The 132176-nt window shown below is 49.1% G+C and overlaps 3 protein-coding genes, 1 long non-coding RNA gene, 1 other non-coding gene and 1 pseudogene across 8 annotated transcripts in view; 2 read left to right on the forward strand and 4 right to left on the reverse strand.

Annotated features, from left to right (window-relative positions):
* The first annotated feature begins 14121 nt into the window (after positions 1 to 14121).
* Positions 14122 to 20123, forward strand: UBALD2 (UBA like domain containing 2). The gene is made up of 3 exons (XM_008997776.5): positions 14122 to 14519; positions 14797 to 14859; positions 19011 to 20123. The coding sequence occupies exons 1-3, from the start codon at positions 14400 to 14402 to the stop codon at positions 19317 to 19319; spliced, it is 492 nt and encodes a 163-aa protein (XP_008996024.3). The 5' UTR covers positions 14122 to 14399; the 3' UTR covers positions 19320 to 20123.
* Positions 20124 to 22899: 2776 nt separating this feature from the next.
* On the reverse strand, positions 22900 to 51262 carry QRICH2 (glutamine rich 2). Its single transcript, XM_017972865.4, has 19 exons — positions 50482 to 51262; positions 46922 to 46981; positions 46458 to 46568; positions 39119 to 42245; positions 38105 to 38190; positions 36587 to 36672; positions 35983 to 36097; positions 31742 to 31993; positions 30733 to 30855; positions 30557 to 30631; positions 30186 to 30350; positions 29943 to 30064; positions 29270 to 29335; positions 28945 to 29046; positions 27891 to 28091; positions 26661 to 26805; positions 26171 to 26258; positions 25006 to 25134; positions 22900 to 23111 (listed from the first exon to the last, which is right to left on the reverse strand). The coding sequence occupies exons 1-19, from the start codon at positions 50989 to 50991 to the stop codon at positions 22930 to 22932; spliced, it is 5745 nt and encodes a 1914-aa protein (XP_017828354.4). The 5' UTR covers positions 50992 to 51262; the 3' UTR covers positions 22900 to 22929.
* A 4971-nt stretch (positions 51263 to 56233) lies between these two features.
* On the reverse strand, positions 56234 to 97671 carry PRPSAP1 (phosphoribosyl pyrophosphate synthetase associated protein 1). Of its 4 annotated transcripts, XM_054256517.2 has the most exons (11): positions 96996 to 97345; positions 92888 to 92940; positions 88528 to 88594; positions 82815 to 82912; positions 76132 to 76304; positions 74450 to 74565; positions 73941 to 73996; positions 72937 to 73082; positions 59112 to 59182; positions 58176 to 58322; positions 56234 to 56997 (listed from the first exon to the last, which is right to left on the reverse strand). In XM_054256517.2, the coding sequence occupies exons 5-11, from the start codon at positions 76283 to 76285 to the stop codon at positions 56839 to 56841; spliced, it is 849 nt and encodes a 282-aa protein (XP_054112492.1). In that variant the 5' UTR covers positions 76286 to 76304; positions 82815 to 82912; positions 88528 to 88594; positions 92888 to 92940; positions 96996 to 97345; the 3' UTR covers positions 56234 to 56838. The 4 variants fall into 4 exon arrangements, with proteins under 4 accessions (XP_054112492.1, XP_078230839.1, XP_002748803.3 ...); XM_078374713.1 differs by lacking the exons at positions 82815 to 82912; positions 96996 to 97345 and adding an exon at positions 97536 to 97671; XM_002748757.4 differs by lacking the exon at positions 82815 to 82912.
* On the forward strand, positions 69193 to 69293 carry LOC118154402 (small nucleolar RNA U13). Its single transcript, XR_004744265.1, has one exon. It is a non-coding gene; the product is annotated as a small nucleolar RNA U13 (small nucleolar RNA).
* LOC108591873 (large ribosomal subunit protein eL39 pseudogene) lies at positions 89705 to 90134 on the reverse strand (annotated as a pseudogene).
* Positions 97672 to 121024: 23353 nt separating the features above from the next.
* The window catches only part of LOC144582717 (uncharacterized), an 11712-nt gene continuing 560 nt past the window's right edge, over positions 121025 to 132176 (reverse strand). Inside the window, exons 1-3 of the long non-coding RNA XR_013536009.1 lie at positions 131859 to 132176; positions 130945 to 131150; positions 121025 to 123032 (exon numbers count right to left, since the gene is read on the reverse strand). The exon at positions 131859 to 132176 is cut by the window's right edge and continues 560 nt beyond it. This is a non-coding gene — a long non-coding RNA (uncharacterized LOC144582717). The remainder of the gene's footprint in view (positions 123033 to 130944; positions 131151 to 131858) is intronic.

Consider the following 132176-nt stretch of genomic DNA (forward strand, 5'->3'; position numbering starts at 1 on the left):
GACATGGTCTCTGTCGCACAATCTGGAGTGCAGTGGCACACTCTCGGCTCACTGCAACTTCTGCCTACTGGGTTCAAGTGATTCTCCTGCCTCCATCTCCTGAGTAGCTGGGATTACAGGTACCCGCCACTACACCTGGCTAATTTTTGTATTTTTGGTAGAGACGGGTTTCAGGTTGGCCGGGCTGGTCTTGAATTCTTCACCTCAGGTGATCCGCCTGCCTTGGCCTCCCAAAGTGCTGGGATTACAGCTGTGAGCCACCGCGCCCAGGCTCTTTTCTAATATTTTTGATCCACGGTTGGTTGGATCCATGGATATGGAACTCATGGATTTGAAGGGTCAACTTCAGGAAGCTCTAGAGTCAAACACAGCAAAGTTCAAAACCCAGGTCTTCCACGATTGGCTGTGTGTCTGGGGAAGTTCTTGGACTTCTCTGAGCCTTAGTTGCTTCACCCATAAATGAACATGAGCGCATCTAAGAGCTGTTTGAACATTGTTAGCTAAAGCATGTGCAGCCCTCACACAGCTCCTGACATACAGCCGGTGCTCAATGAATGCTAACTTTTAAAATTAAAAACAAAAACCAAAAAAACCTGACCAGGCGTGATGGCTCACGCCTGTAATCCCAGCACATTGGGAGGCCGAGGCAGGCAGATCACTTGACGTCAGGAGTTCAAGACAAGTCTGGCCTACATGGTGAAACCCCTTCTCTACTAAAATTACAAAACTTAGCAGGATATGGTGGCGGGTGCCTATAATCCCAGCTACTCCGGAGGCTGAGGCAGGAGAATCACATGAACCCAGGAGGCAGAGGTTTCAGTGAGCCAAGATCACGCCACTGCACTCCAGTCTGGGAGACAGAGCAAGACTCCATCTCAAAAATAAAAACAAACAAACAAACAAACAAAAAACCCTTTTTAAACAAAGAGATTAGCTTCCAAAAAATAATTTTGAAGTCAGAGTTTCAGGATTTCCGAGTCAGGATATGCATTTGAGAGCCTGCACAGTACCAAACCAAGGTCCACACACTACCAATTGGAGGCAGAGCCCAGGGGTTCAATTTCCTGAGACATCACCTTTCTATGTTTGTTGAAACTCAAAATGCCAGGAACACATCTCCCCTGTCACATGTGTGGTGGCTGCTAAAGAGCCAGAGGAAAAGATAGTCTGGCCCTGCTCCTTCTCGACAGAGTGCTTTGGCCAAATCACTGCACTAGAAGCGCCCCTGCTGTCTGGATTAGCCATCTGTGGACTACTGGTGTGTGTATTTGTGGGTCAGAGTTTGTCTGCCATTGTTTTGAGGGGGGTGTTTTTTGTTTGTTTGCTTTTTGAGATGGAGTCTTGCACTGCCACCCAGGCTGGAGTGCAGTGGCACGATCTCGGGTCACTGCAACCTCTGCCTCCCGGGTTCACGTGATTCTCCTGTCTCAGCCTCCCGAGTAGCTGGGACTACAGGCACGAACCACCACGCCCAGCTAATTTTTGTATTTTTAGTAGAGATGGGGTTTCACCATGTTGCCCAGGCTGGTCTCGGACTCCTGACCTCAGATGATCTGCCTGCCTCAGCCTCCCAAAGTGCTGGAATTATGGGCGTGAGCCACCACGCCCGGCCCTTTTTTTTTTTTTTTTTTTTTTTTTAAAGAGATAAGGCCTTACTATGTTGCCCAGGTTGCTCCTGAATTCCTGGGCTTAAGTGATCCTCCCACCTCAGCCTCCCAAAGAGCTGGAATTACAGGCATGAGCCCCTGCGCCCAGCCTTCTGCCATTATTAACCTCGCACTTAAGTGCCGTTTGCTAACTAGAGAGAAGGTTCAAGTTCACTGAGTTGGGGCCAGCTTTCCAGGGCTCATAGTTCAGAAATTTTTCCAGCCAGTTGTTAAATTGTTGGTAGCATAATGAGGGTATTTACAACATAGAAACCATCAGATGCTGCAAATCATGACTTCCTCCCATTCTCCAGAGCCAGTTTACCAGCAGACCAGTGGTCTTAGCTTTCTTCTCATCCTCCAGAAGGGCTGCACACATTGCTTCCCATATAGAGAGTGCTCACTAAATGAATGACTATTTAGATACGTATTATTGTTATTATTATTGTTTTCTGAGATGGAGTCTTGCTCTGTGGCTCAGGCTGATGTGCAGTGGCACAATCTCGGTTCACTGCAACCTCTGCCTCCCAGGTTCAAGCAATTCTCCTGCCTTAGCCTCCCTAGTAGCTGGGATTACAGGTGCATGCCATCATACCCAGCTAATTTTTGTATTTTAAATAAAGATAGGGTTTCTCCATGTTGGCCAGGCTGGTCTTAAACTCCTGACCTCAGGTAATCCACCCGCCTCAGCCTCCCAGAGTGTTGGGATTACAGGCGTGAGCTACTGAGCCCACCTAAGAATCATCATTTTTGAGCAATGATTCCATCTAAGCATTTTGGAATGCCTTGTCATCCGGGTTGGAGTGCAGTGGTGTGATCACAGCTCACTGCAGTCTTGACCTCCTGGGCTCAAGCAATCCTCCCACCTAAGCCTCATTTAATCTTCAAAACAACCCGAAGAGGTAAGTATTATTGTTACCATTTTCCAGATGAGAAAACTGAAACTCAGGTAGGCACAGGGAGCAGGAACTTGCCAGAAGTTCTTCCAGGTTCAAAGTCCCACGTTTTACCCATGGATCACCCATCCCACCAGCTTCCGTGGGGAAAGCCTCCCTGGGTGCCAGCCCTACTGGCTACCAAGCCAGTCGAGTGATTCTCCTGGTGTGGTGCCAGTGACAAAGGGCAGTGCATGGGGACATCTCCATTGTTGTCACGCCACCACCTCTACCTTCATCGTGCGTCTCTCCAGGTTTAATCTTCCTTCCTTTCCCTCTTCACTTCCCTCTGTATTATCAATGTCTTTGCCTGTATTGGGACTATTTTCTCAACAGGTCCTTGGAAACTCTTGTCTATGGAAGTCCTTTGTGGCCTTGAACTTCCCTCTAAGAGCTCTAGCGGATGAGTAACCTGCCCTCCTGCAAACACTGCAGTAAAGCCTGTGTGTAGGCAGCTGCCTGCCTCAGGGCTGGATGGACACCCTGTTTCCTTTCTCAGTCCCTTCTGATGACTGAACTCTGTACCCAGTGTGGTCAGCTCTGATCTGGAAGCTCCCTGAAGGCAGGACACAGGATTTTCTTGGACTGTTCCCAAGCCCCAGGGCATGTTGGGTACGGGAGAGTGTGGCACGGATGTTGTTGGTGATGAGGTATATTCTGGTGGTTTCCCAATTCTGTTGTGTACAGCCCAGTGCTCTAGTGCTCAGTAAATACTTCCTTCCTCTTTATGCAGAGCACTGGCTCTGTGTTTATTAACGGCATCTCATGCCTGGCTCAAAGAATGATTTTCGTGGCTTGGGCTGTTGGGGCTAGGAAATAGCACTGGTCCGTCATTCACTCTGGAGGTGCTGTGTTTCTGAAGGAGAAGGGGACCTATCAGGGCAAAAAGATCAGGGGCTTTATTATAAACACTTCTCTTCCCAGGACTCGTTTCTTGCTCTCTCTTTTGTATTTTCTCTCTTTTTCACTTTTTTTTCCCGCTATACTCAGCCTTCCTGTGTTCCTGACAATTTCTAAAAGCCTCAACCATGATCTCATCAGAAACTCTGGCTTCTTTTAACATTTCTCTCCCTTCTGCTGAGTCTTAGTCCATTTAGATTTCCTCTGTGACTCTGGGATTTTTTTTTGAGACTGGGTTTTGATCTTGTTGCTGAGGCTGGAGTACAATGGCCCGATCTTGGCTCACTGCAACCTCTGCCTCTTAGGTTCAAGCAATTCTCCTGCCTTGGCCTCCAAATTAGCTGGGATTACAGGCATGTGCCACCATGCCTGGCTAAATTTTCTATTTTTTTGAGACAGAGTCTCACTCTGTGGCCCAGGCTGGAGTGCAGTGGCACCATCTTGGCTCACTGCAATCTCCACCTTCCGATCAAGCAATTCTCCTGCCTCAGCCTCCCGAGTAGCTGGGTTTACATGTGTGTGCCACCACGCCCGGCTAATTTTTGTATTTTTAGTAGAGACGTGGTTTCACCATGTTGGCCAAGCTGGTCTCGAACTCATGACCTCAAATGATCCACCCACCTCAGTCTCCCAAAGTGCTAAGATTACAGGCATGAGCCATCACACCGGACCAGGCTCTAGGATTTAAAGATAACCAAGTGAAAATAGATGCATCCTCTTTGTCTCACAGCCTGGCTGCCTGTGGAGGCATAGAAGTGTTAACATTCACCGACCCCTGTCCTCCTCTACTTCTGGGTACACAGAGACTCCTTTTGCTACTCGCTTCAGGTTAGAAGAAGCCACGTGATTCTTCTGGACAGTGAACCATGAACAAAGGTGTATTGCAGCTACGAGTTGCTTTAAGACCCATATATGCTCCAAAAAATGCGTCATTAGGCGATTGTGTCATTGTGTGAACATCCTAGAGTGTACTTACACACAACTAAATGGTCTAGCCTACTACACACCTAGGCCCTGTGGCATAGCCTGTTGATCCCAGGCTACAAACCTATACAGCATATTACTATACTGAATACTGTAGGGAACTGTAACATAATGATTAAGTATTTGTGCATCTAAACACAGAAAAGCACTTTGGGAGGCCAATGCAGGCAGATCACTTGAGGTCAGGAGTTCGAGACCAGCCTGGCTAACATGGTAAAACTCAGTCCCTGCTAAAAGAACAAAATTAGCTGGGCACAGTGGCTCATACCTGTAATCCCAGCACTTTGGGAGGCTGAGTTGGGCAGATCATGAGGTCAGGAGATTGAGACCATCCTGATTAACATGGTGAAACCCCGTCTCTACTAAAAATACAAAAAAAATCAGCCAGGTGTTGTGGCAAGCACCTGTAGTCCCAGTTACTTGGGAGGCTGAGGCAGGAGAATCACTTGAACCCAGGAGGTGGAGGTTGTGTGAGCCCAGATTTGCTACTGCACTCCAGCCTGGGTGACAGAGCCAGACCCTGTCTCAAAAAATAAAAATAAGAATAAAAATACAAAATTAGCTGGGTATGGTTGCACATGCCTGTAATCCCAGCTACTCGGGAGGCTGAGGCAGGGGAATTGCTTGAACCTGGGAGGTGGAGGTTGGGGTGAGCCGAGCTCATGCCATTACACTCCAGCCTGGGCAACAAGAGTGAAACTCCACCTCAAAAAAAAAAGAATAATAAACAATCACCCATGTACCTGACACAGAATTTAAGAAGTCCAAGATCTCTGAAGCCCCTTAAATGGCCCTTCCCAGATGCATATCCTTCACCAGAGACTCAGTATCCTCCAATTTGCATTAATTGGTCCCTTGCTTTTCATGGTAATTTAATCCTCTATGTGTATATTCCTGAGCAAATGCATTGTGAGTTAGCGAACTGATTCCACTGCACGTGTGACCCAGTCCCTCTCCCCATCTTCTGGTGGGTGAGCTCAGTGGAGTTCTCTTAACAAGGCAGATTCCTCCAAGCAAGGGCTGGCTCTTTTTCTCTTTTCTGTGACCTCAGACAGCGACTCTGACCCGAATGAGCCACCGTAGTTCATAAAGAGATAATCCAGGAAGGCTTTTTAGAGCAGGGAAAATGGAAGCTGGGAAGGATTTGGATAAACAGGAAGGAGAAGAAAGGAAAGTTTTGGAAGAGGGGACAGTGCAAACCAAAGCAAGTTCATAGCCATGATCATTCAGGACGACTGTTGGGAGCCAGTGGGGTCTGGGGAGGTGCTAAACTTGGACAGGCAATGGCTGGAATGGACGTGCTCTGGGCAGTGGGGGAGGGGGTGGGGGGGGCCACATCCTTCATCCACGAAAAGCGGCACATGCTGTCAAGTTGGCCCAGAGACGCCACAGATTCCTCAGGTTAGGCTCAGCTATACTGAGATAACCGACAGTTTTCCTTCTTACCTATACAAAGGCGGCTGCAGTGACTCAAGAAAAATTGCCCTCAGGGTAGTGATATCATGACCCAAATGGGGATTCATCCATCCTCCTGTAGCAAACTGTAGCCCTCAGGCTGCTGCCTGTTTTTGTAAATAAAGTTTTATTGAAAATTAGCCAGACATGCTGGTGCTCCCCTGAGGTCCCAGGTACTCAGGAAGCTGAGGCAGGAGGATGGCTTGAGCCTCGGAGGTCAAGGCTGCAGTGAGATGAGATGGGGTCACTGTACTCCAGCCTGGGTGACAGAGAGCCACCCTGTCTCAAACAAAAAATTTTTTTAGCCGGGCGCAGTGGCTCACGTCGTAATCCTAGCACTTTGGGAGGCTGAGGTGGGTGGATCACCTGAAGTCAGGAGTTCAAGACCAGCCTGGCCATCATGGTGAAACCCCATCTTAAAAAAAAAAAAAATTTTATTGGAACACAACTATCCTTTTTTCTTTTCTTTTCTTTTCTTTCTTTCTTTCTTTTTTTTTTTTTTTGAGACCAAGTCATGCTCTGTTGCCCAGGCTGAAGTGCAGTGGCGCAATATCGACTCATTGCAACCTCTATCTCTTGGATTCAAATGATTCTCCTGCTTCAGCCTCCCAAGTCGATGCTGGGATTACAGCCACCCGCCATCACGCGTGGCTAATTTTTAGTATTTTTTTTTTTTATAAAGATGGGATTTCACCATGATGGCCAGGCTAGTCTTGAACTCCTGACCTCAGGTGATCCACCCACTTCGGCCACCCAAAGTGTTAGGATTACAGGCGTGAGCCACCGCGCCCGGCCAATTTTTAGTATTTTTAATAGAGACAGGGTTTCACCATGTTGGCTAGGCTGGTCTCAAACTCCTGACTGCAGGTGATCTGCCCACCTCAGCCTCCCAAAGTGCTGGGATTACAGGCATGAGCCACCGTGCCTGGCCCCATATTAAAATTTTTTATTTTGTAGTAAAGACAGGGTCCCACTATGTTGCCCAGGCTGGTCTTGAACTACTGGGCTCAAGTGATCTGTCTGCTGCCTCAGCCTGAATAAAATGATTATACTGCTATTTCTTGATGTATCAATTTTAGAAATTATTTACTTTCAATTATAGTAGATCAATATTTACATACTTAAAACTGCGGCCTCCACCTCTGCTTCCCACCCACCATCCTGCAGGCCGCACCCACAGTGATGGGGCTGAGACCTGGCCTGGGCAGCTGAGGGCCTCCTGGGGCACTGGTACATGTCCGTAGTCCCAGCTGCCCAGGAAGCTAAGGCAGGAGGATCACTTGACCCCGGAGGTCAAGGCTGCAGTGAGCTGCACTGTGCCACTGCACTCCAGTCGGAACAACATTGAGACATTGCCAAAAAAAACCAAAAAACAAAAAACGCAGGCCAGGTGGGAAAGCTGTCTCATACCTGAAGTCAGTGGCTGCCACAGCAACAGGACTCTTGTGTTTTGGACACAAGGGTGAAGCTATAGTGGCCTAGCTCCAGGCCCATCCATTTCTGTCCGCTCACCCAGAGAAAGTGGCTGGGAGCCCTGAGTCCAGACAGATAACTAAGGATGCCTAAGAAGGAGGACCCTCCTTAGAAAGCTTTTTCTCTGTCTCTCTCTTAGCAGAGAGTCAACCTCCTGTGTCCAGCCAAGTGTCTCTTTGAAAAGATTGCCAGCGGCCGGATGTGGTGGCTCATGCCTGTAATCCTAGCATGCCTATAATGCCTACCCTGTTGGGAGGCTGAGGCAGGCAAATCACCTAATGTCAGGAGTTGGAGACCAGCCTGACCAACATGGTAAAACCGTCTCTACTAAAAATACAAAATTATCCAGGCATGGTTGTAGGCACCTGTAATCCCAGCTACTTGGAAGGCTGAGACAGGAGAATTGCTTGAACCCGGGAGGCAGAGGTTGCAATAAGCCAAGATCGCCCCACTGTTTTCCAGCCTGAGCGACAGAGCAAGACTCTGTCAAAAAAAAAAAAAAAGATTGCCAGGGTCTCATCTACCATTAGACACACCCAGCAACCAGAGGCAGGGCCACCTTATCACTGGGCTGGAGGGTACAGGACAGAAAGTACTCACCAGTCAGAGTGCTGCTTTTGGGAAATGCCATTAACTGTACTGGGAGTGGTGCGGCCTTTGTCCCTTGTGGGACATGTGACATTTGGCGAAAAATGTAATCTGGTATAAACCAGCAATGAATTCATCACTGGGGGATTAACTATCACCTTCCTGCTGCTTCCAACAGCACAGATAAGCTTTTGTATCTTTTCAGTATCATTGAGGGCTAGTTAAGGGGGATTTCAGGGTGGCCAGGAAAAGTTGAAAGTGAGCCTTAAGAGAGACAGCTCTGGAAGCAGACACCAAGTATCTGGGCTCAAATCTCAGCTCCCTGAGCTAGCGGAGTGACCTTGGACAAATCACTTACCACCCTGATCTCCTTCATTTGCCCATTTGTCAGCTGGGGATTGCACAGTCCCACCTCATTGGGTGGTTGTGTTAAATGACATAACCCAGGCCAGGCGCGGTGGCTCACGCCTGTAATCCTACCACTTTAGGAGGCCGAGGCAGGTGGATTGCTTGATCCCGATCCCAGGAGTTCAAGACCAGCTGGGCAACAGAGCAAGACCTTGTCTCAAAAAAGAAAAAAAATTATGAAATGATGTAATCCAAATGAAAAATTTAGCACAGAGTTGGGCTCTTAGTGTGTTCCCAATAGACAGAGCTGTTCTCATCACCCAGGAAGGCTGGGCTTTGCCTGGGGTAGAAGAAGCCCTTCTGCACAGTCTCCTTCCTCTTTGAGGCAAAAGACTAGAAAGGAAAAAAAAAAAAAAAACGGCCAGGCACAGTGGCTCGTGCCTGTAATCCTAGCACTTTGTGAGGTGGAGGTGGGAGGATTGCTTGAGGCCAGGAATTCAAGACCAGCCTGGGCAAAAATGAAAATAAAAATCAGCCAGGTGTAGTATTGTGTGCTTGTAGTCCTAGTTACTTATGGGGCTAGGCTGGAGGATTGCTTGAGCTAGGCATTCAGGGTTGCTGCTGTGAGCTATGATCACGCACTGCACTCTAGCCTGGATAACAGAGCAAGGCCCTGTCTCAATACAAAACAAAACAAAACTGGCCAGGCATGGTGGCTCACATCTGTAATCCCAGCACTTTGGGAAGGGATTACAAGGCGGTCAGATAGCTTGAGGCCAGTAGTTTGAGACCAATCTGGAACACATGGCAAAATCTTGTCTCTACTGAAAATACAAAAATTAGCCGGGTGTGGCAGCGCATGCCTGTAGTCCCATCTACTAGGGAGGCTGAGGCATGAGAATCGCTTGAACCCCGGGGGCGGAGGTTGCAGTGAGCCGAGATTGTACCACTTCACTCCAGCCTGGGTGATAGAGTGAGACATTGTCTCCAAAAAAAGAAAAAAAAAAGCATAGATTTGCAATGAAAAATAGTAGCAAAAAATAGGTTATGTTAAACAAATAAAGGCTAGCAATAGCATTAGAAATCCACAAAAGGAGAAGAAAACCATCATACAGCCAGCACCTCCTGGACCTGAGCCTCGGGGGAGTGTGAGTCCAGCCTCGCGCAGCTGCCTTGTGCTGTCTGTTTCCATTGTCTTCTTATTGGCCGTTTCCCATTCTCCTTCTCCTCTCAGCACCTTTCCACTTCTCCTGGCTACCTTGTCCTTTTGTCCTGGCATCTTAAATAAACAACAGTAGGGAAGCAAGAAATAAAATTAAAGGATGGAAAAAAGAAAGGAAGGAAGGGAGGAAGTAAATGAGCTTTTGGATCAACCAAACCTGAACCTAATACCAGTGCCACCATCCGTCAGCTGGGTGGGGGGCAGGTGGGGGGAGCAGGGGCCCATGACCTTAAAGGGGTCTCGTGCCCTCTCTGAGCCTCGGGCCTATTGGGAGTTCTTCGAGCCCTCAGGTTCCATCTTCCAGCTTTGTTGGAGCTGTTTGGATTAAGGGAAGTAAGAGGTAGAAATGAGGAAGAAAGGAACAAAAATTATTTTTATTTTTATTATCATTATTTTTGAGACAGAGTCTGTCTGTGTCGCCCAGGCTGGAGCACAGTGGGGCAACCTTGGCTCTCTGAAACCTCCGCCTACAGGGTTCAAGCAATTCTCGTGCCTCAGCCTTCCGAGTAGCTGGGACTACAGATTACAGGCACGCATCACCACGCCCAGCTAATTTTTGTTGTTGTTGTTGTTTAGTAGAAATGGGTTTCACCAGCCAGGCGCCATGGCTCAAGCCTGTAATCCCAGCACTTTGGGAGGCCGAGGCGGGTGGATCATGAGGTGAAGAGATCGAGGCCATCCTGGTCAACATGGTGAAACCCTGTGTCTACTAAAATTACAAAAAATTAGCTGGGCATGGTGGCGTGTGCCTGTAATCCCAGCTACACAGGAGGCTGAGGCAGGAGAATTGCCTGAACCCAGGAGGCGGAGGTTGCGGTGAGCCCAGATCATGCCATTGCATTCCAGCCTGGGTAACAAGAGCGAAACTCCGTCTCAAAAAAAAAAAAAAAAAAAAAAGATGGGTTTCACCATGTTGGCCAGTCTGGTCTTGAACTCCTGACCTCAAGTGATCCAGTCCCCTCAGCTTCCCAAGGTGCTGGGATTGCAGGTGTGAACCATGGCACCTGGCCAGAACAAGAATTTAATGCACTGCAGAGATGGAGGCTGGGAATGCCAATTTTCCACCCTTCCCCCAACCCATTACCCAAGACAGCTGGTGTCCTTTTCTCCCCATCCCTGTGGAGGCGGGAGGGCTCACTCAAGCATCTCCAGTGGAACTCTCAGTGCCCTCCATAGATGTTTTTCGGAAGGGGCCCTTTGAGAGTCCCACAGAAGTGTCAGCTGGAGCAGGAACGAAGGTAGCATGGGTGAGCTAAGACACTCTTCCCCTCCACTGTCCTTCAGTAGCCCCACCTGTGAAGTGGGATTCTGGATCTGGGGGAGGATTGAAAGGAGTTAACAGACATTCAAGTCTTAGAGAGCCGCCTGGCTCACAGGACGTGCTTGGTAACTGGCAGCTATTTGTTATGGTCCGGCTATTGTGTGCCTGTTTCAGTAATGATTCAGCGACTTGCATTCACCACAACCTTGTTATCCGGGAATGGAGGAAACGCTGCTGATTGTTTCTCTTCTTGATTACCGCCTCACCGCTTGTTCTGGAGCCCAGACCATTGATGTAACAAGGATTTTCTTTCTGAGGCTACCACATTTTGTGATTCAAGCCATTTTATTATGATGATGATTTTTTGCGATGAGGTCTTGCTCCGTTACCCAGGCTGGAGTGCAGTGGCAGGATCTCGGCTCACTGCAACCTCTGCCTCCCAGGTTCAAGCTATTCTCCTGCCTCAGCTTGAGTAGCTGGGACTACAGGTGAGCACCACCACGGCCAGCTAATTTGTGTATTTTTAGTAGAAATGGGGTTTCGCCATGTTGGCCACGCTGGTCTCGAGTGGTCCGCCTGCCTCAGCTTCCCAAAGTGCTGGGATTACAGGAGTGAGCCACTGTGCCCAGCCCATGGCATGTTTTTATTTGCTCTATTTGACCTACCATACATTGTCCTCTCAGATGAAAACAATAGTACCTTCAGTTAATAATAACCTTGCATTTAGGAAGTTGCTTTCATTGCATCAGCTCAAAGCCCTCTACTAACATGACCTCATTCATTCTCCCAGGAGTGAGGCGGTCAGAGGTTCCCAGCTATTCATCTCCAGCCAGATTCTCAAAAGCCGAAATACGGATTAAGCACTTCCACCTCTCAGGACCACCAGTCACGGGCTCTCTGGCTCTCCTTCTCCGTTCCCGAGTGACCTTAGGCCCACAGAAGATAACCAGAACCTGAGTCCCTCTGGCTTGGGGGCCTTGCCCTCCAGGCCTCGCCCAGGTACCCACAGCTGGGCCTTGGAATTGTTAAACATTACATAAACGTTCTGGATAAACTGCCTTGATATCCAGGAAATAACAGGTTCGGCAATTTTGGACTCTTGCTTTCCTTGGGAAGTTAACTTCTGAATTAAGACCTACGGGCTCATAAAAGATATTCTACAGCCAAAAGTGTCTCTGCCCAGGGTAGACCCTCCTACTCACGGCCCTGACATGCTTGACACCTGCAAGTACTTGTGAGAACCTGGAGCTCCGCAGTGACAGTACTTCCTTGTTCTGGGCTGCTTGCGGCCTCAGCTCCCTGGCAACGTGTGCTGCCGGCTGCTCACTTTTGTTTTCACCTTGCAATTACTGGACTGGAAGGCTGCAAGCTGTATTGGACTCTCCAGCCAGTCGCCAGATCCCAGCCCATGTGTACTTCAGGGCATCCAAGTGCAACCACGGCAATTCCCAGGAAAGAGCTGACTCCTACTCCTTCAAAACAAACAAACAAAAAACTAAATGGAATGAGCTCATTATAGTACCTGAATTTGTTTTTCATCAGTACAGAAACATTAACGTTAGTTGTAATCTTCTTGTTTGTAAACTTTAAAAATACATATTGTCAAGTTTTCTTACATGGAGACTTAAATCCAATTTAGGCAAAGTCAAGATAGAACCACAGTGTGCTTTCTTATTATAAGCCTCCTTCTGTTCTGCATACCTTTAACTAGTTAAAATATACTCTGTAATTAGTAGTTCGGATCAAAAACTAAGTTCTCCTGAAACAGAAACTCTAACAGTGAATCCTTAACAATGTTTATCTCCCTAATCTCTTCTGCCCCTTCCCCAATCTGCTTAAACTCCTAGTTCTTTTCCTACCCCTACAATTCCCAAACACAGCCCTGAAGATCAAACCCTAATCCAGAAGATGGAAGCTCAGCACATATAAACACATTTGGGGCCGAGCATGGTGGCTCACATGTGTAATCCCTGTGCTTTGGGAAGCTGAGGCAGGAGAATCACTTTAGTTCAGGAGTTCAAGACCAGCCTAGAAAACATAGTGAGACCTCATCTCTACTAAAAATTCAAAAATTAGTCAGGCATGGTGGTGTGTGCCTGTAGTCCCAGCTACTCAGGAGGCTGAGGCAAAGAGGATCACTTGAGGCTTCGGTGAGCCATGAGCATGGCACTCCGACCCTGTCTCAAAAACAACAGCAGCAACCACATTTTGGGCTTTAAAGGGCTACGACTGAGAAAAAGTATCTGTGTAGAAACCCTCACTGTTTTTTATTGTTTATTTTTATTTTGTAACAGTGGAGTCTGTGCTATGTTGCCCAAACTGGTGTTGAACTCCTGGCCTCAAGTTATCCTCCTGTCTCAGCCTCCCAAAGTGCTGGGATTATAGGTGTAAGCCACCCCAAACCTAGACTCCACCCATTGTTTTTTAAAAATATGGTAAAAATTAAAGCTTCATCTTAGCTTTCGTGACAAGCAAGAGATAAAAAAAAGAAATGAAAGCTTCAGTTAGGTCAACTGATTCAACCAGAAAAAAATCCTTGGCTTGGGATATTGGTCACTGAGAAAGTCTCACTTTTTCCCTTGCATATCAAATTTATTGTGCATAAATCTTGGCTTCCATCTTCAGAGAGCAAAGTCTTTGGTCTAAAAACGTAGGGAAAGACTGCTCGATCCTTGTGGTGGGTAGTGATTAAAAGAGGGGAGGATGAGGATTCTTAGGGTGCAGGTAATGTTCTGTTAATTAATCTGGGTGTTCACTTGATGAAAAGTCTGGAAGCTGTACCTGCGACATCGCACTTTCCTAATATACATTATATTTCAATCAAATATTTTTTTAGAACAAATTGGACTGCTTTAAAGTTATTTTAAAAATTACATGCTTTTGATGCTCTTGAGACTTGAGCAGCTGCAAAGGTTCTGTTTTCTATTTTGATCATTCTGTTTCTCGAGATGACCACATCTTTCAGAGGAAATGAGTCAAAGCCACTCGGTCTTGCTTTTCCAGCTGAGCATGTTCTGTTTCAATGAAGTAATGAATGAACTTGGCAGCACCACCCCCTAGCCTACAACAGCAAACAGAGGGCCCTTGGCCAATCAGCAGGCACTCTGGGTTTTCAAGTTGAGTTCAAACAGGACCGTGGGAGGCCAATCAATACCTTCGGCCCCGCCCCGAACGCCCGGCTGTGGCCAATCACGAGGCCAGATGAGCCAAAACACAGCGGCCAGCCAATGCCGGGAGCCCCACGGTGCCGAGCTCCGCCAATGGGCGCGGCCGGGCGAAAAGAGAAACAGTGCGGGCCCCGCAGGCCGCAGGATTCGAATCGAACGTCCTTACGGGAGCCTGGCGCTGGCGGAGCGGCGCGCCGGCCAATCAGCGGCGGCTCCCGAACGTTGGGTCGCCCCGGCCCCGCCCCGCACTGTTGTTTGTGGTTCGGCCGGGCCGCGGGAGCCGAACCACAACATTCGCCTGGCGGGCGGCGGCGGCGGCGGCGGTGAGCGCGAGCCACGGAGCCTAGGGCGGCTGGCCTCCCGCGCCCGCTCAGCCCCGCGTCTGCGTCCGGCCAGAGCCGCCGGGCCCCGCGCCGCGCCATGTCGGTGAACATGGACGAGCTGCGGCACCAGGTCATGATCAACCAGTTCGTGCTGGCCGCGGGCTGCGCGGCCGACCAGGCGAAGCAGCTGCTGCAGGCGGCCCACTGGCAGTTCGAGGTGCGAGCCCGGCCGCGGGGGTCGGGGACGCCGGGCGGCGGCGGTGGGGGCGGGGAGCGCTCCTGTCGGCGGCCGGGAAGCCGAGCGGCGACAGCGAGCCGGTCTCACGCGGGTCCGGGGCTGGGGCCGGGGATGGCTCCCTCTGCACGTGGGGCAGCCGAGGATCTGGAGCTGCGGGCCCGGCACGGAGGCAGGGGGAGCCGGTGGGGGGCCGGGCCGGGCCGCTGCGCTTCCTGCTAACGCCGGGTCCGGTTGCCACTACCCTGTTTGTCCGCAGACCGCGCTGAGCACGTTCTTCCAAGAAACCAACATTCCCAACAGCCACCACCACCACCAGATGGTAAGCGGCGGCGGGCAGGGGCGCGGGCCGGGGCCGCTGTCAGCGCGGCAGTGACAGCCATGTTGCCGGGGAGCGCCGCGCCGCGAATGTAAACAAAGAGCCAAAATGTCTTCCAGGAAAGAGCGGCTCCTGGGCCGGCGGTGGCGCTTCCAACTTTGGGGCCCGCCTCTCGGGCTGCTGCTGCTTAGCCTCGGGACTGGTGCCCAGCACTGGGCCCTGGGGGGAAGGGGCGCCAGAGTTGGTGGTAGAAGGGAGGGGGAGAGGGCCGGGGGCCTGGCGAGGGGCTCGGGAGCTGGGGGACCCTAGGGCCAGGGGATGGGGAGGGGGCTCGGATGATGCCCAGACTTCTGGGGAACTGGGAAACCCGGACGAAGGGCCCAGGGAGGGCGCTGGGGTTGTTTGTGTTTATGGGGAGCCCCTCGTGCTGTTGAGTGGCAGTCCCCCTCCCCCTCCACACACACACCCAATGCTACTGGGAACAGGAAAGGCACGAATCCACCCTGGCTCAGGAAGCCGGGCTCTACCCACAAAGATCTGTTCACCCTTCTGAAGCCCAAGGGGACTGGGAAGTTGGAAGGACATACATCCCCCAAGCCAGGAGGACACACAAATTTTGACCTAAGATAAGGCCAGGAATGTGCCTTTAATCTCAGTGTGTCGAGCTCCACCAGCCCAGCACACAGAGAAATGGCCCCGGTCTGGATTTGCTTTAACTCTGGCCCAGGCCCCAGCCTTTGCCCTCCTGGCCATGGGGTACCCTGCTTTCTTGAGGCCAAGGACATCCCTCCTCTATCCTACCCCCCTAGTTACCTATTAGCCCTGCTGGGGGAGGAGGGGCTGGGCTCAGCGATAGGGATCTGAAAACATTGTTCCCCAGGAAGGCTGTTGTGGCTTCTAGGGTGAATTTTTGGCGTTTTTAACACTTGGTGTCCTTGCGCTTGGCTCTCTGTTTTCATCTAGTCACCGAGGACAAGTAGAGGGATCCATCTTGACCATTTAAACTAGTTTTTCTCTTAGAATGGCTGATGCTGTATATGAATCAAGTAAAAATAGCATTTGAGTATGATTTGGGCATGGCACTGGCCACAGGGCTCTTAAAAACACGAGAGGATTTGGTCTCCAGGAGACACCCTCCCCTGCACTTGACCATGAGAAATCTCCAGCTCCCACATGTGCTTGAGCCTTGAAGCTCCCTGCCATCTCCTGTCAGAGGGCCCCTGAGGTTTCCCCCCACCAGCTGTGGCCATTTCAAAAAGCTCAGAACTTCCAGATACTGCAGCCATTCGGAGGGGCCAGGGACAGAGAGGCTCCCCAGGGAGAGCTGGTGTGGCCTCCTGTTTAGTTCCTCCTGTCCCCTGCAAATCCCAAGGAGATGGTAAGTCCCTTTGGAAGCATCCCTCAAGGAAGGCGGCAGGTTTTGTAACACATAAGCAGTGTGTCCATCAGTGCCCAAGTGTGAGTGCCTCAGCCTCAGGGTTGAGGATACTGTCCCTGCTCTCAAAAAGTTCGTGTTTTTTTTCATCTAATTTTATTTTTGACAAAGGGGCGGGGTGGGGGGAGTCTCTCTGTGTCACCCAGGCTGGTCTCAAACTCCTGGCCTCAAGTGATCCTCCAGTTCAGCCTTCCAAAGTGCTGGGATTATTATAGGTGTGAGCCACCACACCCAGTTAGCAATGTCTTTCTTTCTTTCTTTTTTATTTTTGAGATGGAGTTTTGCTCTTGTTGCCCAGGCTGGAGTGCAGTGGTGTGATCTTGGCTCACTGCTACCCCCGCCTCCTGGGTTTAAGCGGTTCTCCTGCCTCAGCCTCCCCAGTAGCTGGGATTACAGACATGCACCACCATGCCTGGCTAATTTTGTATTTTTAGTAGAGACGAGGTTTCTCCATGTTGGTCAGACTGGTCTCAAACTCCTGACCTCAGGTGATCAGGCCTGCCTCAGGCTCCCAAAGTGCTGGGATTACAGGTGTGAGCCACCCGGCCTGGCAATTTGTTTTAGACAAAAGAAATCAAAAGAAAAATTTTAAACAAAAAATAAAACACTAGAGACCAGTAACAGCAAAATGGGAAAACCAGAAATCATGAGTAATTGACAAATGATTGTCCCATAGATTAATGCAGATTCCCACAGGTGGAGGAAGCTTCCGAGTTGATCAGGAGTGTTTCCCAGTTGGAAGTGGAGAAAAGCACAACAGACTTGAAGTGGGTGCAGGGGACACTGGGTTCTCTTGAGAACTGGCCAAGGGGGCTTTGAGCATCTGGTTCAAAATCCTGATTTGGCAGAAGCAGAGAAAAGCTTCAGAGAGGATCAAGAACTTGCCAGAGCTCACACAGGCAGGCCAACACAGGCCTGCAGCCATCATCGAGGTGTTCTCTGGTGGCTGTTTGAGGAGACAGGCCTTGCTGCCTTGGGGAACTGGGGAAGTCGGTCACGATGCCATGATGCAATTGGCCTCCACCCCCACCCTTCATTCATTGTTTCCTGCTGCCGAGAAGTCAGCCCCAGAGGGTGGGAGCGGGGGCAGGGAGTAGTGGAGGGAGGAGGGGAAAGGTCGGGGTGGGGCCAGGCCTCTGCTTTGAGTCCTTCGGCCTCCCGTGGGGGCCCCTAGGGAAGGCAAGGGTCACAGCTCCCTTGGTGCCCTAGGTGCTGACGTGGCGTGGGGCTCAGTGAACAGGGTGGACTGGTGTCCTCCTCCCTTGTATCTTATACCCCCACCATAAGATGGTGTGAAAGCTGGGTGTGAAAGCTCCCTCTTTTTTTTTCTTGAGAGGGAGTCTTGCTCTGCCACCCAGGCTGGAGTGTGTGGTGATCTCGGCTCACTGCAACCTACATCTCCCAGGTTCAGGCAATTCTGCCTCAGCCTCCCAAGTAGCTGGGATTACAGGTGCCCGTCACCACACCCAGCTAATGTGTGTATTTTTAGTAGAGACAGGGTTTCACCATGTTGGCCAGGCTGGTCTCGAACTCCTGACCTCAGGTGATCCACCTGCCTCGGCCTCCCAAAGTGCTGGGATTACAGGTGTGAGTCACTGCGCCCGGCTGAAGATCCCTTTTTCAAGGTAAAGAGCACCCCCAACTCCTGTGCCTGGAGGAGGGGCCAGTGTTGCTAAAATTAGGAGACATTCAAAGGACTCCCATGGCTTCCTGGGAAAGGGAGAAAGTGGCTTTGAGGTCCCCGCCAGCTTTGTGTGGTCTTGTTCTCTCTGCTATCTCTCGCCCATGCTGCTGGCGAGGTACTCCTGGATGGCACTCCAATCCCTGCCCCCAGGCTGCTGGCAGAAGACAGTAGATGGGGGACTGTAGCTACCCAGGAAGAGGGCTGAGGGGCTGTACACACTGAGAAACTGCCAGTCTCCAGCCAACGGCGGGCCAGCTGTGTGTGGCCTGAGGCTACAGACACAGGCAATTGAAATCCCTGGTTTCTGTCCTCAGGGAGACCAGATATAATGGGGCTCTTGACCCTGTCTGGGCAGTGTGGCTGGTGGATGTGGAGAGCTTGGGCCAGCAGACCCGGGAGCTGGGGAGTTCCTCTTCTCAACTTGCACTCTGCTGTGGGTGCATTTTCGGGCCTTCACCACTAGGCCCCAAAACTTGACTTCTGGGCCTCAGTTTCCTCATTTGTCACAAAGGGGATAATTGAAGCCACTAAGTGTCATTGTTAAAAGATAAGGGGAAAGGCTCCAAGACCTGGTGGCTGTCACCCTTAGTGTGGTATGAACCCATCCACACACCGGGTTGGCAGAGGAGGGAGAACCTCCCCGCTGGCCGCTCTCCCTTGCCCAGCAGCCTGAGAACATCTGAGGGTGGCTGGTGGAGCAGCCACCTGGTCTCCTTGCCCAGGGAAGGCAGGCACAGTGGTGTCCTGGGCTGCCCCCTTGCCCTCTCACTTGAATCTGACACCTTAGCTCCTGGGCGAAATTAACCATTTCCTCCTTGGGGTGTCCTTTCCAGGCCTTATGAAGCCTCGTTGGTTTTGGTAAGGTTCTTGGGTTTTGTTTGTACTGGCTCAGGGGGAGAGGGCGCTTTTGTCCTATGGAAGCTGCTTAAATGAAGCTGAAAAGTGGGAGTAAAGGAGGGGCTGACCTGGGTGAGCCCCATTCAGTGGCTTGGGGGCCCTGAGGCAGTCTCCCCACACTTGTGTTCTCTCCCGCAGATGTGCACTCCCAGCAACACCCCTGCCACACCGCCCAACTTCCCCGACGCACTGGCCATGTTCTCCAAGCTCCGTGCCTCCGAGGGCCTGCAGAGCAACAGCCCCATGTCAGCGGTGGCCTGCTCTCCGCCTGCAAGCTTCAGTCCCTTCTGGGCCTCATCCCCGCCCAGCCACCAGGCGCCCTGGATCCCGCCCTCCTCCCCCACCACCTTCCACCACCTCCACTGCCCACAGCCCACGTGGCCCCCAGGAGCACAGCAGGGGGGCGCCCAGCAAAAAGCCATGGCTGCCATGGATGGTCAGAGATGAGACTGGACGCTGCTGGGCGCTGGGCTGGAGCTGGGGGCAGCCCAGGGTTGTGGGGGACACAGGAGGGCTGGGGAGGGGGAGCCGGGGAGGGCGGGGGTTTCCCGAAGATCGCACTGGAAGATTTTATAAAAGAATTTTTGTGGGTGGGGGGGATAGTAAACTTCCTGGGCCATTTGGGTCCTTCAGGAGTTTTTCAGGCAAGTTTTTCTCTCTTTTTAATATATAACTATAATATATATGAATATATAAATATAACTAATGTCTGTGAGAATGGGCCTGGCACAGCTGGGGTGCTCAGGGCTGTGGCTGCCTCCTCCACCCGAGTCTTGAGGGTAGGAGCGTGCTGCAGAGCCAGTGGAACGATGTTGGGGCACAAGGCAACTGTCAGCTGCCTCCTCCCACAGTCGTGCCTTCTGGAACCTGGAAGAGGACCCCGCTGCCGCTACAGGCAGAGTCCCAGGAGGGCCTGAGGCCAAAGGTGTGGAAGGCCCTCTTGGCATCGGGTCTCCTCCCCAGCCCCCCCCACCTCTTCCCCACCTCCAATTGCTTGTCGTGGCCCCATAGCTCCTGTCACCCCGTCCCCTGATGAATGTGCAGGGCTGATGTGGCACTGAGGAGCTGACTGAGGGCAAAGGTCAGGCTCTGCCCGGTAGGGGCCTCAGCTGCCCCAGGCATTGCGCCGCCCACTGTGAGTCTCAGGTCCCAGTGGAGGGCCTGCCTTTGGGTTTAGTTCCCAAATTGGAATCCCATCTCACCAGGGTGAAATTTTAATTTAAAAACTTAAAAAGAGACTTTTCTAACTTCCTTGGTTTGTGGTGCTTTTACTTCCATTGGTGGGTGGATCGGTCTCCTTGGAAGAGGGGTGGTGGGGGTCACTTGCCATTGGGCTGGTCTGGGTGTTTCTTGCTGTGTGGTCACAGCAGGGGCTCTGGCAGTGCAGGCAGGGTCCAGCTTGGTGTGGAGGGGAGGAGGGGCCGGAGTCCATCCTGAGTTTCTGTGACCTTCCCTTCTGGCCCCATCGGTGTTAGCTCCTACCTGCAGAGCCCTAGTGAGGAGCACTGGAAGACATTTCCATCTGCTCTGGGGAGAGCTGCCCCTTCTAGCTGGGGGTGTCCTGATGCCCCCCCTCCCAGGCCCTCCTAGCAGGCATCTGCTAGCTGGGCTCATCTCTGATAGTCCTACCCTCGATTCCCAGGGTTGTGTGTCCCTGTGGGCTGTGGAATAGCCATGACCCAAAGGTCAATTAAGGCTGTCAGGGAGCCATAGACAGGGTAGGTCCCCAGAGGGGCCTGCTTCCACCTGCCTCCCCATAGCCCTGCAGGGTCAGCATGTGTGAGGCTGCCGGTTCTGACCCAGCAGCCCAGCCTGGGTGGTCCTGTGGTGCTGGAGGTCAGCTGCGTGGGGAGCCTGTCCACCTGGTTGATGGGGGTGACAGCCACATGGCTGGGATGCCCCCTCCTGCCCTGACCTTCACCGCCACACTCAGTCCTGGCAGCCCCTTCTCGTCCTGTCCTCCGGCCTCGCCCTCTGCTGCGGTCTAAGGGGCCCAGGCCCTGCTGGAACACAGGCAGGACAGGGGTTCTCGAGGTTCAGGCCAGAAGTGAAGTGAAAATCGAGAGGGACTGGGCCCAGCACACCCTCTCCCCACCCCCGCATCCTGCCTCCAGGACTCCTGGGGCCCCTCCCACGGTGGGGCAGCCCCTCCTCCAGTGGAGTGGAACGGTGGGCCCTGAGGCCCCTCCACCTCAGCGTGGGACACAGACATGCCGTGCTTGGAAGCTGGGTTTGTCCTTTCAGTTTTGTTTCCTGGTTGGAAACCCCTGAGACTCCTCCCCTTCCCCTGCCCACCTGTGCTTTCCCAGGCTGGAAGGGGCAGCCCCTCTCGGCAGGTGGGTGGTTACGCTGTGACATCCCCAGGCTGCCTGGGTCTGGGATGGGGTCCACCCAGGTGTGGGCCTTGCTCAGGTGCGGGTCTTGCCCAGGTGCGGGAATGGTGGGGGTTGGCCTGGCTGGCTTAGGGAATGTCGCTCTGGGCCCTTCTGTGGGTGTGGGGAAGGCCTGGGTGGTGAGGAGGACTAGGCTGTGCCTCCCTGCCAAGCTGGTGAATTTGGCTTTAGACCCAGGAAACTGAGCCGACCTTCTGACATTTCACAGCCAAGGTGGGGCTGAGAGCAGCAGGTGCCCAGCCGGAGTGGGGGAGGGTGGCCCTGCTCTGCCTCCTGCCTGGGGGGACAGGGGCTGGGGCAGGGGGTGCTCGCTCGGGATTCCGCTGTCTGAGCAGCTCCTTTCTTCTGTGCAGCCCTAAGCACGACCTCATGACATGAAGATTGGCTGGGTCTCCACAGAGCAAGCCGAGGGAGCACCCACCCACCCAGCCAAGCTTGCCCCGCTTTACCTACACCAGGGTCAGGGGCCAGAAACCTGTTTCTGGGCTCTTTCTCGCCACACTTTCCTTTTCTGTGTGATTCTGTCTTCTCACACCCCAAATCGAGCCGCTTGCTCCAGAAATCCCTTCTCCATGCTGGGGCGTTGGGAACTGGGGGTGGGGGAAGCCCCATTCTCAACTCCAAGCACTTCCTTTTCTCTGTGGGGGGCAGCCTCTGGGGCAGGCAGGCCTTGGTGATTTCAGGGCTTTATAAACATCAGGGTGGGGGACCACTTTCATCTAATGGGGGACCCCTAGAATCTGGCTGAAGCCCAAGCTCAGGAGGTCAAGAGACCCCTGGGTCCCTGGAGCTTCAGGTGGGTTGTGGCCATGGAGGAGGCTCATCGCTAGCAGTTGCTGCACTGGCCTGAGCTTAATACCACTTGCATGCCTCTGTCCCCTCACCTGCCAAGTGATGGGGGTCCCTTGCCTGCAGGTGTCGGGGGCTAGAGCGGAGGGAAGCAAATCGTGCCAAGCAGGGGGCTCACGCCACTCTCCACCCCCCTGATATTTTTTGCTCTGTATCTTCCTGGGGAGGAGGGGGATGGGGAAACGGCCACAGCCATGGCAGCTCCTGGTCTGAGCCTTCAGGCCCTGGCTGTCTTTGCTGCAGCCCACTCAAGGGACAGCAGTGGAGGGCAGCAAACAGAAACTGGCCCAGCGTGCTGCAGGGGTTCGCCTCCGGCCATTGGCACTACTTCCCTGGAATCCCATGCCAGGGGTCAGGAACCACCTTGAGCCAGCAGCAAGAGCAAGCAGGCAGCTACCACCCTCACCCGCAGTGTGCTGGACACTGACTGCACAGCCCCCGCCCCCAGTGGAGAAGTCAGGTCTGGAGCCAGAAGGCACAGCACCCTGGGTCTAGCCGAGGTCAGGAGAGAGCTGGTGGGGTGAGAGCAGGCCCAGCTGGTCCCAGGGCCCGGAGTTTCCCTGTCCCCAGCGCAATGTCCAGCCCTCCTGAAGCCCCAGCACCCTCGGAGAACAGAGGCTGAGGACTCACTCTCAGGCTACAAACCAGACCTGCTGTCCAAGAGAAGGTCTGCCGAGCAGGCAGGCCTGGGGTTGTCTGGAGGCACGTGAGGGGCTGCCTGGCCAGCAGTGGGCACTTCCCTCTCCCTCTGTCTTCCTGTCAGAGAAGATTCACCACACCAAAGCTTCCTCCTGAACGTTTATTTACACCTCTGCTCACTGAGCATTGGAGGACCGAGGCCCCTGGGTGGGCTCCTCAAGCCCCTCCCCAGGAAGCATGTCCACGAACCTCTCTGACTCCCCGTTTGCCACCTTGGCAGGGCTGAGTGGGTGCGCTGTGTTCAGCAGGGGGAGATGCCCGTCAGAGGAAGGTCTGCCTTTCTGTTGACGCAAAAAACCTGCAAGACAGGGGGGCTGAGGTTGCTCGCCACATTCCCCACACCCACTGGGCCACCCCAGCCTGCCTAAAGCCCAGGGAAGTTAGGAGCAGTTCTGTCTGCCGGCTGGGCTGAAACAGGCTGGAGAGGAGCTGCCAGGGCTGGGGTGCACGGCACAGGCTCTTCTGAGCTCCTAAGCAGTCATGAAGTACCCTTCATGATCTTTGTGAATGAAAAGTAAGTGGCTGGGCGCGGTGGTCCAGGCATGTAATCCCAGCACTTTGGGAGGCTGAGGCAGGCAGATCATGAGGTTAGGAGTTCAAGACCAGCCTGGCCAATATGGTGAAAACCCCATCTCTACTAAAAATACAAAAATTAGCCTGGTGTGATGGTGGCATGTGCCTGTAGTCCCAGCTACTCTGGAGGCTGAGGCAGAAGAATTGCTTGAACCCAGGAGGTGGAGGTTGCAGTGAGTCGAGATCGCACCACTGCACTCCAGCCTGGGTGATAGAGCAAGACGACGTCTCAAAAAAAAAAAAAAGAAAGAAAAAAAAAAAAGAAAAAGCAAACATATCTCAAAAAAAGAGAAAAAGCAGCAAACAGGTTTCCTGTTAATACAGACACTAGGTGATATCAGGCCAATAGGTACAGGAATTTTTCATGACTACCAGTCCCTCTCCTGCTTCCAGAGCATTTCAGCGCCCTCAGAGTAGACAGTGCAGCGTCTGGGAGAAGGGAACTAAGTACCCCCAAGAAAACAGTTCTGGGAGCCGGGGTGACAGTCCTGTGCTCTCCTCCACTGAGACCTGTGGCTCCCAGCGCGGCCTCTGGGCCAGAGGGCTTGGCTTTGAACTCCAGCTCTGCTGCATGCTGGCTGTGTGACCCAGAGCAAGGAGCTTCAGGGTCTTCACACAGAGGCTTCACCTCTCTGTGCCTCAGTTTTCTCAGCCGTAAATGGTGCTAACAATGGTCCCTACCTCAGTGCTGCTGCATGGCTTAAAACTGGCTCATCCGTGTAATGCTCCTACACTAACTCCCTGGCCCGCGGGGGCCCTGGATGACGGCGAGGAGCCATCACCACCACAGCCACTGCTCTGTTGTGATTTCCTCCTTCCTCAGCCACAGGCTCTCAGTGAGGGCTGGAGTGATGTTGGAGCATCTAGCCTAGGAGCAGGGGATGGTGGAGGCTCTGGGGGTCTCTGGACCTCCCACGGGCACCCAACAAGGTATGTGGGTACATTTCTGTTTTACAGCAGGGAGGTCTGCAGCTTTTATTAGATTATCTCGGGGCGGGGGGGGCGCCTAACGCCAAGAAGCACTAACCCAGCACTCCCTGGATGACAGATGAGGACACTGAGGTCTGGAGAGGGAAGAGACTTGCTCAGGGTCACCTGGCAGTGATCCAGCCTCCTGGCTGCAGGGCCTTTGTGGCTGAACCCTAGGGGTCCTTAGCTCCCTGACCTTCAGGCCCAACTTAGCTCAAGGGGAGGTGAGGGACCCAAGGGACCTTCCAGGCCAGGCCAGGCAGAGGTTCCTCCATATCAGGGTCTGGGGGCTCTCAGGCACCCAGGCATGGCCCGTGCCCAGCAGCCGCCATGCAGAGCCCAGGCTCATGAGCTCCATGACAGCACACGTGAGCAGGGCAAGGGCGTGGGCCTGGTGCCAGAGATTGGGTGGCAACCCTGTCCCTATTTCATCTTCTGTGGAATGGGGCAGTACCAGCACCTACCCACCTCCCAGAAGGGGCACGAATCACTGTCTCTACGGGTCTCTCTTTTCCCCACCCATCCCCTCCTTTGGCTCCCAGGCCCTCCCCTCTCCAGGGAGATAAAAGTGTGACCCTGCCTGAGCAGGAAGGGGGGCCGGCAGGGCTAGCAGGGAGGCCTGGCAGGACGCCCACCCAGAGGGAAGCTACCTGGGGTGTTGTCAGCCGACATCTGGGCGCTCTGAGGCCGAGAGGAGAGCTGGCCACTGGAGTTGAGGGATGGCTGCCTGTGCACATTTGGCCGGGGCTGCCTGGACTTGTGCTTTGAGATCCCTGAGCCTGATGAGGACAGGACGGAAGGGTCAGTGCTGAGGCAGCCGTGAGAACCCCTGGGGATGGAGAGGAGGCCGTGGGGCTGCTGGTCACGGCTGGCCTTGGCTGAGTGGGGTCCTCGTCTGTCTGAATTTTGGATCTGCCCCAGAGAAGCAGTCTTCATTCATTCTCATGTCCACCCACCCAACCACGTGCACAAGAGTCCCTGAGGACCTGCACACGTCAGCCCTGTGGCAGGTATGGGGTGAGTTCTGACCTGGGGTTTCCAGGGCAGGAGGGCAGGCATCTAGAAAGGTGTATACACAGCTAAATGAATGATGGGAAGTGACACACAGCAGACGTTGGACTGCGTCACGTTACGGAAGGTGGGCATTCGGGGGCTGAGGCAGTGGGGGCTCAACAGAGGGCACTGTGCTGAGTTTTTGGGGATTTTTTGTTTTGTTTTGTTTTGAGATGAAGTCTCACTCTGTCGCCCAGACTGGAGTGCAGTGGTGCTATCTCTGCTCACTGCAACCTCCACCTCGTGGGTTCAAGCGATTCTCCTGTCTTAGCCTCCCGAGTAGCTCAGACTACAGGCATGTGCCACCACATCCAGTTAATTTTTTGTATTTTTAGTAGAGATGAGGTTTCATCATGTTAACTAAGATAGTCTCGATCTCCTGACCTTGTGATCCGCCCGCCTCGGTCCCCCAAAGTGCTGGGATTACAGGCATGAGCCACCGAGCCTGGCTCTTTGTTGAGTTTTGAAGGAGAAGGAGGCCCTGATGATGCCAAGGAGAGAGGCCCAGCAGTACAGCTAGGGTGGAGGCTGGCAGGAAAACACTGGCCACTCCATCCCAGCTGATGGCCGAGGCTGGACAGCTGTCCTCCACCTGTGAACATTCACCTGGTGGCTTCTCGAGAGACCTGAACATTTGGAGTCAGGGGAGTGGAGAAGGAAGACACCCAGGGTCCAGTGACCCATAAAAGTGCCAGCCCCTTAACAGACGCACGCCCTGTGGGACCCACGCGAGGCACCTGGTAGCCTCTGGGCTCCACTCACTGTCTTTGCTGCAGATGCCTGGCAGCCTTGTGTCCATCCGTCCCTTGTAAATGTGGCCATCTAGGCCCAAGATGTCCACCTCATCATGCTGTAGAGGCAGACAGATGTCATCACCATCGTAGCACGCACCGTCCCCCCACCCCGCCGTCCCCACCTCCACACAGGCCTGAGGCACAGAGCACTGTGGTCTGGGAACCCTCCTGGGGGGCTCTGGGAGGCACCAGGGTGGAGAGAGAAGGTGGAGGGAGGTAAATGGTATCCGGCTGAGGTGGGAGGCCTGGGAAGCAGAATGCTGCTGAGCGGGCAGGTGGCTGGGATGAATCCTTCTTCCGGGAAAATAAGAACCTGAGGCTTTAACTAGGTCTGATTAAGGAATTGCCTCAAGGCAGAGGGCTGGCTGAGATGGCTTCTTGTGGCTTTGGAGAATGACTCAGGAATCTGGAGCTGTGTCAGGGCCTCCCTCCCTGGTGGCTTCAGGCAGGGTCCTGACCTTCATGGCAATCTGGATCTCTTCGGTGGGATACAGACCCCGGGGCAGGTGCTGTAGGCGGCGGTGGTAGGGGTAGGTGAGGGTGTGGCTGCCCCCGCAGGGCCGGGGCACAGTCGAGTAGGTGTAATTGGCCATATCTGTCACCCTGTGATGAAGACAGGACGGAGTCATTGGGAGCAGACCGCCAGAGACATGGCCTGGGACTTGCCCATGATAGGGCTGGCCAGAGGGAAGCTCTGCTTCAGGGGTAGCCAGGACGCAGAGCAGTGGGAGCCCAGGACAGGCGGGCAGGGCCCAGGACAGGGGAATTGGGGTAGAGCAGCCGTGAGGCTGGGTCACCCCAGTGACCATGCACACGGGTGGGCACGCACACACCCTTACACTCACACATATACACACATACCTATACACACATGTACACACACTTTTTTGGGGGGGGCAGGGAGACGGAGTCTTGTTCTGTCACCAGGCTGGAGTGCAGTGTCTTGATCTCGGCTCACTACAACCTCTCCCTCCCGGGTTCAAGAAATTCTCCTGTCTTAGCCTCCCGAGTAGCTGCAACTACAGGCGCATGCTGCCAGAAGTGGCTCATTTTTTGTATTTTAGTAGAGACCAGGTTTCACTGTGTTGCCCAAGCTGGTCTCGAACTCCTGAGCTCACGCAATCTGCCCTCCTCAGCTTCCCAAAGTGCTAGGATTACAGGCATGAGCCACCACGACAGGGGTACACGCACTCTTATACATACACACGTTCTCATACATACACGCACTCACACATGCACACTCACACTCATATACACATGCACATACATACTTATACACATACATATATGCACACCACAGTACATGCACACACACACAGGCATGCACATACATACACTCACATGTACTCATGCACACACAGGTACACACACATACTTATACACTCACATGTACTCATACATGCACACACACACTCCACCCACTCACACACCCGTACTTGTACCCACACTCACGTACTCAGACACATGCACTTATACACACCCCTACACAGGCTCATACACTGATGCATACGCACCCACCCATAGACACATGGCTTACACACACAGACACCTCTTGCCCACACCTTCACACACTCACACACAGACATACACCCACGCTCCTTTTTCTCCCTCAGGGCCTCCCCCAGCAATGGGTCCAGGCATTTGTCTGCAGGGCCAGCTCCCGGTAGCCTCGCCCGCCCCTCCTGTACCGTTTGTAGCACGGGGAGCTGAGGCACTGGGCCTTCAGCAGCTCTCGGATGACCTGGCTGCTGGCCTTCGTGGAGCCTCCGAAGTGGATCTGCACCTTCTCGATGTTCATCAGCATCTTGGAGTGCATGGAGCGCAGGCGCCTCACACTCTGCTCCATCTGCTCCAGGTCACCCCGATGGAAGGCAGTGCCCAGCCTGAGGCTGCAGGGTGTTAGCAGAACAGAGGGAGTGCTGGCCCACGGGGGAGCCTTGACCTTGTGTCAGCTGCATCCTTTTGTTCTGGGTCCCTTTTGTGCAAGACCCAGCTAGCTCCATGGGTGCTTGGTCGACGGCTGGGGTCGCTGAGCAGCTTGACCCCTCAGTCAGATCAGCCCTTTCCACAGCACCTGAGGGCCAGACTTGCTGGGAAGGCTTTCCCCAGATGGGAAAGTGCAGGCTAGCCAAATGGAAGACAGCCCGGCTCCCTCTGAAGCTGCGGGCAGCCCGGGGCTTTCCCATCACAGCGCACCTGGCCCTGCACACCAGAACCCTTAGGGCTTCCAAGAGTAGTCTGAAGTCCTCTGTACTGTGGACTCCCATCCTTAGGAGAAGGGGAGCAGCAAAGCAGCAAGAGGCAGGCAGGAGCCGGAGGGAGCGTGAGATGCCGCCCACCAGCCTCCCTCCTTGGCTGAGCCCACCCTCCGGCTGAGCGATGCCAGACCCTCCCCCTGCAATCCCGGTAATCGCAGGGTTGCTGAGTTAGCCGAAGGCTGGGGAAGAGGTCGAGAAAGAGAAGTAGAGGAGCTCTCAGAAGCAGATAGTGCCCTTGACAAAGTCCCACTGTAGCTCCCAAAGGCAGGTGTCACTAGGTCTGCCTCCACTCACCCTGGGAACTGCCAGGGAGCTAGTTCAGACATCATCAGCCTGTGGCCACCACCGTCCCACCCCAAGGAGGAGGCTCTCCACACTGTCCCACAGCACTGCCTTCTGTCACGTTCTGCCAGGTCCTCGGGAGCCATCTCTGCCCCTGCCTTCCCCGTCCAGAGCCCTGGCCCTGTACCCTGCTGTCCCGTACTTGCGGCTATGCTGCCGGATCTGCTCCAGTTCAAATACTGTGTAGGGGCGGATGGAACAGTGCCCGGGTAGGCCCGGACCTGCAGGGGTCACGGAGATGGCTCTGGGTAGGGACAGAGAAAAAAGGGGTGGGTCAGAGTGGGACAAGTCCCATCCCCCAAATCCACCTGCCTAAAGAACCTTCCCACCTGCCCCCTGCCTGGGAGGGAGCGAGGGCTGGAAGCCACCCATGAGAGAAAGGGAGAGGACAGGGTGGACACAGGTGGAGAAGGGAGGAGACTCAGCCCCACTGTGTGAGGCCACATGCCGGTGATGTGGGCACTCACTGTCCGGTCACAGTTGTCTCCAAGGGCCGGTCACATGAGAGGCAGTGGAAATGTGCCAGAAGCTGCCTGTTAGGAAAGAGACCCGTACTCAGGATGAGTGCTCTGCCCGGAAGTCCCAGAGGGGCCTGGGCCTCTGCAGGCCACGCAGGCTGGAAGCTCAGCCCACCAGGGTGCAGACCATGTCCCTGCTCCCCAGGAATCCATCTGCTCACAACTCGGGGCTCACATCCCACACCTCCCTGTCCTAACCCAAAGCCAGCAGGGTTCCCACGGGCCCTGGAGGGTGCCCTGTGCACGTCTCGGGGGCCCCCTGGCGGCCACAAATGGGAATCCTGGAATTCAAGCCCAGCACGGGCCAGGTCCTATGGGCTTGTCCTCAGGAGCTGTCTCAGCTCTGGGTCCTGAGGACCTCTCCCTGTTCCAAAGGCCCAGCTTAGCTCAGCCAAACCCAGAGAGCCTTAAGCCTCCCCCACTCCCTTTCTCTGCTGTAGTGCGAAGGGGCCTGAGCTGGAAGAACATGTCAAGCTCTAAAATTCTGTCCCTCCAGCCATGGGACAGTCTGGGGCAGGATCCACTGTGTGCTGGCAGGTGTTTTTCTGGGGACCCCCAGCCCCCTCTGCCCTCACCCCCCCACAGAGCGTGCCAGCCTCCTCCCCTGCCTCCCAGGCCTCACCTCCGCATGGCGGCCGCCTCGTCTGCCTGGTAGAGCGGGGGGCGCTCTCTGAGCTGCTGTCTCAGCGATTTCCACCGATCCTCCAGCAGCTGCTTCAGTGGGTCTAGCTCCAGGCGGTCCAGCTGCAGTGGGGGAAGGGGGGCTGTGGGACCTCTAAGGAATCAGGTGGGGGGCTGGCCCAGGAGAAGGTGGTGCTGTCCCGATCCTGGGGGCAGGGCTGTGGGATGGAAGGCCCCGCCTCACCTTGGTGTCCATCTCTGTGAGCAGCTTGTCCAGAATCTTCTGCCAGTCCTGCTCCTGCCCACTCATCTTGGCCACCAGCTCCTGCATCATGTGGTTCAGCTGCTCTGTGGTGGCATCAAACTGGGTACGGCTCACTTTGGTGGCCAGAGCACTCTTGTTGGCTTTCTGCCCGGAGAGAGACAGAGGTCCCCGCATCTGGGAGAAGGCCACGGAGGGGCCCCATTCCCTGGGGGTGTCGACCCCTGTCACCAGGCAGGTTTCTGGGAGGCCACCCTCCTCTTGCCAGCTCCCCTCCACTTGCCCTTTCAAAGAACGGCCAGCGAGACTGCCCCGTGACAGACACAGCATGGCTCCTGGGGCCTGGTACCCACCACATCGATCTCCATCTCCAGGTGCTCCCTGTTGGCCTTTTCCTTTTCCAGCTTCTCCAGACCCTGGTACAGCATCTGGGAAGGCCAAGTGAACAGAGAAAAAGGAGCCAGAGCTACAGGGCTGGGGGCACCACACTGATCCCTGGGCCCATCCCAGCCACCCTGTGGCTACTCACAGCAATGTCCTTCTGCTTCTGCCGATGGTCCTCGATGAGGTTGCTGGTAGTGATGTTGAGCTTCTCACAGTCGCCCTGCACCTGCAGGATGGCACTCTGCACGCGGCCCAGCAGCTCCTCGTCCTGTGGAAGGAGGGTCGGGAAGGCTCTCTGAGGCTGCTGGTGTGATCCCACTCCCTGCTACCATAGTATTGCTGCCCCCAGATAAAGTGGCCCTTATAACATTTCCAGGGCTGGGAGCAGTGGCTCATGCCTGTAATCCTAGCACTTTGGGAGGCTTAGTCAAGAGGATCACTTGGGCCCAGGAGTTCTAGAACAGCCTGGGCAACATAGGGAGACTCTGTCTCAAAACAACAACAATGGAAAACAATTTCCCATTAACGGTGGGGAAGGCTCTCTTTCTGCCCTCTGTGGGTGTCCACTCCCATAGGACACAGTGTCAGTCACCCACACTCCCATGGACTAGCCTCGGGACGCTGGTCTTCGGTGAGGGGTCAGTGGAGGTGGTGGAGGCTATGGAGTATGTCCCATGGCCCTTGAGGGCTGGGCTGCGGGCTTTAGTCTCCTCTCCTCTCCTCTCCTGGCCCAAATCTGATTTCCTCAGCCCAAGAGATAGGACCCAGTACTTGTGGCTGTGCCCGCCCCCACCAGCGAGCCTGCCCTTTCGAGGAAAATCGAGAGGGGCTCGGAAGACTAGTGTGCCAGGGAGACAGCGTCTCCTACAGTTGGGCCTGTGTCTCCAGGTCATGTAACTCAGCAGGCCTGTGCTGTCCCACCCCATCAAGCCAGCTCTTCCACATGGTCTCCCATCCTCAAAGCTAGTTCTGCTGCTACCCTCACTGTGGACCTGCAGAAAGACCAAGGACTTCTGTGGGATCTGGCTAAAGGGCTCCACCATGGATAGCTGACCTTGAGGATTCTGCCCCACCTCTGTGGGTTTGCAGCAGGGCAGACCTCCCCTGTGGGGCCATGTCCAGTTGTGGGAGGAGGAAGGTGAGCAGAGCCCCACCTGTCTCTGGAGCTTGGCCTTCTTGGAGGGCCGGGAGACCACTAGTCTGTTGACCATGTCCTGGAGCTGCTCGTAGCGCTGTACCAGTGTGCTGACCTGATGGCTCACGTCCAGGCTGCAGGCTGGACAGGTGGCCTCAGGGTCAATCTGGCCAGGATCCAAGGTGTAGGCCTTGTGCGGGGCCATGCTCATGGACAGGAGTGTGGAGGAGGAGGCCAGCATGCTCTCGATGATCGTCCTGAGCTTGTTCAACTGCGTGCAGGAGAGACGGCGGCAGCAGGGCAGTGAGGCTGGTCACTGCCTCCTCTGCCCACGCCGGCACCGCTTCTAGGCTGTGTGCCTCTCCCCTGTCACGCTCTGGGCAGTTGCCGCATCCTCAGTGCCTCCCAGAGCATGTGCCATTGTGGGCGCTCTATCCGGTAAATGGTGAGTAGAGAGAGTTCTCTGGGAGCACAGCATCAGTGCTGAACTAAGCCTTTGCAGAAGGAAGGTCCCTAGAGCTTCCTCCAGCCCCCACCTCCCCAGCTCAGTGTGAGACATCTCTTCTTCAGCTAAATCCTAAAGTGCTGCTGCCACTTAGCCGGGCCATAAACACACAGAGGACCCTGAGGACACACAGGCCCCGCCCTGGGCTCTGGGGCTGTGAGGGGTGGGCTTGCACACGCTCCTGCTCAGACGCCAGGTGGAACGGACAGGCTCCATGCACCTAGCATGGCAATGACTAATGATACAGGAAGAGGGCACGTGCTGACACTACTCCAGGGGTGTCTCCTATGCCGGGCAGTGGAAACCACTTACAGGGCAAGATCCTTGAAGGTTGCCCCCATGTTCTCTGCATCCCTCGGGCCCTGTTGGTCACCACAAATGAGGGCTCCTAGGTCGACAGCTGATCCAAGGGCAGCCGGTACCTCAACCGACCAAAGACCTGTGACATGTCACCTGGCTCAAAAAGAGAGGCTGGGCCAACCTGGGCTCCTCTCTTGGGAGTGGGTGATGGAGCAGAAAGGACTCTGCAGGGCTGGAGCGGCTGCCCTGGACCATGAAGAACAAGGTGATAGAGAGTGGGATGGGAGAGAGACACAGGGGTTGAGGGGATGTGTAAGGAGAGGGACACAGCCACCCACAAAATCAGATGCAGAAGGACCTGTGGGGTGGCCTGCCCCAGCCTCTGCCGTGGCCTGGAGTTTCCCTTTTTCTCTGCTCCCTACAGCTGCACATCCCCAGCACACGCCCTGCTGCCTGGGCTTGAAGACACACCGCTGCTTATAACCAGAAAAGCCTGTGTGGAACCAGGTACCTCCGAGAGCCCCGGAGGCGCAGGGACCGGCCAGTTATCCCTCAGAAAGAGGAAGAGGCCTCCCAGAAAGATGGGCATTTCAGTGGAGTCTTAAGACTAAGCCACAGCTGTCCGTGCAAAAAACAGCAGGAGAGAATAGGAGTGTGTTCAGAGAAAGGCCGCAGGCCACGGTGGCTACTGATGGGGCGTGTGGCAGCGGGGCCTCTGAAAAAAGTCTGCAAAAGGAGGCTAGGTCAGCCCAACAGGAACCCTTTATTTTTCTTCTTGAGATGGAGTCTCTCTTTGTTGCCAGGCTGGAGTACAGTGGTGTGATCTCGGCTCACTGCAACCTCCGCCTCCCAGGTTCAGGCGATTCGCCTATCTCAGCCTCCTGAGTAGCTGGGACTACAGGTGCAAGTCACCACACCCAGCTAATTTTTGTATTTTTAGTAGAGACGGGGTTTCACTATGTTGGCCAGTTTGGTCTCAATCTCTCGACCTTGTGATCCACCTGCCTCAGTATCCCAGAGTGCTGGGATTACTGGCATGAACCACTGCGCCCGGCCCCCAGGAAGTGGACTGTCTCCTGAGTGTGGTCCTGGGACAGCCAGTCATGAGCTTGGACTGACAGGTGACTCTTAAACACTCTCAGCTGCTCCTCAGGCAGGACCCTTGGACTGGAGTCATGAAATGGTGCACACCACAGTTTCAGCAACTTGGGAGGGAGCCCAGAATTTGGCTGAAAGCACAAGGGGGCCGGGCACGGTGGCTCACGCCTGTAATCCCAGCACTTTAGGAGGAGGCTGAGGGGGGCAGGTCACCTGAGGTCAGGAGTTCGAGACCAGCCTGGCCAACATGGAGAAACCCCGTCTCTACTAAAAATATGAAAATAAGCCAGGTTTGGTGGCAGGCACCTGCAACCCCAGCTACTCAGAAGGCTGAGGCTGGAGAATCACTTGAACCTGAGAGGCACAGGTTGCAGTGAGCTGAGATCATGGCATTGCACTCCAGCCTGGCTAACAAGAGTGAAACTCCGTCTCAGAAAAGAAAAACAAAAAAACTTTTACATGAATGTTCATTAATCATTATAGCCAAAGGATAGAAACAAACCGAATGTCTTTCAACTGGTGCCTAGAAAAACAAATTGTGGGAATGTTATTAAGCATAAGAAGGAACGAGTATTGACATGCTGCAGCATGGATGAGCCTGGAAATCGTCGTGCTAAGTGAAAGAAGCCAGCTACAACAGTCATACGTTGTATGACTCCATTTATATGAGATGTCCAGAATAGACTAATCCACAGTGGCAGAAAGCAGATTCGTGGTTGCCAGGGGCTGAGGGATAGAAGGGAATGGGGAGAGATTGCTAAGAGTTACAGGGTTTCTTTTGGGGGTGATTACATGCTTTGGAATTAGATTGTGGTGATAGTTGTAAAACTTTGTGAATGTACTAAAAACTGCCTTATTCACTTTAAAAGGGTGAATTTTATGATATATGAATTATATCATAAAAAAGGTAGGGAAAGATTGAGACCAGCCTGGCCAACATGGTGAAACCCTGTCTCTACTAAAAATACAAAAATTAGCCAGGTGTGGTGGAGCGTGCCTGTCATCCCAGCTACTCAGGAGGCTGAGGCAGGAGAATCACTTGAACCTGGGAGGCAGATGTTGCAGTGAGCTGAGATGGAGACACTGCACTTCAGCCTGGATAACTGGAAAACTCCATCTCATAAAAAAAAAAAAGAGGGAAAGAAAGATTGGGAGGTAAACAGGCCTCATGGGGGTGCCTTTTCCTTGCCACCTGCCCCTGTGGACTCAGAGCTGTCTTTGATAAGGAGGGAGCTACATCCTGGACACATTTGCTGCCACTCCTTCCTCCCCTCCTTGCCAACATACCACACACACACACACACACACACACACACACACACACCCCCCACACACACACACACCATACACACAGCACACACACACGCACAGCACACACACGCACACCACACGCACACCACACAACACACAAGCACACCACCTACACACCCCACACACATCTACCACACACACATACCAAACACACCACACACACCAAATACACCACACACACACCACACACACCACACCACACCCACACCACACCCACACCACACACCCACACCACACACACCACACACCACACACACACACCACACCACACCCACACCACACACACCCACACCACACACACACCACACACACACCACACACACATCACACACACACCACACACCACGCACACACACCAAACACACCACACACACACCACACACACACCAAATACACTACACATAACCAAACACCACACACACCACACACAACCAAACACCACACACACACCACACACCCACACCACATACACCACACACCCACATCACACACACCACACACATCCACACCACACACCCCCACCACACACACATACACCACACACCAAACACACCACCTACACACCCCACACACCCATATACCACACACACATACACCACACACCACACCACACACACACCAAATACACCACACACCACACACACACCACACATATACCACACACATCCCACACACACACACCACGCACACACACCAAACACCCCCCACACACCCCACACACACACCACACACACCCACACCACACACCCACACCCCACACACCACACCCCACACCCACACACCACACACACCACACACACCCACACCACACACCCCACACACCCCACGCCACACAAACACCATACACACCCCTCCATCACCCCCCCACACACCCACACCCACACCCCCCACGCCACACACACGTCACACCACACACATCACACACACACACACACACACACACACACACACACACAGAGACACGGGACAGGAGGGACCTGGTTTCTGACAAGCCAACTCTGAGAAGGGCCCTTGGTCCCTGGAGCTGAAAAGCACGGAATCCTCACCTGGTCCTGCAGGTAAAGGGAGGCTTCAGAGACAGAATTTTCCATGGCGGCCTTGCCCATCTCTTGGCTCTCCCTCAGCTCGGCCAGCTCCTTCTCAATGTCAGTCACGGTGACTCTGGTGCACGACAAGAGACTCAGAATCCACACTCAGGCCACAGACCCGAGCCCACCCATGCAGAGCCTAAGCCGTCAGGGGTGCAGGGACACCAGACACAGCTAGGGCGTCTCCCCCAACCCTATCAGAGTTTGTCGGCAGTCCCAGGCCCAGCCTCTGTCCTGGGAGGCTTCTGGGTGGCAGGACTGGGCACTGCAAAGAGGGGGCTCAGAGGGGCCGTCAGAAGTGGTCTCCTCTGGCCTCTGACCGGGGCCAGAGTCTGAGAAGCTTCTTTTTGCTTTTCTAAGACCTGGTCCTGAGTTGTTTTGGGAACCTAGGGAGCTTCTACCAGTTCCTTGGACTAGACATGGACAACCTGAAGGGCAGACACAATCCAGGCCGAAGACTGTGGTCCCTTCAGGGGCGTGAGGGAGCCACTGCCGTCATCATCCCCTTGGCTGAGAATTTGTGATTCCAGGGGACCAGCTGCTCTCAGCAGGGACATATTACCTGAGGACACCCAGCTGCAAGCTCAGGTCACCAGCTCTCAGTTCCTTCCCTGGTTCCCCCTCCAGGATCCTTTGCAGCCTTTCCACCTACAAACCCAGCGAATAAGGAGGGTCAGGCAGGCCCAAGCTCCCACTTTTCGAGTGTGCCCCTGCAGCTCATGCCAGCCCACCTTCCCTCTACTACGCAACCCTCTCCCACAAAAGCCAGGAGCCTTTGTGGATGTCCATCCGCCCATTCATCCATCCCATGGATGTAGGGAGCTGGCATGAAGAGAATGTCTGGGCTGGGCATGTGGACTCACACCTGTAATCCCAGCACTTTGGGAGGCTGAGGTGGGTGGATCACCTGAGGTCAGGAGTTTAAGACCAGCCTGGCCAACATGGTGAAATCCCATCTCTACTAAAAAATACAAAAATTAGTGTGGCCTGATGTCATGTGCCTATAATCCCAGCTACTTGGGAGGCTGAGGCACAAGAATGGCTTGACCCAGGGGGCAGGGGTTGCAATGAGCCAAGATTGTGTCACTGGACACAATCTCCTTCTCAATGTCACAGAGCCTGGGCCACAGAGCGAGACTCTGACTCAATTTACAAAAAAGGGAGAATGACTGAAGATCTAGCAGTCCCTTGCAATGACCTGTGACCCCAGAAAGTCTCACAAACTGGACTCCAAGGCTGCCACAGATAATGAAAAGAGCAAAGCCCTTCTGATTTGGCTCAGCTGAATCATAATAGCTTTGAGCATCAGTTTTAAAAAAAATTTAGAGACAGGGTCTTGCTGTGTCACTCAGGCTGGAGTGCAGTGGTGTGATCATAGCTTGCTGCAGCCTCAAACTCAGGCTCAAGCAATCCTCCTGCCTCAGCCTCCCAAGTAGCTGGGACTACAGGCATAACTACCATGTCCAGCTAATTTTTAAATTTTTTGCAGAGATAAGGCCTTGCTATGTTGCCCAGGCTGGTCTTGAGCTCCTGAGCTCAAGTGATTCCCCCGCCTTGGCCCCTCAAAGTGCTGGGATTTTAGGCATGAGGCACTGTGCCCGGCCTGAGCATCAGTGTTTAGATCCAGGAAATGAACACTATGATACCCAAGGTGCATTTCCTATCTGATGGGATGGCAAAGATCCAATCAGATAATAATCAACGAGAAAGGACCGTTTCATCCATAAAATACACATGGAAAGTGCTATTATTAGCATTAAAAGACAAAGTGATACTGGGCGCAGTGGTTCACGCCTGTAATCCCAGCACGTTGGGAGGCTGAGGCGGGCAGATCACGAGGTCAGGAGATCGAGACCATCCTGGCTAACACGGTGAAACCTCGTCTCTACTAAAAATACAAAAATTAGCCAGGTGTGGTGGCGGGCACCTGTAATCCCAGCTATTTGGGAGTCTGAGGCAGGAGAATCACTTGAACCTGGAGGCAGAGATCACGTCACTGCACTCCAGCCTAAGCAACAGAGTGAGGCTCCATCTCCAAAAAAAAAAAAAAAAAAGGTAAAGTGGGTCGACTCTTCCTTACTTTTGCTTTTTCCTGCCGAACTTCTTTGGCTAAAGTCTTTACAATCTTCAGCTGTTCCTGCAGGTCAGGAGGGATGATCTTTTTGACTACGGAAAACAGAGATCTTATGATCAGAGGGGTCAGAGCTCTAGTGAGCTCCCAATCTCCATTTCCAGCCCTTGCAACGCTGAAGCTGCCCCAGAGAACAGCAGAACCTATCACTTTATCCTGCATCTCCTGGGGACTGGGAAAGCAGGATGGGAAGAAGGGAGAGAGGACTGTCCATAGCCCATAAAACATCCACCTGGGGCCTGACATCCTAAAGGGCTTTGGGACAACAAACTCACCAGTTCCATCCATCGCAAAAATCTTAATTATTTTCTGGGCTTGTAATTGGGAATAGGCAAATGTTAAGTTTTGTTTTGTTTGAGACAGAGTCTCGCTCTGTTATCCAGGCTGGAGTGCAGTGATACGATCACAGCTCACTGCAACCTCTGCCTCCCGGGCTCAGACAATCCTCCCACCTCAGCCTCCCAAGTAGCTGTATCACAGGTGTGTGACGCCACGCTGCCTATTTTTTTTATGTGTGGAGATGGGGTTTTGCCATGTTGCGGAGGCTGGTCTCAAACTCCTGGTCTCAAGTGATCTACCCGGCTCTGCTTCCCCAGGTGCTGGGATTACAGGTGTGAGCCATTGCTCCCAGTCAAAATGTTAAGTTTAATTCTTCAGCATTCTATCCCACCCACCTCCCAATGCTACTGCTTTCTATAACCAGATGCTCTCCCCAGCTGTTGTGCAGAGAGTGTGGCAAAGCCACAAGCACCTGCTCCACTCCTCTCCTGGGGCTTAGATCTTTCCTTTGCCCCCCCATTTTTCTGGACTGCAAAGGCTGTGAGACATGCTCTGAATGACATGCTGTTTTCAGGGGCTCAGGGAAAAGTCTAGCAGCCAGGAGTTTAGGCCAGGGGAAGAAAAGAAGGAAACCCACTGAATACAGAGACGGTGGTTTCTCCACTGTCGGCAAGCGGCACCCACCCATCTTCGCCAGCAGGAGCTGTATCCCTATCTCGGTTTGGCCGGTCTCCTCCTCATCCAGATCCTTCATACTCTCCTTTAGCTCCAGATAGAGGCCGCTGAGCTCTCCCATCAGACGAAGCGTTTCCACTGCCGCGGGGAAACTAGAGCTCAGTGAATCACGGTGCTCACTCGGGACCTCACTCAAGACTTGGCTCCTTTCTGATGACACTCGGCCGAGGGAGTCTGGACTCCTGAAAAGGGTGATATCTTGGCCTGGGGCCATCTGTGCAGGAATTCCAGGCTGGTCTGAGGCTTGTGTTCTAATTGGGTCCAAACCTTCCTGGCTATGCTGATCAGCACTTAGGTCCCTTGGGCCACCACAGCCAGGATGCATTGAATCAGGGCTGTCTGCGAGAGAGAAAGCACGGCTGCGCTGAGCTGCATCTGGGTGTACCTGGTCATGCTCACCTGGGCCAGGTGATGTCAAATGCTGTTGATCTGGGCGTGTAGATTCCAAGCCTGTGCTCACTGGTGTTGGGCCACGCTGGTTTATCAGAGTGCCAGGATGCATCAAACCTTGCTGATAAGTTTCTTGTGGTACAAAACTCCTTCGGTCTATACCAGGTGATGCCAAACCTTGACTGGCTAGGAGTGGTGACATCTGGCCGTGTTGTTCTCTGCTAGGAGGTACCACACCATGTGGATATGGATGTGCTGATATAAAACCTGTAGAATCCACCTGGAATGCTGAAGAGCGGCGAAGCTCTGTGCCTGGTGCTATCGAGCCTGGATGATATGCACCAGGTTGTCTCAAACCATACTGATCCATTGCAGGCTGCACCAGACCACGTGGGTATGTCCCAGGTTGAAACAAATCATGCAAATATGCACCAGGTTGTACTGAACCACGACGATCTGGACCAGGTTGTACCAAACCAGGAGGATAGGCACCAGGTTGTACCAAGTCACGTGGATCTGCCTGAGGTTGCACCAAACCTTGCTGATCTATTCCAGGCTGCACCATACCAAGTTGACTTGCACCAGGCTGGACCAAACGAGGCTGGACTGCACCAGGTTGTGCCAAACCATGGTGATCCACTCCAGGTTGTGCCAAACCAGGTTGAACTGCACCAGGTTGTGCCAAACCAGGCTGATCCACTCCAGGTTGGACCAAACGAGGCTGAACTGCACCAGGTTGGTCCAAACCAGGCTGAACTGTACCACGTTCTACCAAACCACGTTGATCTACTCCACGTTGGACCAAACCAGGACGAACTGCACCAGGTTGGGCCAAACCAGGCTGAACTGTACCACGTTGCACCAAACCATGCTGATCCACTCCACGTTGGGCCAAACCAGGCCGAACTGCACCAGGTTGTGCCAAACCAGGCCGAACTGCAACAGCTTGTGCCAAACCAGGCCGAACTGCACCAGCTTGTGCCAAGCCGGGCTGAACTGCACCAGCTTGTGCCAAACCGGGCCGAACTACACCAGCTTGTGCCAAACCAGGCCGAACTGCAACAGCTTGTGCCAAACCAGGCCGAACTGCACCAGCTTGTGCTGCTAAGTCACGCTGACCTCCAGGTTGGGTCACATCATACTGATCTGTACCAGGCTGGAACAAACCAAACTGATCTGTGCCAGGCTGCACAAAACCATTTTGATCGACTCCTAGCTGAGCCAAACCACGCTGATCTATTCCAGGTTGGACCAAACCACGTGGATCTGCACCAGGCTGTACCAAATCATGTGGATATGTACCAGGCTGTACCAGTCCAGGTAGATACACATCAGGCTGTATCCAGCCACTAGGAAATGTACCAGGTTGTACCAGACCATGCTGATCCATGCCAGGGTGGACTAAATCAGGTGGATATGCACCAGTCTGTACTACATCAATCTGATCTGTACCAGGTTGGACCATGTCAGGCTGATCTACACCAGGCTGTACCAAACCACCCTGACCTGCACCAGACTGGACCAAACCACGCTGACCTGTGCCAGGCTGGACCAAACCAGATTGATCCATTCCAGGCCAGACCAAACCACGCTGATCTGCACCAAGTTGGACCAAGCCGGGCAGATATGCACCAGGCTGCCCCAAACCATGCTGAAATCTGCCAGACTGGATCAAATCATGCTGCTCTGTGCCAGGTTGTATGAAGCCAGTTGCTTCCAAACTGGGCTGCACAAAACCTTGCTGATCTGCACTAATTGGTATCAAACCAGGTGGTACCAAATCATGCTGGTCTGTAAAAGGTGGAACCAGTCCATGTTGATCTATGCCAGGCCATACCAATCCTTGCTGGTTCATACCAGGGGGTACCAGTCCTTGCCGACCTGTGACTGATATTACAAATCCATGCCGATCTGTGACAAGTGGTTCCATACCACGTTGGTCTGTGCCAGGAAGTGTCACACCAGGCTGGTATGGGCTGAGTGGAACCATAGCATGTCGGTCTGTGCTAGGTAGTTCCAATCCTTGCTGGTCTCTGCCAGGTACTGATGGTGGCACCATACCTTTCTGATCCATGACAAGTGGTACCAGTTCCTGATCATCCATTTCAGGTGGCAGTACACCAAGCTGCCCCATGTTGAGGGGTACCACAGCATGTGGGTAAGTGCCAGCATGCATGAGTCCAGGCTGATCCATGCCAGTTGGTTCTAACCCCTGGCGATCTGGCCTTGCACGGACCTGACTCTTGCTAGTGGGCACCCTGCTGGGCTGGCCACTGGCCAAGGTTAAGTCCTGTTGAGCTGGGCCAGGACGTGCATCTTGTTCATCTTTTCTTGGATGTGTCGAGGTAAGCTTCTCTCTACTCCTTTGATGGTCCGAGTCTAATTTGAATCGGAATATGGAAGATGGACGGAGTTGTGGCATGTCAGCCTCATCATGGGCCCTCGGCTGCTGCTGTCTACCAGCACCAGGGGGGACCCTGCTTTGTTCCCTACCGGTCACCCCATCAGAGGGGTGTGCTGTGCCACTAGAACCTGATGCAGTCTGATCTGGGCCAAGACCCCTGGCAGAATCCAGAGCCTGGTCAATACTTGGTTGCTTAGTAGTGGCTCCGCTTAGAGTCGCATCAGGTGACGTTAAGGAGGTGAAGCCTCTGCGCTTAGAAAATCCCATGAGTGTTTCTGAGCCCTGGATGGAGAGAAGAAGGAAATAGATAACACTCAAAATAGTCACTATCAGAGATGGAATAAAGGAAATCTGGGATATCTGACTAAGATGATTTAGGTTCCCTGGAGAAAAAAACCTTGTGGTCCTAAAAGCTAAGCTTGACATAAAGAAACACCCTGACGTTCTGGAAGGCTAGGCATCCAGAGTTTTGAGAATCTGCATATTTGTAAATGACACATACAAAAATACGTAATTTTTGCAGCTGGGCGTGGTAGCCCATGCCGATAATCACAGCACTTTGGGAAGCCGAGGTGGATGGATCACTTGAGGTCAGGACTTTGAGACCAGCCTGGCCAACATGGCGAAACTCTGTCTCCACTGAAAATACAAAAATTAGCCAGGTGTGGTAGTACATGCCTATAATCCCAGCTAAGGAGGCTGAGGCAGGAGAATTGCTTGAACCCGGGATGCAGAGGTTACAGCGAGCTGAGATTGCACCATTGCACTCCACCCTAGGCAACAGAGTGAGATTCCATCTCAAAAACAAAAAGTAATTTTTATTCATAAAAGATGGGAAAACTACAAAATACAAGTGATCCTCTGGACTTCTGCTGAACCTTTAAATAAAGGACACAATGTATAAGTTTAAAATATAAAGTCTAGGTTGGGCACAGTGGCTCACACCTATAATCCCAGCACTTTGGGAGGCGGAGGCAGGCAGATCACTTGAGGTCAGGAGTTCGGGACCAGCCTGGCCAACATGGTGAAACCCCGTCTCTCTCTCTCTTTTTTTAAAAGATGGGGTTTCACCATGTTGGTCAGGCTGGTCTTGAACTCCCGACCTCAGGTGATCTGCCCACCTTGGCCTCCAAAGTGCTTGGATTACAGGTGTGAGACACCATGCCTGGCCTGAAACCCTGTCTCTACTAAAAATACAAAAAATTAGCCGGGTGTGGTGGTAGGTGCCTGTTGTCCCAGCCACTCAGGAGGCTAAGGCAGGAGAATCGCCTGAACCCGGGTTGCAGTGAGCCAAGATTGCTCCTCTGCACTCCAGCCTGGTGACAGAGCAAGACTCTGTCTCAGTCAATCAATCAATCAATAAACAAAATATAAAGTCTGCCCCATTGTTGATGATAAAAATGTCTACTGGAAGGTATGTGAACCATATATTTAAAACATATAGGCTGGGTGTGGTGGCTCATGCCTGTAATCCCAACACTTTGGGAGACCAAGGCAGGTGGAGCATTTGAGGTCAGGAGTTTGAAACCAGTCTGGCCAATACAGTGAAATGCTGTCTCTATAAAAATACAAAAAATCAGCTGGGTGTGATGGTGTACGCCTGTAATCTCGGCTACTCGGGAGGCTGAGGCAGAAGAATCGCTTGAACCTGGGAGGCAGATGCTGCAGTGAGCAGAGATCATGCCACTGTACTCCAGCCTGGGTGACAGTGCAAGACTCCATCTAAAAAAAAAAAAAAATACCCAGCATCCAATGCAGGAAAAGTCACAATGGCTGGCACCTGATCAAAGATTGCCAGGCATACAAAGAGGCAGGAAGACATGACCCATAATGAGGAGATAACCAACTGAGACCAACTGAACACTGGCATATGTGTTAGAACTAGCAGAGATGGACATGAAAACAGTTATAGCAATACACACACAAGCACACACTTTAGAGCCAGGTCTCGCTCTCTCACGCAGTCTGGACTGCACAATCACAGCTCACTGCAACTCCTGGGCTCAAGCAATCCTCCCTCTGCAGCCTCCCACGTAGCTAGGACTACAGATGCATGCCACCATGCCTGGCTAATTATTTTGTTTTTGAGACAGAGTTTCGCTCTTGTTGCTCAGGCTGGAGTGCAGTGGCACAGTCTCGGCTCACTGAAATCTCTGCCTCCCAGGTTCAAACAATCCTCCTGCCTCAGCCTCCCAAGGAGCTGGGATTACAGGCATGCGCCACCATGCCTAGCTAATTTTGTACTTTTAGTAGAGACCACATTGGTCAGGCTGGTCTCGAACTCCTGACCTCAGGTGATCTACCTGCCTTGGCCTCCCAAAGTGCTGAGATTACAGGCGAGAGCCAACACGCCCAGCCTTTTCTTTTTTTCCTTTTTTTTTTTTTTTGAGACAGAGTCATGCTCTGTCACCCAGGCTAGAGTGCAGTGGCACGATCTTGGCTCACTGAAACCTCTGCCTCCTTGGTTCAAGTGCCTCAGCCTCCCAAGTAGCTGAGATCACAGGTATGCACCACCACACCTGGCTCATTTTTTGTATTTTTAGTAGAGACAAGATTTCACCATGTAAACCAGGCTGGTCTCAAACTCCTGACCTCAGGTGATCCTCCCGCCTCAGCCTCCCAAAGTGCTGGGATTACAGGTGTGAGCCACCACACCCAGCTAGCACTCATTATTTTTAATTCCTATCATCCTTAGAAATGATAGGGTCTCATCTGATGCCCTTAAAAAAAACTGTACCAACTTTTCTAGGACCGCATTCCTCCCCCTGCCTCTGGCTGTTATGTCCATTTTTCTAGGACTTTGAGGTATTCTAAAAAACCATTATTTTGATTTTAGTCACTATGGTGCCCTAAATATAAGCTCCCAAAGATATCCATGTCCCCATCTCCCAAACGTTACCTTACGTGGCAAAAGTGATTTTGCAGTTGTGATTAAGGATCTTGAGGTGGAGAAAGCATCCGGGTTATCTAGGTGGATGCAGTAATGAAGTCACAAAGGTCCTTACAAGAAGGAGGCTGAAAGTGATGTGGCCAGAGCCAAGGGCTGCTGGCCACACTTAGAAGCTGAAAATGACCAGGAAATGGATTCTCCCCCCAGAGCCACCAACGGGAGCCAGCCGGCCAACAACTTGACTTCTGCCCCGTGAAACGTGGTGCTGGCCTTGCATCCTTCTGAACTGTAAGGTAACAGATCTGTGTGGTTTGAAGCCACTAAAGCCGTGGTCATTTGTTGGAACAGCCACAGGAAGCACACATTGTCCCCTTTTTCCACCCATGACTGACTGGCTAGTCTTTCCAGTTTACCTTTTTTTTGAGACAGTTTTCACTCTTGTCGCCCAGACTGGCTGGAGTGCAATGGCACAGTCTCGGCTCACTGCAACCTCTGCCTCCTGGGTTCAAGCGATTCTCCTGCCTCAGCCTCGTGAGTAGTGGGGGTCACAGATGTGTGCCACCACACCCTGCTAATTTTTGTATTTTTAGTAGAGACGGGGTTTCACCATGTTGCCCAGGCTGGGCTCAAACTCCTGACCTCAGGTGATCCACCCGCCTCAGACTCCCAAAGTGCTGGGGTTCGAGGCATGAGCCACCATGCCCCGCCCCTCTTGCAACATCTTCTGATGCTGCTTTCCTCTGAGGATGAGCCCTGAAATCAGGAAACAGTCCTGGAGAACCCAGGGTGTCTTCTGTACATAGATATTTGGCACTCTCCAAGATGGCCACTTGGTGGTGCCAAAAGCTTTACTCTTTACCCTCCTCTGTCCACATTTTCAAACGGCCCTCAAAGTTCGCTTGATTGTTTTGATAACCCACTTGCCCAAAGCCAGTGGGAGGAATGTGAAGACCAGAAGGGAAGCCAAGTCTCATCTCAGAGGGCCATTTGAAAGTATCCAGCTTGATTTTATTCAGATGAAGGTAGATTGGGAATCTGAAAACTATTTGGTCATCTGTACGCTGAACCAAGACAGACAGAAGCATGCCTGCGTGCAAAAGTCATCAGCAGCAAAGGATCCCCTACGGAGGTTTTCATTCCACGGTCGGTCACCATGTCCACTAATAAGGAAAGGTCCCACATTTCAGGACACACTGTAAAGAAAGTTTGAAGAGCTACAAAAGCAAATAAAAACTACACTCAGGTACGATTTTCTGTTGACCCAGTCGGTTAGCAAAACTCAAAAAATTGGGTGCCAGCATACAGCACTGGGGAATGTCAGGGACAAGTGCTCTCTTCCACTGCCAGCGGCGGGAATCTCCACTGGAATTGCAGCCATGGAAAGCAATTTGCCAACGGCTAGCCAAATCACTAATGCACATTGTTTCTATTCACACATGTGAATGTTGCCTTGCTCTTAAGATTGGAAAAACCATGTAAAATATCCACATTATGAAACTTCTGAACGATGAACATCCATAGAACAGGATCCTGTGTAGCTGTACAAAGCAAGAGGTTCTGGGGAGCCCCGCCCAAGACCACTGCCCAGGCCCCCACTGGTTCACCGCTTGTGAGGCTCTCCAGCCATCCGTAATCGCCTGCTCCAGCTCTTCCCAGGTGACCATGGTGACTTCTTCTGCACCAGGAGCCAAACTGAGCTTCCGGCTGACCAGTTCCTGACAGTGACAGGCAAGACACACGTACCCCTTGATTAATCCCAAGAAGCTTTAGGAAAAGACTTGGTCTAACAGGATCTGGGTGGGTCCTTCACAGCCCTAGCCCCAGGGAGAATTCATCACCCTTCAAGTGACCAGTGAAGGCTGGGCAGCCAGTTCTCTGTCCCATGTGGGCGCCCAGTAGAGAGCTGGGTAGGCATGGAGCAGATTTCCCTCTAATCCTAGGGGCAGAGACTTGGGAGGCAGAAGGCACACATTGCCTGCCCCGGAGGGACAAGCCCTGGAGAAAGGGCCATGCTGAGAGAGGGCCAGCCCCCTGGAAATCCCCTTCCCATGGAACTGGCTGGTATTACCAGGAATTGTTCTCGATCTTTGAATTGCTTCTCTAGTTCATCAACCCGCTGTAAAAGCACCTGGAAGAAGAGTTCAGGGAAGGAGAATGACAGCAGCCCCTACACACGCACACACATGCACACTCGTACACGAACACACCCACACACACTGATGCACTAACACACCCTGAGACACTAACACACACACTCATACACTTGGCCTCTGGAGTAGCTGAGATTACAGGTGTGCACTAGCACACCTGGCTAATTTTTGCATTTTTAGTGGAGATGGGGTTTCACTATGTTGCCCAGGCTGGGCTCAAACTCCTGGCCTCAGGTGATCCACCTGCCTTGGCCTCCCAAACTGCTGGGATTCCAGGTGTGAGCCACCGCACCTTGCCCCTCTTGCAACATCTTCTGATGCTGCTTTCCTCTGAGGATGAGCCCTAAAATCAGGAAACCGTCCTGGAGATCCCAGGGTGTCTTTTGTACACTCACACACATTCACACACACACACACACACACACTGACTCAGTGTCAGGAGATGAGGAAAGGGGGAATTTGTGTGGCTTTTATGGAAAGGGAGGGTTTCTTCTATTTGGGTTTTTTTTGTTTTGTTTTGTTCTTTAGACAGTCTCACTCTGTCGCTGAGGCTGGAGTATAGTGGCGCAATCTCCACTCACTGCAACCTCCGCCTCCCAGGTTCAAGCGATTCTCCTGCCTCAGCCTCCCAAATAGCTGGGACTACAGGTGTGTGCCACCATGCCCGGCTAATTTTTGTATTTTTTGGTAGAAATGGGGTTTCACCATATTGGACAGGCTGGTCTCAAACTCCTGACCTCGTGATCGCCCGCCTCCGCCTCACTAAGTACTAGGATTACAAGTGTAAGGCACTGCACCGGGCTGTTTGGTTTTTTGAGACAGGCTGCAGCGTAGGGGCGCCACCACAGGTCACTGCAGCTTCAACTTCTCAGTCTTAAGTGATCCTCCCACCTCAGCCTCCTGAGTAGCTGGGACTTCAGCCCTGCACCACCACATCCAGCTAATTTTAAACTTTTTTTTTTTTTTTGTAGAGATAAGGTCTTGCCACATTGCCCAGGCTGGTCTCAAACTCCTGGGTCCAAGCAATCCTCCAGACTCAGCCTCCCACAGTGCTGGGATTCCAGGCAGGAGCCCCTGCATGCTGCCTTCTGCCTGGTTTTTACCTCCCAGCCAAGCGCAGGAAGGGAAGTGAGATGCAGGGGCCCCTGAGGGCGGCATGGCAGGAGCAAGCGCTGCTGCAGAGATGGGACCTCTTGTCCTGGATTCAGTTTGCTCCAACCCACTCATGAAAGTCTGGAGGATGAGGCCCACCTTGCCTTGCAAGGAAGGAAGGGTTCCTTCAACAGGAGCTGAACATCTGTGCTGTCTAAAGAGAAAAGCACCTCAAAAGAACCAAAGCAAACGGCTACAACTTAAAGTGCTCACTAGCATATGTGGGATTAGAAATATATTAATAATCACAGATAAAACAAGTTGCTTTTTATAAATTATGCAAACCTCTAGAATCTAAGATTAGCTAAAAATTAAAACAAAAGGCCAGGCACGGTGGCTCTTGCCTGTAATCCCAACATTTTGGGAGGCCAAGGCAGGAGGATCTCTTTAGGTCAGGAGTTTGAGTCTGGCCAACACTCAAAAACCCCATCTCTACTAAAAGTACAAAAATTAGCTGGGCGCGGTGGTGCGCACCTATAATCCCAGCTACTAGGGAGGCTGAGGCAGAACTGCTTGAACCAGGAGACAGAGTTGCAGTGAGCCAAGACTGCACCACTGCACTCCAGCCTGGGCGACAGAGTGAGACTCTGTTCAAAAAAAAAAAAAAAAAAAGTTAAAACAAAAAACCCACCACACTTTAAAGTTTGGAAAGGAAAGCAGACATACTTCCCAGACCAAAAGTGAGGGGTACTGGGGTCTCGAGACCCAGGGTGATGTGGCAGGAAGGCATGAGCAGCCACAGCTCCCCTGCAGGGGCTTGGCCTCCTCTTCCTGGCCTCTCTTTCCCCTCCTGTCTCTCCTCTTGGCCTCCCCGCCCAGCTGTCTTCCTAATTGCTCCTGCTGTTTCTTCTGGGCCCATCCTAATGTGGCTCTCAGACATGCTTGTCTATTACCTCCAGGCGCTGCCTGCGTTGCTTCCTGGAGCTCACTGGAGAATACTTAATGATGCTCAGTGATCTGATGCACTTCTCCCTCCAAGAAAGCAAAAGTCCAGCTGAAGGCCAGGTGCAGTGGCTTACAGTTTTGGCTAAGGATACGTGAGCAGTTCCAGACCAGCCTGGCCAATATGGTGAAATCCATACAAAAATTAGCCAGGTGTGGTGGCACACGCCTATAATCCCAGATACTTGGAAGGCTGAGGCGGGTGGATCACCTGAGGTCAGGAGTTCCAGACCAGTCTGGCCAATGTGGCGAAACCCCATCTCTACTAAAAATACAAAAGTTAGCTGGGCGTGGTGGTGCATTCCTGTAATCCCAGTTACTGGGGGGCTGAGGCAGGAGGATTGCTTGAACCTGGGAGGCAGAGATTGCAGTGAGCCGAGACTGCACCACTGCACTCCAGCCTGGGCAACTAGAGAGACTCTGTCCCAAAAAAACAAAGTCCACATGAAACTGTCCCCTACCTGCTGTGGCTTGTGTCATGGCCACAGGGAGCTGAGGTCCAACTCTCCATCCTGACTCCCTTTCTCTGGGAGCCTTTGTCCTCAACACTTATCTCGTTATTCTTTTTAAAAGGGAATTTCCTTTAAGAATATTCTGAGAAGGCCGGGCGCGGTGGCTCAAGCCTGTAATCCCAGCACTTTGGGAGGCCGAGGCAGGTAGATCACGAGGTCAAGAGATCGAGACCATCCTGGTCAACATGGTGAAACCCCGTCTCTACTAAAAATACAAAAAATTAGCTGGGCATGGTGGCGCGTGCCTGTAATCCCAGCTACTAAGGAGGCTGCGGCGGGCGAATTGCCTGAACCCAGGAGGCAGAGGTTGCGGTGAGCCGAGATCGCACCATTGCACTCCAGCCTGGGTAACAAGAGCGAAACTCCGTCTCAAAAAAAAAAAAAAAAAAAAAATATATATATATATATTCTGAGATATATATATATATATTCTGTATTGATTGTTTAGAGAATCATGTTTAGAGAAATATATATATATATATATATATATATATATATATATATATATATTCTGAGAAGTTGCTGGCCCCACTCTGAGCCAGCTCAGGGTCCTTGGATGTGTGATAAGTGCTGGGTGAGCCTCTCCTGTAAACAGGGCTAGGAAGGAGGAGGTGGGATGGGACCACTACCCTGTGCGATTCCTTGGTGTTCTTTCTAGGGTTTTTAGGTCTTGCAGGACATCCTGAAGCAGCCCCATGGCCTGCAAGACTGCTGTATCTAACCAGTCACATTGAGGCCTGGCACCTCCTCTGTCCCCAGACTCTCCGTCCCCACCCCCGCGTGCCCCTCTACTGTGGGTGGGGACTCGGCCAGGCCAGAGGACGGCCTGGAGGAGGCAGACCACCTGAGGGTTACCTCCACGCAGCGCTCACCCTGGCGACGCTGAGCTCCTCGGCGGTCCGCACACTATCCAGCCCCCGCACGCCCACCTCCTGCTCCTCCAGCCACTCTGGCACGTCCAAGTGGAGCCCGGTGGCCTGGGAGAAGTGCTGCACGTGCGTAGCGATGCCCTGCACCTGGCCATCCATGCGCTTGAGCTGCTTGCTCAGATCCTCCACCTGGCCGCCCAGGTCCTTCACCTGGGTCTCCAGCGCCGACGGGGGCGCCCGGCTCACGCTCTTGCGCTTCTCCCGGGGCGCCTCCTTGGGCGCGGGCAGGTTTGGGGTGCTGAGCAAGCCCTGGGAGGACTGCAGCGAGCGGCTGGGCTCGGGCGACGGGGCCTGGAAGTCGATCTGGGTATTTTGGAGGTCGAGGTTTTTGAGCATGGCCACGATGAGCGTGTGCAGCGCGGTGAAGTTGACGGCGCCCACCTCCGGGGTGCCGATGGAGAGGTCGGCCAGCTCCCGGAGGGAGACCGTGGTCACCGCAGTCGCGGGCGGCATCGTGGCTGTCGGGAGCTGTGCGCGGCCGCGGGTTGCCGGCCAACCACTCCCCACTCACTGCGCGCCGCGTCTTGGGGATTTTACGGGGGCCTTGCGAGGCCCTCGGGACGCCCCTGCCCCGGGTCTGACCGCCTCGGGTGAGTCACTGGACGGAGTTCCTGCCTCTGGTGAATCCGCCCTTCCGCTGTCTGTCGCCTGCCTCGGGTCCCCGAGTTGGAGCCCTGGACTCCCAGTCTCCGCGCTGGCGGAGTCCCCGCGCCGGCGGAGGTTTGAAACCTAGGGGCCCCCGCGCACCCTGAAGATTCTGCGTAAGAACGCGCCCTCGCTGCCACCACAAGGCTCACAAGGGGTGCCTTGGCAACAGGGGCTGAGATGGCCTCCAAAGTCCAGCTAGACTCCATCCATCCCCTTAACCTAGAAAGGCCTGGATTCACTCACTCTTAAGGGGCCAGGTAAGGACAGAAAGACTTGAGAGTTTCCTGGCAACCGTGCTTTGTGTCATCGGCCGCATCCATTCCACAGAGTGGTGGCCGCATGTCTAAGGGATGCAGGTCTGGGGCCTTGGTGCCCTGCAGAGAGTTCGCATATTTTGTTCAAACGTGAAGCAACTTGGAAAAGACAACCCACTACTCAGGTGGTTCCAATCAGCCACCAGAGGACTACTTGGTGGCTAGTTGTCCCTTTTCTGTGCTGCTACAATTTTTTTTCTCTGAGACGGAGTTTTGCTCTCATTGCCCAAAGTGGGGTACAATGGTGTGATCTTGCTCTGCCTCCCAGGTTCAAGCTATTCTGCCTCAGCCTCCCAAGTAGCTGGGATTACACCGGGCTAATTTTGTATTTTCAGTAGAGAGGGGGTTTCTCCGTTGGTCAGGTGGTCTCAAATTCCTGATCTCAGGTCATCTGTCCACCTCAGCCTCCCAAAATGCTGGGATTGCTGGTGTGAGCCACTGCACCCAGCTGCCATAAATTAATTTAGCTCAAAAAACACTCACCTGGTCAAGGGCCCATGCCTCAGCTCATTACAAAGTAGGATTAAACAGCTCGAGACAAATCTGGTGTTAACAATTGAGGCATACACTGAGCGCAGTGGCTCACATTTGTAATCCCAGTACTTTGAGAGGCTGAGGCGGGCGGATCACAAGTTCGGGAGATCAAGACTATCCTGGCTAACACAGTAAAAACCCATCTCTACTAAAAACACAAAATATTAGCTGGGTGTGGTGGCACGTGCCTGTAATCCCAGCTACTTGGGAGGCTGAGGCAGGAGAATCACCTGAACCTGGGAGGTAGAGGTTGCAGTGAGCCAAGACGGTGCCACTGCACTCCAGCCTGGGTGACAGAGCAAGACTCCATCTCAAAAAAAAAAAAAAAAGGAAAATTGAGGCATGACTTCCCCAGACCAGATTCTTCCCAAAAATGTATAAATAAAACTTCAATATAAATTCCTAACAGAAGTACAGCAAAGCTACTTAAAGGGAACCTCTGAGTTGTGTGCCATGCCCAGCCAGCCTCCTTCCCTGTGAGCTTTGCATCTGCAGAGTTAACCAACCAGGACCTACCATGTATACATTCCTGTCATGATTCTCTAAACAATACAGTATGACAACCATTTACATAGGATTTAGATTGCATTCGATATTATAAGTCATCTAGGATGTGCATAGCTTATATGCAAATACCACACCATTTTCTATCAGAGACTTACATATCCATGGGCAGGAGGTTGGGTCCTGAAAACCAATCCCCCAAGAATTCTAAGGAATAATGGTACTTTTTTTTTTCTTTGAGATGGCATCTCACTGTCATTCAGGCTGGAGTGCAGTGGCACGATCTCGGCTCACTGCAACCTCTGCCTCCTGAGTAGCTGGGAATACAGGCATCCGCCATTATGTTCAGCTAATTTTTTGTATTTAGTAGAGACAGGGTTTCACCATGTTGGCCAGGCTGGTCTCAAACTCCTGACCTCGTGATTCACCCACCTTGGCCTCCCAAAGTGCTTGGATTAGAGGCATGAGCCACCACGCCCAGCCATAACTATACAATTTTAACTACTGCTCAAGTTCAAATTTTTATGTCAGCCTTTTTTTTTTTAAGATGGAGTCCCCCAGTCGCTCAGGCTGGAGTACAGTGGCTTGATCTCGGCTCGCTGCAACCTTCGCCTCCCGGGTTCAAGTAATTCTCCTGCCTCAGCTCCTGAGTAGCTGGGAATACAGGCTCATGCCACCACGCCTGGCTAATTTTTGTATTTTCAGTAGAGACCGAATTTCACCATGTTGGCCAGGATGGTCTCCATCTCTCAATCTCATGATCCACCCCCTTCAGCTTCCCAAAATGCTCGGATTACAGGTGTGAGTCACCACGCCCAGCCTGAGTGTCTAAATGAAGGATTTTCAATCATTATTATATCCCAAGAACTTGGTAAACAGTAGACCTTTAAAGGGTTATCAAAAGAGCTAGTTCTATTTTTTTTTTTTTTCTGAGATGGAGTCTTGCTTTGTCACTTGGGCTGGAGTGCAGTGGCACCATCTCAGCTCACTGCAAGCTCCACCTCTTGGGCTCAACCAATTCTCCTGCCTCAGCCTCCTGAGTAGCTGGGATTACAGGCGCACACTGGGCTAATTTTTGCATTTTTAGTTGAGATGTGATTTCACTGTATTGGCTAGGTTGGTCTCAAACTCCTGACCTCAAGTGATCCACCTGCCTAGGCCTCCCAAAGTGCTGGGATTATAGGCATGAGCCTGTAGTCTTTTACTATAATCCCAGCACTCTGGGAAGCCGAGGCGGGTGGAATAAGAGGTTAAGAGTTCGAGACCAGCCTGACCAACATGGTGAAGCCACTCTTCTCTACTAAAAAATACAAAAATTAGCCAGGCAGTGGTGGCATGCGTGTGTAATCCCAGCTACTTGGCAGAGGCAGAAGAATCGCTTGAACCCAGAAGGTGGAGGTTGCAGTGAGCTGAGATTGCACCACTGCACTCCAGCCTGGGTGACAGAGTGAGACTTATCTCAAAAAAAAAAAGAAAAGAAAAAAAAAAACAGAAAAGAAAACAAGGCCAGGCCTGGTGCCTGGCGCAGTCTCATGTGTCCCAGCACTTTGGGAGGCTGAGGCGGGAAGACTGTTTGAGCCCAGGAGTTTGAGACCAGCCTGGGCAACACAGTGAGACCACCCCCGCCCCACTATCTCTACTGAAAAATAATTTAAAAAGAAAAAAAAAGGCTGATCAGTTATAGCTACCGAGTACTGGTTCTAATAGAAGCTGTGGTGCAGGGGCTGGACTGAATGCTCATGAGAAATACACTTTCACATTTCTGAAAGCAGTGATTTTGCAGAAGATGTCAGCAGCCACAGTGACTACACTATGGCCAGGTTAGCTCCCACAGTCCTCACATGTTCACTTTCATAGCCCCGAGGCTTACTATCTTATCAGGCACATATTAGAACTCTCCAAATACCACCCCCCAACCAAAAAAAAAGAAAAAAGCAGGATATTCTAATTCAGAGAACTGCATATTTTACTAGATATTTTTGTTAAATATTCATGATCTCCACCCCTGGAGACACAGGAAAGAACTGCTAATTGGAGGTATAAATGGAATTCTAGACTTGAAAAGGAACTTAGTTTTCAATCTTGAACCTCCTTTTTCACAACTGATGACAGAGCCCCAGAAAGGACTTAGCCCTGCCTGATGTTACAAACAAGATGGCCGGGCGCGGTGGCTCACTTGGGTAATCCCAGCACTTTGGGAGGCCGAGGCGGGCACATCAGGAGGTCAAGAGATCGAGACCAGCCTGGCTAACATGGTGAAACCCCATCTCTACTAAAAATACAAAAATTAGCTGGGTGTGGTGTCACGTGCCTGTAGTCCCAGCAACTTGGGAGGCTGCGGCAGGAGAATTGCTTGAACACGGGAGGCAGAGGCTGCAGTGAGCCGAGATGACGCCACTGCACTCCAGCCTGGCGCCTGGTGAGAGTGAGACTCTGTCTCAAAAAAAAAATAGGTCTCCTGACCACAACCTCTGTCTCTGCCTCTAGTGCCATGCTAATTATTTGAATGACAGATCTTGGCTCAAATCGCCCTACTAGGACTATTAACAGAAGGTAACTTGTGTGCTTGAAAAAGCTGATGTGCTGAAAGTCTTGACTGTGGGTTGGGAGCTTATCAACAGAAAAATAAAAATATTAAGGAAACTTCCCCAGAGAGAAATAACAACTGTGTACCTAAAGCTTCTTTCCATCTCTCAGGAGCTAAGAGAAGCAATAAGCAATTCCATGCATCTCCCAGCAGCTGCTCCTTCCTATGACTTAGATCAGACTCAAAGGGTGAAAAACGATTCCACATCTGAAGTCAGGTCTCTCTGACAAGGGCACTACTAACCACAACTGTGATGATGGAATTTAAAATGCTGGGTAGAAGGGCCAAGTACAGTCCTCAGTAATGCACTACACATAAGAATCATCTATCACAGACAAAAGGACAATCTTTTTTTTGAGACGGAGTCTCTGTCACTGCCTAGCCTGGAGTGCAGTGGCACGATCTTGGCTCACTGCAACCTCGATCTCCAGGGTTCAAGCGATTCTCTGGCCTCAGCCACCTGAGTAGCTGGGATCACAGCACCCGCCACCATGCCTGGCTAATGTTTGTATTTTTAGTAGAGACAGGGTTTTGCCATGTTGGCCGGGCTGGTCTCAAAACTCCTGACAGGTGATCTACCTGCCTCAGCCTCCCAAAGTGCAGTGCAGGGATTACAGGCGTAAGACACCATGCCTGCCCCCCCCCCTCCACTTTTTTTTTGAGACAGGGTATTGCTCTGTCAACCAGGCTAGACTGCAGTGGCACAACATAGTTCATGGCAGCTTCAATCTCCTTGGCTCAGGCAATCCTCCCACCTCAGCCTCCCAAGGCAGCTGGGACAACAAGTATGTGCTACCAACGCCTGGCTAATTTTTGTATTTTTTGTAGAGATGGGTTTCAACATGTTGCCCAGGCTGGTCTCAAACTCCTGGCCTCAAGCAGTCCTCCTTGCCTCAGCCTCCCAAAGTACCGGAATTACAGGCGTGAGCCACCACACCTAGTCTCTGGGTTTTTTTTTAATTTAGATTTAAAATTTAGTATTCAACAAGGATTTAGCTTCAACACTTAGGAAGGGGATGGAACCTGCTCAAAGAGTTTGCGTCCAGCCACAGACCTGATTGCTATTTTGTATCCCTGGTCTTCTGCAATCTAATGAAGAGACTAGCAAGACAATGAATTCTTTTATTTGCAACCTCAGAACCACTCAGACACCAAGAGGTGGGATGCTATTTTCTAATCTGACATCCTTGGCAGATGTAACAACATGAATGCTTCATTTTTCAATGGCTGTATGTGTACCAGTTTCTGAAAGAAAAATATGCTTCTCTATAAAAGTCTTGAAGTTGATATGGGAGAGGCCAACTGGATAGTAATAGGGCCAGGCAATCAGCTTCCCTAACCAGCTTCAACATCAATACCCACATTTCCCTGGAGCTGAAACAACTAAATGAACATTATAGAGTTAAGACTTTATGTGCCTTTCCTCTTTAATAAGATTTTCAGATTCTTTTCAGGAAAGCGGCTAAAACTTTTGTTTAAGGAACAGGGCTGATGACAGCAGACATTTAAGGCCATATGATAATATTTATCCATGAGCTCTGTCTTCTTCCTGACTCTCTTACTGCCTCCTATCCATCAATCCGACGAAGAGAGAATATCTAACTCCAGGCTGTTTCCAGTCCTCCCTTGCAAGGATACACTGTGTATGTCACTCATGGCACTGCTTTTTCCATGTCTTCCTCAGGAGTTCCAGGGTCAAGGTCCTCATGAAAGCTAGTCATCCACAGTGATGTTTCGGAAAAGGTAGGCCATGGACTCTCCGTTGTGGATCCTCCGAATTGCTTCAGAAAGAATCAAACTGATATCCACAGTCTTTATCTTGGGACACTGCAGCTTCTGTACCTCATGAGGGACAGTATTTGTCACCACCACCTAGTCACACAGTGATCGAAAACAAACACTGTTACCGAAGCGTGCTCCAAACTGCTCACAGGACAGCTTATCTAACATTCGGTCCCCACAGCCTAAGTTCCAAACTATAAAGCCGTGTTCCACTGAGTATAGTTTTTATAAACCAAACTTAACAAATTTTCTGCAAAGGAAAAGTTATATGGCTGCAGAGCACAGATGAAAATCTGTGGTGTGGTCTCCACGCAAAAATACAGTGAGCCCCAGCGCTGCGCAAAACTCTCGGATCATAAGGGAAGAATTCCAGTCTCAAGAGAAATGTTCCTAGAGTGTCAAATTAAAGTACCCAAGCAAATCTTTATGCAAATAGACATATACAGACCTTCAACCCCCAACTTATGATGGGGTTAGGTCTGGATAAACACATCATTATAAGTTGAAAATATTTTAAGTAGAAAATGCATTTAGGCTGGACAAGGTGGCTCATGCTTGTAATCCCAGCATTTTGGGAGGCTGAGGTGGGTGGATCACTTGAGGTCAGGAGTTAGAGACCAGCCTGGCCGACATGGTGAAACCCCATCTCCACTAAAAATACAAAAATTAGCCAGGTGTGATGACAAGTGCATATAATCCCAGTTACTCAGGAGGCTGAGGCAGGAGAATCGCTTGAATCCAGGAGGCAGAGGTTGCAGTGAGCCAAGATTGCACCACTGCACTTCAGCCTGGGCGACAGAGCAAGATTCCATCTAAAAAAAAAATTAATTGAATACACCTAACCTACTGAACATCATAACTTGGCCTAGCCTACCTTAAATATGCTCAGTACGGTTATATTAGACTGTAGCTGGGAAAATTATCCAGGGAAAAAGGCTTTTGTTTTATAATAAAAGCTATTTTTTTAATAAAAGCTATTATTTTAAAATAAAGTGTTGAATGTCTCAAGTAATTTATCAAATACTATACAGTGCATTGTAATTGCAACAGTTTTGCCTCATCATAAAGTCAAAAAGTTTTCTAAGTTGAACCATGGTAAGCTGCGACTATCTGTGTTCCTAAACATATATCTGTCCCAACAAACCGCTAGCCAGCGAAAGCTAGAAAAACTATAGAGAAATTAAGCAATTTAATATTGACTGAATCATTTCATTATTCCCAGAAAACACAGCAGCAAATCTTGGCTCAAGATTTAGAAGCAGCCCAACCTCATCTACGGAGGACTCCTCAATCAGGCGGGGGGCCTCTGCAGAAAGGATGCCGTGGGTGGCCATGACATAGATCTTATAGGCGCCTCTTTCTTTGAGGATCTCTGCAGCAGCAACAAAACTCTCCACATCATCAATAATGTCATCCTGGGAGGAGAACAGAGTGACTTGGTAGGAAAGAAACACCCTCTAGCCCAGACTGTAAAAGCATACACCTCTCTACTCTTTTCTGCACTGTTTCAGAGGATTTCTGAAGGCAAATCAGAGCTGTGGGCCTGGGTCAAAGACTGAGCATCAGAAATGGCAATAGAAGTACCTGACGGCACCTTGTGTGTCTCAGAGAGGGAGCAGTTGAGCACTTGTGATGCTACCGCTGGAGCCGAGGACTGCCAACACTCATTTTCCTGTTTCACATTTCTGGTTAATCCCACATAGCCAGCGTTCCAACTATTTTTTTCAAATAAATGTGACAGGAGAAGAAAACTGAAATAAAGCATGCTACTGCAAACGATTCGTGGCCCACTAGCCAGCAGACGTTCAGAGCTGGGATGAAATGTGTGTCAACGTGCAGAACAAGTCTGCACAAGGTCACCCATTCTTAGTCGTGAAAACGAAGCAGCTCATCTTCAGTTCATCCTTTAGCCCGAAGCATGACGTGAGCTGCTGTGAAAAACCTAGAACCCACACGATGTAGGTTAAGGTGCTGAATTTTTTCTTGGGAGGTGCTGTGCTCAATTCCTGTCTGCAAGTTACATTTTAATGTGTGTTCATCTGAATAAAGGTTTCTGCCACTTGGCACAAGAGAGTTTGGGTGAGAAAGGACACATGGATCCATTTACATCATTGCTCCTAGAAATACAGTCCCCAAGCAGACAACCTACTGACCAAGAGCCAGCAGTGTCACCTCTACACATGAGGGATGACACATAACCATACCACGATGATTGCGATGCGGCCTCCAACATCTCCAACCACAGTTATTGGCGGCTTCTCTTTGGCCATCATCACTAGCAAAACAAAACAAATGACAAGATCTCAGTCATTCATGTATTACTAGAGAAATGTAATCACAACCTAATTTTCTGGAAATGGTGGCAAAACCACTATACAGACAAAAAACAAACCATGCAGATTCCCCCTCAATGAACCTGAATCTCTCAGAAACAGCAGCAGTGGCCAAAAGAAATGGAAGGCATGCCATACATGTCACTTTAAATTTTCCAGTAGCCATATTAAAAAGTAAAAACAGACGAAATTAATAGATTTTATTTTAGGCAATATGCCCAAAACATTATAATTTCAACATGTAATTGATATAAAAATTTATTAATGAGATGTTTTACACTTCTGTTTTTTTTTTTTTTTTTTGAGATGGGATCTTACTATGTTGCCCAGGCTGGTCTTGAACTGGACTCAAGCAAGCCTCCTACCTCAGCCTCCCAAAGCGCTAGGATTACAGGCATGAGCCAGCGCACCCGGCCTTACACTTTTTTCATATCAAGTCTTCTCTACTTGGTGTGTGTGTGTGTTTTTTTTTTTTTTTGAGACGGAGTTTCGCTCTTGTTACCCAGGCTGGAGTGCAATGGTGCTCACCGCAACCTCTGCCTCCTGGGTAGCTGGGATTATAGGCACGTGCCACCATGCCCAGCTAATTTTTTGTATTTTTAGTAGAGACGGGGTTTCACCATGTTGACCAGGATGGTCTTGATCTCTTGACCTCGTGATCCACCCACCTCAGCCTCCCAAAGTGCTGGGATTACCGGCTTGAGCCACCGCGCCCGGCTGGTGTGTGTTTTATACACACAGCACTTCTCAGTTGAGACGAGCCGTGTCTCATCAGCTCAGCAGCCAGCACATGCTGGTTCTTTTCCAGCACAGCTGGAAAGACAATGAACCAGCAAAGCATGGAAGATTCTGCCAACACGGAGAAGCCGCCCTGCAATGCCATGCTGGTAGAAAGCCCACTCTCACGGAGACTGACAGAGACATGCAGAAGGAACGCCGCTCTGCAGAAAGCACAATAGCAAAAGGTTGCCAGATCAAGAGATGGCTTTATGTTATTTTCTTCCAAAGTCACCTTATTTGGACAGTGTCTTACTATCTGATAACTGCACTATTGACATAATCAGTTTCCTCAAAATCAGGAACTTGAACACAATAACTACAGACCCATCATCTTTTCCTGATTTAACTGGTGCTTAAAGTAGAGACTTATCTGACTATAAAATCTGCATCTGAAGAAAGCCTATGAGTGTACAAAGGAAGCTACAGGATAAAGAAAGGAAGTAAGATTTTATCCTCAAAAGGAGGTTAGTAATCAGAGAAGAAAAACAAAGACTGTTTCAGAAGAATAGGTTAAGTATTCTTTCTTTAAAGTTTTGTATTATTCTGAAATGTTTATTAGACTAGCAGTGGGGGAAGTGAAAGAGAATAAAATTCAGGGTAATAAGAGTTTAGTGACTAACCAACACACAACTTTGGCCGATTCCCACCTATAAACACTGTGTATCTCGAAGAATAGGTGTTTTTCTCTATATACTGGCAAATTAGCTGAGCTGAAACTTAGCACTACTTTATAGATTTTCAACAGATATGTATTTCCTTATTTGCCATCCTAGAAACACAATTTCTTGAATTTGGGCAAGTCAAGAAGGCTTTGCATATAAAAATCTTAAAAAGGGGGGAGGGGTTACCAACGTTAGGAGCAGCTTCCTCAGATTGCTTTTATATTAAACCATGTAGATAGGTAGTTAATGTTGACCTACATGCTTTTTTTTTTTTTAACCCCCTGAGACAGAGTCTCACTCTGTCTCCCAGGCTGGAGTGCAGTGGCATGATCTTGGGTCACTGCAACCTCCCCTCCCAGGTTCAAGCAATTCTCCTGCCTCAGCCTCCCAAGTAGCTGGGATTACAGGCACATGCCACCATGTCTGGTAAATTTTTTGTAGTTTTGAGACAGGGTTTCACCATGTTGACCAGGCTAGTCTCAAACTTCTGACTTCAAGTGATTCACCTGTCTTGACCTCCCAAAGTGCTGGGATTATAGGCATGAACCACTGTGCCCTGCTAACCTACCCATTTCTTAAAGAGATGTGGTCCCTTTTCGGCCAGGCGTGGTGGCTCACACTTGTAATCTCAGTACTTTGAGAGGTTGAGGTGGGTGGATCACCTGAGGTCAGAAGTTGGAAACTAGCCTGGCCAATAGGGTAAAACTCTGTCTTTACTAAAAATATAAAAATTAGCCGGGCATGGTGGTACACACCTGTAATCCTAGCTACTTAGGAGACTGAGACAAGACTTGCTTGAACCCAGGAGGCAGAGGTTGCAGTGAGCTGAGACCACACCTCTGCACTCCAGCCTGGTCAACAGAGCGAGACTCTGTCTCAGAAAAAAAAAAAAAAAGAGAGAGAAAGAGATGTGGTCCCTTTTCTTGACCATTTACCTCTGTAAAAAAAGAGAAAGATTGTAAACCAATATCCTTCATCAAATATCAACGGCCATTCAGCTCTAGTTTGATGCAGAAAACGTCATAGTATTTGTGTTTACTTTTTTGAAACCCTACCTTCCACAAAGAACTATTGTTAGTTTCACATGAAAAACATAGGCGCTGCCAGGAGGGAGGCTGAAAAGAAAGGCTTTCTCCCAACATACTCATTCCCTGTTGATATTGGCTTTAGGTTCTGGATAAAAGTGAACACATAATTTGGTGGCTGCCACAAAACAGAGACAGACTTTATTATTACAGAGTAGAGAAAAATGACTAGCACCTCATAGGCCAACAGATTTTGAATAGCTTACCCAAAAAATAAAACACCAAAAATTCCACTTTTCACATAAGATCAAGAATAAAGAGTGCTAAAACTACCCTAAGTTTAGATTCTGCTCTCTTTCCATCTTGTCAAACAAAATCCAATCCATGAATAAAATGAATTGTGCAACATTATTTATGGCCAGAAATCACTGTGAAAACTATACCAACTGCAGTAAAAAGTCTTCAATTCATCAAATGATTTCCAATGTTCTTATGAAGGAAGTAGGAAGTTGTCTTTTGCTTTTCTTTTCTTTTTTTTCTTTTTTAAAGATGGGGTTTCACCATGATGGCCAGGCTGGTCTTGAACTCCCGACCTCAGGTGATCCTCCCACCTTGGCCTCCCGAAGCGCAAGGATTACAGGCGTGAGCCAAAGTGCCCGGCCTTGTCTTTTGCTTTTACAGGTAGCATTTTCCAAGTAAAATAAGGCTGCATTTACAACCCTCCTTACCTTAAGCATGCTTTCATCACAAGCACAAGCACCTGCATACATGTGCACACCTTGACTCTTTCCTGGGAGTCAATTAACCAAACTTTCCTCTGCTAAGGTAAACAGCAAAAAAGAACTATGAGCAATCTTAACTCCTTACCCATTTTCACCTTTTTATATCTATTTCTAGTTCAGCGAAATGTCAAACTGTATCAACAAACTGACATTAAAAAGAGATGAGTGGCTAGGTGCAGTGACTCATGCCTATGATCCCACCACTTTGGGAGGCTGAGGTGAGCAGATCACCTGAGGTCAGGAGTTGAAGACCAGCCTGACCAACATGATGAAACCCCATCTCTACTGAAAATACAAAAATTAGCCAGGCATGGTGGTGCACGCCTGTAATCCCAGCTATTCGGGAGGCTGAGACAGAAGAATCACTTGAACCTGGCAGGCAGAGGTTGCAGTGAGCCAAGATCATGCCACTGTCCTCTAACCTGGGCCACAGAGTGAGATTCCATCTCAAAAAAACAAACAAACAAACAAAAACAAAACTGGCCAGGCACAGTGGCTCACACCTATAATCCCAGCACTTTGGGAGGCCGAGGCAGGAGGATCACTTGAGGTCAGGAGTTCAAGACCAGCCTGACCAACATGGAGAAACTCCATCTCTACTAAAAATACGAAATTAGTCAGGCATGGTGGTGCATGCCTATAATCAATCCCAGCTACTTGGGAGGCTGAAGCAGGAGAATCACTTGAACCGGAAGGTAGAAGTTGTGGTGAGCTGAAATCATGCCATTGCAGTCCAGCCTGGTCAATAAGAGCAAAACTCTGTCACAAACAAACAAAAAAAAGCCAAATCCAAACAAATACAAAAATTAGCCGAGTGTGGTGGCTCATGCCTGTAATCCCAGCTACTTGGAAGGCTGAGGCAGGAGAACTGCTTGAACCTAGGAAGCAGAGGTTACAGTGAGCTGAAATCGCCTGCTGTACTCCAGCCTGGGCAACAGAATGAGACCCTGTCTCAGAAAAATAAATAAATAAATTAGATGAGTAAATAAAACGAGGTCTTCAGTAGAAAAGAAATGAACTGACTGCAAACTCATAACCCCTATCTACATGCAAACAAATCAAAATTTACATTTAACAGTTGCTCCAGAGGTGCCAATGTCTGTTTTCACTTCAGTGGTGAAAACCACATCCTCACTTGGCAAGTTAACAAGCCAGGAAAAGTGAGCCAGAAAGTGACCTCCTCTCACTTTTGCAATCCAAACTCTTACTTTTCACCCCTGTGGCAAATGTAGTCTTTAGCAGAACCCCAGGCACACAATCTTTTCAAGTCCATTAGATGTCCGTGCCCATCATCTGCATCAAGTCTACCTATAAAATGGAAAAGCTTTATGGTTTCACTCCTTCATTCATACAACTTCTCTTTTAACAAATTACTCTAAAATGAGTGTAATTATTTTACAGTAATTATAGCACTGCAGGATGCTGAGCAGGATCCTGGCCTTTACCTGCAAGATGCCAGTAGCACCCCAGTTCCCCTGGCTGTGACAACCAAAAACATCTCCAGACATTATCAAATATCCACTGTGAGGCAAAACTCATCCGACGGCGAGAAACAGTGCTCTGGCGTGGTGGCTCATGCCTGTAATCCCAGCACTTTGGGAAGCTGAGGCGGGTGGATCGCGAGGTCAAGAGACCAAGACCATCCTGGTCAACATGGTGAAATCCCGTCTCTATTAAAAAAAATACAAAAAATTAGCTGGGCATGGTGGCACGTGCCTGTAATCCCAGCTACTCAGGAGGCTGAGGCAGGAGAATTGCCTGAACCCAGCAGGTGGAGGTGAGCTGAAATCGCGCCATTGCACTCCAGCCTGGGTAACAAGAGCAAAACTCCGTCTCAAAAAAAAAAAAAAAAAAAAAAAAAAAAAAAGAATGGGTTTCAGGAAAATAAAATAGCTCATCTTCCTAAAAAAATGCAAAGATTCCAAGGTTGAATATCTCTTTTGTCATAACCATTCTAAGATCTTAACCTTCATTACCAACAAATGAACTGCTGGAACACACCGTGTAACTGGCATATAAATGTAAAGCACATTTAATTTGGGAGGCACAATTCATTACACATACAAGAAATAATTTTAGAATCTTCTTGGCTAAGCCTACCAAAGAGAGTCACAGAAAACAATCTGATGACAACTACAGAAGCTGCAATGTAAACACACAGCATGTTTAAGAAGGAATGCATTCTCTTCCTATGACGCGAAAAGATAGCTGCCCCGGAAACCACAGTTATGATCGTTAAGCAACAAAGCAACATCCTCAGAATAAATAATCTCACAATATAAAATACTCTGATAATACATTTATCAAAATAACCTCTGACCCAGTAATTTTATTTCTTGGTCTTTATCCCACAGTATATTCAGCCGCTTATGAAAGGATATTAAGTCAAGGTTACTCACAGGTAGTAAAGTGGGGTAACTGAGCATGTCCACTCTGGAGCCCGAATCTTGGTTTCTAAATACCATTTCTCAGCTGGTCTGATGCTAGTTGGTTATCAATACTTACTAATATTAATGTCACTAAAAAGTTGCCATACAATCCAGCACTGCTAAATCTGACTGATTTTTTTTCCCCCCAAGATGGAGTCTTGTTCTGTCACCCATACCACTGGAGTGCAGTGGTATGATCTTGGCTTGCTGCAAGCCCCACCTCCTGGCTTCAAGCAATTCTCCGGCCTCAGCTTCTCAAGTAGCTGGGATTACAGTAATGCACCAATGTGCCCAACTAATTTTTGTATTTTTAGTAGAGATGGGGTTTCAACATGTTGGCCCAGCTGGTCTCAAACTCCTGACCTCATGATCCGACCACCTCAGATTCCTAGTGCTGGGATTACAGGCATGAGCAACCGCGCCCGGCCTGATTTTTTTGAATAAATAAATACCATTTTCTGCTAAAGGCATAAAGCCTCCTTGGATAAACAGCCAACTGCAGTGCTAAGAAAGTACAAGATGAACATGGGATATGGTTACAGCAGAAAGTAAGGGAGCCTCAAAAAGTGATGGGGACATGCCAAAAGAACACAGGAGGCAGCTGGAAGGAGCTCTCTCTGGCCAAATCTGTAACAAACTGAACAGTAAAATAAATGTCGGCTGGGTGTGGTGGCTCACATTTATAATCCCAGCACTTTGGGAGGCCGAGGCAGGCAGATCCCCTGAGGTCAGGAGTTGGAGACCAGCCTGGCCAACAAGGTAAAACCCCATCTCTACTAAAAAAACAAAAATTAGCCAGACAGGGTGGTGCATGTCTATAATCCCAGAAACTCAAGAGACTGAGGCATGAGAATCACTTGAACCTGGAAGGTGGAGGCTGCAGTAAGCCACGATAGCACCATTGCACTCCAGCCTTTGTGACAGAGTAAGACTCTGTCAAAAAAAGAAAAGAGAGAGAGAGAGAAAGAAAGAAAAAAAAAAAAAAGAGAGAGAAAAGCAGAAGGGCATACTTCATTTTATTGCACTTTTATTTATGGTGCTCTGCAGATAATGCCTTTTTTTTTTTGAGATGGAATCTCCGGCTGTCACCCAGGCTGGAGTGCAGTAGTGTGATCTCAGCTCACTCCAACCTCCGCCTCCTGGGTTCAAGTGATTCTCCTGACTCAGACTCCTAAGCAGCTGGGACTACCGGCACACACCACCACACCCAGCTATTTTTGTTTTGTTTTTTTCCTAGGAAAGATGAGGTTTCACCATGTTGGCCAGGCTGGTCTCGAATTTTTGACCTCAGAAGATGCGCCCACCTTGGCCTCCCAAAATGCTGGGATTACCAGATAATACAATTTCTACAAACAGAAGCTTTGTGGCAACCCTGTGTCAATGGGAGCCATTTTTCTTTTCTTTTTTTTTTTTTCCTTTGAGACAGGGTCTCAATCTGTCACCCAGGCTGGAGTGCAGTGGTGCAGTCTCGGTTCACTGCAATGTCTGCCTCCTCGGCTCAAGGCAACCTCTCACCTCAGCCTCCCAAATAGCTGGGACCACAGGTGCATGCCACACCTGGCTAATTTTTTGTAGAGAGGGGGTTTCACCATGTTGCCCAGGCTGGTCTCAAACTCCTGAGCTCAAATGATCCTGCCACTTTGGCCTACCAAAGGGTTGGGACTATAGGCATGAGCCACCGTGCCCAGACTGAGTGCCATTTTTCTAACAGCGTGTGCTCATTTTGTGTTTCTGGGTCACATTTTGGTAATTCTTGCAACATTTCAGCTTTTTTCATTATCATTATGTCTTTTCTGGTGATCTGTAATCAGTGATCTTTGATGTTACTATGCAATTGTTTTGGGGCGGCACAAACCATGCTCATATCAGACAGCAAACTTAGTAAATGTGTATTCTGGCTGCTCCACTGACCGGCTGCTCCCGTCTCTCTTCCTCTTGTTGCACTGCCCTATTCCCAGAGACACAGTATATTGAAATTAAGCCAATAACCCTACAGTGGCCTCTAAGTGTTCAAGTAAAAGGAGGAGCTTCATGTCTCTCCCTTTAAATCAAAAGCTAGAAATAATTAAGCTTAGTGTGTCAAAAGCCAAACGCTATACCTCTTTAGTCAGCCAGGTTGTTAACACAAAGGAAAAGTTCATAAAGAACGTTAAAAATGTGACTCCAGGGAACATACAAATGATGAGAAAACAAAACAGCCTTATTACTGACATGGAGAAGGTTGAGTGGTCGGGTAGAAGATCAAACCAGCCACAACATTCCCTTAAGCCACAGCCGAATCCAGAGCACGGCTGGTTCACGAGGTGTAAGGAAAGAAGGCATTTCTGTAACCTCAGAGTGCAAGGTGAAGCAGTAAGTGCTCACAGAGAAGCTGGAGCGACTTACTCAGAAGATCTAACCAAGACAACTGATAAAAGTTCAAACAGTATCAAACCACAGGCCTGGCGCAGTGGCTCACACCTGTAATCCCAGCACTTTGGGAGGCTGAGGCAGGTGGATCACTTGAGGTCAGGAGTTTAGTAGAGACCAGCCTGTCTCTACTAAAAATACAAAAAACTCTGTCTCTACTAAAAATACAAAATTAGCCAGGTGTGGTGGTGCACACCTGTAATCCCCGCTATTTGGGAGGCTGAGGCAAGAGAATCAATTGAACCCGGGAGGCAAAGGTTGCGGTGAGCCAAGATCACACCATTGCACTCCAGCTTGGGCAACAGAGGAAGACTGTCTTTAAAAAAATGTGTGTGTGTGTGTGTGTGTGTGTACATATAAAATCTCAAACAACAGTCTTTCAACAGCTCTGATGAAGATACACAAGGAGATGAGTGTTGTTTTCAGGCCTGCTAATACAACATCCATTCTGCAGCCCACTGATCAAGGAGTAATTTCAACTTTCAAGTCCTATTATTAATAATAATCAGGTGATCCTCCCACTTTATCCTCCCAAACTGTCAAGAATAAAGGCTGAGGTGGGAGGACTGCTTGTACCAATGAGTTCGATACCAGCCTGGACAACATGACAAGACCCTGTCTCTATTAAAAATTTCTAAAAAGTAGCTGGGTGCTGGGCACAGTGGCTCATACCTGTGATCCCAGCACTTTGGGAAGCTAAGGTGGGTTGACTGTTTAAGCCCAGGAGTTCAAGACCAGTCTGGGGAACATGGCAAACACCATCTCTACAAAAAATACAAAAATTAGTCAGGCATGGTGGCATACACCTGTGGTCCCAGCTCCCCAGCTACCTGGGAGGCTAAGGTGGGAGGATCACCTGAGCCAAGGAGGTAGAGGCTGCAGTGATCAGTGATCATAGCACTGCACTCCAGGTCTAGGCAAGAGAGGAAGACCCTGTCACTGTACTCCAGCCTGGAGAGCAGACAGAGACCCTGCCTCTAAAATAAAATAAAAAGAAATACATTTGGCCAGGTGCGGTGGTTCATGCCTGTAATCCCAAAACTTTGGGAGGCTGAGGCCAGTAGAGCACCTGAGGTCAGGCGTTTGAGACCAGCCTGGCCAATATGGTGAAACCCTGTCTCTACTAAATATACAAAAATTAGCACCTGTAATTCTAGCTGCTTGGGAGGCTCAGACAGGAGAACTGCTTGAACCAAAGAGGCAGAAGTTGCAGTGAGCTGAGATCATGCCATTGCACTCCAGCCTGGGTGACAGAGCAAGACTCCGTCAAGAAAGAAAGAAAGAAAAGGAAGGAAGGAGAAAGAAAGAAAATAAGAGAAAAGAAAAGAAATACATTTTATAAGACTATAGATGCCATATATAGTGAGTTCTCCAAAGGACCCAAAGTAAATTTAAAATCTCTGGAAAGAATGCACTATTCTGGATACCATGAAGAACATTCGTGATTCATGGGAGGAGGCCAAAATATCAACATGAACAGAAGTTTGGAAGAAGTTGATTCTAACCCTCGTGGATGACTTTTGAGAAGTTCAGGAATTCCACGGTAGAAGTAACTGCAGATGTGGTGGAAAGAGCAAAAGAACTAGAATTAGAAGTGGAGCCTGAAGCTGTGACTGGACTGGTTCAATCTTATGATAAAATGTAATGGATAAGAAATTGCTTCTTATGGATAAGCAAAGAGAATAGTTTTTCTTTTTTTTTAAGATGAATTTACTGCTGGTGAAGATGCTGTGAATACTGTTGAAATGACAAGAAGGATTTAGAAATGATACAAAAATTATTTGATAACACAGTGCCAGGGTGTGAGAGAAGTGACTACAATTTTGAAAGCAGTTCTTTCTTCTGGGTGAAATGCTATCAAACAGATCCTTTTGTAATTCATAAGTGTGATCATTGGGTTTTCACGCTCATATGTGAGACGTGCCATCCTTGAACCTTAGAACATCAGCACATTACCTGTCTGACATTTTTTAAAATGTTGTCCGCTGGGCATGGTGGCTCATGCCTGTAATCCCAGCACTTTGGTAGACTGAGGCAGGTGGATCATCTGAAGTCAGGAGTTCAAGACCAGCCTGATCAACATGGTGAAACCCTGTCTCTACTAAACACAAAAAAATTAGCCAGGTATGGTGGCACATGCCTGTAATCTCAGCTACTTGGGAGGCTGAGGCAGGAGAACTGCTTGAACCTGGGAGGCGGAGGTTGCAGTGAGCTGAGATTGCACCACTGCTCTCCAGCCTGGGCAACAGGAGTGAAAACTCCATCCCAAAAAAGAAAAAAAATGTTGTCAAACAATATTACATGCTACAGAAAAGTCTTTTGTGAAACAAAGAATCAATCGGTGAGGCAAACTTCATTGTTTTAAGAAATTGCCACAGCTGGGTGCAATAAAAAATTCATGAGACTCACTTTATTACGATATTCACCTTATTGCAATGGTATATAACTGAACCTGCAGTATTTAAAGTATGCCAGTGACAGCAATGAATTATAACCCACCGAATAAAACAGTTCTATGAAACCATATTGATATAAATGAAGGAATGAATAGCAAAGAAGAGAAAGCTTTCTTAAATTAGAATGTCAACCAATAAATGTAGAAGGAATGATGGAATTAGAAAAATGAATACTTACCACAAGTACAGTAAATAACTGATTCATGCAAGAATCATCAGATGTTAATTTTATGAGAAACAGGATATTTACAGTTAAAACATAGTCTTAACATGAAGTAGTGTTCATTACAAAGAGGAAAAAAAAGAGTAACTTCCTGCCAGACAAACCTTAACCAACTTATCAGAATGGATATCAGCAATAATGGGACACATCACATGTTTACTGTGATATTTCTGCCAAAAATGCCTAACATGAATCTAATCCTGAGGACACAAACAAGCCCCAATTAAGGAATAATCTACAAAATCACTTGATTGTACTGTTCAAAAGTATCAAGGTCATAAGAAACAAAGAATAGAGGAGCCATTCCAGATTAAATGAAACTAAAAAGAAATGACAACTAAATGCCATATGTGACCCTGGGTTAGGTCTTGGACAAGAAAACAAGTTTCTTCTTTTGCTCTAAAGGACACTGCTGGGATCACTGGTGAAACCTGAGTAAGGTCTATAGATTACAGTGTTATAGCAATGTTAGCTTCCTGAGTCTGATAATGAAACTCTGGTTGTATAAGAGACTCTTTTGTCTTTACAAATACATTTTAAAATGTGGTCCGCTGGGCACGGTGGCTCATGCCTGTGCCCAGGAATAAAGGGTATTTAGGAATGAAGGGACATATGTCTGCAATTCACCCTCAAATGGTGCAAAAAACCCATGTATATAAATGTTAAATTTGGAGACTCTGAGTGAAGAGCATATGCTGGAAATCTGTACTATTCTTTCAACTTTAAGTCTGAAGTCAGTTCAAAATAAAAAGCTAAAAAAGCAGATTATGGCCAGGCACGGAGGCTCACACCTGTAATCCCAGCACATTGGGAGGCCAAGGCAGGTGGATGGTTGAAGTCTGGAGTTCAAGACCAGCCTGACCAAAATGGTGAAACCCTATCTGTACTAAAAATACAAAAATTAGCCCGGCATGGTGGCATGTGCCTGTAGTCACAGCTACTTGGGAGGCTGAGACAGAAGAATTCCATGAACCCAGGAGGCAGAAGTTGCAGTGAGCCGAGATCATGCCACTACACTCCAGACTGGGCGACAGAGCGAGACTGAGTTTCAAACAAAAAACAAAAAAAAATTGGCAGGGCACGGTACCAGCACTTTGAGAGGCCGAGGTGGGTGGATCACACGGTCAAGAGATCGAGACCACCCTGGCCAACATGGTAAAACTGTGTCTCTACTAAAAATACAAAAATTAGCCAGGTATGGTGGTGCGTGCCTATAGTCCCAGCTACTGGGGAGACTTAAGCAGGAGAATTGCTTGAACCTGGGAGGCGGAGGTTGCTGTGAGCCAAGATCACGCCACTGTACTCCAGCCTGGTGACAGAGCGAGACTCCAGCCTGGAGACAGAACGAGATTCCATCTTGAATAAATAAAAATAAAAATAGCTGGGTGTGGTAGCTCATTTCTGTAGTCCCAGCACTTTGGGAGGCCGAGGCAGGCGGATCACAAAGTCAGAAGTTCGACACCAGCCTGGCCAAAATGGTGAAACCCTGTCTCTACTAAAAACACAAAAATTAGCTGGGCACAGTGGCAGGCGCCTGTAGTCCCAGCTGCTCGGGAGGCTGAGGCAGGAGAATTGCTTTAACCCGGGAGGCAGAGGTTCGCCACTGCACTCCAGCCTGGGTGATAAAGTAAGACTCCATCTCAGAAAGTAATAATAAATAAATAAATAAATATAAAAATAAAAGTTGCCTGATTGCCAAAGCCTGGTATTTGATCAACAGCTGTCACCCAGCTTACCTCAATGTAACAGCTTAAGATTTGATACCATCACACACACAACTTTAAAGCTAAAATTACTGAACACTCTCTGAATGCTGAGTGCTACGCAGATCTGTCCATACACAGTCTGCCAATGTGTATATAACACAACTTCGTTTTACAAAAGAGGAAATCAGGCCTGACATGGTGGCTCATGCCTGTAATCTTATATAATCTTGACATTTTGGGAGGCCAAGGCAGGAGGATTGTTTGAGCACAGAAGTTCAAAACCAGCCTAGGCAATCTAGGGAGACCCCATCTCTACCAAAAAAAAAAAAAAGGAAAGCTATCCAGGCATGGTAGTATACCCCCATAGTCCCAGCTACTCAGGAGGTGGAGGTGGGAGAATCACTTGAGCCCAGGAGGTCAAGGCTGCAGTGAGCCACGACTGTGCCACTGCATTCCAAGCTGAGCAAAAGAGTGAGATCCAGTCTTAAAAAAAAAGGCGGGGGATAGCAAATGTAATACCATTCTGTTATTTAAAAGCATCAAGATAGGCTGGGGGCGGTGGCTCACGCCTGTAATCCCAGAACTTTGGGAGGCCGAGGCAGGAAGATCACGACGAGATCAGGAGTTTGAGACCAGCCTGATCAACATGGTGAAACCTGTCTCTACTAAAAATGCAAGAATTAGCTGGGCATGGCAGCACGTGCCTGTAATCCCAGCTACTCAGGAGGCTGAGGCAGGAGAATCGCTTGAATCCAGGAGGTGGAGGTTGCAGTAAGCTGAGATCATGCCATTGTACTCCAGCCTGGGCAACAAGAGGGAAACCCCTTCTCAAAAAAAAAAAAAAAATCAAGACAGCATAATCTACGTAGTCAATAACTCCTAGCCATTCACACTATTTAAAACTTTCTTTGGGGCTGGGCACCGTGGCTCATGCCTGTAATCCCAGCACTTTGGGAGGTCAAGAGTTTGAGACCAGCATGGCCAACATAGTGAAACCCCATCTCTACTAAAAATATAAACATTAGCCGGGCATGGTGGTGCACACCTGTAATCCTAGCTACTCCAGAGGCTGAGGCAGGAGAACTGCTTGAACTCAGGAGGTGGAGGTTGCAGTGACCCAAGATTGCACCACTGCACAATGGGTGACAAAGCAAGACTCTGTATCAAAAAAATAAAAACTTTCTCCAATTTAAAAATAAAATAAAAACGCAGAGCTCATCTTACATGGCAACTCCAAGCCTGGGTGCACAGTAGCGTTTTTGACCATAGGCGGGGAGTGACGACCATCGTCCATATCCAGTTCCGTGCACTGAGCTTCCCCGTGGATGACGGCCAAACCCAGACGCAGTCTCTCAGCATAGGACTGGGCCCTAGAAGGACAAAGGAAAATGGTGAAACTAATGGGAAGAAAACCCATGCAACACTACTGCATCACTTTTTAACCATAAAATGAAAATAATTAATGTTTTAGGGACATACAAAGGCATTATTTTTATAAATGAGAATGTGAGGCCCAGGCCAGAATGTAAATGCCTCAAGGGGCAAGTGAGTTAGGGTCTGGGATTGTATCTAATTCTATTTTTTTTTTTTTTGAGACAAGGTCTCATTGTTATCCAGGCTGGAGTGCAGTGGCATTAACATGGCTCACTGCAGCCTCAACCTCCTGAGGCTCAGGTGATCCTTCCACCTCAGCCTCCTGGGTAGCTGGGACCACAGGCATATGTCACCACAACTGGTTAATTTTTGTGTTTTTGTAGAGATGGGTTCTATGTTGCCCAGGCCAGTCTTGAACTCTTGGGCTCAAGAGATCTCCCGCTTTGGCCTCCCAAAGTGCTGGAATTACAGGCATAAGCCACCATGCCCGGCTCTGATTCTAGATAATTTTGATTCTGTCCTTTGTCTAATATCCTAATAGTCATCTTCAGAAGGAAGAACAACATTAAAAACCACTGGCTGAAAATGCTCATAGCCTCACTGCTTTCCCTTCTCTGAGAACTTGAAGGAGCTTCGTTTTCCCAGAGGAAAGCTGGGTAACTCAGTGATCATGCGTGCTGTCTGTAGGCTGGAGACAAAACTGTGTGTGGCGTGGGACATGACAATAATGGAGGGGTAATAGGAGAGCCAGTAGGCTGTTAAAGGCCACAAGTGACAGCCTCGGGATACCAAAGCAGCTCATTCTGACTTTGGGAGCACTCAGGAGGGATCAGGACCCACGTCTGATTACTTACCTCTTTGCAGCATCAGGAGACTTAGCTACAATGACTGCATTTCTGTAATTTGGAATCTAGATTTGAAGGAAAAATAGAAAATACTGAAAAATTATCAGAAAAGAACACCTGGATGCTGATATTCAAGTCTTCTCTCTTGTAACAATGATCCAAACTAGTCATCAAATATGCTAGAATTTCAGTCACAAGTTTTAGAGTTTTCAGTATTTATCAACTGACATCATTGCAAAAGGACTCGCACATCAAGAATATTTTTTTAAAAATTCTTAAAAGCTTCATTTTAGAAAACATAAGCAACATTGCTAAAGATATGTAGAAAAAAGTCTATTTTTACTGTTTTTTAAAGCTATGATCCTCCATGACTAAAGCTGACCCTCTCTGCTGCCTCAGGCATTGCGACTTAAGGGAGAGCTCATTCGATGTGCCTTTCAATATCGAAATCTGATACCAGAGAAAACTAAATAAGATCTCTTTTGAGGACAATGGGGTGTTTGCTGGTGGTTCCTCACTTCTTCCTGGATATACTGAAGCAGGAAAGGTGAGGCTCTAAGGTTGTCCACGGGAAAGCTGAAAAAGCCTTGTATTTCCTTTTGATGAAGATCCATAGTGATAATGTGAGTTAAACCTGAAATTTTAAAACAAAAAATTACAAAGTTCACCCCTACAGGTTAATAGGTACAGTGGACATAAACTAGATGCTCAACTCCTGCTTCCTACCAGCAGACTGAAGACGGGGGATACTGTGATTAAGCGCTGCAGTCACATGCTTGATCACTAACCTTAACGTGGAGAAGACTACGACCTTCCACACGGACAAAGAACTAGAGCTGAGAAAGTGTGAATTACTGATTATTGGCTTGGTCCTAACAATTTAGAAAATAATGTGGCAGAAACAAATATGTGAATATGGAATTAATACCAAAGAGATGTAAAAACCAGTAAGGCCTTTATTAAAGAATCTCAGAAGAAAGGATAAAGAACTTCAGCGAAGGCAAAAAGTATCAGGAACACAAAAGCCAAGAAATATACGTATTAGAAGAAAAGAAACGCATATAACACAAAGATAATGAAGCTCAGAATAATTTCTGTATGTAATAAAGAATGTTTCACGTATTCTTACAGAAAAACAATGAAGAGATACTCTCATAATCAAGAGTACTGAAGAGGAAAAGCACATTGCAAATGGCCAAAGGTCACAGCAAAACTTCCAGGGCAAAGAATCAGTATTACTTGTTCTTTCCAGCAACATTATACTTTTTTGGAGAGAGTGAAATTCACATACAGTTGACCATCTGGATCTACGGGTTCCACATCTCTGGGTTCAACCAAACATAGACTGAAGATGTCATTAGGCCTACAATGGTTGTGTCTGTACTGAGCAGGTATGAAATTTTCTTCTTGTCATTACTCCCTGAACAAGACAGCATGCCAATGATTTACATAGTATTTATATGGTATTGGCTATTTATAAGTAATCTAGAGATGACTGTGTTGGTTATATGCAAACACTGTGGCATTTTATATGAAAGACTTGAGCATCCTTGGGTTTTGGTATCTGCTGGGGAGCCGGGGAAGGGGGAGATAGATTCCTGGAACCAATCCTGTAAGGATGTCAAGGGAGGACCGTACATTTCTTTCTGAGGACCCAAATATATGTTAAAGTCTTAGAGTAGACATCGGATGAATGGAAACCCAACTGTAAAATATTACATTGATTTACAGACCAGAAAGTATGCACCCAATACATAAGGAGAGTAAAGCAATGAAAATGATCCACTGTATAGAAAGGCAAGGGTGGGGGAGAAGCAGTAAAAGAAAATCCAGCTTGAATACTATTAACAAAAACAGAATTTAGCTAACAAAGCAGATGCATAAATCTAGACCTGAAGATCAAAAGATCACATAAGAATGCCAAGACTGCCAGCTAAAAATTTAACAATGACAAGATGAAATAGAAAATATGTGACAGATGATAGAAAAGAGTAGAAGACACTGAAGCAATGGTATTCTAAAGTAAGACAGAGAACAGGGGTAAAAAGAATTTCTAACCAAGCTCATGTATCCTTAGCCAAAACTGTTCAAAAGGAAACAAACACCTAGATCCCGAATTGGACATCTGAGATATGAACTAATCCCGACTAGGAAAGAGCCGTAAATGAGCATGCTGGATCCTCAGGGCCCCTGCCCTCACCTGCTTTTGCCAGCATGGACGCTAGGAGCTTGCACACGATGGAACCCCTCTTCCTCATCTTGCTCTGCTTGCTGTAGGGGAAGTAGGGTATGACCCCAATAATATTCCTGGCACAGGAAGTCTTCAGTGCATAAGCCATGATCAGCAACTCCATCACAGCTGTATTCACATCTCTGAAACAGTTAAAATTTGTATTTGGGGATTAATTCCATTTATCAACCCCTAGAAAAGATCTTGACTTTATCAGCTTAACATGGCTGCCCAATCAAGTGTTACGGAAATTTTTACCATCACACCAGCTTACAATGGCACCTCATGAAGGCAGGGGAAGCCTTCCAACTTTTTGCAGCTGAGCAAGCCCCAGCTTTCATCTGAAGTTACTCCCATTCACAACACAGTTAACCCACTCTCACCTTTGCCTGTGTCTCCTGGGTCATACCCAGTTACTGCAGTGGCATCTGAAGCAACTGCTGATAACCAGAGTTACCTAACACCTGCTGGCAGCCTCCCAGGGATTTGGGCTTAGGCCAGCCTGAATGCTAAGGGAAACCCATCTGCCCTTCCATTTAGTTGCCATTAACAGAAAGATTTGGTCTCATTCTTCTCACTGGGTATGGGGAGATCTTGGAACATAATTTTCTTTTTTTTATTTTTTGAGACAGAGTCTCACTCTGTCACCCAGGCTGGAGTGCAGTGACATGATCTCAGCTTACTGCAACCCCCACCTCCCAAGTTCAAGCGATTCTCCTGTCTCACCCTCCGAGTAACTGGGATTATAGGCATGTGTCACCACACCTGGCTAATTTTGTACTTTTAGTAGAGACAACGTTTAACCATGTTGGCCAGGCTGGTCTCAAACTCCTGACCTCAAATGATCCACCCACTTCAGTCTCCCAAAGTGCTGGGATTACAGGTGTGAGCCACTGTGTCCTGTTGAAACTTAATTTTCAAAAACCTCTGTGGAGGCCGGGTGCAGTGGCTCATGCCTGCAATCCCAGCACTTTGGGAGGCCGAGGTGGGTAGATCACCTGAGGTAAGAAGTTTGAGATCAGCCTGGCCAACATGGTGAAACCTCATCTCTACTAAAATTACAAAAATTAGCCAGGCATAGTGGCACGCATCTGTAGTCACAGCTACTGGGGAGGAGGCTGAGGCAGGAGAACAGCTTGCACCTGGGAGGCAGAAGTTGCAGTGAGCTGAGATCATGCCACTGCACTCCAGCCTGGGCTTTGAGATTCTGTCTCAAAAAAACAAACAAAAAACCTCTCTGGACCTTCTCCCTTAGATATAAATTCCTGATAAATATTACCCAGAGAGACAAATAATGAAATATGAGAAAGATATTAGAAGGAAAGACTATTTCCAATGATTATAAATTTGGATTGAGGCCAGTTGCGGTGGCTTATACCTGTAATCCCAGCACTTTGGGAGGCCAAGGCGGGTGGATCATGAGGTCAAGAGATCGAGACCATCCTGGCCAACATGGTGAAACCCAGTCTCTACTAAAAATACGAAAATTAGCTGGGCGTGGTGGTGTGGGCTTGTAGTCCCAGCTACTCAGGAGGCTGAGGCAGGAGAATTGCCTGAACCCAGGAGGCAGAAGTTGCAGTGGGCCAAGATCAAGCCACTGCACTCCAGCCTGGCGCCTGGCGACAGAGCGAGACTCTGTCTCAAAAAAAAAAAAAAAAAAAAGTTTTTTTTGGATTGCCAGCTTCTGCCAGGGATTATCAAATCTAACGCAGACTCTTCATTCATTCATTCACTTATTCACTCACTTACTAAGAGACAGGGTCTCACTCTGTCTCCTAGGCTGGAGTGCAGTGGTATAATCATAGCTCACCACAGCCTCGAACTCCAGAGCTCAAGTGATGCTCCCACTTCAGCCTATCAAAGCACTGGGATTACAGGCAGAAGCCACCATTCCCAGTCAGGCTCTGCCTTTAAAAAGGGGTGAGGGCCTTGAAATCCTTCCAGGACGCTCTCTTAGCATTCACTTCTCACATTAGCTTCCTCCTGCTCTTCCCTGGACTATCCATGCATCCTCAAACATACCCCTCTTGGGGTAGGGATGGGGTCAGGACTGTATCTCCCTTCCCCATGTCATCAATTCCTACCCATGGGAGCAGGTTCTTCAGGCACCAGTTCTTCAACTATTAGCGGCTCTACACTGACATGGAAGTGATGCTGCCCTCATTACAGCAAAGTGGAAAGCCTGCCATCTACACAGCAGAGGTAGTGTTGGCTGAATGAAATACTCAGCAACAGATGCTTTCTAGCTTGAAGGGTCATCGGGCCATTTCCTCCCAGTCTCTTCCAATTTGTGTTTACACCTCTCTCTAAGGCATGGTGCATTTGAGAGTGAGCAAGTTCAAGGACATCCTTTTATTCACACTATGTTTTCCACTTCCAGGTTCAACTCCTGGAACTTCCAATATCACCTTGTAATTTGGATTTTTCATGACTATTCCAAGTGTCCTGTGATTAAAAAACATTTCTCCCTGAGACTGATGCAGGGCTCAACTTCAAGACAACTGAGATATTCTTTTTAGACTGCTAATACAGTCCATTATTTTCCAGTTACCTTTTTTTCCCCTCTCAATAAATTGGAGTATTTTTCTCCTTCAGACTTTCAAATAAATAATGCCAAGCCTGGCATCAAAAGGTCACATAATCTTTGGCAGAATCAAGACAAAACAATTATCAAACACTTTGAAGGAACTTGGGAATTCACAATCGTCAATTTTAGTTCATCATCCTTTCAACGAATATTTAGTGAGCAACTTGAAAGTCAAGGCCTGTGGCAGGTAAACAAGGCAAAGCACCTCTAGGGGAAGCCAGAGACCGCCTGGGACCACTCTCAAGGTAATCATTCTGCCAGGCTTGCTGTGGCTTCTTAAACCAGATCCCAATACCCACAATATGTTTGGAGTCAGTTAATTTAGTATCATCTGTTTGGAGTCAATAATAAGTGTTATCTGTTCAAGCAGTGGGGTTTTTTTGGTTTCTTTTTTTTTTTTGAGATGGATATTTACTCTGGTCACCCAGGCTGGAGTGCAGTGGTGCGATCTTGGCTCACTGCAACCTCTGCCTCCCAGGTTTAAGCAATTCTTCTGCCTCAGCCTCTCGAGTAGTAGGGATTACAGGTGCCCATCACCACACCCAGCTAATTTTTGTATTTTTAGTAGAGATGGGGTTTCACCATGTTGGCCAGGCTGTTTTGAACTCCTGACCTCAGGTGATTCACCCACCTCAGCCTCCTAAAGTTCTAGGATTACAAATGTAAGCCACCATGCCTGGTCTCAAGTAGTGGATTTTCAGCTGGCTGTCACAGGTGATACACAAGTGAACCCAGTGCAGTAGCTTATGCTTGTAATTCCAGCACTTTGGGAGACCAAGGCAGGAGTATTGCTTGAAGTCAGGAGGTTTGATACCAGCCTGGGCAGCATAGCAAGATCTTATCTCTACAAATAAAATAAAATTTAAAAATCAGCCAGGCACAGTGATGCTCACCTGTAGTCCTAGCTATTCAGGAGGCTGAGGTTTAAGGATCCCTTGAGCCCTGGAGTTCAAGGCTATAATGAGCTGTGACTGCACCACTGCACTCCAGCCTGGGCAAGAGAGTGAAACCCCGTATCTCAAAAAATACAAAAACAAAGACTGGGCACAGTGGCTCACACCTGTAATCCCAGCACTTTGGGAGGCTGAGGTGGGTGGATCACCTGAGGTCAGGAGTTCAAGACCAGCCTGGTCATCATGGTGAAACCCCATCTTTAAAATATATAAATAAAAACAAAATCAAGCAAAATATACAAGTGTATGATACCATGGGTTTTGGAGAATAAAGCATAAGGAAGGCCAGGTAGTAAAACATTAATGAACAAGAAAAGCGATTTTTGAGAAGTCCCAATTTCAGGGTAATATTCCTTTCATTAATAAGCAATTTCTGGGCCGGGCGCAGTGGCTAACACCTATAAACCCAACACTTTGAGAGGCCGAGGCAGGTGGATCACCTGAGGTCAGGAGTTCGAGACCAGCCTGACCAATATGGTGAAACCCCATCTCTATTAAAAATACAAACATTAGCCAGGCATGGTGGTGAGTGCCTGTAATCCCAGCTACTCAGGAGGCTGAGGCAGGAGAATCACTTGAACCCAAGAGGCAGAGGTTGCAGTGAGCCAACATCACACCACTGCACTCCAGCCTGGGCAAAAGAGTAAGACTCCACCTCAAAATAAATAAATAAATAAGAAAAAAAGGCAATTTCCCATGAGATTTTTATTTTCCATTTTTTCCAAGGGATTCAACATCCTTCAGTGCAAGGCTAAAGAAAGCCCCACTCCTTACCCCTTACTGGTCAGGAAGGTGACAAAAGAGGCTTTGTCACACTGGCTTTACCCATTCACTGACAGATACTGGACAAATTGGACACCAGGCAGTTACTCTGTGAACTAGCAGGGTGAAGAGAAATTGCCGGCAGTCTCTGCTTTGTTTATCTGTTCCCTATGAACGTTCCAAGTACACCCTGGCTAGTTCTTGTAGTCTTTATCTCTAAGTAGGACATTCTTAATTGTTTGACCAACTATTTTTCTTTCTTTTTTTTTTAAATAGAGAAAGTTCTCACCATATTGCCCAGGCTGGTCTTATACTCCTGGGCACAGGCAATCCTCCCACCTTGATCTCCTAAAGTGCTGGGATTACAGGCTTGAGCCACCATGCCCAGCCAACCAACTATTTTTCTTTCCCCTAAGATAACCATATCCTATATTAAGCCCAGCCCTTACTGCTCTAGCATTTTGGATAAGAAAAAAACTAACCAGAGGTGAGGAAGTAGACATGGTATATGCATTCATTAAACTAGCCAGGCTTGCAAAAGAGGGACCAACACCATAGCTGGAGTAATGGAAGAGAATTTACCCTGCTCCCAACTATAACAATCATCTGCAACAGTTGTAAATTTTTTTTTTTTTTTTTGAGACTGTCACTCTGTCACCCAGGCTGGAAGGCTGGAATGCAGTAGCACCATCTTGGCTCACTGTAACCTCTACCTTCTGGGTTCAATTGATTCTCCTACCTCAGCCTTCCAAATATATGGGATTAGAGGCGCTCGCCACCACGCCCGGCTAATTTTTTTTGCATTTTCAATAGAGACAAGCTTTCACCATGTTGGCCAGGCTGGTCTCGAACTCCTGACCTCAAGTGATCCACCTGCCTCAATCTCCCAAAGTGCTGAGATTACAGGCGTGAGCCACTGCTACAGTTGTAAATGTTATTTTAATGAGTCTTCTTACTTTACATCAACACGCTAGAACTTAGACATAAACATAAAAATTATCCTTTAAAATGTGTCTTTTAAGATTCCTATTTTACTTAGTTCCACTGCTTGGTAAAATTCTCTGAGTATCACACAGTTCAATTACCCAAAATAATCACTTTGTTCTGAATGGCTTGTTGCCATTTCCAAAAATTAAACCTATCCTCCACAACCAAAAATTTGCTATTATTAGAACAGTCAAAAGAAATATGCTGTAAGTTTGGAAAGTGGTTTCAGTAGTTACAAAGCAATTTCAAGCAAAAACAGCACCAAAAAAAGGGATATATGTGATTTCAAAACAATAGCTCTGAAGGCAACTAAGCTTATTTTAATGTCTAAGCTTTGGTGTGTTGCCTAAAATCAGCCTTATTACTTTAGGCAATGCCCCCTTTCTCCTAACAACAGAAAAACGTGTAAGATATATTCCTTCATCCATTTAACTGCAGATAATATTAAAAAATCCGGGCGGGTGCAGTGGCTCACACCTTTGGGAGTAATCCTAGCACTCTGAGAAGTCAAACCAGGTGGATCACCTGAGGTCAGGGGTTCAAAACCAGCCTGGCCAACACAATGAAACCCTGTCTCTACTAAAAATATAAAATTAGCCGAACATGGTGGCACATGCCTGCAATCTCAGCTACTTAGGAGGTCAAGGCAGGAGAACTGCTTGAATCTGGGAGGTGGAGGTTGCAGTGAGCCGAGATTACACCACTGCACTCCAGCCTGGACAACAAGAGTGAAACTCGGTCACAAAAAAAAGAAAAGAAAATTAAATTATCTGTGTTCTTTAGTTGGTACTAAAGTATCCAGTACTCAAGCACTAAAAGAACTAGTTTATTGGCTGGGTGCAGTGGCTCATGTCTGTAATCTCAGCACTTTGGGAGGGTGAAGTGGGTGGATCACCTGAGGTCAGGAGTTCAAGATCAACCTGGGCAACACGGCAAAATCCCGGCTCTACTAAAAATACAAAAATCAGCTCACTGTGGTGGCACATGCCTGTAATCCCAGCTACTCAGGAGGCTGAGGCAGGAGAATTGCTTAAACCTGGGAGGTGGAGATTGCAGTGTGCTGAGATTGTGCCACTGTACTCCAGCCTGGGCAACAGAGCAAGACTCTGTCTCAAAAAATCAACAACAATAAAGAACTAGTTTCTTGTGACAAACCTAATAACCTTCTTTATGGGCTGGCTGCACATCCACACAAAACAACACATCCAGGCCGGGTACGGTGGCTCACGCCTGTAATCCCAGCACTTTGGGAGGCCAAGGCAGGTGGATCACGAGGTCAAGAGATCAAGACCATCCTGGTCAACATGGTGAAACCCCGTCTCTACTCAAAATACAAAAAATTAGCTGGGCATGGTGGTGCGTACCTGTAATCCCAGCTACTCAGGAGGCTGAGGGAGGAGAATTGCCTGAACCCAGGAGGCGGAGGTTGCGGTGAGCCAAGATCACGCCATTGCACTCCAGCCTGGGTAACAAGAGAGAAACTCCGTCTCAAAAAAAAAAGAAAAAATCCATCCTCTGTCCTTTTCCCAAAGTTTTCCTTTCTTCTTCCATCCCTATCAGCTTAAGAGACAGAGGAAATGCCAGGTGATCCTATTTTTGCTACCAAAACTGAACCACTGGGAAGAGACTTGTGACTTTTAAATAATCCAACACCAAATACACATAAAGGAACTTCACCATCTTCAGGAAAGGGTTCTGGTTTTCAGAAGTACCCATTTATACCTATGTGCCTTTTTGAACAGGGAAGGTGCCTTTCCATGTTAAGACATGTATGTAAAATTGTCATTGTTATTGTACAGACTTACTCTCTGTGCTGCAATTTCATGAAGTGCTTCCTACAGCCAAATTTTCTTTTTCCTTTTTTTTTTTTTCAGTAAAGTCTGGGCACAGTGCCTCATGCATGTAATCCAAGCACCTTGGGAGGCTGAGACAAGGGGATTACCTGAGCTCAGTTCAAGACCAGCCTGGGCAACATGGTGAAACCCTGTCTCTACGAAAAATACAAAATTAGCCAGGCAAAGTGGCATGTGCCTGTGCCCAGCTACCCAAGAGGGTAAGACAGGGGAGGCTGAGACAGGAGAATCGCTTGAGCCTGGGAGGTGAAGGCTGCAGTGAGCTGAGATTGTGCCAATGCACTCCAGCCTGTGTGACAGAGCAAGACCTTAACTCAAAACAAGAAAATAAAAATGAAAATAGAGACAGGGTCTTACTATATTGCTTAGGCTGGTCTCAAGCTCCTGGCCTCAAGGGGTCCTCTCACCTTGAACTCTCAAAGTGCTAGGATTACAGGCATGAGCTACCACACCTGACCACAGTCAAATTTTCTAATACTCAAGATACAAGTTAGAAAAACTGTGTTTCCCAATTTACTATTAACTCATTTTTTCACGTTTCTTTTGTCCCTTCCCTGGAAAACACTTGCACACTGATGATCCTTCATTTGTAAAGTTCAGCCTTTACTGCCCCCCACATCTAGATTGCATGTAATAAATACTTAACATTGAGCACTCTCGGTTACCATGTGATATCAAAGCCAAGAATTTTATGAAATGCAACTTCTTACCACAAAGGACACTAACGATTTGCTGTTTCTATACTTGACTAGTTTGAGATAACCATGAACAATGAGGAGAAATCACAAGAGAACAATATTGTTAATAGTGAATGTCATTTTGCCATGACAGTAGACTGTGAATTTATACTAAGATACATACATTAAGGGGCGGGTGTGGTGGCTCACACCAGTAATCCCAGCACTTTGAGAGGCTGAGGCAGGTGGATCACTGGAAGTCAGGAGTTCGAGACCAGCCTGGCCAACATGGTGAAACCCCATCTCTACTAAAAATACAAAAAATTAGCTCGGTGTGATGGCACACGCCTATAATCCCAGCTACTCAGGAGGTTTGAGAAAGAAGAATCTGCTGTGAGCAGAGATTGTGCCACTGCACTCCAGCCTGGACAACAGAGTAAGACTTGGCCTCCAAAAAAAAAAACGTACGTTAAGGGAAGTCTGAATAAAACCAGGAATTCTGAAGTACAGACAGAAACCACAAAGGTCGTTTCAATGTCAGGTGAGATCTAGCAGGGAAAGAAGTAACTTCAAATAGGGACCGACCGGCTGAGATCTAAAAACAGCAGAGGGGAATCACAATTATTTTGTGAAAGGCTGAAGTGCTTAAAGTATATGTATATGTATATGCATTCACTAATTCGCTCCACAAATATTTGAAATACTAGTACATACTAACAACATAGAAGGTCAAAGTCTATTTGTTCATTAAGCAAAAATTCTAGTGCCTACAACAGGGCGGCACTGTTTTGGCTGCTGGAGACACAGCAGTGAGCAAAGAAAACTCTCTACCCTCAGGGAGCTTACGTTCTAATGGGAATATGCAGGGAGATATGTTATAACCAATGGAAAGTATGGTGATAGCTGCCCTTCTATCTTACATACACAAACACACATGCAAAAAAGTAGAAGTTGGTGGGGCACAGTGGCTCATGCCTGTAATCCCAGCACTTTGGGAGGCCAAGGTGGGCAGATCACCAGAGGTTAGGAGTTCCAGATCAGCCTAGGCAATATAATAAGACCCTGTCTCTTTTTAAAAATTTTTATTATTGTATTTTATTATTTATTTATTTATTTTGAGACAGTTTTGCTCTTGTCACCCAGGCTAGAGTGCAATGGCGCGGTCTCAGCTTCCTACAACTTCTGTCTCTCAGGTTTAAGCGATTCTCCTGCCTCAGCCTCCCGAGTAGCTGGGACTACATGCATGCGCCACCACATCCGGCTAATTTTTGTATTTTTAGTAGAGATGGGGTTTCACCATGTTGGCTAGGTAGGTCTTGAACACCTGACCTCAGGTGATCCACCCGCCTTGGCCTCCCAAAGTGCTGGGATTACAGGTGTGAGACACTGTGCCCCGCCCAAGATTTCTTAAAGGTAACTCTTTAGGGCTGGGCAAAGTGGCTCATGCCTGTAATCCCAGCATTTTGGGAGGCTGAGGTAGGCCGGTCACCTGAGGTCGGGAGTTCAACATCAGCCTGACCAACATGGAGAAACCACATTTCTACTAAAAATACAAAATTATCGGGGCTTGGTGGTACATGTCTCTAATCCCAGCTACTTGAGAGGCTAAGGCAGAAGAATTGCTTGAACCCGCGAGGCGGAGATTGCAGTGAGCCCAAATCACGCCATTGCACTCCAGCCTGGGCAACAAGAAGAAAATTCCGACTCAAAATAAATACATAAACAAATAAATTAAATTAATTTAAAAAAATAACTCTGTATGTGACAAATCCTTTCATGATCACAAATTCAATTAAGGTAGTAAAGAGACTTCACCAATCAATACTGCTTTCAGAATTAGATCCCAATATTTCTTGGAGGATTAGTGACAAAGCTGGCCAACCTGTAGCTACAAAGGCCATGACTGCATTACTGTGCACCCTTCCATCAACTAGTTGAGAGCTCTCAGTAGTCTAAGCCACCCAAACCAAGGACCAAGGGTCACATATGGCTCTTTCCTATGCCCTAAGGAACTCAAGAATGCAGAAAAAATAGCAATAACAAGGTAACCTTACTATTCACAACCAACAAAAACCAGGACAAGCACAAATGGCCAGGGAACAGCTATGTGGTGTGTCAAGGTGTGCCAAAGCTCCCTTCCGACAGTCACTGTACCTTTCGGCAAGCCCTTCAGGTCTTCCCCTTATTTATAAGACACGGAGTCAGACAAAACCACTGGGCAAAAAAGACTCCAGTCACCAGGAGGCAAACAACACGAAACCAAAACCGCTGGAGAAAATGTGAATTAGTGTATCCTCAATGAGGGCAATGCAGCCACTTCCCTCAATACCACGGGGTGTGGACCCTCACAACCAGAAATTTCCTAGGATCTTCCTACAGATACATCTGAAACGCAGATAATATGACGTACATACAAGGAGGCTCACAGCAGCTCTATCATGTCAGCACAAGACTAGAAACAAACTGGCCCAGGAGAGACTGAGTAAACCGGTGCATCCACATGACACCATGAAGCAGCAGGAAGACAAGACAGTGTGAACACAGCTTCCTTCCGGGGGCACCTGAATCTCATCACAGTGAAAGAGCTCATCATGGTGAAACCCAAATTGAGAGACATTCAACAAAGTAACTGGTAAAATGTCACAGTCTTCAAATGTGTCAAAGTTTTGAAAGTCAAGGCCAGGTACGGTGGCTCATATCTGTAATCCCAGCATTTTGGGAGGCTGAAGCGGGTAGATCACTTGAGTCCAGGAGTTTGAAACCAGCTGGGCAACATGGTAAAACCTTGTTCTCTACTAAAATTACAAAAAAAATTAGCCTGAGGTCATGGCACACGCCTGTGGTCCCAGCTAGTAAGGAGGCTGAGGTGGGAGGATCGATTGAGTTCTGGAGGTTAAGGCTGCAGTGAGCCATGACTGTGCCATGGGGCATGCTTGCATAAGTGACAGAGCAAGACCCTGTCTAAAAAAAAAAAAAAAAAAAAGTCATGGAAAGACTGAGGAACTGCTCCAAACTAAAGAAGACTGAATAGGGCTGGGTGCAGTGGCTCATGCCTATAATCCTAGCACTTTGGGAGGCCCAGGTGGGCAGATCACTTGAGGCCAAGAGTTCGAGACCAGCCTGGCCAATATAGTGAAACCCCATCTTTACTAAAAATACAAAAAAAATTACCCAGCCATGGTGGCAGGTGCCTGTAATCCCAGATACTTGGGAGGCTGAGGTAGAATCACTCGAACCTAGGAAGTGAAAGTTACAGTAAGCTGAGATCACACCACTGCACTTCAGCTTGGACAACAGAGTGAGACTCTGCCTCAAAAAAGCAATACAAACAAAAATGAAACATATAAAGCATCTGGCACACTGGTGGCACTGAGTGCCGTTCTTATTACTAATATGGTCTGGGGAATGTAAACTGATCAGGACATGAAAGTCTGGATTTTTCAGAGACACAGATGGTATAATTGCCCACTCCCTGTGAGCCGATGAGAAAGCATATAGTCCCACATGGAAGCATGGACGCTCCCACTCAAGCAGGCATTCCCCCTGCCCTCAGGGAAGGCAAGGGTAATGCTCTTTGAAATAGAGATAGGCTAGAAACAGGCCACAGTGCAAGATAAAATACAGCGCAAAAACCTGTCTTGGTGGTTATGAACCAGGAGCAGTTATGTACCACACTTAACAATTAGAAGCTTTTCTCCAGAGCTGAGCTGATAGACACTGGCCTAGGGTCAGTGCAAACCATGGGAAGACCCTTTGTCCTTGAGGAGTTTAAAGCTTGGGGAGTGGTGGCTCACGCCTGTAATCCCAGCACTTTGTGAGGCTGAGATGGGCGGATTACTTGAGGTCAGGAGTTTAAGACCAGCCTGACCAACATGGTGAAACCCTGTCTCCACTAAAAATACAAAAATTAGCCAGGTGTGGTGGTGGGCACCAGTAATCCCACCTACTCAGGAGGCTGAGGCGAGAGAATCCCTTGAACCCAGGAGGTGGAGGCTGCAGTGAGCCAAGACTGTGCCACTGCACTGCAGCCGGAGCAACAACAAAAATAAAAGCCAGGTGCGGTGGCTCACACCTGTAATCCCAGCACTTTGGGAGGCGGAGGCGGGCGGATCACCTGAGGTCGGCAGTTCAAACCAGCCTGACCAACATGGAGAAACCCTGTCTCTACTAAAAATATAGCCGGGCATGGTAGCACACATCTGTGGTCCCAGCTACTCGGGTGGCTGAGGCAAGAGAATCGCTTGAACCTGGGAGGTGGAGGTTGCAGTGAGCCAAGATAATCATGCCATTGCACTTCAGCCTAGGCAACAAGAGCGAAACTCCGTCTCAAAAAAAAAAAGAAGCTTGGGGAGAAGTAAGCAGATAACAGTACAGTGTGACAAATGGGAGGAATTCCAGAAGACTGTAATTGTATTTGGGGAAGCATTTAGTTTAACATACAAACAAATGTATAACTTTTAAAAACAGTAAATTGTTGTTCAGATGAAAACTCAATTAATTATATCGTTAAGGTTTTTACAAGAAAAGAGATAAACTAGTCCTCTTACCTGGGTATTGTCTGTATAATGAAAATATCTTGGCCACGAACAGATTCTTTTATTTCAACTCTTGTTTCTGAAAAATAAAAATGTTGTAATGTTTTAAGAACAGTTCCTATGTGTAAAAAGGAGAGAAAAAAAGAAAAAGAAAAGCTCTTGATGCCAGGCACAGTGGCGCAGGCCTGTAATCCCACCACTTCTGGCGGGGATGCAGTAAGCAGGGTCATCTGAGCACAGAGTTTAAGAACAGCCTAGGCAACATGACAAAATCCTGTCTCTACAAAAATACAAGAATTAGCCAGGTGCTATGGCATGTGCCTGTAGTTCCAGCTACTCAGGAGGCTGAGGTGGGAGGATCAACTGAGCCAGAGAAGGTCCAGGCTACAGTGTGAGCTCAAACTGCACCACTGCACTCCAGCCTGGGTGACAGAGACCTTGTCAGGAAGAAAAAAAAAAAAAAAAAACAGAAAAGAAAAGCCCTCATGATGCAAGAGTTAGATAACTTTGGAGGAGGTAAAGATTAATCTAAAGCAACATTTCAACTCGTGCAAAGGAATAAATCTTGGAGAAGTATAAAAAAGAGGGGGCAAGAACGACCCCTGGACCGACAGCAGCCTGTGCACTGCCACAGCATCCCGCTCCCAATGCCTACATCCGGCCACCATTGCTGCCACCATCCCCAAGAGAAAGGCTGAAGGGGATGCTAAGGGAGATGAGGACAAGGTGAAGGAGAAGATCCGAGAGGCCGCCTGCTAAATCTGCTTCTCCAATTCAGAGCCCAAGCCTAAAAAGACCACTGCAAAGAAGGGAGAGAAGGTACCCAAAGGAAAAAAGGAAAAAGCTGATGCTGACAAGGAGGGGACTGACCCTTCAGACAGTGAAGATGCTGGAAAAGACCAGGCACCTGCTGGAGATGCCAAGGGAAATGTGTGCATTTTGGTTAACTGTGCACTTCCAGTGACTGTAGTCTGAAATACTATTTTATCAAATTTTATAAAATGCAGAATTTTGTTTTACTTTTGTTTTTAAGCTGTCTTGTTAGCACACAGAACACTTTTGGGGGAAGGGGCACATGTCACAAATAGAATGTCTCCAAAGAGGGACCAATGAGGGGAATATACCTTTCCCTTCTAGTTTTTGCTTTTTTAAAATGAAGGGTCTCACATATTTATTACTGAACCTAGCCAACCAAGACGTTCATAACAGATCCAGAGAGGTAACATTGTCAAATTATCCAGATAGTGGTGAGGTTTTCAGCTTGATACGGTCATGTAACTGGGACCTTCAGATAGCATAAATATGTGTGCCATCTCAACGTGCAATTCCTTACAGACCCAGCTTGGTTCTTCTCCAATGTCTCCTTTTGGAGTTGTACCTGATTTTATTACCAGTTTTCATCCGAATCCACTGAGGAATAAGACAATTTTGCTTTTGTTTCTTGGCCAGGAATTGCTTAATCCTGAAAGTTTTGTCAGAAGACATGGTGAGAAGCGGAGTCAAGCACACACCATGATGGCGGAGAAAGGAAGAGGGGGCTATTTTTTTTTTGAGACAGAGTCTCACTCTGTTGCCCAGACAAGAGTGCAGTGGCAGGATCTCAGCTCACTACAACCTTCCACCTCCTGGGTTCAAGCGATTCTCCTGCCCCAGCCTCCCGAGTAGCTGGGATTACAGAGGCACGCCACCAGGCCGGGCTAATTTTTCTGTTTTTAGTAGAGACGAGGTTTCACCATGTTTGTCAGGCTTGTCTCGAACTCCTGACCTCAACTGATCCACCCGCCTTGGCCTCCCAAAGTGCTGGAATTACAGGTGTGAGCCACTAGGTCCAGCCTTCCTTCTATTTTGAGAGACTTTCTCTTGGCTCCCAGGAAGGGGTTCCCTGACTTGGACACAAAAGCCTTGCTCTATGTAAAGACAAATTCCTTTCTATGTCCTCTTCTTCTATTCCACCTTTCAGCATAGACTTAAATCTCTTAAACCCAGACATCTGTTGGGACCTGACCCCCATAAGTGATTACCAGTGTGTCAGGCAATCTGGACATTTCAATGCCACTGAATGGTGCTCCTCAAAAGAGCAGTGGTTCCGTTTCCAGACTGTGGACCTTCAGATAAATTCTGCCATTTTCATTTCACTTCCTGAAAGTCAGGGTCAGCTCATGAAAAGTAGTTGTTAAACAAAATGCTACATGTTCACTGGGTTTTACAGTGGCTGATTTTTGGTAGTCCATTGAAAAAAGGGAGTTTGAGGCCAGGCAGGGTGGCTCACGCCTGTAATCCCAGCACTTTGGGAGGCCGAGGCAGGTGGATCACCTGAGGTGGGGAGTTCAAGACCAGCCTGACCAATGTGGAGAAACCCCATTTCTACTAAAAATACTAAATTAGCCAGGCATGGTGGTGCATACCTGTAATCCCAGCTACTTGGAAGGCTGAAGCAAGAGAATCGCTTGAACCCGGGAGGGAGAGGTTGTGGTAAGCCGAGATAGCACCATTGCACTCCAGCCTGGGCAACAAGAGCGAAACTCTGTCTCAAAAAAAAAGAAAGGAAAAGAAAACGGGAGTTTGAAAATTATTGGGCTGGGTGTGGTGGCTCATGCCTATAATCCCAGCACTTTGGGAGGGTGAGGTGGGTAGGCCACCCGAGGTCAGAAGTTCAAAACCAGCCTGGCCAACATGGTGAAATCCCATCTCTACTAAAATATAAAAAACCAGCCAGGCATGGTGGTACAGGCCTGTAGTCCCAGCTACTCGGGAGGCTGAGGCAGGAGAATCGCTTGAACCCAGGAGGCAGAACTTGCAGTGAGCCGAGATCGCGCCACTGCACTCCAGGCTGGGTGACAGCGAGAATGTCTCAACAACAACAACAAAAAGTCAAACTGAGGGGAAATCAGCCTCCCAGAATAGAAGACAAAACTAATCAACCAGTCAGCAAAGTCTGAGGGTCAAAAACAACAATGAAACAACAATCTGCTACCAAAATAAAGACATAAACAAGATGCCTGGAGGAGAGAGTATGGTAAACAAAGAGGCCAAAGCTTCACATCCTTGTTATTTTTTCAACAGATGCTGAGACCTCCTCCGTGCCAGGCCTTGTACTGGGAACACCAAAATGCAGGATTTGGACGAAGGGGACAAAGACTGACCCAGGAGAGATGATATGACATCAAGGCCAGCAAACCCTCCAGGCTGTGAGGCGCGAGTAAGAACAATGGGGCTGGGAACAAGGGGCCTCACTGCAATCCAGAACAGGCAGTGCAGAGGGGAGTTTGGGAACACGGGAGATGTGGGATCTGAGCGTGCCAAGCAGAGGGGCAGGCAGTTAGTCCACTTAGAAAGCAGAGTGACTGAGGGGACAGAGAGAGGCAGGAGATCAGGGAGCCAACCAGCCAGAACATGCAGGACTCTGGATTTCACTTCTTATTCGCTAAGGGGTCTGGAATTTATTCTAGCAGTGACAGGAAAGCCACTGGAAGATCTGAGGTTGGGAAGGATTTCATCTGCTTGTTTTAAAAAGACTGCAAGCTACAGCATAAAGAAAACTGTGGCAGGGCAGGAGTAGCCACAGGGAGGCCATGGCAGCTACTTTTGAAGGTGTCCAGCAAGCAGTAAATGGGCTGGACTGGAGTGTGAGCAGCAGAGGCTGTGAGAAGGCATCGGATTACAGACGTAGTCCAAACTCAGAGCACAGAGGGGTGGTGAGGGATGAATCAAAGGCAAGGCAGGTGAAGGGCCAGGGTCGGGGTCCCAAAGGGCCCCATGGGATTGCTAAAAAGACCGAACTCCAGCCTAGAGGGTAAGAGTAAGGAAGCAGTAGTAAGAAAAAATATTTGCATTCTAGAAATACCCTGGTGGAAGCCAGGTGCGGTGGCTCACGCCGGCAATCCCAGCACTTTGGGAAGCTGAGCTGGGAAGATTGCTTGAGCTCAGGAATTCAAGACCAGCCTGGCCAACAGAGCGAGACCCCATCTTAACTTAAAAAAAAAAAAAAAATTAAGGCCAGGCACAGTGGCTCAAACCTATAATCCCAGCACTTTGAGAGGCCAAATGATCACCTGATGTCAGGAGTTCAAGACCAGCCTGGCCAACATGGTGAAACTCTGTCTCTACTAAAAATATAAAAATGAGCCAGGTGTGGTGGCAAGCGCCTGTAATCCCAGCTACTCAGGAGGCTGAGGCAGGAGAATTGCTTGAACCTGGGAGGCAGAAGATGCAGTGAGCCAAGATCATGCCACTGTACTTCAGCCTGGGTGACAAGTGAGGCTCTGACTCAAAAAAAAAATAAAGATTGGTGGAAATCGGGTGACTATGGACCAAAAAAAAAAAGAAAGAAAGAAAGAATAATTTTTAACAAAAAGAAATAATTTTTACTCACCTCCATTGGTCTCTTGGTATACAACAGACTTCCCCAATTCAGCACCAAGGCGCCTACAGACCAAAAAAACAAAAAAGGGAACTAGGATTTCTTTTTTTTAAAATTCCAATTCATATGCATACGTCTAATAAAAAGACTCAAATAACTAAGCTGGTACTCTTTCCAAAAAATAATTTAGAAAATCTAACTCATTAAACTAAAATTCTGTAGTCACTCCAGAAGCAGCTCATCACGTTGTAACACACTGCTTTACCAGACAGAGCTAATGTCTGCCGCACTGTTCTTTGAAGAGTAATTATCTTGGAAAAATCACTTCCAAATACTTGGTTACTAGCAATGATTTCAATAACACATGCCAGGAATAAATATCTCAATTATCAAAAGCACAGAGAAGGAAAGAGACTTCAGCACCATTAACCAAATGTGGTATGGATCCTGATTAGAATAATCCGAGTGTAAAAAGCCATTAAAAAAATTTTTTTAATGGCAAAAAATAAATAAAAATAAAATAATCAGAGAAATATGGACAAAGACTAGCTACTACATAATATTAAGGCATTAATAGTAGTATGAGGTTTTGAGTCCTGATTAGTAAGCATTACTGTTTTTACAAGTGAAATGATATGATGTAAGGGAATCTAAAAATACTCCCAGCTGAGTGCAGTGGCTCACACCTGTAATCCCAGCACTCTGGGAGGCTGAGGCAAATGGATCACCTGAGGTGGGGAGTTCAAGACCAGCCTTTCCAACATGGAGAAACCCTATCTCTACTAAAAATACAAAATTAGCTGGTGGTGCATGCCTGTAGTCCCAGCTACTTGGGAGGCTGAGGCAGGAGAACTGCTTGAAACTGGGAGGCAGAGGTTGTGGTGAGCCAAGTTTGCACCATTGCACTCCAGCCTGGGTAATGAGCGAAACTCCATCTCAAAAAAAAAAAAGAATGAAATTCTAGTTTGTGCTATGACATGAATGAACCTTGAAAAAGCTATGCTGAATAAAATAAGTCAGACACAAACAGACTGTATTATTCCATTTGTATCAAGTCCCAAGAAAAGGCGAATTCACAGAGACAAAGTAGAATGGAAGCTACCAGGGAATGAGGGGAGGGAGAATGCGGAGTAAATATTTAATGAGTAGAGTTTCTGTTTGGGATGATGGAAAGTTCTGGAAATGGATAGTGGTGATGGCTGCGCAACACTGTGACTGCAGTTAGTGCCACTGAAGTGTACACCTAAAAATGGCTAAAAAGGTAAACTTTTTTTTTTTTTTTGAGATGGAGTTTCCCTCTTGTTGCCCAGGCTGGATTATAATGGCACCATCTCAGCCCTCACCTCCCAGGTTCAAGTGATTCTCCTGCCTCGGCCTCCTGAGTAGCTGGGATTAGAGGTGCTTGTCACCACACCTGGCTAATTTTTTGTATTTTCAGTAGAGATGGGGTTTCTCCATGTTGATCAGGCTGGACTCAAACTCCCAACCTGCTGGCCTCCGCCTCCCAAAGTGCTGGGATTACAGGCATGAGCCAGGGCATCCAGCCAATGTATGTAACAATTTTAAAAAATACTCCAGCACTGCCCCCCAAAATGCACAATAGATGAAACAAGATTAGCAAAAAGTTGCTAAGTGTGGAGCTGGATGAAAGATACTGGGTGGTGGGGTGGGTAACAAAACATGCAACTTTCACATATCCTGGGAAGGTAATGTATCTATTTTATTGATTAATGTGCATAATCTAGAAAGTTTGAAGATCCTTGCTTGAAGTTTAGAAAGTCTGAATCATGGAGATAAAATATCACAACCTCAGGGGTTAAATAATCTACTGATCAAACTTTGTTCAGTGGCAAATAATCCTCTTTTAAAATAAAATCTAGGCTGGACGAGGTGGCTTACACCTATAATCAATCCTAGCACTCTGGGAGGCTGAGGCGGGCAGATCACCTGAGGTAAGGAGCGAGATCAGCCTGGCCAAAATGGTAAAACCCGTCTTTACTAAAAATACAAAAGTGGCTGGGGGTGGTGGCTCATGCCTGTAATCCCGGCACTTTGGGAGGCTGCTGTGGACAAATCACAAGGTCAAGAGTTCAAAACCAGCCTGGTCAACATGATGAAACCCCATCTCTACTAAAGATACAAAAAATTAGCCGGGCATGTAGCTCGTGCCTGTAATTCCAGCTATTCGGGAGGCTGAGGCAAAAGAATCACTTGAACCCGGGAGGCAGAGGCTGCAGTGAGCTGAAATCACACCATTGCACTCCAGCCTGGGTGACAGGGCCAGACTCTGTCTCAAAAAAAAAAAAAAAAAAAAAAAAAAAAAAAAAAAGCCAGGTGTGGTGGTGGGCACCTGTAATCTCAGCTACTTGGGAGGCTGAGGCAGGAGAATCTCTTCAACTTGAGAGGTGGAGGTTGCAGTGAGCCGAAATGGTACCATTGCATTCCAGGCTGGGCGACACAGCAACTCTCTGTCTCAAAATAAATAAAATAGATATGATAAAATCTTACTGAGGGACAAATAAAATAGATAAGGGAAGTATTTATGAATATGTATCATTTATAGTAATTCAAAAGCTTTCTGGAATTTGGCAGGGAAGAATCTAAAACAAAACAAAAAAAAAAACCTCACTAGCTTAAATGTGCCCTGTTCCCCTCTGCTCTTCCTCAACAAGGTCAGGTGGGGTAAATCTGAACCACGAGACACACACACAAGCTTCATTTAAAGTCAGTGTTTTCGTTGGCCTCAAAAAGAAAGACAAATAATCAGAGGTTAGAAATAGAAACTAGGTAGTAGATTGCAAAAGGATTGTTTTATTTTAACATTCTTCCAACCTCCAAAACTTCAACTATTAAAAAAAAAACAGGCAGAGCTGAAAAAATATAACTAAAGTTTTCCCTTTCTCCTACGTTTCCACCCAGAAGTTTAAAATATACCCCTGCAATTATCAACCCTAAAAAATTAGCCAAGTAACTCTAATGAAAACTACTTAAAATGCAAAAATGACTTAAAATATTAAAGATGACCTATTCGTTTTACGTCTTGTATTTCTTTCTTTTTTATTTTTTTTATAATAGAGGAAGGGTTTCACCGTGTTAGCTAGGATGGTCTTAATCTCCTGACCTCGTGATCCGCCCGCTTCAGCCTCCCGAAGTGTTGGGATTACTGGCGTGAGCCACCGAGCCTGGCCTTAAGTCTTAGATTTCTAACAAGTTTATGTGGAAAGAGCCCATAAGGCTCCTTTTTTTTTTTTTTTTTTTTATTTTTAGTAGAGACGGGGAGCCACCGCGCCCGGCCAAGGCTCCTCCTTTATATCAGAGCTCTGGAATTCTCCAAAAGAGCCAACTTAGAAAAGAGGCCATTGAGTAAACTGGTCTTCAGAGGGCCACTATGAGCCCCTGCTCTGCTAGACTCAGATACTACTACTACATTATCCCGGTCATGCTCACAGTATCCTTGGCCAAGAGACAGAATCATGCCCATTTCACAAATGAGGCTCAGGGAAATCCAAGTTTCTTGCCCGAGACACAGAGCTAGTAAGTGGCCTTGGGGTTAAAGACACACAGGACTGATTCCAACCCAAGCTCATTTACAAAGCAGGGCCAGGCCTGTCATTTCTACCACCAGCTCCGGCCCATCTGCCTCCCTGGAGTTGGCTTCTTCTCACTGCCAGTCCCCACACCTTTGCCCTGCGGCCGCACCCCCCGCGTCGGGTCCCCCAAGTCACAACCACGCCCGCGGATCTCACTGCAGGGAGACTTGGGAGTGGCGAGGGTCAGATTCCGAGGCCAACTCCATCTGTGGGGAAGGCAGCCAAACCCAGAGCCCCTCTCCCCGAGCTCCAGAAAACTCGGTCCGCCCCGGGGTGTGGGAGTTGGGAGACGAAAGGCAGGCAGGCCGCGGACCCAGTCACGGGGCGGGGGGCTGAGGTCACCCAGAGTCCGCCCCAAGCCTCCCAGCTGCAAAACTGGGGAACAGGGGGTGATTTCTGTCACGTCCAAGGTTTGTCCGGCTGGGAAAGGTCAGGCCCGCGCCTCCCGCCCCAGGTGCAGGAGGTGGGGCGGGTGGAGGGGAGCGGTCCCTCAGGCCCTGCCCGGCCCGGCCCTCCCGCCGCCCCCTTACTCGGTGATGCGCTTGGCCAGCTCCGTGCAGGCAGCCGTGGAGTTGGCAGAGAAGACTCGGTAGCCGGTGCGAGCGGCGTTCATGGCCGGCGGGGGAGCGGAGCGGGCGCGCGGGACGCGGAAAGCCGAGGACGCGGAGAGCGGGGGCAGCAGCAGCAGCTTCTTGGGCATCGTCCGGCCCCGCGCGGGGCTGCACCCGGAGCGCTTCCGACCGCGAGACCCGGGATCGGGTGGGGAAGGCGCTGAGAAACTCGGCGCAGGCGGGGAGAGCTCGGCGGTCCGCGCCCCCGCGTACCCCACGCCGCGGAGAGCAGCGACCAAACCCCTCGCTACGCCCCGCGCCGCAGCCTCAGAGCCAGAGGCGAGGCCACCGCCCCCTCCGGGCATCCGAGGAGCACCGGCGAGAGCGCCCTCAGGCCGCCATCTCGGATGAGGGCAAGGAGGCTGACGACTCTCTAAAAGCCAGTTCTTCCGAGGGGCGCGTCACGGGTTCGCTCCGCCCCTGTTTTGACTGCTTTTAGGGGAGATCTTTCTGTCTCACCTTCTTGGGAGGACCAGCCTAGCTCGTTATTGGCCCCAGCCGTTTCCAACTTTTCAGCCAGGACCTAACATGTCAGCCTCCGAGGAGGTAGACGATCTAGCTCTGCATGTCTATGGCAGCATAGTGCCCGCCTCTCGAGGCCCTTGCGCCCGCCTGGGATTAATTTGAAAAGTGGAGGGCGGGGTTCTTCCCAGCTGGGTGCCCTCAGTACTGAAGCGTCCAAAAGGTGGCCTTCTCCAGAGCCTGATGTTTCAGGCGTTCTCGAACATTCCCCCAACTCTGTGTCTGCCTGTAAGGCGAGGTTGCCGGTATTCGCTCTCAATCATAAAAGCCCTCCTTCCGCTCTTTCTGTATGCACCACCCCTCCGAGACCCACTCGCGATCTTTCTGGGTGACCTCAACCACAGTAAGCCGCCTGGCCCGCGGCACTGTACCACATGTAGATGCTTGCGTTATTTTTATTTTTATTGTTGTTGTTGTTGTTTTGATGCTTGCATATTTATTTACCTTTGCAAACATCTGTTTTCCCAACTAGGATGTAAGCCCTTTTACGGCCAGAAAGTGTGTTACCTTAAAAAAAAAAAAGTATATTATTTATTTTTTGAAATGGGGTCTTGCTCTGTTGCCCAGGCTGGAATGCAGTGGCGCGATCACGGCTCACTGCAGTCTCTACCTCCCGGGCTTAAGCCATCCTCCCACCTCAGTCATTAAAAATGTTGACATTACAGCCTTAGCCATCCTGCCTCACCAAGATAGTGTACTCAGTACTCCATGTTTCCCAGTGTCTAGTGCAGTGTCGTGGGCTCCAGAGGCCGGCAATCAGTACTTGTTGAATTAGGAAGTAAAGCACAGGGAAGCATTTCAGATCTCTAGTTAGCTGCACCAGAAACTGGGGGGACGAGGGGTGCCTCTCACATTGACAGTACCATCTTCTGGGAATGTCCTTTAGAGACTGCTTGTGGTGACACTGGGCTTGAGGGAGCAGTAGATTGTGACTCAGCATGTCATGAAGGACCACAAACCTGAAGCTACAGGGTTTGGAAGTTGAGCTGCCCTGGGCCTGCTGCAGCCTGGCCCCTATACCACCAGCTCTCTAGAAAAAGAAAAAGCACAGCAGGTACATGGCCTAGGCTGAATTACTTAACCACTGCACACATGTCCAGCTCATGGACCCCGACAAAAACCTTGTTACCTTATTTTTAAAAAAAAAGGGGTGTGGGGAGGGAACTGGCCATTTGTGGTGGCTCACGCTTGTAATCCCAGCACTTTGGGAGGCTGAGGCAGATGGATAATTTGAGGTCAGGAGTTCAAAACCAGCTTGGGCAACATGGTGAAACCACATCTCTACTAAAAATGCAAAAATTGCCGGGCACGGTGGCTCAAGCCTGTAATCCCAGCACTTTGGGAGGCCGAGGCGGGTGGATCACGAGGTCAAGAGATCAAGACCATTCCGGGCAACATGGTGAAACCCCGTCTCTACTAAAAATACAAAAAATTAGCTGGGCATGGTGGCGCGTACCTGTAATCCCAGCTACTCGGGAGGCTGAGGCAGGAGAATTGCCTGAACCCAGGAGGCGGAGGTTGCAGTGAGCTGAGATTGTGCCGTTGCACTCCAGCCTAGGGAACAAGAGTGAAACTCCGTCTCAAAAAACAAATAAATAAATAAAAATAAAAATGCAAAAATTAGCCAGGTTTTGGCTGGGCACGGTGGCTCATGCCCGTAATCCCAGCACTTTGGGAGGCTGAGGCAGGTGGATCACCTGAGGTCAGGAGTTTGAGATCAGGCTGGCCAACATGGTGAAACCCTGTCCCTGCTAAAAATACAAAAATTAGCCAGGAGTGGTAGTGGGCGCCCGTAATCCCAGCTACTCAGGAGGCTGAGGCTGGAGAATCGCTTGAACCTGGGAGGCAGAGGTTGCAGTGAGCCAAGACATGCCATTGCACTCCAGCCTGGGCAACAAGAGCAAAACTCCATCTCACTGCAGCCTCAACCTCCCCAGGCTGAAGTGATCCTTCCACCTCAGCCAGCACAGTAGCTGGAACTAAAGGCATGCAACATCATCCTGGTTAATTTTTGTAATTTTGTAAAAAAAGAAAAAAGGAAGAAAAGAAGAATACTATCAAAATATACTTCAATTTCTAATTATGATCAAAAGTATGGACTAAATTATGTCCATTGTGCCCCATTTATTTATTTGTATAGAGACAGAGGTCTTGCTCTGTTACCCCGGCTGATCTCTTACCCTTAGGCTCAAACAATCCTCCTGCCTGTCCTCCCAAAGAGCTGGGATTACAGGTGTGAACCACTGTGCCCAGTGGAGGCTTCTTGCTCTTAATTCCAAAATTAGGTTAGCAGAGGCCAGGTGTGGTGGTGCACAGCTATAGTCCCAGCTACTCGGGAGGTGAAGTGGGAAAATCGCTTGAACCAAGGAGTCAGAGATTTCAGTGAGCTGAGATCATGCCACTGCACTTCAGCCTGGACAACAGAGTGAGACTCCGTCTCAAAAATAAAAAAATAAAAACAAAACAAAATGTTAGCTGAAGCACTTATATATTGTCTTCTTGAAAACAAAACTCACACTGACTAAATTATTTTTACTTTATGTGTTGTCAACTTGAATAATAGAGAGAGACTCTTGGCCAGGCCCAGTGGCCCACTCCTGTAATCCCAGAACTTTAGGAGGCCGAGGTGGGTTGATCACCTGAGGTCAGGAATTCAAGACCAGCCTGGCCAACATAGTGAAATGCCATCTCTACTAAAAATGCAAAAAATTAGCTGGGCGTGGTGGCAGATGCCTTTAATCCCAACACTTTGGGAAGCCAAGGTAGGTGGATCACCTGAGGTCGGGAGTTTATGACCAGCCTGATCAACATGGAGAAACCCTGCCTCTACTAAAAATACAAAATTAGCTGGGCGTGGTGGCAGATGCCTGTAATCCCGGCTAGTCAGAAGGCTGAGGCAGGAGAATCACTTAAACCTGGGAGGCAGAGGTTGCGATGTGCCAAGATCTCAATACTATACTCCAGCCTGGATAACAAGAGTGAAACTTCGTCTCAAACAAAAACAAAAACAGAGTGGGCGTGGTGGCTCACACCTGTGATCCCAGCAGTTTGGGAAGACAAGGCAGGTGGATCACCTGAGGTCGGGAGTTTGTGACCAGCCTGATCAACATGGAGAAACCCTGCCTCTACTAAAAATACAAAATTAGCTGGGTGTGGTGGCGCATTCCAGTAATCCCAGCTACTCGAGAGGCTGAGGCAGGAGAATAGTTTGAACCCGAGAAGCAGAGGTTACAGTGAGCCGACATCGCGCCGTTGCACTGCAGCCTGGAAACAAGAGGGAAACTTCATCTCAAAAAAAAAGAGAGAGAGGAAGGGCCGGCCATCTTTTTAGTAGGAGTAAGAATGCCTGCAGAGACCTGGACCTGCACAGGCAGAATGCAGTGTTCAAAACATGAACAAAGAATATGACCAACAGAAAGAGGAAGAAACAACCAATACCTCAGTTTCTACATCTACAAGATGAGAAAGCTATGCTGAGGACCATGCTGGGAACTTTGGGTTTCACCATTGTCAAAAGAGAGACCAACACGACTACATATTATTTCAAGCTGTGTATGGACACAGGAAAAATCCCCCCCAAAATTATAACATTTGTGGAGGCCAGAAGTCTGAAGTCAAGGTGTTGGCAAGGCTGGTTTCTCCTGGAGGCTCCGAGGGAGGATCTGTTCCATGCCTCTCTCCTGGCTTCTGGTGGTTGCCAGTAATACTGAGCATTCCTTGGCTTGCAACTGTATTGCTCCAGTCTCTGCCTCTGTCATTACATGGTGTTCTCCTTATGTATGTTCCTGGATCTTTACATGGCCTTCTTGTAATGTCACCAGTCATTGGATTTAGGGCCCCTCCTAGTGCAGTATGACGCCATCTCAAGTTGATTACATCTGCAAAGACTATTTCCAAATAAGATTATAGTTACAAGTACTTGGGGATAGAACTTGAAATAACTTTTGGGGAAACAAAATTCAAACCATAACAAAGTACATAACTCATTCCATGCAGTTTCATGAAAACATATCCCTGTGCACCTGACATTTTTATTAAGATATAGAACATTAATTTCATCCCGGAAAGTTCCCTTCATTACTTTCTAGTCCATTTCCTCATTCACCTACTGTCAGAGAAAACTATTGTTTTTCTCTGACAGTAGAGACAAAACTAGAGAACAGCTTTGTCTCTTCTAGAATGTTATATGAAAGGAATCATACAGTATGTGCCAAGCTTTTTCACTCAGCATGTTTTTGAGATCCATCCGTATTGTTGGATGTGTCAGTAGTTTATTCCTTCTTATTGGTGAGTGAAATTTTATTATATGAACATACCACCGTTTGTGTACCTATCATCCTGTTAATCGAGATCCAGACTATTTCCAGGTTTGGGCTTTTATGAATGTTTTTTAAGAACAGTTTGAAAAAGTATTTGTGAACCTATGCTTTTATTTCTCTTTGTTACTATATTAGTTTTCTATTGCTACTGCAACAAATTATCACAAATCTAGCAGTTTAAAGCATACAAATGTAAGACCTTAGAGCGCCATAGGTCAGAAATTCAACAAGAATCTCACTGGGTTAAGAACAAGATGTTGGAAGGGTTGTGTTGCTTTCTGGAGGCTCAGGAGGAAAATCCATTCACTTGTCTTTCCCAGCGTCTAGAGGCTGCCCACATGCTTGGCTCGTGGCTCCTTTTCCCCACCTTCGAAGCCAGCAACATTGCATCTCTCTGACCTTTCTTCTGTAATTACATTTACCTCATATTCTCTACTTTTGTCCCTTTCCTCCACTTTTAAGGACCCGCCTAGGTAATCCAGGATAAGTTCCTTATTTAATTTTTTTGAACTTCTATTTTAGATTCAGGAGGTACATGTGCAAATTTGTTACCTTGGTATATTGTACGATTCTGTGGTTTGAGGTACAAATGATCCCATCACCTGGGTACTGAGCATAGTACCCAGATATAGTTGTACAACCCTTGTGCCCTTCCACCATCTCCCCTCTAGTAGTCCCTATTTTCTATTGTTACATCTCTATGTCTGTGAGTACTGAAGGTTTAGCTTTCACTTAAAAGTGAGAACATGCAACATTTGGTTTTCTGTTCCTGCATTAGTTCACCTAACATAATGGCCTCCAGCTGCATCCATGTTGCTGCAATGACAAGACTTCATTATTTTTGAGACGGAATTTCGCTGCTGTTACCCAGGCTGGAGTGCAATGGCATGATCTTGGCTCACCGAAACCTCCACCTCCTAGGTTCGGGCAATTCTCCTGCCTCAGCCTCCCGAGTAGCTGGGACTACAGGCGCGCACCACCATGCCCAGCTAATTTTTGTATTTTTAGTAGAGACGGGGTTTCACCTTGTTGACCAGGAGGGTCTCGACCTCTTGACCTCGTGATCCACCTGCCTCGGCCTTCCAAAGTGCAGGGATTATAGGCATGAGCCACCACACCCAGCCATATTTGGCTTTTTAATAATAGCCATTCTGCCTGATGTGAGATGGTATCTCATTGTGGTTTTGATTTGCACTTTTTCTGATGATAAGTGATGTGGAGGATTTTTCCTATGTTTATTACCTTCTTTTGGGAAGTGTCTGTTCATGTTCTTTGCTCATTGTTTAATGGAGTTATTTGTTTTTTGCTCATTCAATTAAGTTCCTTATATATTCTGGATATTAGACTTTTGTTAGATATGTAGTTTATGAATATTTTCTCCCATTCCGTAGGCTGATTATTTTCTTTTTTTTTTTTGAGACGGAGTTTCGCTCTTGTTACCTAGACTGGAGTGCAATGGCGCGATCTCAGCTCACCACAACCTCCACCTCCTGGGTTCAGGCAATTCTCCTGCCTCGGCCTCCTGAGTAGCTGGGATTACAGGCACACGCTACTATGCCCAGCTAATTTTTTGTATTTTTAGTAGCGACGGGGTTTCACCTTTGTGGGGATCGCCGCTGAGAGAGGCTAACAACTTGGCCTCCGCCATTGGGTGAGCTTAATTCCTTACACACTTTCCCTGGCTGGAGGATGTCAAGCTATGGGGAAGAAAAATTGGGAGAAGAATGACTAAACAGAACACTATTGTCAGCCTTCTTGGTTGATGAGATAACGACTGGGTGAACGCTGAAGTGATTCAACTGGGTATTGTGTTCCCCTTTCTGGCTTCTAATCTAAACCAGTTCTATGACTTTGTTTACCAGGCATTGTTTCAGCCTGGTGACCTCCCCTGCAGCCCTTGTATTTTGCAGATGCATGATTTACTGCTGAGCTTGTGACTTCTAGATAATTGAAGATTGTTATCTGAGTTACTGGTTGTTCTGATAATATTGATAATCAGCATCACCTACTTCCCCCTTGACCTTTTAAATCAGTATCTGTTCCTTTTACTAGTTCCCCAGAATTGTTTTCTGTTTCTTTTGTTATTTAAGAAATGCTTTGATCTGACTTAAACAACATTAAGTAGAAAAGTATATAATGGAACCTACTGCACAAATAAAATTGCTGTTTGTGCATAGCCTAATCAGTCCTCTAGACCCCTCTCTCTGTCTCCTTTTTTCCACGCATGCCCTCTTCCAGGTTTGGGACCCTCTCGCTGGACGAGATTCCCAGGCTTGTGTTCAGTTCCCAACACACCTTGTTGACCAGGATGGTCTTGATCTCTTGACCTCGTGATCCACCTGCCTCGGCCTCCCAAAGTGCTGGGGTTACAGGTTTGAGCCATCGCGCCCAGCCCTAGGCTGATTGTTTTCTGTGGTGATTGCTTCTTGGCTGTGTGGAGGTTCTTCAGTTTAATTATGTCTCACTTGTCAATTTTTATTTTTGTTGCAATTACTTTTCAGGACTTAGTCATAAATTCTTTTTCAAGGCTCATTTCCAGAATGGTGTTTCCAAGGTTCTCTTCTAGGGTTCTTACAGTTTGAAGTCTTATATTTAAATCTTTAATTCTTGAGTTTATTTTTGTATATGATGAAAGGTAAGGGTCCAGTTTCATTCTTCTGCATATGGATAGCCAGCTATCCTGGCACAATTTTTTGAATAGGGAGTCTTTCCCCCATTGTTTATTTTTATTGACTTGGGCAAAGATAAGATGGCTTTAGGTATGCAGCTTTGTTTAGGCTCTATTCTGCTCCATTGATCTATATGTCTGCTTTTGTACCGGTACCATACTATGTTGTTTACTGTAGCTTATACTTCTTTTTTTTATTATTGTAATCATACAGTATGTGCCAAGCTTTTTCACTTAGCATGTTGTTGTTTTTTTTTTGAGATGGAGTTTCGCTCTTGTTACCCACGCTGGAGTGCAATGGCGCAATCTCGGCTCACCACAACCTCTGCCTCCTGGGTTCAGGCAACTCTCCTGCCTCAGCTTCCTGAGTAGCTGGGATTACAGGCATGTGTCACCATGCCCAGCTAATTTTTTGTATTTTTAGTAGAGACGGGTTTCACCATGTTGACCAGGATGGTCTCGATCTCTTGACCTCGTGATCCACCCGCCTCGGCCTCCCAAAGTGCTGGGATTACAGGCTTGAGCCACCGCGCCCGGCTATTATATCATTTTTATTATTTTGAGATGGAGTCTTGCTCTGTCACCCAGGCTGGAGTGTAGTGGCGTGATCTTGGCTCACTGCAACCTCCACCTCCCGGGTTCAAGTGATTCTCCTGCCTCAGCCTCCCAAATCGCTGGGACTACAGGTGCACATCACCATGCCCAGCTAATTTTTGTATTTTTAGTAGAGATGGAGTTTCACCACATTGGCCACGATGGTCTCAATCTCTTGATCTTGTGATCTGCCAGCCTTAGCCTCCCAAAGTGCTGGGGTAACAGGTGTGAGCCACTGCACCTGGCCTATTTTGATATATATATATATAACATGGTATTTTAATTTTTTTTTGAGACAGGGTCTTGCTCTGTTGTGATCTCGACTCACTTTAACCTCTGCATCCCAAGCTCAGGTAATCCTTCTGCCTCAGCCTCCCAGCTAGCTGAGACTACAGGCATGCGCCACCATACTTGGCTAATTTGGGGGTTTTGTTTTGTTTTTGAAATGGAATCTTGCTCTGTCATCCAGGTTGGAGTGCAGTAGTGTGATCTTGGCTTACCACAACCTCTGCCTCCCAGATTCAAGTGATTCTTCTGCCTCAGCCTTCTGAGTAGCTGGGATTACAGCCATGCGTCACCATGCCCGGCTAATTTTTATATTTTTAGTAGAGATGGGGTTTCACATATTGGCCAGGCTGGTCTCGAACTCCTGATCTTGTGATCTGCCCACCTCGGCCTCCCAAAGAGGTGGAATTATAGGCATGAGCAGGCATGAGCCACTGCTCCTAGCCTCAACATGTCTTTTTCGACATTTAAAGTGAGATTTCACTTGGCCAGTTTTTAGTTTTGTTTTTGTTTTTGTTTTTTTAATGTTTCTCTATATAAGACGAGGCTGACAATTGAGGTCCCAGACCCGCCAGACACCTCCTGCAAGTTCAAAGTCAGCTCTGCCTCCACAAGGTGACATTTTGTATCTACAACCCTATTTCAGTTTTCAAGGTTGAAAAAATGAGCTGCTTGTGAACCAGGCCAGTTTCAGTTCATGAATTATGGAAAGATCTCTGTACTAGAAACTAGAAGACAAAGGGTGGCACAGGTGCAGATTTGGCATGAAGTATTGTCCAGGAACAAACAGGACAAGACAAACAGTGGTGTGTTTAGGGTTGCTCAACCCTGTCCCCGAAGGAGGAACTAATTGGAAGACAAGGTCAATCAGTGCAAGGAAAGAGAACACTTCAGGCAACAGTTCAGAAGTTTTGCATCCACGTTACACCACTCCAACTTGAACTTTGGAAAAATATGAGGCCTTTCTCCGTTTCCATTCTCCAAACAAGCCTCAGCAAGCTGGGACTGAGTGCTCTTTATTTCTAAAAATAATACCAACTTGGATCTCTAAGCTGATTCTCTCTATAGGATACCAGAAACCATGCTGGGGACAGGAGCAAAACACAGGCAGAGAGAGCCAAGCCTGCTGGGAGTGACCCTTCCCAGCTTCAGCAAGGACGGTGGTAGGCAGCAGCTGCTGGGCTGGCCGCTGGAAAATCTGAAATGGAATTTCAAGGTACTGAGTCCTCAGAAGTGCAGGGACCTCGGCTATCCCTCGGTTTTAGTAGCTCTTTGTGGGACCCTTTGGAGGCATTTGAGGGTGTCCCAAATGTCCAAACATCGTTGAAGACTTTGGTTCAAGTGGAAACCCTCAAGTGGCTTCTAGTGCCTTCTCTCTGTGCACCGCAGAGGCTCCTGCCAAATGAGACACTTCCTTGCCCATATGGCCAGATTCATAACCGCACTGGCAAGATGGGGTGGAAGAGACAGAAATGGAGCAAGGAAAAAGGCCAGAGCCGTCAGGGCTGAGGAGGTAGGAGGCAAATGCTAAGGAGGCGTTATAACAACTCACAAGGCAAACGATTCAGGAAGTCACAAGGTTCTTGGCTCAAGTGTGCCAAACTTGTCAGTTCACGCGGGTCCAGGTCTACGATAGCTAAAAACCTCCCCAAAATGCAGATGTCTAAAGGTAGCTATGGGCCGGGCACGGTGGCTCACGCCTGTAATCCCAGCACTTTGGGAAGCCCAGGTGGGTGAATCACCTGAGACCGGTCTGGCCATCATGGTGAAACCCCATCTCTACTAAAAATACAAAAACAGCTTGGCGTGGTGGTGCTCACCTGTAATCCCAGCTACTGGGGAGGCTGAGGCTGGAAAATTGCTTGAACCTGGGAGGCAGAGGTTGCAGTGAGGCGAGATCACGCCATTGCACTCCAGCCTCGGGGACAAGAGTAATACTCCATCTCCAAAATAAATAAATAAATAAAATAAACAAAGGTAGCTGTGGTTCAGCTATAACCTGGAACATTATGTGGTCACTTGCTGCCACCCATGGATACACGGAGAGGCTGCAGACTGGGTAGACGTGCATGTTGTCTCAGGAGCCAGACTTCAGGAGACAAGTCCACCAGCTGTGACCCTGAGCAGACAGTCACGCCTTACCCTGCCTCCAAGAGCCTCCCAGTGGGGCGAATCATTCCTGCCTCATAAGGGTCTGTGAGGGTTGTGTGAGTGAAGCAGCTAAAACAGGGCCTGCTGCATGTGAACTGTTAGGTGAAGACTCTGTCTCCAAAAGAAAAAAAAAACTGCATATATATACATATATATATACACACACACACACACACACACACATATTTTCAGGGTGGCACTAGAAGCCACTTGAGGGTTTCCCATTTCTACTAAAAATGCAAAAATTAGCTGGGTGTGATGGCGTGTGCCTGTAATCTCAGCTACTCGGGAGGTTGAGGCATATATATATATGTAGTTTATATATATAACATATATAAACATATAAATATACATATATATATATGGCTCATGCCTCTTATCCCAGCACTTTGGGAGGCTGAGGCAGGTGGATCACTTGAGGTCAGGAGTTTGAGACCAGCCTGGCCAATATGGCGAAACTCCATCTCTACATATGTGTGTGTATAAATGTGTATATATATATATTATATATATATGTAGTTTTTTTTTTCTTTTGGAGACAGAGTCTTACTCTGTCACCCAGGCTGGAGTGCTGTGGCATGATCTTGGCTCACTGCAACCTCTGCCTACTGGGTTCCCAAGTAGCTGGGATTACAGGCATCTGCCACCATGCCGAGCTACTTTTTTTGTTTGTTTGTTTGTATTTTACTAGAGACGAGGTTTTACTACATTGGCCAGGCTGGTCCCGAACTCCTGACCTCAAGTGATCTGCCCGACTCAGCCTCCCAAAGTGCTGGGATTACAGGCATGAGCCACCAAGTCTGGCGTATTTTTTATTTTATTTTATTTAAGACAAGACCTCGGCCAGGTTTGGTGGCTCACACCTGTAATCCCAGCACTTTTGGAGGCCAAGGCTGGTGTATCACCTGAGGTCAGGAGTTTGAGACCAGGCTAACCAACATGGTGAAACCCCGTTTCTACTAAAAATGCAAAAATTAGCTTGGTGTGATGGCGTGCGCCTGTAATCTCAGCTACTCGGGAGGTTGAGGCATGAGAATTGCTTGAACCCAGGAGGCGGAGGTTGCAGTGAGCCAAGATCGTGCTACTGCACTCCAGCCTCGGTGACAGAGCGAGATACCATCTCAAAAAAAAAAAAAAAAAAAAAAAGAAAAAGAAAAATGTGGAAAGAAGCTACCCTGCCCCTGTGGCTGGGGGACAAGGAAGGGAGGTTGGGATTATTCCATCTGAGATTCCTGGGGAAGGGGCCACGGAGCTGAGACTCAAACTCAGAGGACAGGCTGTGCTCAGTGCTGGCATCTCTGTGGAGCACAGAAGGCTGGTTCTGGGAGTGCACTGAAACCGGAACCAAATGTCACCATTACCAGCAGATGCTAGAAGACCCCGGAGCAGACAGGAAATAGCCCTCCTCCAGCACTGTCAGCCCTTCTGACGTCCCTTGTTGGCTACTCCTGGCAGGGAGCAGTGGGTATCGGAGGAGGCCAAGTCCCCAAAGCATCACAGGGCCAGTGTAGGGGACGGCAAAGCATTTCTTCTTAGGTTTTTAGCTGGAATGGCCCCTGTGACAAAAAGACAGATTACCAAGAGGAAGACAGAGGTTCGTCACCATGCACATTTCCTATGTGCACAGGGGACATCCAGGGAGTGCCTAGTTCTCAAAGAGGTGGCTTTGGTCAGGCGCGGTGGCTCATACCTGTTATCCCAGCACTTCGGGAGGCTGAGGCAGGTAGATCACCTGAGGTCAGGAGTTTGAGACCAGCCTGGCCAACATGACGAAACTCCATCTCTACTAAAAATACAAAAAAATTAGCCAGGCTTGGTGGTGTATGCCCGCAGTCCCAGCTTTTTGGGAAGTTGAGGCACAAGAAGCACTTGAACCTGGGAGGCAGAGGTTGCAGTGAGCTGTTGCACTCCAGCCTGGGCGACAAGAGTGAAACTCCAGCTCAAAAAAACAAAGAGGTAGCTTTGAATCCCAGCTCATCTCGCATCTTCCACAGACAACAGTGCATCTTTAGAGAAGCCACCAGACAAAGGGAGAGGGCTCTGGGTGTCGAGGGGCAGCCCCTTCGGGAGGCACAGAGCTGGCGGGTGCGGGCTGGCTGGGGAAGCCTGTTCCTGTGGATGCCTCTGGAGCCGGCCCCAGGCCCTCAAGGGCGCAAAGATGTCTTCAGTGGCTCAGCTTTGCTCCATGGTAGAAAAGGAAGCCGGCGGCTTCTGTTTCTGTAAATTTATGTCCTGCTTTTAGGCAAACAGGGTGGACTGAGATTCCTGTACCTGCTGCTTCAGAACTGCCCTCAGCTCAAGGAGCCTGCGTATTTTGGAGTGTCATCTTCTGGTCTCCTCAAGTATGGTCTGGACTCTAGGCAGTATCCCCGCCACTCCCTCCCTGCAGCCATGGGAGAATGTACTGGAGGAGGAAGACAGAGGGGTATGCAGGGCCAGAGGTCACAGTGAGCTGACATCATGCCACTGCACTCCAACCTGGCAACAGAGTGAGACTCCATCTCAAAAAAAAAAGAAAAAAAAAGGCCAGGCCTGAATTACAGCAGGGATGGCCACAGGAAAGAGGAATGGGACAGGCAAGTGTAATGTACCTCAGTGCTGTGGGCCTGCTGTGGCCACAGAAGGAGGGCTGAGGGCAGACATGGATACAGATTATTCTGGACAAGGGATGGATTGCAGAGGGGTCCCACTCACTCCCAGACCCCAAGGTCCTGCACACTCTCAGAAGGAGTTGTAGCTGATGTAAACGAAAAATACAATTCTTTTTTCTTGAGACAGGGTTTCACTTTGTCACCCAGGCTGGAGTGCAGTGACTCACTCAGTTTACTGCAGCCTTGACCTTCCAGGCCCAAGCGATACTCCCATCTTGATCCCACAAGTAGCTGGGTCTACAGGTGCATGCCACCACATCCAGCTAATTTTTTGTAGAAACTGGGTTTTGCCATGATGCCCAGCTGGTTTCGAACTCTTGACCTCAAGTGACCCACCCATCTTGGTCTCCCAAAGTGCTGAGATTACAGGCATAAACCACCGCGCCCACCCTCAAAAATAAAATTCTAAGCCCCCCAACTGACTGAATGGCTCCTCCTATTGGCCAAAGGGACCCAAAGAAACTTGAAAAACTAGTTCAGGCCATGATGGGAAGTGTGGGTGATGGTGGTGGGGGTCAGACATGCCTCATATACCATCCTCCCTTTGGAATTCAGGCACAGCTGACCATCATTAACACAGAAATAGCCTAAAACGACAAGTGCGGTAGCTCACGCCTGTAATCCCAACACTTTGGGAGGCTGAGGCGGACAGATCTCGAGGTCAAGAGATGGAGAACATCCTGGCCAACATGGCGAAACCCTGTTTCTACTAAAAATACAAAAATTAGCTGGGCATGGTGGCATGTGCCTGTAGTCCCAGCTACTCGGGAGGCTGAGGCAGGAGAATTGCTCGAATCCAGGAGGCAGAGGTTGCAGTGAGCCGAGATCTCGCTGTTGCACTCCAGCCTGGCACTTGGCGACAGAGCAAGACTCTCTCAAAAAAAAAAAAGAAGCCTAAAACGGACAGAACACACTCTTTGTAGCAGTAAGATGCCAATTCCAACCTGACTGCTATAACCTAAAATGATATAGCAAGTCCTAGAAGGAAATCGGGCCTAGGGCGATGGCTCATGTCTGCAATCCCAGTACTTTGGGAGGCCAAGGCAGGCAGATGGCCTGAGCCCAGGAATTCAAGACCAGCCTGGGCAACATGGTGAAACTCCGTCTCTACAAAAATACAAAAATTAACCGGGCATGATGGTTCATGCCTGTATTTCCAGCTAATTGGGAAACAGAGGTGGGAAAATCCCTTGAGCCCAGGAGGTTGAGGATGCAGTGAGCCATCAGACCCTGTCTCTTAAAAAAAAAAGGCACTCAAAGTGAGGCAGGAGAATAGGATCTGGAAGCAGAGAGTCTAAGGACTTCCCAGAACTAAATCAAATGGAAACACTTCAGCTATGACAGGAAATGTCCTCTCCATTTGCAGAGGACGCATACCAAGTAAATGACTCTGTGACTTTACTTCATCCCTTCATTTACATATGGCATCACATAGTAACCAATGGAAACTTCTAGAGGGTATTTAAACCCCCAAGAATTAGCCCCCATGCTCGGGTCGCTCCCACCCTGTGGAGTGTACTTTCATTTTCTTTTCTTTTTTGAGATGGAGTTTCTCCCTTGTTGCCCAGGCTGGAGTACAATGGCATGATCTCTGCTCACCACAACCTCTGCCTCCCGGGTTCAAGTAATTCTCTTGCCTCAGCCTCTTGAGTAGCTGGGATTACAGGCATGGGCCACCATGCCCAGCTAATTTTGTATTTTTAGTAGAGATGGGGTTTCTCCATGTTGGTCAGGCTGGTCTTGAACTCCTGACCTCAGGTGATCTGCCGCCTCGGCCTCCCAGAGTGCTGGGATCACAGTTGTGAGTGGCAGCCTTTGACATTCACGTCTCTTCTCTCTGAAGCCTGCTACCTGTGGCTTCCACAACCACCCCCCACTTACCATAAATCAAGCTGATTTCAGCTCTTCTGGAGCAGCTTAACTTTTTTAACCATTGCCCAGGCTGGAGTCAGCAAATGTTTAAATCTACCTATGACCTGGAAACCACCCCTGCTTCAAGATGTTCCACCTTTCTGGGCTAAACCAGTGTATACCTTACCTCTGTCCGTTTATGTCTTTTCCTGTAACTTCTGTCTTCCTAAAATGTATAAAAACAAGCTATAGGCTGGGTGCAGTGGCTCATGACCGTAATCCCAGCACTTTGGGAGGCTGAAGCGGGCGGATCACTTGAGGTCAGGAGTTGGAGACCAGACTGGGCAACATGGTGAAACCCTGTCTCTACTAAAAATAAAAAAATCAGCCGGGGGTGGCCAAGCCTGCAATCCCAGCTACTCCAGAGGCTGAGGCAGGAGAATCGCTTGCACCTGGGAGGTGGAGGTTGCAGTGAGCCTAAATCACGCAACTGCCCTCCAGCCTAGGCAACAGAGTGAGACTGTCTGAAAAAAAAAAAAAAAAAAAATGCTGGGTGTGGTGGCTCACATGTGTAATCCAGCTCTTTGGGAGGCCGAGATAGGCAGATCACCTGAGGTCAGGAGTTTAAGACCAGCCTGGTCAACATGGTGAAACCCCATCTCTACTAAAAATACAAAAATTAGCCAGGCACCGTGGTGGACGCCTGAAATCCCAGCTACTCCAGAGGCAGAGGCAGGAGAATTACTTGACCACAGAAAGCAGAGGTTGCAGTGAGCTGAGATCGCCCCACTGCACTCTAGCCTGGGCAGCAAAGCAAGACTCTGTCTAAAAAAAAAAAAAAAAACAACAAAACCCACAAAAATTTTAAAAATTAAGCAAAAAATCAGATTTTTAAAAAACCATTTGGGCACAGTGGCTCACGTCTGTAATCCCAGCACTTTGGGAGGCCGAGGCAGGCAGATCACCTAAGGTCAGGAGTTCAAGACCAGCCTGATCTATATGGCAAAACCTCATCTCTATTAAAAATACAAAAATTAGCCAGTGTGGTGGTGTATGCCTGTAGTGCCAGCTGCTTAGGAGGCTGAGACAACAGAATTGCTTGAACCCGGGAGGCAGAGGTTGCAGTGACTGTCGATTGCACCACTGCACTCCAGCCTGGGCAACACAGCAAGACTCCATCTCAAAACAAAAAAAAAGAAATCAAGATGTACCCAACCAGGACGGGCACGGTGGCTCACGCCTGTAATACCAGCACTTTGGGATGCTGAGGCGGGTGGATCACAAGGTCGAGAGATTGAGACCATCCTGGCCAACATAGTGAAAACCCATCTCTACTAAAAATACAAAAATTAGCTGGGCGTGGTGGTGTGCACTTGTAGTCCCAGCTACTCAGGAGGCTGAGGCAGGAGAATTGCTTGAACCCAGGAGGCGGAGGTTGCAGTGAGCTGAGATCGCACCATTGCACTCCAGGCTGGCGACAGAGCAAGACTCTGTCTCAAGAAAAAAAAAGATATAGCCAACCACCTTGGAGCCACATCCTCAGGACCTCCTGAGGCATGTCATGGGTGATGCCAACCTTGCAGAATAAGGTTCTAAATTGACTGAGACCTGTCTCAGATACTGTTTGGTTTACACTGAGAAGATTGTGAGACCAGAGACCTCGGCTGGCAGCCGACCAGAGGGTCTAGGTGTGGGAATGGGGGTGGGACAGCTGCAGGGAGCATCTAGCTGGGAGGGCTTCCAGGAGGAAGAGTGGTAGCTTGAGGCCACGTGAAGAGCTAGTGGGACTTGCAGGTGAAGCTGGTGGTGGGCAGGAGGCAGACAGACCTGGGCTCAGTCCCGGCTCGGAGGCATACCTGGGGCAGTCCCTGAGCCAAAGCCTGCCTTGAGGGTTGCTGTGAGAACTAAATGAAACAAGGAGGAGTGAGGTGACCTGTGGACTCCTTCATGTTTTCCAAGAATTATGAGAGCCCACTGCTGAGAATAAAATGCACCCCCAATTCTTGGTTCAGGGAACCACCACTGAGGGGTCTGGCTGGGAGATGCCTCTCAGCCCTGACACTGTCCACCCTTGTGGAATTGAAAATTCCACTGGCTTTTGTCTCTGGTTCCTGGGAGAAACCTGTAAATCCTCAGAATTTCCTGAGTGATAGTATCGTCTGTGTTATTCATGCTTTGGCCTCTTGATCGTTTATGCAAATGACTCAAGGTGGGGGCTAGTCACACCAGGAAGACCAACCATGAAATTAGAAGCCTGCAGCTCTGGAGCCTGGATGATGGAGGGTAACTGAGGCTACAGGGAGCTATGATCCTACCACGGCACTCCAGCCTGGGCGGCAGAGGGAGCCCTTGTCTCAAAACAAACAAGTGAATTTAAAAAAGGAAAAATTAGCTGGGTGTGGCTGTGCACGATTATGGTCCCAGCTACTGGGGAGGCTGATGTGGGAGGATCACTTGAGCCTAGGAGTTTGAGGCTGCAGTGAGCTGTGATTGCACCACTGCACTCCAGCCTGAGCAACAGAACAAGACCTTGACTCAAAAAAAAAAAAAAAAAAAGGAAGAAAAAATAATTAGAAGTCTTTGAGATCAGCTGGAGCTTGAGTTCAGTGGGTAGTGAATGATTCCTCCATCATGCCTATGTATACAACCCCAAGGAAACTCTAGACACAGAGGCCCGGGTGAGCTTCCCTGGTTAGCAATGCTCTGTATATTGTCACACATGGAGGTGCTAGGAGGGTCAGAGTGTCCCTGAGGATAACAGCGCTTTGCACCGGGGACCCCCACAGCCCTGGCCCAGTGCTTTCTGGCTGTGGCTGGTTCTGATTCATGTTCTTTTACTGTAATAAAACTGTAAATGAAACGTCAGCATTTCCTGAGTGCTGTGAGTCATTTTAGTGAGTTATGAACCTGAAGGGGTGGTGGGAACCATTGAATTTGAAGCCATCTGGTCAAAAGCGAGGACCCTAAACTTGCAACTGTCTGAAGTAAGGGCTGTCCTGTGGAGGAAGGTGGCCCTCACCTGTCACCTGTGGCCTAACCCCAGGTAGTTGGTATCAAATGTCATTGTACCTTCCCAGAAAGAAGAAGAGAAGGAAGTGAGGGGAGGGGCCCCCTTTTGTGGAGAGCCTGTGTCTATAACAAAAGGCCTCAATCTTTTTTTTTTTTTTTTGAGACGGAGTCTTGTTCTGTTGCCCAGGCTGGAGTGTAGTGGCCTGATCTTGGCTCACTGCAGCCTCTGCCTCCCAAGTTCAAGTGATTCTCCTGCTTCAGCCTCCTGAGTAGCTGGGACTACAGGCACACGCTACCGTGCCTGGCTAATTTTTTGTATTTTTAGTAGAGACAGGGTTTCACTGGATTAGCCAGGATGGTCTTGATCTTCTGACCTTGTGATCCGCCCGCCTTGGCTTCTCAAAGTGCTGGGATTAAAGGCATGAGCCACCATGCCCAGTCTGTTTTTGTTTGTTTTTTGAGACCCAATCTGGCTCTGTTGTTCAGGCTGGAGTGCAGTGGCGTGATCTGGGCTCACTGAAACCTCCACCTCCCAGGTTCAAGCAATTCTCTTGCCTCAGCCTCCTGAGTAGCTGGGATTATAGGTATGTGCCAACACACCTGACTGATTTTTGTGTTTTCTTTTCTTTTTTATTTTTTTGAGACAGAGTTTCGCGCTTGTTGCCCAGGCTGGAGTGCAATGGTGTAATCTCGGCTGACTGCAACCTCCATCTCCCAAGTTCAAGCGATTCTCCTGCCTCAGCCTCCCGAGTAGCTGGGATTACAGGCATGTGACACCATGCCCGGCTAGTTTTGTATTTTCAGTAGAGATGGGGGTTTCTCCATGTTGGTTGGTCAGGCTGGTCTCGAACTCCTGACCTCAGGTGATCCACTTGCCTTGGCTTACCAAAGTGCTGGGATTACAGGTGTGAGCCACCGTGCCTGATGAGAGGCTGTCTTAATAGCAAAACATGACTAGAAAAATGTGGAATCGGGCTGGGTGCAGTGGCGCCCAAAACTTGGCTTTGGGAGGCCAAGGCCAGCAGATCATGAGGTCAGGAGATCGAGACCATCCTGGTCAACATGGTGAAGCTCCATTTCTACTAAAAATACAAAAATTAGCTGGGTGTGGTGGCACGTGCCTGTAGTCCTAGCTATTCGGAGGCTGAGGCAGGAGAACTGCTTGAGCCTGTCCGTGAGGCAGAGGTTGCAATGAGCCGAGATCATGCCACTGCACTCTAGCCTGGCAACAAGGTAAGACTCTGTCTTAAAAAAAAAAAAAGAAAAGAAAAATGTGGAATCATACTGAGTGCCCTCGTGGGGAACCTTATGCTCTGTGAAAACAGGGGTTTCAAACAAACAGAGCTGGTGGTGCTTATGGGACAAAATTAAACCTTTTCGCAATGTTCACTTTAAAAGGATGTGTGTGTCCTTCATGAAACTGGCTACATACGTGCATCGCTTAGCCTAGTGCCGGCACAAAACAAGAGCTGGATAAAATCTGCTTACATTGAGAGGGAAGTGAGCCGGTGGTGGTGGTGCAGGCCTGTAGCCCCAGCTGCTCTGGAGGCGAGGCGGGAGGATCATTTGAGCCCAGGAGTTCGAGGTTACAGTGAGCTAAGACTGCACCACTGCACTCTAGCCTGGGCGACAGAGCGAGACCTTGTTTCAAAATAAAGAAAGAAAGAAAAATAAAGAAAAAGAGATAAGAGATAATCAGCTGCCTCCAGTGGAGAAGTGGAAAAATTGTCATGCAGAGACAGGCAGCCTCAGTTACAGTGCCAAGACCAAGGAAGCTGGAGGTTCATCACTAAAGCCCTGGGGTTTCTGAAAACACATTTGAAGGAGGCTATTCTTTTTTCTTTTCATTTTAGTGAAAGAGTCTCTGTCACCCAGGCTGAAGTGCAGTGGCACAGTCATAGCTCACTGTAACCTCTAGCTCCTGGGCTCAACGGATCCTCTTGCCTCAGCTGCTTAAGTATCTGGAACCACAGGTGTGAGCCACCATGCTCAGCTAATTTTTTCTTTTTTGTAGAGATGGAATCTCCCTATGTTGCCCAGGCTGGTCTTGAACTCCTGGCCTCCAGCAATCCTGAAGGAGTCTATTCTTTTTTTTTAAGCCAGTCAACTTTAGCAGTGGGGAATTGTCTACCAACTTTAGTGACACTAATTTTTTTTTTTTTGAGACCAAGTCTTGTTCTGTCTTCAGGCAGGAGTGCAGTGATGTGATCTTGGCCCACTGCAATATCCGACTCCCTGGTTCAAGCTATTCTCTTGTCTCAGCCTCACGTAGCCAGGATTACACCTGCTTGACACCACACCCAGCTAATTTTTTGTATTTTTAGTAGAGACAGAGTTTCATGTTGGCCAGAATGGTCTCGATCTCCTGACCTCGTGTTCCGCCCGCCTCAGCCTCCTAAAGTGCTGGGATTACCGGTGTGAGCCACCACGGCTTCGCCCATGCCTGGCCCACTAATGTTTTGATTTATTTTATTTATTTCTTTATTTTGAGATGGAGTCTCACTCTGTCGCCCAGGCTGGAGTACAGTGGCTCGATCTTGGCTCACTGCAACCCCTGCTGTCCGGGTTCCAGTGATTCTCCTGCTTCAGCCTCCCAAGTAACTGGGATTAGAGGCGCTTGCCACCGTGCCCTGCTAATTTTTGTATTTTTAGCAGAGACGGGGTTTTCTTTTCTTTTTTTGAGATCGAGTTTCACTCTTGTTGTCCAGGCTAGAGTGCAATGGCACCATCTCAGCTCACTGCCACATCTCCCTCCTGGGTTCAAGCGATTCTCCTGCCTCAGCTTCCTGAGTAGCTGGGATTATAGGCATGCGCCACTATGCCCAGGTAATTTTGTATTTTTAGTAGAGACGGGATTTCTCCATGTTAGTCAGGCTGGTCTCAAACTCCCAACCACAGGTAATCCGCCTGCCTCAGCCTCCCAAAGTGCCAAGATTACAGGCATGCACCACTATGCCCAGCCACAGTCTATCCTTAAGTTACATACCCGTTCCCAAAAGTTGTCCCAATTCTTACTTCCTGAGATAGAGTCTCCAAAGATGGCCGCCATCAGTCTCTTCTCTCTCTGCAGGCATGAACTGCATGTCACAAGGCAGTGGGGGTTCTAATTCCTGTCCCTGGAATCCGGGTTGGTCTCAGTGACTTGCTTGACTGAAAGAGTGGCAGAAGGGACGCTCTGGGATGTCTGAGGCTGAGGCATGAGAAGCCTCGCAGCTTTGGCCTGGGTCTCCTGGACTGATTGCTCATAGGACATTCCCTCCTGGAGCCTTGCGGCCATGTCACATGGTAGGGGAATGGGGGCACACTGTGGTCAGCACACCCAGCTGAACTCCAGGCTGACAGACGGTGCCCGTTGTCATTGCCGTGGTAGGGAGCCGTCTCAGATGTTTACCCCACTGACACAGCAACCACCAGAGACCCCCAGTGAGAACCACCCAGCTGAGACCCATCAGCCGCAGCCCGCTGTGGGGGGTAGTAAGTTACTGCTTCAGGCCACTGCACTTTAGGGTGGCTCATTACTCAGAAGCAGATAATGTGAACACTCCCCCAGGGAGTCAAGTGCGTTCAGAAACATATACTCTTTTCTTGGATGAAAAATGGTCTTTCCAGTGATTATCCAGGAAGGGTTCACACAAATGGGAGAGACATAAGGGCTGGTGGAAAGACACGAGTCGGGCACCATTATGAACCCACGTTCCAGGCTGTGCAGAGAGCCAACTCCTAAGCCCCATGGCCTTGACCTAAGACCTTGCCAGCACCTCCTTCCCCTTCCCCACTGATCCGTGGCTTCCTTACTCCTTCATTCTCCTCTTCTCATCATTCCTTCACACATTTCAAGCTGCTATTCCAAAACCACCACCATGGAAACATGGTCAGGTTCTTAGAAATCTAACCCACATTGGAAAATACCAGTGTGGCAAGAGGCGGAGGCAGCAGGAAGATTCAAGGCTAACATCCTAGCTGGCCACCGGGGTGCGGTCTCAAAGTCCTCACAGTAGGAAGGTAAGTTTATCTTCATTTTAACACACCAGGGAAAATAGAATCCTCCAGTAACTAAATACCAATTAGCTCCTAAGAAAAATGCATTTTCAAAATTGTATTACTGTTCAACACAGAAATAGGATTTAGCTTTTTTTTAATTCATGAGAGCTCCAGTTTTGACACCACCTAGCGGGAGCCACTGTAGGAACAGGCAGAGCCAGCCTGGCCCCGCTTCTCATAGAGCCTGGGTGGCAGCCAGCGTTGTCACCATTCCCACATTCCCACGCCAGTGTCTGGGAGGATGTGGGAGAGATGATAATGGTGTGTCATTTCTGCTCATTTCTGCACTATGCCTGTTTCATTTCCAGATGTGAAATAATCACTAGGATCACTATAGCTCCTAGTACTTTTCTTTCTTTCTTTTTTTTTTTGAGACACAGTTTTGCTCTTGTCACCCAAGCTGGAGTGCAGTGGCATGATCTCAGCTCACTGCAACCTCCTCCTCCTGGATTCAGGCGATTCTCCTGCCTCAGCCTCTCAAATAGCTGGGATTACAGGCGCCTGCCACCATGCTTGGCTGATTTTTGTATTTTGACTAGGAGGGGGTTTCGCCATGTTGGCCAGACTAGTCTCAAACTCCTGACCTCAGGTGATACACCCACCTCAGTGTCCCAAAGTGCTGGGATTGTATACAGGCGTGAGCCATGGGGCATGGCCTGATGTCTTTCAAGAAGTTTTCTGTGGCAATTGCAGAAATCTCTGAGTCCTTATTTAGTTTGTCCGCCTACGTAGAAAATAGTCTTCCTTTCATACTAAGTGCCCAAACTTGTCTGCACATTAAAATCACTGTAGAACTCTGGAAAATTCCAGACCAGCCTGAACACAATGGCTTATGTCTGTAATCCCAGCACTTTGGGAATCTGTGGTAGATCACCTGAGCTCAAGAGTTCAAGGCCAGCCTAGGCCACATAGTAAGACTCTGTCTCAAAAAAAAAAAAAAAAGTATGGCACAGTGGCACGCCCCTGTGGACCCAGCTACTCAGGAAGCTGAGGTAGGAGGATCGCTTGAGCCTGGGCAACAAGAGCAAATTTTCCATCTAAAAAATAAATAAATATATTTCTTAAATGTACTTGAAGAAAAAAAAAATAAATAAATTTGTGGTGAAATTCATGTAACATCTTACTATTATTATTTCTGAGACAAAGTTTCGCTCTTGTTGCCCAGGCTGGATTGTAATGGCGCCATCTCAGCTCACTGCAAACTCTGCCTCCTGGGTTCAAGCGATTCTCCTACCTCGGCCTCCCGAGTAGCTGGGATTACAGGCATGCACCACCATGCCTGGCTAATTTTGTAATTTTCTTAGAGACGGGGTTTCTCCATGTTGGTCAGGCTGATCTTGAATTCCCAACCTCAGGTGATACGCCCGCCTTGGCCTCCCGAGTGTTGGATTACAGGCGTGAGCCACCATGCCCGGCCTCACATAACATCTTAAAGTGCCCAATCAGCAGCATTAAGTAAACTCACAATGCTGTGAAACCATTGCCTCTATGTAGTTTTGAAACATCTTTGTTATGCAAAAGGAAATCCCATGCCCATTAAGCAGTTCGACCTCATTCTCCCTCTCCCCCATCTCTGGCAACCACCAACCTGCCTTCTTTGTATAAATTTGCTTATTCTGGACATTCCATAATAATTGACTCATACAATAGGTGACCTTTTGCATCTGGACTCTTTCACTCTGCAAAATGTTTTCGAGGTTCATTCACCTTGTAGCGTGTGTCAGGGTCTCTTCCTTTCTGTGGACAAATACTCCATTGTGTCAACAGGCCACATTTTGTTTATCCAGACATCCATCAACAGCTGGTTGTTTCTGCCTCTTGGCTATCATGAATAATGCTTCTATGAACATTCCTGGATGAGTTTTGCATGGACACATTTTTATTTCTCTTAGGTACAGACCAGAACTAGAAGCCCAATTACTAGATCATATAGTAATCCTAGGTTTAATTTTTTAAAGGAATCTTAAGTGTCTCATTCTAAAACACACTTTTCTCAAGGGCTGGTTGGTAAACCTGGCTTAGTTTTCCACATCTGTGAAGACCGTTTTCACGGGTGACATGCCAGCCTTCCTTGAGCACGCATGACACGGAGGCTCTTGGTTTAGAACTAGAATTAGGCTCCTGCTGTTCCGCTCAGGGTCCTTGCAGGTGAGAAACCGGCTGCCACACCGCCTTCCCATAGCAGCCAGCACCCACACAGCCACCAAATCATGCCCCCGCCTTTTTTTTTGAGATGAAATCTCCCTCTGTGGCCCAGGCTGGAGTGCAGAGATGTGATCTCGGCTCACTGCAACCTTCTCCTCCCTGGTTCAAGCGATTCTCCTGCCTCAGCCTCCTGAGTAGCTGTGACTACAGGCGCATGCCACCATGCCAGGCTAATTTTTTATATTTTTAGTAGAGATGGCGTTTCACTGTGTTCACCAAGATGGTCTCCATCTCCTGACCTTGTGATCCACCCGCTTTGGCCTCCCAAAGTGCTGGGATTACAGGTGTGAGCCACCGTGTCCTGGCCGAAGCACACTTTTAAAAACTAAATTGGGCTGGGCCTGGTGACTCATGCCTGTAATCCTAGCACTTTGCAGGGCCAAGGTGGGCAGATCATCTGAGGTCAGGAGTTCCAGGGTAGCCTGACCAACATGGAGAAACCCCATCTCTATGAAAATTACAAAATTAGCCAGGCATGGTGGTGCATGCCTATAATCCCGGCTACTCGGGAGGCTGACAGAGGAGAATCGCTTGAAACCAGGAGGCAGAGGTTGTGGTGAGCCAAGATTGTACTCCAGCCTGGGCAACAAGAGCAAAACTCTGTCTCAAAAAGAAAAACACACACACACACAAAACTAAATTGGTCAGGCATGGCTCGTGCCTGTAGCACTTTGGGAAGCCCAAGTGGGCAGACTGGAGTTCAAGACCTGTCTGGGTAACAGAGTGAGACCCAGTCTCTAGAAAAAATACACACAAAAAAAAATTAGCTGGGGGTTGTGGTGTGTGACTGTAGTCCCAGCTACTCACGAAGCTGAGGTGGGAGGATTGCTTGGGCCAGGGAGGTGGAGGTTGCAGTGAGCTGAGATCATGCTACTTCACTCCAGCCTGAGCAACAGAGTGAGACCTCATCTGAAAAAAAAAAAAAAAAAAGATTTGAGGCAGAGTTTGCAGTGAACTGAGATGGTGCCACTCCAGCCTGGGGTGATAGAACACAACCCTGTCTCAAAGAAAAAAAAAAAAAAAAGCTTGAGGCCTCCGAGACAAGCCTGCCCTTCAATGTCCTGGCTTTTTCTGTGGCTCCTGGCTCCTGCTCAGCCTTTCCCAGGCAGTGTGCCTCCTGCACCACTAAAGGCTGCAAATTGAGGTGAAGAGATCCACTAGCGCAACTGCACATGTCTATCTCCTTAGGAATGACACTTGTGCCTGCCAAGAGCTGAACGGAGGCAGAGTCGACCCTGCGTTTATCATCTTTTGTAGTTATTTTTTCCCTCTTTAGAAGCTCAAAGTTCTTAATCTGAGGGTCAAGTAGTGGCAGATGCTTGTCACACTGCAAACGTCTCAAATGGTTTGTGCTTGTTTGCAAATGCAGCAAGTTCTGATGCTATAGATTTTCTAGGCCATGCAGAGTCAGGAAGATTGATGTGTCTTTTTAACTCTGCGTAGGGACCAGCTGTCCCTCACGGGACCCATCAGCCTGCTGTGCCCAGCCATGAGGAGGTAGAGTGTTGGATGATGCCCTTCCTGGCTTTCCATCGCTGCAGTGCACCTGGCTCCCTCCCCAGAGTGCTCTGCTGCATCTGCCGAGGGATTCAGATGGGAGAGGTCAGTCTGTGAGCATTTCTTGAGGATATCTGTGTGCAGAACCTTGCTGATTATAGTTCTAGGGAGGATGCAAAAAGAGAAAAGGTATGTCTTTCAGCTGCCTGTACGCTCCTCATTGCTCAGGAAGGAGCACTCTCTGGGCTCTCTTTTAATTTTGTTTTTTAAAAATAATTTCAGTTTTAGTCTGCACACCTGGAGGTATCAGAGACATTATAAAAATCAAATTCAGCCGGGTGCAGTGGCTCACGCCTGTAATCCCAGCACTTTGGGAGGCCGAGGCAGGTGGATCAACGAGGTCATGAGATCGAGACCATCCTGGTCAAAATGGTGAAACCCCGTCTCTACTAAAGATACAAAAAATTAGCTGGGCATGGTGGCGCATGCCTGTAATCCCAGCTACTTGGGAGGCTGAGGCAGGAGAATTGCCTGAACCCAGGAGGCAGAGGTTGCAGTGAGCCGAGATCGCGCCATTGCACTCCAGCCTGGGTAACAAGAGTGAAACTCCATCTCAAAAAAAAAAAAAAAAAAATTAGCCAGGCATGGTGGTGCATGTCTGTAATCCTAGCTACTTGGGAGGCTGAGGCAGGAGAATTGCTTGAACCCGAGAGGCAGAGGTTGCAGTGAGCTGAGATCCCGTCACTGCACTCCAGCCTGGGCAACAGAGCAAGACTCTGTACTCCACCCCATAAAAAAATCAAACTCTTGGATCACATGAGGTCGAGTTTGAGATCTACCTGGTCAACATGGTGAAACCCTGTCTCTACTAAAAATACAAAAATTAGCCAGGCACCTGTAATCAGCTACCTGAGAGGCTGACGCAGGAGAATTGCTTGAATCCAGGAGGTGGAGGTTGCAGGGAGCCAACATCACACCACTGCACTCCAGCCTGGGTGACAGAGCAAGACTCTGTCTCAAAAAAATATCTAATAAAATGAAAATTAAAAAAATCTAACTCTCTAGCACTTAAAAGCAACCACTTGGTTACTCATTCAGTTTCAAAATGGTCAGTTTCAGGGGCTGCTAGGATCATCGCATGGAGCCTTGAAGGAAAAATGACATCTTAACTCACTCTCAAGATGCCAGTCACGTTGCTGTGATAGGACTTTAGGGCAATGAGCAAAGAGAACAAGGAACTCTCGTCGGAAACGGCTCTCCTGTCGGGTCAGCCTAGCATCACCCCTGCAGCTGCACAAAGGCTTACGGGCACCAGCCTGGAATTAGGCGTCCCTTGTCCTGAGCACCCCTCCCCAGCCCAGCCGTCCAGCCCATCCTGTCTAATCATTACTTACATTACCAGGGTTGTTTCTGGAAAGAATGGAAGGGTTTGACCTTCAGGATTCAAGCCTCCAGGGAAGGGGAATTTCTATTTTTGACATGTGGATAATGAGCACAGGGGCAGGCAATCCCCGCTCTGTGCTCCAGGTCTTTTTCCAGCTTGTTGAAGTAGGATGTCCACACCCTCCTTTGCCCCCAAGTCCCCCACTAATTGGCTGCCATGGAGGAAGTCTGAGTGGCTGCATGCTTAGGTGACAGGGAAGGGGTAGGCCGGATGCGGTGGCCCTCATCTGTAATCCCAGCACTTTGGGAGGCCGAGGCGGGTGGATCACGAGGTCAGGAGTTCAAGACCAGCCTGACCAAGATGGTGAAATCCTGTCTCTACTGAAAATACAAAAATTACCCAGGCAAGGTGGCAGGCACCTGCAATCCCAGCTACTCCAGAGGCTGAGACAGGAGGATCGTTTAAACCTGGGAGGCAGAGGCCACAGTGAGCCGAGATCGTGCCATTGTACTCCAGCCTGGGTGACAGAATGAGACTTCGTCTTAAAAAAAAGAGGAAAGGGGTGAAGCCCTGTGTGGCCAGCTGAGCACCTCAACTGGGAGTCAGTTTCCAAAGGCAGTTTGTGCTTGTGACCAGGGTGACAAAGGACTTCACTATGCCTCAGTGCAGATGAGGTGGGTGAAAACAGCCCAGATCATTAGTGCAAGTGCCCTGCCTGGCCCCAGGCCACGTCCAGCCCACTGTCTGTTTGCTTTGGGACCCATCCAAGGTCACATTTTAGCTTTTGAGAAATGTGAAAGTGGAAAACATTGCAAAACAAAAAGCCCCTGGAAAACCACGCACACCCCACCCCTCAGCCTCATGCTCCAGCCCGGCTGCGAAGAGCTAAATGGCAGCTCTGCCTTCCCGCTCCCCATGCAGACGTTCGGGGTCCTGCTTCTTTGTCCCCAGCTTTCCTCTTGGGAACTGCCTGAGGCGGTGTGACACAGAGCTATAGGGCTTCTCTTCCCTTGAGGTCTCTGAACCAGGACACACAAGCAGGTAAACATAAGCGGAGAGGGGTGGAATGGGGTGCTGGCTGTAGCCTCAGCAGAAAGGAACCCACCTCTCCCCTCACCAGTATCCAGGATGTGGGACTGGATATTGACCAGACTGGAGCCCACTTTGGGCTCACATGGGAGCTAGTGTCAGTGGCGGCCTGTGGATCGTTCCCAGTGAATGGCTCTTCCTGCTGGCTGTGGTTCTCAGTGTGGCTGGCCTGGTCCAGGCTGCAGATGTATGGGCTGGTCTACGTCCACCCCCTTCCTCAGGTGCAAAGTTGGGGTTTTGCGATCCTGTAATTACTATGTTTAGCAAAGTTGCCAATTTCTCACGTTAGGGTAATTTTCAAAAATGGAAACCAACTTTCTTTGTAGGGGCCTCTGCTGGATAAACCGAAGACCACAGAGTCTATAGAAATATGTCTCCACCCCAGGCCCACTCCACAAATGCTTCTTTAATATTTTTTGAGACGGAGTCTTGTTCTGTCACCCAGGCTGGAGTACAGTGGCACTATCTCGGCTCACTGCAACCCCTGCCTCCTGGGTTCAAGTGATTCTCTTGCCTCAGCCTCCCAAGTAGCTGGGACTACCACCGTGCAGCTAATTTTTGTATTTTTAGTAGAGATGGGGTTTCACCATATTGGCCAGGATGATATTGATCTCTTGACCTTGTTATCTACCCACCTCAGCCTCCCAAAGTGCTGGGATTACAGGTGTGAGCCACCATGCCTGGCCTCACAAATGTTTCTTTGATGGAAGGCAGGTTCCTGGTTTGTGTTCATTTGGGTAAAGCTGGGGAGAGGGTACGAGTCAGAAATGAAGGTTTTGGAGCCCAAAAGCCACTGCTGCCAGACTACATTTCCCTACTCATCTGTGGTTGGCAAAACCACTCAGACATGTCCATGTCATAATCACTGAAACTTGTGAATGTATGTTACCTTAGATGGCAAGAGGGATTTTGCAGATGGGATTGAGTTAAGGGTTTTGAAAAGGGGAGATTATGTTGGGTTCTTTGGGTGGGGTGAATGTCATCACAGGTCCTTACATGACGGAGGCAGGAAGGTGAGAGTCGGAGGAGTTGGGTCAATGAAAGCAGAGGTCACAGAGATAGACTGCACGATGCTATCAGCTCTGGAGGTAAAGGAAGGGCCCCTGAGCCAAGGGATGCAGATGGCTTCCAGAAGCTAGAAAAGGCAAGGGAACACAGCCCCGCACTTCATCTTTTCCTTTTGAGACGGAATCTTGCTGCCACCCAGGCTGGAGGGCACGATCTCAGCTCACTGCAACCTCCACTTCCCAGGTTCAAGTGATTCTCCTGTCTCAGCCTCCTGAGTAGCTAGGATTACAGGCACAGGCCACCATGCCTGGCTAATTTTTGGATTTTTAGTAGAGATAGGGTTTCACCATGCTGGTCAGGCTGGTCTTGAACTCATAACCTCGTGATCTGCTCACCTGACTCCTTAAATGCTGGGATTGCAGGCAGGAGCCACCGTGCCCGGCCTCCTCCTGCAGTTCATCTTATATTAGAACTAAGAATTGTTGTTTATTTATTTATTTATTGAGATGCAGTCACACTCTGCCACCCAGGCTGGAGTGCAGTGGCATAATTTTGGTTCACTGCAACCTCCACCTCTCAGGTTCAAGCGATTCTTCTGCCTTAGCTTCCCAAGTAGCTGGGACGACAGGTGTGCACCACCATGCCCTTCTAATTTTTGTAGTTTTAGTAGAGAGGGGGGTTTCACTATGTTGGCCACACTTGTCTTAAACTCCTGACCTCAGGTGGGCCACCCATCTCAGCCTCCCAAAGTGCTGGGATTACAGGTATGAGCCACTGTACCTGGCCTGGGGAAATTCTGATTTTTGCCATTAAAAGTAATGATATTAGTAACCATCTTAGTGCTTTTGACCTCTAGAAATGTAAGGTGATAAATCTGAGTTGTTTTAAATGTATGTAGCAATAGGAACCTGATATGCCATCCAACACAACATGCAGCTTTGCTCTTCCAAAGACTGGGGAAGAAACCCATCTGCTCAGGAAGCTGAAGGTGCCATAAGCCAAGGTGTAAGATAACATCTGAAAGTCAAGGGAGCGGGAGCATGGGAAGTCTGGCTGCCAGCACAGGCATAAACAACTCCTCCCTGCAGACCACACCTTGGCAAGGCCGGGAGGACTGGAGGCCTGGCAGCCAGAAACCCCTTTCCTCCTATACTCTTAGGAGACTACACTATCTTTTATCTGGACACCTGGTATTGTTAACAGCTTTTCATTCAAAACATGAAATGCTGGCCAGGTGCAGTAGCTCATGCCTGTAATCCCAGCACCCTGGGCAGCTGAGTTGGACGATTACTTGAGCCCAGGTGTTTGAGACCAGCCTGGGCAACATAGGGAAACCCTGTCACTACAAAAAATAAAAAGAAAAGAAAATTGGCTTTGTGGCATGCACTTGTAGTCTCAGCTGCTAAAGGGGATGGAGGTGGGAGGAACACTTGGGCCCAGGAGGCTGAGGCTGCAGTGAGCTGAGACTGTGCCATTGCACTCAAGCTTGGGTGAGGAAGTTTCAAAAAACAACAACAACAAAACAAAACAAAAAGCAAAAATTAAAAAAAAAACATGAAACATGGTTTCACACTATGGCCCTAATCACTCACTGGTTTTCCCTCTGAGTCACTTGTAGTAGAAAAAGAACAGGCCCACGGGCCCTAAGGAACAAGTTTCAGCTCTTCCACGAGAGAAGGCCCTCTAAAGGTGATGGCAGATACTGGGACAATGCGTGGCGTCAAGTCACAAATGACCAAAGGCCGCCGGCAAACCACCAGGACACAGGCCTGGGACAGAGTCACAGCTTCAGAAGGAACCAGCCCCGCCGACACCTTGCTCTGATTTCCAGGCCTCAAAAACTGTGAGAGGGAATTTCTGTGGTCTACACCACCAGGACACTAACACAAATGCCTGCAGATGCTGGGCAGGCAGCTGAGGCAATTGGAGTGGGTATGACTGCAGGTCGCCGCCACCTTGAGAGGGCTCCAAAGCGAATTGCTCTGAATTGCAGTAACAGTCAGCAGCCTGGAGGTGAGGGTATGTGGCAGGCAGAGCTCAGAGGAGACCTGGGTCCCCAGCCTCAGCAAGGAGGACAAGGACAAGGAGACCACCCAAGGGACACAGCTGGGTCACCCTACCACACATCCAGATTAGTCTAGCCACTGGGAAGAAATAGAAACTTGGGCAAAGCACACACTCCCTGCAAGCAGCCAAGAATCCTGCACGACCAGTCTGGTCCCCTGGTTCTTCACGTGTGGCAGGTGGCACCCCCTCCACCCCAATGCCTGGCATGGTCAACCTGGAAGCAACACCTAGGAAACTCAGAATGGAAAGCCATGTGGGGGTGGTCCTAAGCTTTTTTTGTCACCCAGGCTAGGGTGCAGTGGCACGATTTTGGCAACCTCCACCTCCCAGGTTCAAGCAGTTTTCCTGCCTCAGCCTCCCGAGTAGCTGGGATTACAGGCATGTGCCACTGCGCCTGGCTAAGTTTTGTATTTTTAGTAGAGACGGGGTTTCACCATCTTGGCAAGGCTGTTCTCAAACTCCTGACTTTGTGATCTACCCACCTTGGCCTCCTAGAGTGTTGGGATTGCAGCGGTGAGAAACCGCACCCGGTCAGCCCTAAGCTCTTTTTTTTTTGAGACCAAAGGCTGGCAGGGAGAAGGTCTTGCTCTGTGTCCAGGCTGGAGTGCAGTGGTGAGATCTCAGCTCACTGCGATCTCTGCCTTCCAGGTTCAAGCAATTCTCCTGCCTCAGCCTCCTGAGTAGCTGGGACTGCAGGTACATGCCACCACACCCAGCTAATTTTTGTATTTTCAGTAGAGATGGGGATTCACCATGTTGGCCAGGACAGTTTATCTCCTGACCTCATGATCTGCTTGTCTCCGCCTCTCCAAGGGCTGGAATTACAGGTGTGAGTCACCACACTGGGTCCCTAAGCTTTTGTGAGCTGGAACTCCCTTCCCTGGTCCTTATAACAACAGCCAACCCCCCAAGACAGTAAAGTACCATAAAAAGGAAAAGCTGGGCAGGGGCTCAGGCCTGTAATCCAGCACTTTCAGAGGTGGAGTCAGGTGGATCACTTGACGTCAGGAGTTTGAGACCAGCTTGGCCAAATGGTGAAACCCTGTCTCTATTAAAAATACAAAAATTATCGAGGTGTGGTGGCTCAAGCCTTCACTCCAGCCCGGGCAACAGAGACTACATGACAAAAAAAAAAAAAAAAAAAGCAAAGAAGTTGAGGTCAAGGAAGGCCTTGAGGCCATCCAATTAGGGAGCTGAAATCTGCTAGGGAAGGGTGAGATGACAGGAATCTTCTCCTCGTAAAAGCAAGTAATTTGCCATCTGGCAGCTTTGATTCCTGTTTCTGGAGAGCTGGGGCCGGGCAGGGTGAATGCCTGCTTTTCTTTCTCTGGAAAAGAAAAAAGGGGTTTCTCAGGTGTGTCTCCCTGGGGAGGTTGCTCCACAGGAGGTGGAGGCTGGGAAGATAGAAAAACAGTGTCCCACCTGTGAGACAGATTACCTGTGAGCCAAGCTCTGGGTTGGTGATCACCTCTCTGCTGGCCCAGCCCTGTTGCCAGGCCCACGTTGGGCTTTGCTGGGCACAGTGACTGCCCACCTGTTTCCAAGCTCATCCTCCAGGTTTAGGATGAAGCCTGGGGAGGGCTTGGAGCTGCTTCCTCTTTCTTAGGGAGACCCCACAGCTCTGCAGCAAGCAATCCACCGGGCCACCAGATCCCCACCCTTCAGGGAGAAGCAGCCTGGGGTAACCAAGAGGCCCAGAGGGGAGCTCTGGCTGGACTTGGCTTCCCAGCCTGGGGTCAGGGTTCGAGGGTTTGCTTCTCTGCTTTGCGGGAAACTGGTTGGAGGCTTGTGCAAGACTCTTCACCTCTCAGGGTTTCCGTTCCCCCCCATCCCCTCCACGCTTTGTCCTTTTTTCTTTTTTAAAAAAGGAAATAAAGTACAGTGGGCAGCGGGCCAGGCTGGCGACCTGAGAGATCCAAGGGCCTCCTCCCCACCCGCAACTGTGGGGGGAACAGCGTCTGGCTCTGGCCCAATCCTGCCTCTCCGAGCAGGGATGCAGTTGGGGCGTTTCTGGAGATAGGATCAGTTCTTTAGAAAAGAAGAGGAAAGAGCTAGATTTAGACATTCCAGAGGGGAATGCAAGAAAAAAAAAAAAAAAAAAAGGGAGAAGAGGAAAAGGGTCTGGAGAAAGGTGGCCTGGGTTAGGGGAGGCGAATGACAAGAATGAGGGGGGCAGAGGCCTTGGAGGTGAGGGGGCAAGGGGTTAGGCGCCAGGGAGGACAGTGGAGCCATTGTGCGGCCTGGAACCCGGGCCAGAGGGCTTTGCCCTTCGCCTCCCTCCTGCGGGGGGTGTGGGGGGGCCCTCCAGAGCTAGGAGAGGAGCTGGGGCCCAGAGGCTGCAAGATAAAGAGCCCAGCATACTGCCCCGCCCCCTTCGCCAACTCAGTTTCCAGTCAGCCCCGCCCCACCCGCTCCGCGGATTCAGGGCTGGTGGCACTGGGCCTGGAGCCACAGGATCCGACCTTTCTGGGGCTCCGGAAGGAAAAATAAAAGGGGGACCAGGTGGGCTTTATCACTACGAACTCACAGGTCTTCCCTGTGCCTCAGTTTCCCCTCTTCAGATTGGTTAACGACGGAGCTTTTCAGACCTGGTGGAAATGCTCTCCGGAGTGGGAAGTAAACGGGGACGGCTACCCCAGCTGGTCTCCGCAGCCAGTCCCCTCCGAGGCTGAGATTTCGGGGAGCACAGCCTCCAACTCGCGTGTTCCACGCACCAAAGTCCAGACCTGGACCCTACCCTCGTTGGAGGGAGAGGAGGGGGAAAAGAAGAGGAGATGAAAGGGGCGGACGGATCTGGTACTGAGCTCCCGCGCAGCACCTCCTCCTCCCGCAGCCGCTCCCGTCGCCGCAGCGCAGGACCGCGGCACTGCGGCCGCAGCGCTTCCTCCCCCGCCCGCGCCGGATTCCTGAGGGGAGGGGGCGGGGGGCCAGGAGGTGCTGGACCCGACCTTAGCGTACGCGCGCCGCAACGCCAGGAGTCGGGGATGACGCCCGTGCTCCCTCCCCTCGTTTCTGTTTCTCGGAGTTCTTCGACCCATGAGCGCGTCGCTGAGTCACCTTCCCGGAACGCGCTCGGGACGCTCCGACCCCAGCGGGGACCGCTGGGAGTCCCGGCAGGGCGAAGACGGACTCGCCGAGACGCGCTCGCATCCCGGCCTGTGCCCCCCGCCCCGCCCGGGGACTCCCGGGTCCCACCCGTCTAGTCCCCAAGTGTTGGGAAACCGGGCCGAGCCGCCTGGGTCCTCCCGAAGAGTAGACACAAAGGAGGCGTGCCCGAGTTCAGGGCGCCGCCCGGCTAATTGGCTGCACGCTCCTCCCGGACCTGCCCCTTCTCGACTTTAAGAAGCGATGAGCGGTGTGTGGGGGCGGGTGGGACCGGCGGGGACGCGCGAGCCCCGCAGCCTTCCGCAGGGACTTGGTTTCTCCTAACTCTGATCCTACCTGGGCAGGTCACCAATGGGCTTTGGCAACTTCTTCCTCTGTCTCCGCCGTAACCCCCCAGTGATCTAATTCGAGGTATTCGCGGACACGTTCTGTGGCTTGCCGCGATAAGTGTATCACAAACACATGGACAAACGCGTCCCCACTGGCCTCCAAGGTGACAACCTCTGAGCGCGTTTCCAGTGCCCCTTCTTCATGAGGAGCTAGAAGGGGTGGGGGACACGCCCCCATGCTTGGCTTTCCAACGCCGACGGGAACCCTTAGGCCCATCTACACTGTAACGGCTCATCTCCGACTCGGAGTCCCCGGCCGGTCGCC

Source organism: Callithrix jacchus, chromosome 5 (assembly GCF_049354715.1).
Source record: "Callithrix jacchus isolate 240 chromosome 5, calJac240_pri, whole genome shotgun sequence".
Taxonomy (NCBI): Eukaryota; Metazoa; Chordata; class Mammalia; order Primates; family Cebidae; genus Callithrix; species Callithrix jacchus.

What these genes read in the sequence shown, in the direction of transcription:
- UBALD2 (XM_008997776.5), top strand. Translation starts at nt 14,400, where the DNA reads ATGTCGGTGAACATGGACGAGCTGCGGCACCAGGTCATGATCAACCAG. An exon ending in CGGCCCACTGGCAGTTCGAG is followed by an intron (nt 14,520 to 14,796) that starts GTGCGAGCCCGG and finishes GTTTGTCCGCAG; the next exon opens with ACCGCGCTGAGCACGTTCTT. An exon ending in GCCACCACCACCACCAGATG is followed by an intron (nt 14,860 to 19,010) that starts GTAAGCGGCGGC and finishes TCTCTCCCGCAG; the next exon opens with ATGTGCACTCCCAGCAACAC.
- PRPSAP1 (XM_002748757.4), bottom strand. Translation starts at nt 97,165, where the DNA reads ATGCCCAAGAAGCTGCTGCTGCTGCCCCCGCTCTCCGCGTCCTCGGCT. An exon ending in ATACCAAGAGACCAATGGAG is followed by an intron (nt 88,595 to 92,887) that starts GTGAGTAAAAAT and finishes TTTATTTTTCAG; the next exon opens with AAACAAGAGTTGAAATAAAA. An exon ending in TTCAGTATATCCAGGAAGAA is followed by an intron (nt 73,997 to 74,449) that starts GTGAGGAACCAC and finishes CTTCAAATCTAG; the next exon opens with ATTCCAAATTACAGAAATGC.
- QRICH2 (XM_017972865.4), bottom strand. Translation starts at nt 50,991, where the DNA reads ATGCCGCCCGCGACTGCGGTGACCACGGTCTCCCTCCGGGAGCTGGCC. An exon ending in GAGGCGGCCGCCATGCGGAG is followed by an intron (nt 29,336 to 29,942) that starts GTGAGGCCTGGG and finishes CTTTCCTAACAG; the next exon opens with GCAGCTTCTGGCACATTTCC. An exon ending in AGGCATCTGCAGCAAAGACA is followed by an intron (nt 25,135 to 26,170) that starts GTGAGTGGAGCC and finishes TGTCCTCATCAG; the next exon opens with GCTCAGGGATCTCAAAGCAC.